The following is a 108,495-nucleotide window of genomic DNA, read 5'->3' as shown; positions in this document are numbered from 1 at the left end:
CAAAATATGGAAACAATCTAAGTGTCATCAATAGATAAATGGATTAAAAATGTGGCACATATACAATGGAATATTACTGAGCCATAAAAAGAAGGAAATTCCACCATTCCCAGAAACATGGTTGAAACTGGAGAACATTATACTAACTGAAATAAGCCAGACACAGAAATACAAATACTGTGTGTTCTCACTTATAAGTGAAAGCTAAAAATGTTGAACTCATAGAAGCAGAGAGTAGAATGGTGGTTTCTAGTGGTTAGGGAGTGAGGAACATGTATTGAGGTTGGTCAAAGGGTATAAACTTTTAGTTATAAGATGAACCAGATCTGGGTATCTAATGTACAGCACAATGGTAATAATTAATAATACTGTATTGTACACTTGAAATTTTCTGAGAGAATAAATCTTAAGTTTTCTCACCACCAAAGAAAATAAATGGTAGCTATGTGAGGTGATGGATGTGTTAATTAAATTAATTATGGTAATCACTTCACAACATATACATATATCAAATCATCACATTGTACACCTAAATATATACAATCTTATTTGTCAATTAGACCTCAATATATCTGGAGGAAAAAATAAGGGATAATAGACTCAGAGGAATAAAATTTGATGAGGCAGCAAGAAGTAGAAATTTTGCTAATTGCCAAATACATCTATTCCAATTACATATTCAGGAACTAGGGGAGAAAACACCAGCCAGTTTCTATTCAGTCTTAGGTCCATGTAACTCAAACTTAGGCTAAGCCTCCTTCTATCCCTTGGCCACCATAAGCTCCCATCTTAATTGGTGGGTCATGGTGGGTTTGGTGTACCCAGAGAATAACATCAATTTATATACCATATGTAATAAACTCTGAAAACTATGGGTATTTCCATTTCACGTGTATGAATCATTCTAGTAGTGGTCCATTGGGAAAGGCTTGGAGGAAGATTTACAGTATGTATAGTATGCTGGCAGTGTGCAGTATCCTTCCTCAAGAGGACCAGGCCTCCCCTTCAGTGAAGGAGTTCTAGGTATGTGAACTAACTTAGGTCTAGAAACTATGTAGAAATTCATCACTCTCCATAAGGTGACTCATGTCAGATTTTTAGCTATCAGGCCTACAGCTTTTCCTGTTATATAAATTAAGCAACATTTTAGTAGGCTGCCCATCTATTCCATTCTTAGTGATGCTGTGGTCAAGACGGGAGATATTAACAGGACCATTATGAGTGGGGACAAATGAGAGGAACCATGGACTTAAACAGAGGACGCCTACACACTAGTCAAAAACCAGGGTGGTATAAACATGCCTCCGCAGGAGTAGATCGGATCAAATAACCTCCTTTTAGTGGATATGATATGACACAAAAAAGGGGCAAATCTCAGGGTAATGGAGAGACAGACCATCATGACTGAATGTAAGCTACCATCACCACCTCCCACAAACACCTACTCTCTTGAAACAGAGGAAGGCGAAATGAGACTTGAGAGAGAAGAGAAACAGCTTTTTAGGAAGTTTGAATTTTGAATTGATTGACTACATCCCCCAAAGAGGCTATTCTAGGCAGAAAAGACTAAATGATCTTTAATGGACAAGACTAAGTGTAGCCATCTTCTATCCACCAAGGATTCCAAAGGAAGATCAGTTCTCAAAATGAGAGGACATGACTTATTCTGGCAGTTGTGTTTGTAAGGTATAACTTTTAATAAATGGCCCAGTGGGCTCAAGTATTGCTATTTCACTGATCAAAGTGATAAGAATTTGTTGTTTTGACAAAACCTAAAATTGTTCTCAGGGTTTTATTTTTTAAACCCATAGCACCTTTTGACAAATATTCCCATCAGTCAAGTAATATTTGTTGAATTTTTTCCCATAGTTTGAATGTGCAAAAAAAATTTAGAAGTTTATTTTGTTTGGCTTTCTGCTTTCAATCTCTGATTTCACCTTATGTGTAGATCTCACACTTCTTTAAAACAACAACCACCTTCTCTAAACTATTTTTCCTTTCTAGTAAGCATGTTATTTCTTTCTTGTCTTCTTGGTTAACGATTTTATTTAAAAATTTTTTTAATTTATTTATTTTGAGGGGTGGGGAAGGGGCAGAGAAAGGGAACCCCAAGCAGGTTCTGCATTGTCAGCGAAGAGCCCAACACGGGGCTTGATCTCACAAACCTTGAGATCATGATCTAAGCTTAAAACAAGAGTCAGACACTTGACCACCTGAGCTACCCAGGCACCTGAGTTAAGGATTTTAAGTTAACCATGTTTTGTTCATCATTAATTCCATATTTTCTTCATCATTAATTTTCTCTACAATCCTTTGCATCTTAAATTGTGTTCCACCTCTTTACTGGAATAATACTCTCAAAAAATCTCCATGACTTCCTCACCATACAATCCAACCCTGACCTCTCAACAGACTCATGTGGTTGAACACACTCCTTACTAAAAGACTTCATCTCAAAGACCTGATAATTCTTCATTCTAAATATTTCCTCTTTCAAAATTTCTCTTTCCATTTTTACTGTCAGTGCTTCAGTAGAACAGCTCTCAACTACATTATTCTATACTGCATTATGTCTACACTGCATTATTACAGGTGTTTTTCACACTCCTTATCTCTCCCATTTTAATCCATTTTTTTTACCATCATAAAAATAATGGGTCCAAAAGGTCCATCTCGTATGTAACTCCTCTGTTTAAAAAAAATCCAAGTTTCCTTCTATTTGTTCACACCTACACTATTTAATAGTATTTCTCAATTCTGATTGTACATTAAAATCACCCGAGGAGCTCTAAAAACCTATGGATTCCTCAGTCCCACGATAGCACAGATAAATCGAGTGTCTCAGAGTAGAGCTCAGCTTTCAATCCTTTTTAAGGGCTCCCCAAGTGATTCTATTGTGCAGTCAAGATTGAGAATCGTTGTTCTGGAACTAGATCAAGGCAAGGTTGGGATACACTGCTCTAGGCCTAGGGCAATGGTGCATCACAATCAAACAAGATGAAGGAGATTATTCTTGGACTTCAGATCTACTGAATTAGAATCTCTGGTGGAGGGTGTTGAGAATTTCTATTTATATTTAAAAAAGCTTTCCAGGCATTCTTATCCAGCCAAAATGGTCCTCAAGCATGGGAAACCAATCACATATCAATGTGTCTCAGTCTCTAATGTGTCTCAGTCACTATACAATAGAACTGCAGTTGTATTGTTTTTAAATTTGCCCCCAAATTCATCTTTCTTTACATGGATAGAAAAGCACTCTAGAAAAACACAATGAAACAGGGTCCCAGCCTCCTGTAAACCATCCCTTAATTATCCCCTTGAAATTCTTATTACTTTAATCTATGCCCAACTTTAATTTATAGTAATGTCGTAGCTGTGTGTGCATTTGGCAGGTAAAAAGCCAATACCATCTGTATTAATATAAAATCTTAGGATGCAAAGCCTAGAGCAAAATAAAAATTGACACACAGTTCTGAATTTCATCACATTTATTAATCACAAAGTTTCATTCCTAGACCCATATATACCCTACCCAACCCAGTCCCGCACACAAACTTGTCCATCATCTTTTCAGAATTGCCACTTCTCATCATAGTGAAATATGAAACAAATTCAGTGGTAGATTCAAAGGCATATACTCAAAGAAGTATCATTTTCACAACCACTTATACAAAACTCAAGAAGCCTGGTTTCCACGTACAGTGCTTCTTCTGTACATTCTTTTTTTTTTAATGTTTATTTTTGAGAGAGAGCTAGTTGCGGAGGGGCAAAGAGAGAAAAACAAAGAATCCCAAGCAGGCTCTATGCAGTCAGCAAAGAGCCTGATGTGGGGCTTAAGCTTACAAACTATGAGATCATGACCTGAGCAGAAATCAAGAGTCAGACGTTTAACCAACTGAGCCACCCAGCTGTTCCTTTCTGTACATTCTTGACAGCCTATTTTATCAAATGATGCTCAGTTAGGCCCAGGAATTATCTTCTCCTTCCTAAAAAAAAAAAAAACACTCATTAAAATGGTAATAGGTAGAAACGTGCTCAATCTATCATATCTATCAACCTATCAATCTATCCTGAAAGCCAGGAACTTATATAACAGAAAAATACTAGAACCATTCCTTTAAAAGACAAGAATGAGACCAAGATAAACACCATCACTACTATTTCACAGCGTATTGGAAGTATTAGTTTTAATTCCATTAAGAAAGAAAAGGCATTTAGGGCATGTGAATTGGAAAATTCTCTCAATACCTTCTCTTGCTTAATAACATAATTATAAGATCTGTTATTATACATACCTGAAAATCCCAAGAAAATCAGTAGAAAAGCAACCACAAACAATAAAATAATTTAGCATGGTAGCCAAATGTATAATTAATACACAGAAATTAACAGACTTAATTAAAACAACAAACATTTAAATGATATAACGGAAAGTAAAATCTCATTTAGCATCGATAAATATAAAATATAAAAATATAAAAAATAAAGTAGTAGAAATATGCTTAAGAAATATAAAACCATCAGGGGTGTTTGGGTGGCGCAGTCGGTTAGGCATCCAACTTTGGCTCAGGTCATGATCTTGCGGTTCGTGGGTTCAAGCTCCGCATCAGGCTCTGTGCTGACAGATCAGAGCCTGAAGCCTGCTTAGGATTCTGTGTCTCCCTCTCTCTCTGCCCCTACCCTGCTTGCGCTCTGTCTCTCTTTCTCTCTCTAAAATAAATAAACATTTTAAAAAAAGAAATATAAAACCCTCTATGAGAAAAAATTATCAAAACACTTCTGAAATAGATAAATAGAGACTTGAACAAATGGAAGGCATTTTCTGGAGATATTTCACGATGAGGAATGCTCAATATCAGAAACGTGTCAGTTCTCTCGGTATTGATTCATGAATTTAATGCAATTCCATTTAAATTATCAACATCTTTCTTCCTAGAGATCATGAAATTCATTCAAAAGTCCATATGAAAAAATAAGCAAGCAAAAATAGGACCAAAAAACCACTAAAATATAAGAACTATGTGTGGGGCATGTGGGCATAAGGAGGAAGATTAGCTAACTCTACTAGATATTAAAATATTATCAAGACTCAGGGTGCCTGGGTGACTCGGTTAAGCATCTGACTTCAGCTCAGGTCATGATTTCATGGTTTGTGAGTTCAGTCCCCACCCCGAGCTCTCTGCTGACAGCCCAGAGCCTGGAACCTGCTTTGGATTCTGTGTCTCCCCCTCTCTCTGCCACTCCCTTGCCTTCACTCTCTCTCTCTCTCTCTCAAAAATAAATAAACATGAAAAATTTTTTTAATAAATGAAATATTATCAAACCTCAAAAATTAAAATAACATGGCATTGGCATATAAGTAGTTAGACTGACCATGAAACAAAATTGCATGTCAGAAATAGAAAAGTTACATATACAAATTTAAAGATAAAAGCAATATTTCAAATAATCAGAAAATATGTGTGATCAGTTCTGCTGTAACAGAAAATATATGTTCCCAAAAATCTCCCCATTGTGCAAAATCTCAGAATAAAAAATTATAGGGCTTATGGTTCAACACTCAAAAACTTCATTGGTGACACATAAAAAAGATAGGAGGGGCGCCTGGGTGGCTCAGTCGGTTAAGCGTCCGACTTCGGCCCAGGTCACCATCTCGCGGTAGGTGAGTTCGAGCCCCGCGTCGGGCTCTGTGCTGACTGCTCAGAGCCTGGAGCCTGTTTCGGATTCTGTGTCTCCCTCTCTCTCTGACCCTCCCCCATTCATGCTCTGTCTCTCTCTGTCTCAAAAATAAATAAATGTTAAAAAAAAAAAAGATAGGAATTTAATTTTTAAAAATACAGCATAATTTTATACATGCTAAATGATTAAGAAATATGTACATACTGTAATAAAAATGGCACTCAACCTTGAAAAAGACCTGAAGTTTGCTTGTAGAAGTGCACTTGGGAAGGGTTGCAGCCTGTGACTCACTATGAGGTAGTAGAAAGAGGATTATCACAATTTATGATGTTTTACATCTTAAATACTTAAATAGCCTGTTTTTCTGCCTTTGAGACAGAAACCTTTCAAGAAGTACATTTTTAATAGGTACTTGTTTCATCAAAACTGCAATGTCACACACTGTATAGCCTACTTCTTCATTGACATCTGTCTGTTTCAATGCTGGAAATTCTTTCATGGCTTTCTTGTTTGTTCTCTTAGCTTCGCCAGATAGCTTACGACTTTGAAACTATAGTCATTTTTCAAGTCACCAAACCAACAGTCGTAAAAAAAAAGAAGCCACTTTTGCAGGATTTGGCAATGTCTGTTTAAGGCCTTATATATAGATTATGCTTTCTCTTTGATTGTGAGAAAAGTTGTTGACAACACGGTTTAGTCTTCAAACCATATTCCACAATCTTTCCACTTCTTCCATTTTGTTAAGATGTTGTTCTTACTGATCGCACAGCACTTGAAATTGTTCCAGCCATAGATGCTTCTTTCGTATTTGTGGAGTCTCTTCATTGTCAGCAATGTAAATTCCTTAATGCCTTTTGCTTGAGAGGAATCACATACTTTCTCATTTCTTTGAAAATCATTACTATTTCAGGTTTTATAGTTTTCCTCTTCTCTGCACTGCTTGGCATTTTTGAACCATGATATTTACACACATTTGAGATGTGGAATGAGCGTTGTTTTTTTTTTTAACATAGAAAGTTTACAGGGGCACCGGGATGGCTCAGTCTTCCTGAGCTGGCGCCCGACTTCAGCTCAGGTCATGATCTTGCTGTTCACAAGTTTGAGCCCCGCATGCTGACAGCTCAGAGCCTGGAACCTGCTTTGGATTCTGTGTTTCCCTCTCTCTCTGCCCCTCTCCTCCTCTCAGAAATAAATAAACATTAAAAAAAAATTTTTTTAAGTTTACAAATGTGTAAAGTAATAGCAAAACACAACCTTGTAGGGTAAAACATGTGGTGAACTGGAGTAGCTGGTAGATAGTTGAGGGTTTTCTGTGCATGCGCATTGTGTACTCCTTAACAGTGTAACTCAGATCGGCTGGGTAATTTTCTATGTGCATTTAGTATTTCCCATAGAAAAAACTGTTCATTCGCAAATGAAAAACTTAGTATTATGTTCACACTGTTCCCTAATATATCAATTTCATTAGAACAACTTGTGTCTTCAAATCAAGTACTACAGTCAAACTGACTGCACTTTCTAAATACAGAAAAATAAAAACTGAGTCCACAAAGATAAACTCAAAATAGATCAAACATCTTAATTTAAAAAAAAAAAATTAAACTATACAATTTTGGGGAGAAGACAAAGCTATGCTGACAGCTCAGAGCCTGGAGCCTGCTTTGGATCCTGTGTCTCCCACTCTCTCTGCCCCTCCCCTGTTCATTCTCTCCCTCTCTGTCTCTCTCAAAAATAAATAAACATTAAAAAAATTTTTTTAAGTCACATGGTCTATAGACTGGGCCAGCCAGGCACTCCGTGCATTATTCAAATTTTTAATTGTAACCAAAAAAAAGCAACCAGTGGAAAATAAATAAACAGGCAGAAAAGCTTGCAACTTTTCACTGACAAAGGGCTTAACTACCTTCTAGAGATTTGAAGAACAAGAAACAAAGAAACAAACAAACAAGTAGAAAAATAGACAAAGACACAATCAGCATAGGGGTGCCTGGGTGGCTCAGTGGGTTAAGCCTCTGACTTCAGCTCAGGTCACGACCTCATGACCCTTGGGTTCAGGCCCTGTGTGGGGCTCTGTGCTGACAGCTTAGAGCCTGGAGCCTGATTCAGATTCTGTGTCTCCCTTTCTCTCTGCCCTTCTGCTCACACTCTGTCTCTTTCTCTCAAAAATTAACATTAAAAATTTAAAAATAATTTTTAAAAAGACACAATCAGCATAGAAAAAGTGAACTAAATGAAATACAATTGGCCCTTAAACATATGAGAATATGCTGGACCTGATTCATAACAAAAAAAATGCAATTAAGATATCACCTCTTACTCTCAGATTGGTGAGCAAAGTGTGACAACACCTTCTATTAGTAAGGCTTTGAGCAAACTGCTGGTAAGAATGAAAAATGGTACAAGACAGGATCATATTTACAATATTTTTTAATTACATATATTTTTAAATTATATGACAAGCCAAAACTATTTCTAAAACCTCATTGCAAAGATAAACTGGCAAAAAATTAAGACAAATGGTTTGATATACTCATATATATACATATATATGTTACATATTAAATATTATATATTTGTTTTCTTTTCTTAAGTTTATTTATTTTGAGAGACAGAGAGTGAGCAAGGGAGGGCCAGAGACAGAGGGAGATAAAGAGAATCCCAAGAAATCTCCAGCCTTTTAACACAGAGCCCGATGTGGGGCTTAAAACCATGAACCCACATGAAATCATGACCTGAGCCTAAATCAAGAGTGGGATGCTTAACCAACTGAGCCACCCAGGTGCCCCTGTATCTTTTATTTTCTGATCAATATAGACTTCTAATTAAATATACAAGAAAAATAAACTATGTGGACATTTAAGCTAAACAATTCCAATGAAGAAAAACTCACTAGTTTATTTTTTATTCTGCTTTAAAGTAGACTACAAACCCAATCTGGAAACTCTTGTGTAAGTAATCACCCTCAAGGACTTCAAAGACAGGCTTTCCTGAAGAAGCGATCTTTATAGCTTTTTTAATGCAAAACATGTAATTTTTAATCCACCAGACAAATATAAAAATCATGATTTGTTAAATGACATACCAGAGAGTTTATATCTCTGTCCTTTATATTCACATAAAACCCAGAGAGAGAGAGAGACAGCAAAAGATATATATATATATATGTGTGTATATATATATATATATATATATATATATATATATATATATATATCTCCAGAAACTGTGTAAAACCTTGGCTATCAAAGAGAGACAGATGGTTGGCCTGGTTTCAAGGCTTAATGAAACTTATATACTAAAGAAATAGAACAATCCCTACTGGCTGTTTTTCCTCTTTGTGTTTGACAAAAAGGACATTTTCTACTTCTACATTTCACTTAAGTTTTGAGTAAATCAGTTAAGGAAATATTCATATGTTTTGTATAATATGTTTATGCAATACTCATCTCATATTCTCATTACTGAAGAAAATTATTTCATGGACTATTCTTTCCCTTAATTACTTCAATGGAAACAATACTGACTTTAGAGACAAATTTGGAATTAACATTTGGCTTAGCATTTGAAGAGCTGGGTCACCTTGCGCATGACAACGTCCCTGAAATTCAGTCTTCTCATCTATAAATTCTGAACATAGTGCTTGCTATTATTAAAATGCCTGTCAGAAGCTGGGGCCATGGAAAGCACTTCTTGAATGCTAACTCTTCTCCTGTCTGCCCATCCTCTGAATCTACCCTTCCCTTTCTCATTGAGGCCTCTGTGATTAGAGCATAGACTTAAGGACTCACCATAAGCCAAAGTATTAGGTCAGAAAACTGATCTCCTGAAGTACTTTTGCCTTCTTGATGGTGCACTTTTCTCTCCATCTTAAGTATCCAATATATTTTTCTTCCTCTCCACTTCCCTAACAGTGTAACTGTTGTAACTGGCAAATGAAGCTGAATATATTACCCCTGCCAAGATCATTTGCATTTTAATAAGACACAAAATCTATTCCATTAGTCATTAGAGCAATCTTAATCATCATATATCATATCATGATTCCGTACTACATAATGAACTTGATTTGAACCAATTTGAACTTGATTTAACTGGCCTTTGCAACCTGCTTTTCTAGAGGAACTGTGGAAGATTGTCCATATTCTTCCTTTATTTAGTCTTCTCTATACAAGTTTATGGACTGGAAAATTTTTTGAGTAGTCCAAAAGCTATCTGCAAACTGGGTGAGAAATGAGTTAAAATATACCCTCCAAATATGCTAGCAATACCAAAAAGAGGAAAACATCAGTTAATATAATTACACGGTGTTTCTTTAATCACCTAAGGTAATAATTTGCATTTATACATTTCCTAATGTTATACCATCTCTTGGGGCTCCTGGGTGGTTCAGTTGACTGAGTGACTCGATTTTGGCTCCGTTCATGATCTCACAGTTCATCAGTACAGACCTCACTTTGGGATTCTCTCTCCCTCTCCCTCAACTCCTTCCCCACTCATACTCTCTTTCTCAAAATAAATAAACAAACATAAAAAAAACTATCTCTCAATGCTGAAAACCAAAAAAAGTCACTTGTCTATCGTTTATTATTCTTTAATACATTGCTGAATTTAATTTGCTACTGTTTTATGATATTTGTGTGTACATTCATATATATTCATATATATTTTGTTTGAATGATTCTTACTAGTATTCAGTATTAAGGTTGTCTTTGAAAAATTAATTGTGGTTATTTTGCATGCACACATGAACTAGTTTTTAATTTTATTAAAAACGCTGTGGTCTGAAATAGTTAATAATAGAGGAGTTATGTCCTTTGAAAGTCAGGTTGAATTCAGGTATAAAGCAATCTGGACCTGGTGACTTTTTATGATTATCTGTAAAAACCTTTCCCATTTCCTACACACTAATCAGTGCAAACATGTCTACCTCTTCTTGGGCCATTTCAGATAATTTATATTTTTCTAGAGATCTATGACTATATCTTACCTAATCAGAGATTACTTATTAGTTTTTTCATAAATCCATTTTCGCTCTCTTTCAAAATTCCTTTCCTAGGGGGAAAAAATAAAAGTCTCGTCATGTCATTGCCATTTATCCAACTCATCTGTTTCTGGACTGTGGCTTGGCACAGTTTTTAATATTGATGTTTCATTTTTTAATTGAGATAAAATTCACATTCCATAAAATTCATCCTTTTAAATTGTACAATTATGTGATATTTAGCAAATTCATAAGCTTACTCATCCATCACCACTATGTAATTCCAGAACATTTTCATCAGCCCAAAAAGAAACTCCATACTCATTAAAAGTCACTCCCCACTACCCTCGGCAGCTTCTTCCATTTCTAAGGATTTGCCTATAGTACACATTTCATCTAAATGGAATCCTACAATTTGTGCCCTTTTGTGTCAGGCTCCTTTTCACTAGGCATAAAGTTTTCAAGGTTTATCCATGTTATAGTATGTATCAGAACTTCTTTGTATGGCCCAAAAATATTCCATTGTATGAATATATCACATTTTATCATCCATTCATCAATTGGTAAGACTTTTGGATTGTTTCCACTTTGGGGCTACTATAATGAATGCTGCTATGAACTCTTGTGTATAAGATTGTGCATGTATGTATGTTCTCATCACTTTGAGGTATATCCCTAAGAGTGGAATTATGGGATTATATAGCAACGTTTTAACCTTTTGAGGAACCATTACGAAGTAACTGCATCTGTTTACATTCCCACCAGAAATGAGGGCTCTGATTTCCCTACAGCCTTGTCAACATTTGTTATTAATCTTTTTTGTTTCGGCCATCCAAGTGTATGTGAAGTGGTATCTCTGACTTTATTTGCATTGCCCTGATGGCTAATAATGTTGAGCATTTTTTTAATTGTTTGCTGACCATTTTGGATCTTCTTTGGAGTAATATCTTTGCTCACTTTTTAGTTGGGTTATTTGCCATTTCATTGTCGAGCTGTAACAGTTATTTATATATATTCTGGATACTAGACCCTTATCAGATATATTTTTTTCAAATACTTTCTCCCATTCTTGGTATTGTCTGTTCATTTTCATTTTTTTTCTTTCTTTTTATTTATTTTATTTTACAGAGAAGACTAGTCTGAATTGGGTTATGAGGCTCTCAGCTGGTGTACCTTATCTCAGCCATTGAACTCACTTTGCCAGGAGAAAGTCTGTTCCAAGCTCTGGCTTAAGGAGGCACCCTCTAGCACACCCGCCCCCCCACCCCACCAAGGGCAGGGTTCATGGCATGTCTGTTCATCTTTTTTTTAAATATTTATTTATTTTTGAGAGAGAGAGTGCACACATGTGCAAGGGAGGGCAAAAAGCAGAGGGAGACAGAATCTCAAGCAGGCTCCATGCTCAGCACAGAGACCAATGTGGGGCTGCATCCCACGACCACAAGATCATCCCACGACCTAAACCAAAACCAAGAGTCAGATGCTTAACCAATTGAGCCATCTAGGCACCCCTGTTCATCTTCTTGATAAGAGTCAAACTTTTTAATTTTTAAGAAGTCCAATTTATCTATTTTTATTCTTTTGTTGCCTCAGTTTTTGGTATTATATCCAAATACCTAGAAGACCATTTCCTAATATAAACTCACAAAGATTTATAACTATATTTTCTTCTAAGAGTTATATATGTAACTTAGCTCTTGCATTTAGGACTTTGATCCATTCTGAGTTCATTTTTGTATATGGTGTGAGTAGTAGTCCAATTTCACTCTACTGTACGTGGGTATCTGGCTGTCCCAGCCCCTATTTAACTGTTTGGCACCTTCATTGAAAACCAATTGACCATAAATGTATGAGTTTATTTCTGGACTCTCAGTTCTACTCCATTGATATATATGTCTATTTTTATATTGGTATCATACAATGTAATGATACAATAGGCTCAAATGGATGCTGTGCATCTAGTGGGTTTATGTTGCACCTGAGGAACACTTAGCTTAGGAAATGCACTGCTTGTACAGCAACCAGTAAGCAAGCCTGATCTTTGTCTAGAGGAGAATGTATGTCACCTCCTCACATATTAGATGCATAAATAATCCATGGGAAATAACCCAGGTGAAAGAGCAGTCAAGGTCTTGCAGTGTGGGCCCAAAAGATGAGAGATCTCTCCTAACAGGAGGAAGTCTCCATACATAGAGTTGTGATTGCTATAGCTGTCCCAAAAGTTACAGATAGATTCATCACTTGAGAAATGCCAAAGGCCAAACTGACCCAAACCTCAATTCATCTGGTCTACCAAGAGGTCTGAAATTCCCACCATCAGAGTTGCTTCTCAATGGTAAGACATTACATATTTAAAAAGCCTCTATTAAAATGAGAATGGGAGAGGGGTGCGGTGAGACTCATGAAGACAATAGTGCTCAACAGCTCAATGAAAAGAATGTGGGCCTTGGGGTCTGGGTTTGAACATTGGCTCACTTGCTGCCTGGCTATGTGAACTTGAGAATTGCTTAACTTATCTGAATTTCAGTTTCCTTACCGACAAATAGGATTCTAATCCTTATAATATTCTTTTGAAGACTATTTGTAATAATTTGGGAAATTAAGGGATCCAGATCCTAGTTCCCTTTGTCACATTTCCATGAGGACACATGTTTTCTATACCCCTCCCTCGTCAGGACAGGAGGATTGGGTGACCTGACTGGTTTACAGAAAGGCAGTTCCCCATTGGTCCAAAGTAAACAAAAGACGTTGCCATGTGGACAGGAGACTGCCTTTTGTCTTCTGGGGCTCTCCTGTTCTCTTACACAATGGGCACCTGTGTTTTTAATCTTTAAATAAGCAGGCCAAGAGAGCCTGCTTTCTCAACTCCAGCTTCTCACCTGTAAGCAAGTAGATAAGTGACAGTCCTATGGATTCCAAAGTCTAGGTTTGGAAGGAAACTGGAGGTGTTTCACATCTTTTAATCCAGCTTTACCAGTAACATGGCTAAAATCTGGAGCACTGTTATACTCAGGTCTCTGATACTATATTCTATTGACCACAACCATAAGGGGAAAAAAGATGAGGGGTAAATCGAGGCAACAAACCCTACCATGTAACTCCAACAATAATACATATAAAAATGGAAGCACTGTGCCTGGACCAAGAAGGCACTCAACAAATGCTAGTTTCCCTTTTTCTCCTTAAAGAATTTATCCAGTTGAAAATATGTTGTTTTCTGTTAAACTCCTCTACTGCATCAGAAGAGCAACAAAGGTCAACATTTTCTCTTAGTAACAGTGGTGGTTATTATCAGTGACAGAATGCAACTTCCATATACAGGTTTTATATGCCCTGTTGACATTCCTAAAATACAGCTTCTCAGAACTACCTTCAGGTGCCAGATATTAGAGAGCTGATTGGGTTTTTATTAGGAGAAAGTTCTTTGCCCCCTACTGAAAATGTCTTGTGGGAGTATACTTTGACCCTAAATATACCTTGGACCCTAAAATTCAACTCTTGAGAATCTAGCTTAAGGTAAGAAATATGAAGCAGCAAAGATTCTATGCAGAATGATACATCAGCATTATTTACATTAGCAAAGGGAAATCTAAAAACAAGTTTAAAAACTGAAAATCACCATTGAGGTGACTGGTTAAATAACTTATGCTAAATCCATTTAGTAAAATATTATGCACTACACTGTCATTAAATATATATTTATCAAGATTATAACATTAAAAATACTTATAGTATGATTTTAGAGTAAAAAGAATAAAACTATTTTTTCAATATTTTGGCAGATTTGTAAAAACTAAATGTGTTAATAGTTATTATGTTGGGATGGTAGGCATACAAGCAATTTTTATTTTTCTACTCCTTTTTATGCCTATGTCTATCATGAAAAAAAATTTTCCCTTTAAAGCCCAGAGACATTTGCACACAGTGAGCACAAGACACACCCCATCACCAAAATGAAGGGATACAACTGCTGGGCAATGACCTCATCTCCCCTTTAAGGTTGTTCTTGCTGTTCATTTCAAGCTGATTTCATCGCTAAATATACTCATGTGGGAGAACATGAGAACATAGTGTATTTGGCCCTGCGACCTCTAGTTCCAAAGGAACCTCTTCAGGCACTTGGCAATACTATCAACTAACAGGAGGACTAGGCAGTAATATATTGCAATTATTCTTAAATATTAAAAGCTGTATGTCTATTCCTGACATAGCCCATTATCAGTAAAAATGTTGGAATCTTGACCCCTGTTTGACTCAAATATCTGTGATTATTCATTTTTTTAAGAATTTTATTTATTTATTTTGAGAGAGAGAGAGTGAGAAGGGGAGGGGCAGAGAGAGAGGGAGACAGATAATCCCTAGCAGGCTCCATACTCACTCAGTGCAGAGCCCGACATGGAGCTCGAACTCACAAACTGTGAGATCATGACCTGAGCTGAAGTCAGATGCTTAGCCGACTGAGCCATCCAGATGCCCCGATTATTAATTTTTAATTATAACTTGAGGATAAAGAGATAAGTGGTAATATTCAGGCTCCACAGCCCTCACCCTGAACCTCCCCAGAGGAACCCAGACCGGGAATTGTATTCATCAGGATAACTTATGCTTCTACATAAAACTCTGTACTACCCGCCACCCACACTACTATCTACAATCAGGAAGCAATTCACTCTTCCTTTTCTCAGTAAGGAAATGGGTATGATCTGCTGATTGTTTCAGACTCACAATGTGCTGCATTTTGATACATATGCCAAATTTCAGGATTGAATTTTTCTTACTTTTTAGTTTCTGAAAACTGATTCCATCAGTTCCCTGAGGGGATAATAAAGTGCTGCTGCTTTGGATGAGTGTGATATATTTTACAAGAAACTGAATTAAAATCAAGAATACAGATGTACGTATGATTTTACACTGCATGATACTTATCTGACTTGAATGAATTCATCTTCAAAAAAGTAATGGAACATAGGTGGTTTCTTAGATTAGAGTACTTTTTGATGACAGTTGCAGGTTCTTAAGAGGTATTTCAGGGCACCTGGGTGGCTCAGTTGGTTGAGCATCTGATTCTCGATTTTGGTTCAGGTCATGATCCCAGGGTCATGGGATCAAGCCCCACCTCCATGCTCAGCATGGAGCTTGTTTGAGATTCTCTTTCTCTCCCTCTACCCACCCCCCCCCCCCCCCCCCCCGTCCTGCTCTCTTTCTCTCTTTCTCTCTCTCTCTCAAAAAAAACAAAAACAAAAGAGAGATTTTTACTAAGCTAAAATAGCATGAGGAAATACCATTCTCTGCTTAAGGAATGTTTCTATAGAAAGAACAAGTTTGTTTTTTCCTTTGTTACCATTGTGAATGTTTATTATGTACCAGGCTTTTTTTTTTTTTTTTTTTTTTTTTAAATTTTTTTTTCAACGTTTTTTATTTATTTTTGGGACAGAGAGAGACAGAGCATGAACGGGGGAGGGGCAGAGAGAGAGGGAGACACAGAATCGGAAACAGGCTCCAGGCTCCGAGCCATCAGCCCAGAGCCTGACGCGGGGCTCGAACTCACAGACCGCGAGATCGTGACCTGGCTGAAGTCGGACGCTTAACCGACTGCGCCACCCAGGCGCCCCCTGTACCAGGCTTTTTAAACACATGGTCTTTTATAATTATCAAAAGAATCTCTGACAGCATCATTATGACTATTTTACAGATAAGGAGAAAAGGAGTTAACTGATTTGTCCAGTACTAAAACGGCACACCTGGGATTCAAACCCAAGTCTGTCTCATTCTCCTGTGACCCTGCTCTTGATCACGGTGCTCAGGCTGCTGCTAGACTGCTGGTCATCTGATTCTGTGTCTCTCCTGAAAAAACAGACAGACAAGACTTTATTCCTTTATTCTCCTACTTTCTCTTCTCATGAGGAAAACTACTTTTCTTTGCTGCTGTACTATCACTCCTCTTGTCAACGCAAGCACTTTTATAGTAGGTCATGTTTCCCAAAATGTAAACATCAGTGGCCTACTCAGGTTGGCTGCAGTGTGAGGATACCTCACTCTTGTCCCTAAATGTCTCCAAAATACGACATATGAAACTTAGTTCTGGGGGACTTTCCCATTAAAAAAAAAGTAATCCATGGAATGCATAGCCTCATTAGTTTTCATTAAAGGAAATATGTCTTTCCCGACACAAATACTGTGTTTACTTTCTGCCCGGTTTTAGTCATATGTTATTTCATCCTACACGTGAGGTATGTTCATCTTTTAAACCTGTGTCCAAATGACAAAGAGTACTAGATCTGTCTGACATTACCTATTCACTTTCACTCTTCTGTGATTCGAGGCCATCTTCAAAGATATGACAGGAGATGCAATCTCCACGGTATGATCAAAGAACAGAACTTTTATGCCAGCAAAAGTAATTGACAGAGACAATACTAATAATACCAGTTTTAATCATTGGTTAGGAGGTTCCCTGCACTTTATGTTAACACTCATTTAACGAATACAAATCAATAAAGAAATAAATAAAATCTAAGCAAGATAATTAAATTTGAGGCTCTAGATTCTAGATTTCTCTAAAGAAACCAATATAGAATTAAGATTAAAATTGTGAGAGAAACGTTAGCGTGTGTGATGAATAATAATTTATTCTTATGAATATTTATTGGACATATACAATATGCAAAGCACAGTACTGCTTTTGGTGAGGGAGGCAAAGATGAACAGCAGGTTCTCTGGCCTTATGAGCTTGCACGCTAGCGGGTGAGGGGGAAAATGTGCACAGGAAGTTAAATGTGATACACATCATAAAATATGTACAACAAATAAATAAATGAGGTCAGAGAAAATAGACACTCATCTTATTTTTCATAATTATAAAAGCTATAAAAATATTTCTGAATAAGGAAATATAGAAGAAATTGATATTAAATCAGAAAATACTTTTTTATTTTTGTAATGTTTATTTTCTTTTTGAGAGAGAGAGATACAGAGTGTGAGCTGGAAAGGGGCAGAGAGAGAGAGACACAGAATCTGAAGCAGGCTCCAGGCTCTGAGCTGTCAGCACAGAGCCCGATGCGGGGCTCCAACTCACAAGCCGTGAGATCATGACCTGAGCCGAAGTCGGACGCTTAACCAACTGAGCCACCCAGGTGCCCCAAATCAGAAAATACTTTTAAAAGTTATTTTCTTAATTTTTTAGATTTTTCTGAACTTATTTTCATATGCCATCTTAATCGCTTTTACTTGAATGAGTCTAAACTCTTTATTAGCGGTGTTGGAAAAACTGGACAGCAATGTGCAGAAGAATGAACCTGGACCGCTTTCTTATGCCACAGACAAAAATAAACTCAAAATGGATGAAAGACCTAAATGTAAGACAGAAAACCATCAAAATCCTAGAGGAGAAAACAGGCAACAACCTCTTAGACCTCAGCCGCAGCAACTTCTTACTTGACATGTCTCCAGAGGCAAGGGAAACAAAAGCAAAAATGAACTATTAGGACCTCATCAAGATAAAAAGCTTCTGCACAGTGAAGAAAACAATCTGCAAAATTAAAAGGCCACTGACAGAATGGGAGAAGATATTTGTAAATGAAATGCCAGATAGAGGGTTAGTATCCAAAGTCTATAAAGAACTTATCAAACTCAAGACCCAAAAAAACAAATAATCCAGTAAAGAAATGGGCAAAAGACATGAATAGACACTTTTCCAAAGAAGATATCCAGATGGCTAACAGACACATGAAAAGATGCTCAACACCACTCATCAGCAGGGAAATACAAATCAAAACCACAATGAGATACCACCTCACACCAGTCAGAATGGCTAACATTAACAACTCAGGCAACAACAGATGCTGGCGAGGATGCAGAGAAAGAGGGTCTCTTTTGCACTACCGGTGGGAATGCAAACTGTTGCAGCCATTCTGGAAAACAGTATGGGGGTTCCTCAAAAAATTAAAAATAGAACTACCCTATGACCCAGCATTTGCACTACTAGGTATTTATCCAAAGGATACAGGAATGCTGCTTCAAAGGAGCACATGCACCCCAATGTTTATAGCAGTGCTATCAACAGTAGCCAAAGTATGGAAAAAGCCCAAATGTCCATTGACTGATGAATGGATAAAGAAGATGTGATATATATATATACAATGGAATATTGCTCAGCAATCAAAAAGAATGAAATCTTGCCATTTGCAATAGTGTGGGTGCAACTAGAGTGTAGAGTGTATAACTAGAGTGTAGAGTGTATAACTAAGTGAAATAAGTCAGTCAGAGAAAGACAAATATCATATGAACTTCACTCATATGGAATTTAAGATACAAAACAGATGAACATAAAGGAAGGGAAGCAAAAATAATATAGAACAGGGAGGGGAACAAACCATAAGAGACTCTTAAATGTAGAGAACAGACTGAGGGTAGCTGGAGGGGCTTGGGCTTGGGGGGATGGGCTAAATGGGCAAGGGGCATTAAGGAGGACACTTGTTGGGATGAGTACTGGGTGCTATATGTAGGGGATAAATCACCAAATTCTATTCCTGAAATAATTATTACACTATATGTTAACTAACTTGGATATAAATTTTTTAAAATAGTAATAAAAAAAGAAATAAAAATATAAATAAATAAACAAACAAACAAACTCTTTATTGGCAACGTGGCTGGTGTTACTCCCCTACTACTGTTGATGTAACTGGTTTAAGTTAAAGTCTTTTCCTGCTGAAAATAAAATGAGTAAATAGTTAGCAGCTAAAATATATCAGTTTGGATTTATGTGAATTATTCACTCTTTTCCTTGTGATCTTTCAGATACAGGAAAGTCACACAAAGTACTTTCTCAAAGGATAACCATTACTTTTTAAGATTTTAAGTTATAATGGCAAATAGAGATGAAAGTTAATGACATGAAACTGTTCATGTACTTTAAGTTGATTGTTAAAGCAGAACTGAACAACCAAATTGTTCTAAATAGACAATGAAAGCAAGATAGAATTTCCTTGAAGGAGAGGGTGTGGGGAAGTAATTCAAGATGTATATTTCACGTTATGTAAAAAATCCTACTTGGGACTTGATCTTTATGTCTAATAGCTCTTCAGTCTCCAGTGGCAATTTATTTTTAAGTTCCTCTTAGATTAATTCCAATTTACATTCTGGAAGAAACAGGCCTGTCTTCACTCATTAATTTTTTCAGCCCTTGAAAGGTCAGTGACTCTCCATGATAAAAGGTCTCTGATTGCAATGGTTTTATGAGCAGAGGGAACAGTTAGAAATTCTGATTCTCATCAGAGAGCTGAAATGATCTGAGAGAAAAGAGAAAGAATCCTAAAACTGCTAAGCAGAACTTAACTCTTAAGTTGGGTCAAATTTATGCCTCCATTCTACAAAAAAAAAAAATGTATTTATTAAATGTCTATTATGTTCCAGATCTCCCTCATTGTAAAATCTAAAGAAAAAAAAAAAAGGAATTGAAAGATACCTTTTGTTCACCCGGACTGGCAGGGAATCCTCACTCGGCAAACTATCTGTGCTGCCTTGAGTAAATCATTTCCAAAGCTAGGTTTCTTCACCCATGAAATGAGTCAATTATGCAAAGCTCCAAACTGTAGGATTAAAAATAAAAAACAAAGTAGCTAATAGAATATCTGACATATTATAGACCATCCATAAATGGTAAGGTTCTAGCTCTGGTCAGTTCTTATTGCCTGGGTTGCATGAATATAGGAGTTACAAGGAAAATGTTACCAGTTATAAAATCACAGTTCTTTGAAGCTCACCCTTTGTACTCTTATCTTCTCATATCTTTCAAGGAATTTTGCCTCTCAAGTCACCAAGTTACTCCAGGTATTCAGGACTCTAAATTCAGGATCTAAGGTAATTGACCTCGCAGTGAATCTAGAATTGGGGGTGGGTGGGGGCATAGAAAACATGAACTAGAAATGGAGTTGAAGTCATTAAAGTGATTAAAGATGTTAGGCTAAAATTCAAGTGCACAATTCTCAGGATATAATGCTAAAAGTAAGGAGTTTTCTTGGCAATTGGATCAATTGGTCGTTCCCAAACATTTGTCTCAAGATCTTTTTACACCCTTAAATTTATTAAGGACTTCTAAAACGTTTTTTTTTGTGTCCATTGTGTCTATTGATAGTTACCACATTAGAAATTAAACAGAAATTTTAAATATTTATTAATTCATTTTAAAAATAATGGATCCATTATGTATTAACATGTTTATGAAAACTTTCCCTAAAAAAATTAATGCAGATGATAGTACTCTACATTTCTACAAGAGTTTTTAATGTCTGTCCCTTATAAATGAGAGCTAGATTTTCCTACCTGTTTCTACATTCAATCTACTGTGATATGATACATCACATAGCCTCCAGAAAACTTCACTGGACACTTGTAACAGAATGAGCAAAGCACATTAATATCCCACTGTTCTAAAAATCATTTATATACAATTTAATCTTACTATTATTATGAGTGCAATTATAAATAATTAACATGCCATTATTATCATACAAATGGCTTTGACCTCCTTGGATATTTGGAAAGAATTTGAGGTCGCCAAGAGTCCCTAGATCATACTTCATGTTCTGATGATTAATTGAAGTATTTAAAGAGTTTTTTTTTTCCTCAGATATGTCCTAGATAATGTGGCAAACTGTAGTTTTCTTGCTTTTGCAACTGTCAAATTGATAAAGCAGAATAAAAATCAAATAAAAGTTTGTGTTTACTTTATGAATATAGAAAAAATGAAAATCTCCAGTTATCTTTAGGACCAAATATCATGTATGATAATTTTTCAAACAGAAATTCTATATGAAGTCTTATTCCCTGGAAAGATACTTTTCCTTGGCAGCTCATTTTGCCTAATTATTAGTGGATGGCACCTTTCGCTGGCTCAGTGGCATTTTTACGAATTGAACAAAAACAATAATAATGAGACAGGAGGACAGGCAGAGTGACAGTATGTTTGCTGCCAAGAACTTGGTGACAATCTGCCCCTTAGCTTTGTAAATTTAAAAAAAAAGTTATTCAACTAATTAACATTAATAATTAATGAAGGAAAAGGCATCAACGAGGACATTTTTACAAGGAGTAGATTAGGTCTTTGGGATGTAAATTAATCTTGATGAGGACTAAGTCTTCAAGTGAAAAATTTATGGCAGTAGACTTAAACAGTAATATTTAACTGCAGAATATTGCTGATTTCACTACTATGCTATAAAACATTCTTATAAATGCAATGACTGCACCAAAGTAATCACTGCTGTTGAGAAGAACAGATCAGATTTTTGTGCTCAGGTATGCCAACAGAATTTTTTAATCTAATACTAAGCTCTTGTTGAAAAGTCTATTCTAGAAACTGAAACTTTTCAGTGGAGAACAGGTAGAAACCTATATCAAAATGTGAGAGGTTGGCTGTTAAGGTATGAAAAGTTCAAAAGATCTCATCACCAGGTCAGACACTTATACCTAGACAAACAGGAACAGTGGTTCAGTGTTTAAAAATCTCAAAGAGCCCTTCAGTGTCCACTCCCTTCCCTGAAATCCTATTCCCTCATTTAGGGACACAGGATTTTGTCCTATCTCTTTAGCATCCAGATTCAACATGGAGGATGGTCTTTTGCAGCATATTAGTGTGGCAGCTGAAGTTCTAACATTTTCATGTAATCTTAACTTTGAATATATTAGTTTGGGCAAGAGGCACATTCAGTTCTGTTTGATGTTTTATAATGTTGAGGAAAGGAAAGGAAAGGAAAGGAAAGGAAAGGAAAGGAAAGGAAAGGAAATGGTCTGGAAACACCATTTAGTAAAAAAATTCTTTTAGAAATTCTTTTACAAAATAAATTCTTTTACAAAATAAATTCATTGAGGGGTACCAGGGTGGCTCAGTCCGTTGAGCATCCAACTCTTGGTTTTGGCTCAAGTCATTATCTCCCAGTTGGTGAGTCAAGCCCTGCTGTCAGCAGGGAGCCTGCTTGAGATTCTCTCTCTCCCTCTCGCTCTGCCCCTCTCCTGCTCACGCTCATGCGTGCACATGTACACTCTCTCTCTCTCTCAACCAATAAATGGATACATTTTTTAAAAATAAATAAATTCATTGAGAAGGAGTCATTTAACTTGAAATCGGTTCTGAGTAATACATTCCAAGGTAGACAAAGTAAGCTTTTCAGATTGAAAAAGACAATCAATGAAGCAACAAGGTTTTAAAAACAAACAAACTGGCGCCTGGGTGGCTCAGTCAGTTAAGCAGCCGACTTCGGCTCAGGTCATGATCTCGCGGTCCGTGAGTTTGAACCCCGCGTCGGGCTCTGGGCTGACAGCTCAGAGCCTGGAGCCTGTTTCAGATTCTGTGTCTCCCTCTCTCTCTGACCCTCCCCCGTTCATGCTCTGTCTCTCCCTGTTTCAAAAATAAACAAACATTAAAAAAAAATTTAAAAATTAAAAAAAAAATAAAAACAAACAAACAACAACAGCAACAACAAAACATATACCTTTGTTCTTTTCTTGTTTTCTTGTTTTGGCCACAGAATTTTAATGGGCACGCAGCAAGCAAAAGTTACAAAAAGAAGTTGTGGCTCAGGGCACGTGGGTGGCTCAGTAGATTGAGCGACCAACTCTGGATTTCAGATCAGGTCATGATTTCATGGTTCGAGAGGGATTCCCACATTGGGCTCTGTGCTGACAGCATGGAACCTGCTTGGGATTCTTTCTTCCTCTCTTTCTGCCATTTCCCGGTGTGTGCGAGCACACACTCTCTCAAAATAAATAAATAAACTTAAAAAAAAAAGGAAAAAGAAAAAGAAAGTGTGGTTCTCTCTTACTCACTGAGTCTGGTTAATTAAACAAACCAATTATATATTAGTACTATAAGAAAATCTGGGCCCTTGAAGCATTCCTATTTCACACTAGTAGTAACAAAGGGGTATGAAAGAGTAAGCAGGGTTTATAGTAGCAGAGATAAGAGAATTTAGATCCTCCTTAAAACAGAATGAGGAAACCCAAAGGTAAATTTGGAGGTGAAAAATAATAGCTGATGCATAACAATTATTATGTGTCAGGCACTATTCCTAAGCACATCACTTCTGCCATGGTCTATTCACTTCTTCACAAAAATTCTTCCATATATATACTAGTGTATTCTCCTTGTTACATCTAAATAACCCATAGGTCAAAGAAGAATTATAGGAGACATTAGAAAATATTTTGAACTGAATGAGAATAAAAACACAAGGTATCAAAATTTATGGGATAAAATAGTACTCAGAACTTAAAAGAGGAGGAAGGATCAAGATGATGACCCAGGAAGCTCCTGAACTTTGCTCCTCCCACAAATGCACCAAAGTTACACACAGAAATTCCCTCTGAAAGAAATCCAGAAACTACTGACTGACTCCTGCATATTGTGCAAATGAGAGCATACCCACATCAAGATGGCTAGGAAAAGCTGAGACACATTCTCACCACAAACTCCACCCTGCCATGGCACCATATACACAGGAGGGAACCCCCAGCTTCCAGCTTCTCCCTGAGAAGTGAAGAATTTTGGTCATACATCTAGCACCCAACTTTAAGACTCCCATCCAAAGAACAAGACCCCAAGTTATCTGGCTTTTGAGGGCCAATAGGGCATGCATCATAAGACCCATGGGATGAAGGAAAGCAAAGAAGAAATTCTTAAAAGGTGCATGAACACTCACCACAGCTATCAGCCTCAGGGCTCAGTGCAGAGGGAGCAGGCAAAGGCACCCACTTCTCATGGCTTGCTCCAACCATAAAACAAGGCTGCCAGTATCTCTTTGGATGGCGCTTGTACAAATGTCTGGAGGCACCCCCTTTCCCAGCTGCCTGAGGGATGGGACCCCAAATTGCTAGGCTCTGATAACCAACATGGCTTGCATTCATGAGTTCCACAGGACTGTAGCTAACAAAGAAATAGTTTTTAACAAGTGTGTACATGATCACTTGCCACAGCTCCCCTAAGGCTCAAAGCAGAGGGGGCAGGCAAAAACACCCATCCCCCAGTTGTTCCCTAAAATGGATCTTACTGCATACTTTACAAGCTGTTGCCTCAGGGTCCAGCTTCTACTTTGACATGCATCTAGGGACTGGCTGCTATCTTCCGTGGAGACTGGGGGAACTAGTGGACACATCACCCACCTTTACCATCCAGCTCATTCCAACAACAAAATCAAGTCCCTAGTATCTCCCTAGAAGGCATTTGTTTATATAACTAGCACCCCAACTTTTATAGCTGCAACCCAAAAGCCAGGCCACCAAATCACCTAGCCCTGATAGCCAACAGAACTTGCATTCACAAGTCCCATGTAACTATAGCAAAAAAAATGAAGCAGTTTTTAATGGTGCAGAAGCAATTCCCACAGCTGTACACTTGGGGTCCAACAGACATAGATCATCTCAGGTAACATTCTTCTAATACATAGATCATTCTACAGGATAGATCATATGTGGGGCCACAAAACAGTTCTTAAAAATGTAAGAAGATTGAAAGCATATCAAGCATCTTTTTGAACCACAATGATATGAAACCAGCAATCAATTATAAGAAGAAAACTGAAAAATTTATAAATGTGTGGGGACTAAACAACATTCTCCTAATCAAGTAATGGATCAGAGAAGAAATTAAAAGAGAAATCAAAAAAGACCTTGAGACAAATAAAAAAGGAATCACAAGATACTAAAATTTATGGGATGATGAAAAGCAGTTGTAAGAGCAAAGTTCAGAGTTATAAATGCCTACATTATACCCACAAAAAAGATCTTAACCTAACTTTCCTCAAGGAGCTAGAAAAAAAAAAGCCCAAGATTAGTCAAAAGAAAAAAAATAACAAATACCAGAGCAGAAATAAATGAAATGGAGACTGAAAAGATCAATGGCGCTAAAAGCAGCTTTTTTGAAAAGATAAAAGAAATATATAAGCCTTTAGCTAGACTTGCCAAGAAAAATAACTTTATAAGTTATGTTATAAATGTTATATTACATTATATTATATTAATAATATAATAAGTTATATTATAAAGGAAATAAGTTATATTGTATTATACAATGTTAAGTTATTTTATAAAGGAAATAAGTTACATTATAAATGAAAGAAGAGACATTGCAACAGATAACACAAAAATACAAAGGTCATAAGAAATTACTGTGAAGAAATCATATGCCAACAAATCAAATAACGTAGAAGAAATGTATAGAATCACACTACCTACCAAAACAAACCCATGAACAAATAGAAAATCTAATCAGACCCATTACTAGTTAGAACGTCATATCAGTAATCAAAAACCTCCCAACAACAAAAAAAGGTTGAGGACAACATGGCTTCACAGGTGAATCTACCAAACATTCTAAGAATTAACAATAATCTTTTACAAACTCTTCCAGAAAATTAAAGTGATGGGAACACTTCCAAATTCATTTTATGAGGCCATTATTAACCTCATACAAAAGCCAAACAAGGACACTACAAGAAAAGAAAACCACAGGCCAGTATCCCTGATGAACATAAAAGCAAAAATCCTTAAGAAAATATTAGCAAATCTAATTAAACAGTACATTAAAAGGATCATACACCATGATCAAGTGAGATTTTTCCTTGGGATGCATAGATGCTTCAACATATACAAATCAATAAATTTGATATGCCACATTAATGAAAGAGAAAAATCACATGCTCGCCTCAATAGATACCAACAAAGGATTTGGCAAAATTCTACATTTTTGTGTGGTAAAAACTCTCAAGAAACTGAGTGTTGAACGAACATACAACATCATAAATAAAGGCCATATATGACAACCCATAGCTATTGTCATATTTAATGGCGAAATGCTGACAGCTTTTCCCTGAAAATCAGGAATAAAACAAGTTTGGCTACTCTCACCACTTTTATTTGGTATACTACCAGCAGTGCTAGCCTGAGCAATTGTGCAAGAAAAAGAAATAAAAGTCATCCAAATTTGAAAGGTAAAAGTAAAATCTGCAGATAGAAGTCTCTATTTGCAGATGACATAATATTATATATAGAAAACCCTAAAGACTCCATCGAAAAAAAACATGTTAGAACTAATAAATGAATTCAGCAAATTTTCAGAATATAGAATCAAGACATAAAAATCAGTTTATTTTTATATGCTAACAATGAGCTATCAGAAAGAGAAATTAAGAAAACCCATTTACAATTGCATTAAAAAGAATAAAGTACTAAGGAATAAATTTAACCAAAGAGGTGAAAGGTCTGTATCCTGAGAAATATAAAACATTAAAAAAAGAAATTGAAGACAAAAATCAATGGAAACATGTCCTGTGCTTATGGATTGGTAGAATTAATATTGTTAAAATTTCCATACTATCCAGGGGTCCCTGGGTGGCTCAGTCTGTTAAGGGTCTGACTCTTGTTTTCGGTTCAGGTCATGATCTCACAGTTCATGAGTTCAAGCCCCACATCAGGCTCCATGCTGACAGTGCAGAGCCTGGTTAGGATTCTCTCTCTCCCTCTCTCTCTGCCCCTTCCTTGCTTGCTTGCTTTCTCTCTCTCTCAAAACAAATAAATTTTTTAAACAGCTTTAAGAAAGTGTTCATACTATCCAAAGTGATCTATAGATTCAATGTAATTCCTATCAAAATTCCAATGGCATTTTTAACAGAAATAGTAACAAAAAGACCTAAAATTTGTATGGAACCTCAAAAGACCCCAAATAACCAAAGCAATCTTGAGAAAGAACAGCAAAGCTGGATGCATTGCACGTCCTGATTTCAAACTACACTACAAAGCTATGGTAATTAAAACAGTAATGTGTTAGCATAAAAACAGACACCTATTCAGTGGAACAGAATAGAGAACCCAGAAATAAATCCATGCATGTATGGTCAATTAATTTAGGACAAAGAAACAAAGAATATATAGTGAGGAAAGGACAGTCTCTTCACTAAGTGATATTGGGAAAACTGGACAGTGAAATGCAAAAGAATGAAACTGGGCCACTATCTTACATCATACCTCCAAATTAACTCAAAATGGATTAGACTTTAATTTAAGACCTGAAACTATAAGACTTACAGGAGAAAACATAAGTGGTAAGCTCCTTGACATCAATCATGGAAAATTTTTTTTGTATTTGCCACTAAAAGTGAAGGCAACAAAAGCAAAAATAAACAAGTGGGACTACAGAAAATTAAAAAGCATCTGTACAAAGGGAACCATGAGCAAAATGAAAAGACAGTCTACTGAAAGTGAGAAAATATTTGCGAACCACATCTCTGATAAGGGGTTAACATCTAAAGTATACAAGATACATAAATTACTAGCTAAAAAATAATAATAATACTAACCCAATAATGAAATGAGCAGGGGTGCCTGGGTGGCTCAGCTGGTTAAGCACATGACTCTTGATTTCAGCTCAGGTCATGATCTTGTGGTTCATGGGATCAAGGCTCACTTCAGGCTCTGTGCTGATAGCGCAGAGCCTACTTAGGATTTTCTCTCTCTCCCTCAGCCCTTCCCTTCTGTTCACACTCATTCTCTCTCTCTCTCTAAAAAATAAAAACAAAAAGTTAAAAAAATTCGTAAAATGGGCAAAAGACCTAAATAGACATTTTCCAAAGAAGACATACAAATGGCCAACAGGTACATGAAAAGGTAATTGAAATCACTAATCATAAGGGAAATGCAAATCAAAACCACAATGTGATATCACCTCACTTTTGTTAGGATGTCTATTATGAAAAAGACAAGAAATAACAAGTGTTGGCAAAGATGTGGAGAGAAGGGAACCTTTTTGGTAGGAATATAAACTGAAACAGCCACTATGAAAAATGGTATGGAGGCTCCTCAAAAAAATTAAGATAGAACTAATATGATCCCATTTCTGGATATATGAATATACAAAAGAAATAATTTTATCCAAAAGATATACTCCCATGTTCATTTCAACATTATTTACAATAACCAAGGTATAGCAACAACCTGAGTGTCTGTCAATGGATGAATGGATAAGAAAATATCACATACACACAGACATACAAACACACAATGGAATATTATTTAGCCTTTTAAAAAAGGATATCTTGCCATTTGCAACAACATAGATGAACTTAGAGAACAGAGCATTATGCTAAGTGAAATAAGAATTTTTTTGAAGCTTTCTTTTTCTTTTTCTACCCTTATATATTGGATATTTTGGGCTCCTCACAATGATGCTCCCAGAACTCATCCCTACCATTTCTTATTCTTTCTAGGCCCATAACATTCTAGATCTTATTCATTCAAGGCCCAACATAGTCCGGATGGAGCAGTACAAGACCTGCTTCCTCAAGAAATAGTGTGCACACAAAATGAGTTAGAAGAACTGCCAATTATTAGTGCAGAAACTGGAAAAATCCAAATAAAGTCTGTAGTATAGTTAATGGTATAGTACCAATTTTTAAACATTAGATTCACAAATGTCCCATGATTATGGAAGGTGTAAATATTTGGGGAAACTAGGTGAAGAATATACAGGAACTCTCTGTACTATCGCTGTACCTTTTCTATAAATCAAAACTATTCCATTTTTTAAATCTCATAGAAAAATGTAAAAATTTAGAAAATAATAGAAGTTCCAATTCATATTGACCAGAGCCCAGGAACCATGTAGAAAAATGAGTTCTATGTAGACCAAGAAGTCTAGAATATACTATTCAGTAGGGCCAAATTCACTGACATAAGTGCACTCACTTAAGGATATCATGTCTAATATTTTGGCATCAGCACCTGTTAATAATCTGTTAGGTTAGCTAAATGAAGCCTAGATTAAATGATTCCTTGTAGTTAATGAGGTCAAAATGTCAGAACTTTCCTGGAATACTATAGAGGAAGAAGTCTAAAGGCTCAGGAAAACGGATAAGTTGAAATGGATCTATGATATTCAGTCTACCCTGCCACTCCCAAACCATCCCTTCAGGAGGAACAAAAGAACATTAACTTAACCAAAGTATTAACAAATACATTGGGAGAGGGGCAGTAACATCCTTAAAGAGCTCCGTGTTAGCTATCCTCTATTGGGCAGAAATGATAGTGTAGAATATTGCAGTAGAAATGAGTTGCTGATTTCATTGAGAACAATAAGATCCCAAAACTGTAGAGCCCAGGTGATAGGGTTAAACTAGCAGGGATAGGAGGGTACAATTATTACAGAAATGGCATTAAAATAAAGTGTTTTGATCTTCAGTGATTGTAGCAATGGCTCATTGACTATAGGGTCCCAAAAAATGTAAATGATAGGCAGCTATTTACTATTTAACAGATATAGAAGAAAAACGTCTAGATATTCTGGACAGAAAAATAAGTTACCATAGTGGAGATTCACAGACTTCCTTAGCTCCCAGAGTGAACCAACTCCCAGACTTCAAGTGAGAGAGAGAGCCTTGCAATGTGAGAACAGGAATACGCTATGAATTTTCCCCCTTTAGCCTGCCCCAGGGGAACCAGTGCCCTTGTCCAGACTTACACTTCCCTGGGGAAAGGAAAACAAACCAGACCTTCTGGGAGTTTTTAGACAGTAATTCTGAGTTTTTGTTGATCCCTAGCAACCCAAAATGCCGCCATAATCTGCTAAGCACAGTAGGGTTCATAGAGTTTAGCCTGAGTCTAATAGTAAGTCTAAGAGGATGTAAAACCATCCTATGGTTACTTCCCTTGTCCTAGATTGTATAATATAAATATGCTTAGTAACAAGCAAAATCCCAGCATTGGTTCCTTGAGGGAAGGTAGAGCTTTTATGCTAGAAAGGGTCAAATTGAAGCATCTGAAACTGTTTGACACAGACACAAAGAAAGTAAACTAAAAGGAAAATTACACCTCAGGGTGAATTTCAAACATTAGTAGCACCACTGAAAGTCTGAGACATGCAGGACTGGTGATTCCTAACATATTCTCATTTAACTTGCCTTTTGAGCTAGGGCAAAAGTCATTGGTTCTTGGAGAATAAAATGATAATGCTAAAGAAAGTTACATTTTCAAATATATTTTCATAGCTGAAAAAAAATCTAGCACAATCTTTGGCACCTGGTATGCAGTTAGTAATTAACCTGTTAAATGCTGGGGTTGTTAGTTATAGAAGAGAAAACAGAAACAATTTCCATATACCTGGCACCACCAACAGCATATCTCTATTACCTTATTCCAGGACTATGTTAACACTCTTACTGTCATAATATGGTTTGGAGGGAATTTAGTCATTCCAATATCCTAAGACCATCATACAGATCCACTATATTGATTTGGAACAGATAAGCAGAATGTAACAAGTCCATACATATGCCAGAGAATAGGAGATAAACTTCAGGACCCTGCCATATTGGTAAGATTTCTAGAGGTCCAGTGGTCCAGAACATGATGGAATATCTCTTTTTTTTTTAATTAATTTATTTATTTTGAGAGAGAGAGAGAGAGAGAGAGAGAGAGAGAGAATCCAAAGCAGACTCCACACCATTAGCACGGAGCCCAATGTGGTGCTTGAACCCACGAACTGCGAGACCATGACCTGAGCTGGAATCAAAAGTTGGATGCTTATCCAACTGAATCACCCAGGTGCCCTGGAATATCTCTTTTAAAGTGTTATAATGGTATGAGTTGATATAAGTTATAATGGTATAAGTAGTGTAAATGGCATAAAGGTATGGGTTGCTGCATCAATCAGGAAGGAAGAGATTCAACATTGGGTGGTTTCTCAAATTTTGGAGGCAGTATCTACAATATATAGATGTGTTACTTCAACTCATTTGCCAAGTAATTCATGAGACTGGCCAGTTTTTGATGGATCTGAATTAAGAAAGAGTCTGAAATAAGTAGATCTAAGCTGTGATGCAAATGGGTCTTTCTCTTGAACCTTATGAGCAATAGATCTAAATGATACTGAAATGCCTGTGACAGACTGAAATACTGTAAGGTGCTTCTAATATGCCCCACTAGGAAAATCACAGCCTAGGCCTTTAGAGTTTACATGGCAATGGTGTCCTTTCATAACAATTATCAACATGAAAGTAGTCCTCAGCTTTCTATAGACCCTGGAAGATAGTGAATGCCTGACTGTGGGTTACCAAATGATTATGCAATTCAAACAGTTATCATAAGTTGTTATCTGACCCACCAAACCATAAATCAATTTCTCTGGGATCTAGGACTTTCCCTGTTGTCACCACACTCTCCCACCTTTCATGGAGCTAATAATGAGTACACGTATCCTAAGAATGATAACTGCAGTGACCACACAATAGAGTGTCTGCATAAGTGCGGAAGTGCAATGTCTGCATCTAGAAGTGCAATATAGCAAGGGGCAAGGTAGAGAGAGGGGCCACAACAGTGCATCTAGGTTGGTGTCTACCCACCCACTCACATAAGATGCAGTCTGGGCTTCTTAACTAATTGATCAAGTCAGGGTAGGAAAGAAAAGGAGAGATTGTGGGAAGTTGTATGTAGGCTGAGGTCCTGCACTGTATTTGTTCCACTCCAGATACTTCCATGTCCCACATTTTCTGGATTGCTAAAACATGGCTAAGAATGGATAAATCTTTGAGGAGATGTACCTAGGGCAGATATAGCATTACGTAGGTGGTCCAGCCAGTCTACCAATGGCATGGTAAGCAACAGACTATTGAAATTTGTCTTTTTTAGGCACCTGTTCCAGCACTTTATTGCCACACACTCTGCAGATGATATGTGCATGCAGTAGTCATAGGATCCTACGCTGGAAGGCCTAGCTTATTATTTTCTGGGCCATAAAGTGTAATCCATGTCTGATTGGAGGGTCTTTGGATAGCCCCAAAGTAAACAGTATTATACTCTCAATGCTTTAACGGTGTTATGTGAGCATCTGCAATTGCACAGCTTTAATAAATGAATCATCAGTCAAGTTGGGGATCATGGTGGGGTGGGATTGGTTAGCAGCTACCATTTGGCCCCTTTATCTAAATGCCATAAACACATAGCCTTCCAAGGGGTAACCTCATTATGGAGGCCAACCCAGAAATTCTGTTAGTTCACTTAGTCTGATTTAAGGTTATCACTCACTTGGTCTGATTTAAGGTTATCACTTTCATGGAAGCAGGGAGCAGATGGGATGATAATAATGGCCACACACTTTAAACTTCCCCCTCTTCTTGCTCTACATAGTGACCTAAAAGCATTATCTATCTCATATTACATAGTGTTGACAGAACACTGTTTATGCTGGTTACATGACAACCTTCACTGCTCTAGTTATAGAAAGTGGATTAGAGAAATGGTCTATTTATTTGGTCTTACTTTATCTAAAATTCTTTGCACATTCCACCCACCAGAATATTCAACTAGTAGTTTCACCTGAAGTTCCGGATCACGCTTCTTCTGTGTCACATCTTATGCAACTCCCTCAAAGCCCTTAATAACAGCCACGGGATATTGGCAATCTTTCTCCCCAAATCTTGGCATTCTCAGCAAATTTATTATTTAAGAAACTTGAGACTCCAAAGGACTAGTTCTTGTAATGTTAGTAATTATCCTTCCCAATCCTTGAAACTAGTCATACTGCCCTATTTGGGCTTTTCCCATTTCTAGAGTAGGTCTTTGATCTGCAGACCTTGGTATGCTGGCCCAGATGCCCCGTTTTTTTGTGCCAACTGTTGAGCGAACAATGTCAAACAACCAGACATCAAACACACCAGGCCTGTGATAAAACTCCTGAGAAAGAAACAGTAGCTGTTCATGTCCTCCATTGCCTATCACATTCTGGGCAAGGACCCAGGGATTTAGAAGGCCACCCATCAGATTCAGAAAAGGCACCCTAGTCCTAGTGCTGTGGGGATTTTGATTGGGAAAACACTAGCCCCTCTCTGTCATGATCAGGGTTCTGGATCCCTGACTCCAAGTAGCTGACATTCTAGTAATACAAGTTAAATTTTTCAAAAAAAAAATTTTTTTTTTAAATAAAGAGTTAACAGGGCACCTGGGTGGCTCAGCCAGTTAAGTGACTGACCCTTGGTCTCGGCTCAGGTCATGATCTTGCAGTTTGTGAGTTCAAGCCCCGCATCTGGGGCTCATGCTGGCAGTGCGGAGCCTGCTTAGGATTCTCTTTCTCTCCTTTCTCTCGCCCCTCCCCTTCTCGCTTGTGCCCTTTCTCTCTCTCTGTCTCTCAAAAATAAAAGAGCTTTTAAAAATTCCTCCAGAAAGAAAGAAAGAAAGAAATTTAAAAATTTTCTCCCTGTGCCCACTCCCAGAAAATCAACTGTGTACATCTTGGGATGCACATAGCCCACTCTGCGTACACTCCTTAACTCCCCTTGCTATTACTATGCACTATACGATCTCCTTTGTGTTGACAAAGAAGGGAAAATGTGCTGCTGGGAGAATGGTGCCAATCACTAATTTTCTGAATATGGCATCTTCTTCCACCTTAGCAAACTAGGGTCTTTCCTTGACACCTCGAAAATGCTCATTTCCTCACTCTACCTGTCTGGCAGAAGATGCTTCCACTATGCACTACTCGATTGGTTGAAGTAGAGTATTAGAGGAAGCTAGAAAAAAGTTATCATAGTAAACCTGAGATTCTCGTTCTTGGAAAGTCTTGCTTGGAAAGTTGGTCCTTGCCTGGTGTCTGGGAATTTGGCTGATAACTTCTGGAGGAGGGGGCGGGGCAGGGACACCTTTCCTGAATGGCTTGCTGTGGCTGAAATCTAAAAACAATGTAGTTTGTGCTGAAAATCTATTTTCCTTCTGGGGGTCTAGAATTTTGGTGCATGCTAAGCAAAGGATGCCTACATTCCCAGCTCCCAGGAAAAATTTTGGTCACTTAGTCTTTACTGAGCTTCCCTTGAACACAACCCTTTGCACATGTGGTCACAGCACTTTGCACGTGTTGCCACAACTCGCTGCTGGAGTTGTGTCCCCTATGTGACTCTACTGAGAGAGGACCCTTGGAAGCTTCCACCTGGTTTCCTCCAGACTCAACCTGTGAACCTCCTCTCTTTGCTGATTCTGCTTTGTTCCCTTACCCTGTATTAAATCGCAGCCATGAGTACAATTATATTCTTATTCCAATGGATCATTCTAGTGAAGTGTCCAGCCTGGGGATGGTCTTGGGGACATCCCACACAGGGGACAACCTGCATAGCTACCCTAAATGCAGTGACTCAACCAAAAGACACCTATAAGCTCCCTCATTCCCATGTCCTTCTCTTCATTAGTTACAAACATCCAGAGCCATTCTCACATTTTACAGTGTTTTTCCTTGTGCTTTACTCAGTGATTTCTTCTGTCGATACACATTTCAGGGATTCCTCAAAAGTTTCTGGTCCAATGAAGAGGGCACTTGTTCTGCAACAATGATGTGGATTTTTTTTTTTTTAAATAAACTTCTCTATCATCTCCAAAAACCTGGGATGTAGGTAGGCTGGCAGGCACATTTTATCAATTGATAATCTTATCTCCTGGCCCCCTATTGTTTATCGAGTAAAATGGAAAGACAAAATATTTCCCATATTTGGGACTGTCAACCCATATTTGCTTTGTACTGCTTTCATTTCAATTTAGCAAGTATTTATGTAGGAATTAGTGCCAAGAAAAACCATCATTTACAAAATACACATACATATGTGTGCTTGTGTGTATATATATATGTGTGTGTGTGTGTGTGTGTGTGTGTGTGTGTGTGTGTGTGTGTGTATACGCATATATGTGTATGCGTGTGTACATTCCTGTCTGCTTTATTTTGACTTTTAGTTTAAGGGCTTAGTTACCACATAACTTTTTTTTAACACTAAAAACTGTAGTCTCAAAATAATTGAGATGTAGGGAAACAAGCATAAAAGAAAGGTTAACTACAGCTAAAGTTTGACCTACTTGTTAGAGATGAGAATATGAAATTATAATCATCACGGAAATATAAGCAACCACAAATTCAAATATTTTCAACACATATATCAAATACCAATTCCATTAGTGGATGCTGTAGGTGATTTTAAGATATCAATTATTGTGTCCTTACAAATTTGATATGGTCTAATAAGCTATTACAATTTACCCCCAAAATGAAACACTTGTGACAGGTTATTATGTTGTTTTGAAAAAAATATATGGAAATAACACCTAATTTTAGCTTAAATAAATGTTGTCAAAAATATTTCAATTAATTGATTGTGGTGCTCCTTACAGACTCCAGATCTAGACCACCCAGGCTGAAATCCAACATCTGCCACTTACTAACTGGGTCACATTGGTCAAGTAGCTTAACCTCTTCTAGCCTCAGTTTCTTCATCTGTAAAATTGATGTAATAATTGCACTTACCTCACAGAATTGTTATGACAATTAAATGTGTTAATACAAGTAAAGTGCTTGATAGAGTGTCTAGGACATATAAAGCACATGTAAGTTTTATTGTGATGATCATTATCATTTCACACTGGTTGGGAAGACAGGAAACATAGGTTATATTCTCATTTCATCCATTTACATTTCAGTGTCTTTGGCAAGTACTCATCAACTTTCCTGGGCCACAGTTTCCTCCCCTACAAATTTAAAGAATGCACTCCATCACCTCAAAGATTTTATCTGGTTCTGAAACTCCAAATTTATTATGTATTTTTTTTTGAAATTCAAAAACACCCATATTGCACCCTCATTTGATTCTGAGCCATTAAGCCCCAACTTGAGTCTTTATAGAACTTATTGTTTATACCACTCATTTGAAATCTATTATTATATTATATTTCTACATGTGAATGTGTGTTCTTCATGTCCCTCCCCTTTGGCCAGATGATAATGACTTTAGGAACAAAGGTCCATTCTTTCCTCTTTGCACATGATAAATATTGACTTTTCATTCCATCATAATGCATGCATTGAATAGGCACCAAGCACTGTTCTAGCTAGACCTTGAGGGAAAAAGTAAATAAAATCTAATTCCTGATCTGAAAGAATTCATTATAATAGACCAACCAATGAAACATAATTACTATATGGAATGATAAATGCAATAATAATGGATGAAATCCTCAAATATGCTTGAATGGCTCACAGAAAATTATTTTTTAGAAGAAACATGAACAGGTCTTAAAAGATGAGTAGCAATGCCCCAGATGGAATAAAAAAAAAGAAATGAAAACAGTCCCCTAGTTATAACATATCTCATGCAGATATGATAGAACAAGGGTATCAAATTTTGATTTATTATACTGATGCTGGTAAGGCTTTGGTTTCCCTAAAGCAGGTGGACATCCCTGATGTCAATTATCTGAAGTATAAATGTGTCTTCAAATGTCTTTCTCTTACCCTACCATGACCAATTCATCACCAAATTACATATATATATATACATATATATATATACACACATATATATATATCCTTTTACTTTTTTCTTGAATCTATTTATTTCTCTGCACCTGCACTAATTCCATCATAGAATTTACATTCTGTTTTTTAATTTGTAAATTCTTTATTAAGGTATAATTGAAATATTAGTTTCAGATATGCAACATAACATTTATATATGTTGTGAAATGACCACCAAAATAAGTCTAATTAACATCCATCCCATACATAGTCACAGAATTTTTTCTTTTTTAAAAAATTTTTTTGAATGTTTATTCATTTTTGAGAGAGAGACAGAGCATGAGCGGGGGAGGGGCAGGAGAGAGGTATATACAGTATCCGAAGCAGGCTCCAGGCTCTGAGCTGTCAGCACAGAGCCCAACGCAGGGCTTGAACTCATGAGCCGTGAGATCATGACCTGAGCCGAAGTTGGACGCTCAACCAACTGAGCCACCCAGGCGCCCCAGAAGTTTTTTTCTTATGGTGAGAACTTTTAGCATCTATTCTCTTAGTAACTTTCAAGTATGCATTACAATATTATTAACTACAGTCACCATGCTGTACATTACATCCCTAGGACTTATTTATTTTATGACTGGAAGTTTGTACCTTTTGACTTTCTCCATCCATCCCACCCACCCCCTACTCCCAGCCTCTGGCAATCAACAATCTGCTCCCTGTATCTATGAGTTTGGTGTTGTGTGTGTGTGTGTGTGTGTGTGTGTGTGTGTGTGTGTGTGTTTTAGATTCCATATGTAAGTAAGGTCATATGGTATTTGTCTTTTTCTTTATGTCCTTTTTCACTTAGCATAATGCCCTCAAAATCAATCCATGTTGTCACAAATGACAAGATTTCATTCTTTTTTATGGCTAAATAATATTGTTTTACATATATACTACATTCTCTTTATCCATTCATCTATCAATCAACATTTAGGTTGTTTCCATATCTTGGCTATTGTGAATAATGCTGCAACGAACATGAGGGTGCATAGATCTTTTCTAATAAGTCTTTTCATTTTCTTAGGGTAAATACCCAGAAGTAGAATTGCTAGATCATATGGTAGTTGTATTTTTAATTTTTTGAGGAACTTCCATACCGTTTTTCATAGGGGCTGCACCAATTTATATTCTCATCAACAGTACAAGGGTTCCCTTTTCTCCACATCCTCACTAACACTTGTTATTTTTTTTCTCTTTTTGATAATAGTCATTCTGACTAGTATGAGGTGATATCCCATTGTGTTTTTGACTTGTATTTCCCTGATGATTAATGATGCTGAACACCTTTTCATATGCTTCTTGGCCACCAATATGTCTTCTTTAAAAAAATGTCTATTCAGATCCTCTTCCCATTTTAAAAAATTTTAATGTTTATTTTTGTGAGAGAGAGACAGAGTGCAAGCAGGGGAGGGGCAGAGAGAGAGGGAGACACAGAATCCAAAGCAGGCTCCAGGCTCTGAGCTGTCAGCCCAGAGCCCAACATGGGGCTATGAAACCTGCCTACAAAACAAACCGTTGAGATCGTGACCTGAGCCTAAATTGGACACTCATCTGACTGAGTCACCCAGGTGCCCCACTCTGCCCATTTTTTAAATTAAATTGTTTGGGGTGTTTGCTATTGAGTTTATAGGTGTTTATATTTTTTGGATATCAACCCTTTATCAGATATATAACCTGCAAATATTTTTCTCCCATTCCAAAGGCTGTCTTTTCATTTAGTTGATGGTTTCCTTTGCTGTGTAAATTCTAGGTATCAGAATTCCCCAAGATTTTATCCTTGGCTCACAGCTTTTATTCTGCATACTTTCTCTGGGTACTCTTATTTATACTCATGGCTCCAGCTACCACAGATTATTTGATAATCTCCTATTTTTTTCTTCAGTCTAAATATTCCCCATGAGATTTAGGCCAGATATATTTATTCGGACATAATCTAGGATCTTTGAAATAGATATATCCAAATCAGAACCCTTTATTTTTTCCCCCGATCCTCATTCAGTGCATGTATTCAGCTACCTAAACCAGAACTAACCTTAGATCCTTCCTCTCCTTTATTTCCCATATCCAAGCAATAACCATTTCTTGCCAAATTTACCTTCTCTAGCACTCACTCTTCTAATTGTTCTTCCTTTCTCATCTGGTTCCCTTTGTATTCACTTTCCAAAAGCTACCAGAACAATCTAAAATACAGCCTGAGTCCCTTACTTTAAAAGCTTTAAGGGGCTTCCTCATTACCAAAAAGATAGTCTATGTTCTCATCATAGCATAAAACCCACTGTGATCAGCTCCCTGCTTGATTCGCCAGTTTTCTATCTTGCTTTCCAATTTACTCTAAAGATTTTGTTGGTACACACACAGTGTGACATAATGATTAGCATCGCAGTCTTTGGAGTCAAGCTGCTTAAGTGTGAATCCCAGGTCTATCACATATTTACCTGTTTCCACAATTGTGAAATGGATATAATTATAGTCAAAATAATATAAGAATATTTGGAGGACTGAATTAATACGTGTATACTTAGACTAGTTCCTACCACATATTTACTATTACATTAGGCTCTTCTAATATTTCTGCCTTTGTTCACCTCCTTCCTTCTCTTTCTTGCAATGTATTAGTTCAGCTATGGATCCCATTCAGTCAGTTTTTTATAAGCTTACATTTGATTTACTACCCATGAAATTGTTACCAATTACAACGTATTTCATATTAGGGTTAATGTCTTAAGCAGGCATCCTCACAATGTTTTTTTTTCTTTTGATGGTTGCAAATGTAGCTACTTCCACTGTTCTGTGTTCCACAGATCAAAACTGAAGTTTTTGTACCAAACCACTTAAATGTAAAGGTGAGAGAAAGAAGTATGGATAACTCCCCAGTTTCTAGCGTGAATGACTAGGAAACCAGACAATACTGTAGAATGCTCAAATGTTTGTTCTAACACACACACAAATATTTTTATTTCTCCCAAGTTTCCTACTGACTCTTCAGCCCGCTAGATAAAGCTCCCCTTTATCCACAAAATTTCCCCTCTCTGCCACACCCACCCACCAACCAGAAAAACGCTCTATAGCTCTAATTTCCCTTTAAGAATATGGCCACACGGAAATTGCACGCCTAAACCCGCCTCCCAGGTTTCCCTGTCACCATAGCAACGGGAGAAGGAAGGGGCGGGCTCCCTCAACCTACGTCCGGCCTGCCGCGTGCGCCAGCCGGTTTAATGCGGGGGCGCGGGCTTCTGGGGTTGAACAGGTTTTTCAGCTCCGGGTTGGACCCGGAGCCGGAGCCGGATTCAACGCTGATGGCCACGTCAACCTAAAGCTAAACCGCCCTCCCCACCCAGCTGCCGCCGCGCCCGCCGAGTTGCTGCGGGTGTTCCCAGGCCGCGTCCTCTCCGCCTTTCCCACAGTGCCCCGCGGCAGGCCCCGCCCCGGTTCGCCGTGGGGACCGGGGCGCGAGGAGCCGACTGGAACTGCAGCGCTCGTTGCTGCCGGTGCGGCTCGTCCTCCCCCATCCCGAGCGCGGCGGCCCGGCGGTCGGAGAGTGCGCGCTTTGTTAACGCGCGCACAGCTTGCGCTCGGCCGGGTGGGGTCAGCCGCCGGGAATTGAGGATGGGGGAGTAGCTGCAGGAGGCGACCCCGCTACACTGAGGTGGGCATGGGCCGGGGCCCGGGGCTCTGTAGGAGCCGGCGGCGGCCTGGGCCCTCCTGGAAGGGAGAGCGCAATGCCTGTGCACCTCAGTCTCCCCTCCCTTCCTCTCTGCCCCTGCGACGGGTTTTGTGTTCTCGCTCCCCATCTTTTTCTGATTATCTACATCATCACCCTTCTGACCTCGTCTCCCCACGTCTTGCTACAGTTTCTCTCACTTAAGCCTCAGTCACTCAGTCTCTTTTCACCCTAACCCGGCCGGAGACTTCACACACCAGCAGCACTTCTTGGTCTCTTTCACGGGACTTCCCCAACTTTCCCCTCTCCCCGCATCCTATTCTGGGGTGATGGCAGCCAGAAATCCTTCATACTGCCTTTACCTGCAGCTTCCACCCGTCCCCGAAGCTTGGCGGAGATCAAGTCAACCACACCCACGCTGACTGAGAACGACCGCTAGCAACACCACTTGTCCCATAGTGGTATTGGAGAATATGTTCTCTATTTTCCTCTAGTTTTTTAGTCTGATACTTGTTACTCGCCATCACTATGCTTTACAAAGTTATGTTTTGGTTGCATGAAACAAGTTAGAAATGAGCCAAAGACCGTTCGCAGGTAAGGAGAAGATTTAGACATTTAGGATTAAATGAAGAAAGGAGAAACAATGCTAAGAAGGTTAGATTTTTCAAAGTGTTTTGGTATCTTTTGTGATCTGATGAAGTGGAGATTATTGACCCTACACAGGTGAGCATGTTAAAGTAACTGATTCCTTCTCCTTTTCTGTTTCCTTTTCATTTTTATTTATCTTAGATGTAAACTTTGCGATAAAATTACACTGTTAACTTGTAGTTATTATTCGACTATTTATATAAAGTAGTCTCTACTTACATGTAGTGTAAGGACCTTTTGAGCAAATTCGGAACAAACCGGCCATACTAAGTATGTTGTCTAACAATGTAAATTCACTGCCCTTGTTGGAAGAGGTGTATGAAAAATACTCTTTGAAAGGACCCTTCCTTCCTTCTAGTCCTTCCAAAGGATATTTTCTACAAGTGAAATCTGATTAAAATGAAAACGATGTAGTCTTACAGTGGTAAAAGAAGTGGCCAAAAAGGAAGTGGTTTTACAAAAGAGCTGTGCTTAATTAAGCTAGATAGAAAAGGAAGGAAACGTTTTTTTCCCAGACTTGTGTTCTGGTGCTGATCAGAGCAAATCATTGAATTTGTTTTCAAAGTGTTCTAGCTAGCTACAACCGCACACTACCCTTTACACTTACCTCCTATCTTGAGTGGTTTCACAAATCTGGCTACCTGGATATGGAAGCAGTGAAGGGGCCCCCAAAGAATAGAGCCTGGGCACTCACCCTGATTTGCCATCAAATGGAGCTTGTATTACTGGCCATGTTATTTAACAGTGTTATTGCTGGGTTTTTTTGTTTGTTTGTTTTTTAATGTATTTTTAACTACCTTGTTTCCTCTCTTTAGATTGACATTTTGGGAGGAAATTTCATGATCCTTGATTCGCCCTGGGAGTAATGTGAACAGAAGTTCTCAAACCTGCATATTCTATCAGTTGGAACCAGCGTGTATCTTAATGTTCACTTAAATCAGAACTTGTGTAAGAAAAAGAATGGGAGTCTGGTTAAATAAAAATGACTACGTCAGAGACTTGAAAAGGGTCATTCTGTGTTTTCTAATAGTGTATATGGCCGTTTTAGTGGGCACAGATCAGGATTTTTACAGTTTACTTGGAGTATCCAAAACTGCAAGCAGTAGAGAAATAAGACAAGCTTTTAAGAAATTGGCGTTGAAGCTACATCCTGATAAAAACCCGGTAGGTAGTTTTCTCTTTAAATACATCTGATTAATGTATTTCAGTGAAGTTTTGATACATAGTTAAATTTTAAGTGCTCAAAATGCTTAAAAACAATCACATGTCAAAAGTCACAATTTAGCTTCTGTACTAAAAAACAGAAGCAGCAAAATATTCTGGTTGAGAACAGTGTGAAAGAATATTGATATCAAAAATGCAATTCCCTGTTAATTTGAAAACTGAGTTGTACCAGTTCCATTACAGATGTTAATTCCAAAACCAACGATAATGTCTATGGGGTAGTTGAAGTAGTTTTCTCAGTAAAGTAAGTTAAGAACAAGTATTTTATAACTGTAATAGGAAAATTACTCCCTTAGAACTTGGAAGTTTCTTGCTAAAAATGGCAGTAATAACTAATAATAACATGCTTCAACTTGTACTGTTTTCTCCATGCACAAATCCCACACCAGAGTCAGAAATTATTACAAATGAAAACTTAAGAGCAGCCAAATCCAGGTAATTCCAGGCATAAATATTTGATTATGTATTCAATTACGTCATCTTTAAAAACTAATTTAGTTTTAATACTTATGGTATTTTTTATAATGTATCTAATTATTTTAATGAGATTTAACTCCTCAAGGATTTGAAAGGTATGGTTTATAATTTTCTGTTTTCTATATAAAATGCCTAAAAGAGGGTTATTTTATTTTGATTGCATAAAGTTCAGCAGTAGAATCAATATTTCACTAAAACTTGTTAGTTGGTTATCTTTCCCTGGAGATTTACCTTGTATTAATATTTAGAATTTTTATTTTTTCATATTTTTCTTTAAAATTTCAGAAATATGATTTTTAAGTTTCCATATGAAAGATAGTAAACCTTTTACATCTAATTATTATTTAGATGAAAGCATTCTTCAAAAACCAGTTCTGTGAAAGAGTAACGAATGAGGAACATTTCCAATCCAGTCTTGAGTTTTACTCTGATACTAGTCTCATTTAATCATTTGATGGATTGGGGGACATTTCTGTTTGTTTGTTTTTGGTTAATATGTTGATTTTGCCTCAAATAGAAAAATTACCTACAAATTTCTTTGTAATTGTCTTGGGATAAAAAATAATATTTACAAAATTAAAGGTTTCAAGGTTTTATTAGTTTTTCTCAATTGCATTTCATGTAAGGAATGACTTATATTGTAGGGCCATATCTTTCAGCTTTTTGAGGCCTCAATTCTCATTTCTCTGTTCTTTTCTTATTCTTTTTTTTTTTTTTTTTTTTTTTTGGAAGATTATAGTTCTTCAAAATACTTTCTAATTTCAATCCATAATAACCCATTTCATACTGTATTCTTCCTCCTTATTTTGATGTCTGTTCTCCCAGAAATTTCAAGGTTAAATTAAAACTTCATAGAGGTTTTGGAGATACTTGATCACATATCTGAAACAACTATTATGTCTAATATTTTAATAGAATAACCCAAACGCACATAGTGATTTTTTAAAAATAAATAGAGCATATGAAGTACTCAAAGATGAAGATCTGCGGAAAAAGTATGACAAATACGGAGAAAAGGGACTTGCAGATAATCAAGAAGGTGGCCAATATGAAAGCTGGAATTATTACCGTTATGATTTTGGTAAGGTGATATGATACTCTGTGAAATCTTGTTTTTTATTTGAGTAAATTTAGAAAATTAATTTTGTTTCACCACTTAACATAGGCAGTTAATATGTGTCACCTTGACTCTGTTTAATGTAACATGGGAGCTGCGTTCAAAAGGAAAGTCAGGTGGTATGTAGATATTCTCTGCACAGATGTGAAGGTATTTTGGTTATGATCTTGTTAGATACTTTTAAAATAAGGATTGTAGTTTAATTAAAAAAAGAATATTTGCAGTAGATGTTAAATCCTAAAGCCTTTTAGTATTTTTAAAGCATCATATTTTCCAAGAAAATCTGAAGTTTCCTTTAAGTTTAATAGTGGTCAGTTCAGTAGAAATGCCATCCTTCTCTTGTGGAATCCTTATTAATAATAGGATTGACGTGTTGACAGGAATAAGAAATGAGGGAAGTGTGGAGGGAGGAAGCAAGTTAAAGAAATCAAGGGCAGGTAAAGTAAACACAGGTATCCAGCAAGGCTAGAGGGAGCATTTGCTTACCCGGTATTTCTCTTCATTATTGATTAGCCTCAAATGCACACTAAGAACTGAGGTATGCTTTTATATTAGACTACATAAAATATTTTAGATTCATATCTGGAGTATTTGTTTCTCAAGACTGCCTTTTTTTTTCCTTCAAAATAGTATTTTCTAATATATCACTGCAGCTCAGTAGTATATATCTGATATCAGTAGACTACATTTCATGGGCTAAAATCTGGCCAGCCACCTGTTTTTGTAAGGTTTTAATTAATCCTAGAATTATGAGAATATGATAATTAGAATAAAATTATGCTCATTTATTTGCATATTATCTGTGGCTTCTTTCACTTCAGGGGCAAAATTGAATAGTTGTGACAGAAACCATGTGTCCCACAAGGCCTATTTAACTGGCCTCTGCAGAATAAGTTTACTGACACCTGGTTTATATCCATCACTAGTATTATTTTGGTATCTTATATAGAAACAAATTTTCTCACACTGGTTTTAATTACGATAAGTAAAATTTGTATTAATTAAGTTGGTCTTTGTCTCTATAAGCATTCTAATAAGACTTTTAACAGTAGGAAATACTTTAGTGATACTATTTATTTAAAAAAAAACATAATCAGAAAAGGAAGTGACGTCTCTAGTTAACAGTAAGGTATCAGTGTCAATTTCCTAGATTTTGTTAAAACTACATAAGTCATCATTAGGGGAAGCTGAGTGAAGGGAACATGTAAGTCTGTGCTATTTTTACTACTTCCTGGTAGTCTATAATTATTGCAAAATAAAAAATTAAAAAATAATGGAAATTTTCTGTGGAGATGAAATTATGGGTATTGGGAACCCCCAAACATAGCTGCAACAGTCCATATTGGGAAACTAATTTTTTGTTTTTTATCATTCTTTAGATGCATTACCAGTGGTATTTACTCTTGGTCTTTCTGTTTATTGCACTTTCTTCAACTTTGACATTTAGTATAGTAATCTGATTTTTTTGGTGTTTAAAACAAGACCTAAGTAATCTGTTTCTATGTGGTAATTTATTTTTATGATAAACTGTTAATTTTATAATGTTTGCTTTTAAATTAGGTATTTATGATGATGATCCTGAAATCATAACATTGGATAGAAGAGAGTTTGGTAAGTTTGTGGGCATATGATTTTCTAAAACTGGTCCAAGACCAGTCTCTTACCTAAAACTCTTGAGGACAGATATATTTGAAATTTAGAAAATTTTTTGATTGCAGCAAGATAATGTGGTATTGTTAACTTTTTAAATATAATAGTTTTACTAGCAAAAATAGGTTTATTCAGGAATAGCAGAAAATTATAATTCAGGACACACAAGCTATGGCAAAACCAAAGGCCAGTCTAGCAAATAAAAGTAATGTTCTTTTATGGAGGAGGAGGAGGAAGTTCAGAGGGGTTGTTTTGAATGAAAGTCCATTAGAAAAGCAGGAATTCAAAGTGATGACAGTTTCTCATTAGCTGATTTGCAGGGGTAGTCAATTTCTTATAAAAATTCAGTGTACATCTTTTCCTGTTCTGACCTGATCATTTTTTCCTTTGATAATTCTTGTGTTAGGGTCTGCAGTTGATAGTTTTTCCTGTAATTGACATTGAGTCATGTGATTTCCACCTTTTCACTTTCCCAGTCCACTTTAGTGAGATTTTCCTGTATTAATTTTTACATTTCCCCCTTTTGATCAAGATCTTTTTCTGAAAGTATACCTAATCAAGAGTCAGTTATTTCATATTTAATGGTTTTGTTCCTCAATCCCAAGAAGGATCTTTCAGGAAGGTACATAGCAGTTAGAAGCCACTTATGGCCTCATTTCATTAATGAGGAAGGCAAGGAAAGAGAACTCTCATGCACTTCTCATGTATAGTTCATATTTATAAAGATCGTAAACATTGGAGATCATTTCTTTATTGGGTACATGATTGTTACAAAAGATTGGCAGACAACAAAATACAACACTTAAGATATATGCAAAACAAGAAGTAACAAAATTCTTGGTTCTAAACCAAGACCCGAGATCTGAAAGTAGCTAACTGAAAATATTTATTGGCATTTATTCCAACTTCAGGGAGAAAAGTTCTCCCTGCAGAGTTATGGGTGCCTTCTGGAAGTCCCACTTAAAGTAGCCATGAAAGCAAAACGGTGAATACTGCAAAAGCACACTGAATTAACCAAGTGCATTTGGGAGGATACTGTGCAAGTATAAACATGAAGTAATAGCTAATCAACTTCTTGCAAAAAATAACAGAACCTCAAAAAAAAAATAGCAAAACCTCAAAGATGTATTAAAACAGTATTGTTATCTCAAAAGAACTGTTTGGAAACAAATGTTACCTAATAATACAGCCTGTAAGGTTGCAAATTGAGAGGCCATGAATTTAGATAAGAGTTTTAGAGTCAGATAATAAATGAAAGAAAGACTTGTGGATTCCAAAGCTTCTAATCCTTCAGAAAAAGCAGCTAAAGAATTAATGTGATCACAGAATCATGATGAGGGTGTTTCTGAAAGGCCATAATCAGAAGAAGAGATTTCCCCCTTTTTGCAGAGGTTTGGGAAATGCAGGCAGTCTTCCCTTCTCTCTCACATGCAAAGAGAAAAAAGGGAAGTTGGGTGTCCAAAAGCGAGGGACTTCATCAGGTTTTGTTTTGTTTTTTAAGTCCTAAAAGCTGTGCTTGGTGTTTCCAAATAATAGAGTCAGGTTTGTCTTTTTTTTTTTTTTTTTTTTTTTTTTTTGGGTAAAGCATATAGAGGTTGAGCTATAAGAGAGAAGTTTGGAATCCAGTTTCAACATTGGCTAGTCAGTCCAAGAAAACGTTGTAATTAAATACTGGTTTTAGATTTGAGGGAAGTCAGGATGCAATGAAGCCTCCCAGAATCCAAATGTAGCCCTTATTCTGAAATCAGGTTTTGTTCCCTGGTTTTGTTTGTCTACACCCTAAGTGTAGAACCTGAGTTTGAGCAAACTGCATTTTTTCTTTGGAGACTTTATGTCCAAGTCCAAAAGTTTTAAAGGGTAGGTATTGTCTTCCTGTGAAAGAGGTTTGAGAAGGGCAGCAGAGAAGCAAATGTAACAAAGTAGAACCTGAGAAAACTATGTCATCCAAATCAGCTTTTAAGGTTTGGAAAAAATGAGAAGGACTCTCTGTGACACCTTAGAGCATTACTGTTCAGGTATATTTCTGTTCTTCCAGAATACAAACAAAAATAAATTGGCTAGCCTTACCAACTGGAATACTAAAAGTGTACTATATAGATAGTAGTGAAAAATTTGCTTGTGTGGGAATAGATATCTGTAGCCTATGGGGGTTAGGAACAACAGGGTGCCAAGTGATAAAAATGTTATTTATTGCTTGGAGGTCCTGAACAAACCTCCTTTCTTGGCCATTTAGTTTTCTCATAGGTAAAATAAGGATGTCATGGGCACTAGTGCAGGGAATAATGAGACCCTGAGCCTTGTAATCTTCTGTGTGGGCTGGATGCCTTGAAGGACTTCTTTAAGGTATTCATTAATTCTGGGGAGGGGGTTGAGGGATCTGTTTGAATCTTGATGGGAGATGCACTGTAGATTCTGCCAGTATCAGTGGAAGATCTTGCACATAAAGAGGATGGTAGCCGATCCAATAGGAACAAATGATCATTGTCCCCAGGCTCCGCTGTGGTACCATTAGATATAATAAAAGATGTTGAAGGGTCGTTTAACTTACCTGGTTGGGTATTTTAATTACCAATCTCAAATTGTAAAATTATTTCCCCCTTTTGGGAGAAAGGAATTCTGGCATAATATTTTCTAAGAAATCTCAGCCTGATAACTGAATGGGGTGGCAGAACTAAGGAGAAAAAAGTGTGTACTCCTTAAAGGGCCTAGACAAAAGGGGATAGGATGATAGATAGGAACCTGCAGAGGTTGATTCAAGACCCCCACTGTTTGAACTGTTTTAGTATGCTGAAGCAGGTCTATTTCATAGCAGTGAGATGGAGCTTCCAGACTGTAGCTCTGGTGTCAAGGACAGAGAGAAATGCATTCCCAATCTGGAGAGTGATTTCCCCAACCTGATGAAGTGGGAAGATTGGGAAGACCACTTGTAGTTCCTTGGAGTCCCATCATTGGGAATTAGGAGGACATTGGAAAGGCTGGCTAGAGGGCTGAAGATGTCTGAAGCAGTTAAGAGGGTAACAATCTTTTTTCCAATGTCCTGGCTCTTTGCAGTAATAGAAAGTAGGAGGTTTTTGGTTTTGCTTAGGGGCTTTCATTTGCTGGAATTGAAAATTAAGAATTTTAGTGGTCTTTCAGGTAATTCGTCTAGGGTGCAAGCAGGCTGGTTTGCCAAATTAAATCTAGAGTGGACATAGTTTCACATTCATCTTGGTTCTTTTAATTAAAAGAGAAAGACCCCAGTTCAGCCTGCTAATAAACATAAAGTTAAATGCTACCTGTGTGGATTCAACATCTACAGCAAGATCAGAATTTTCTTTAAAGACAGTTTGAATGATTGTAATAGTCATGAATAGATTCATCAGGCTTTTGTGCAAGCCTAAATTTAGTTCCAATCAACAGGCCTAGGAAAGGCCACTGTAATTTCTCCGTGGAGGTTTCCAGCCAAGTGTTCTGATGTCTTGCCAAAAGTTAGGGATCTGTTTGTGTGATTGAATCCCTTTCAGGATGTTTCCACTGGGCTAGTTTCTCCACTCCTTGGCCTGGCCCAGTTCATCTACAAGCATGTAGACTAACTGATATATATCTGAGAAACCAGGATGGTAAGTTTGAATAACACTGCTAAAATCTTCAGCAAATCTATGGGGGTCCTCAGTCACTTTAGGAAACTCTTTAACTATGGCTTGTGAATTCAGCCTTAGTCCAGGGAACAGAAGAAATTTGGGGGTTATTTGGATCCTCAGAAGTCTCTAATGGGGCAGGTTTTAAAAGGTTTAGGAGAGGAGAGAGCTGGGAGAGATTCTGAGGAAGAGAAGTTCAGTGAGAGAATTTGCATGAGGAAACCAAGGGTATAGAAGAGGTGAGGCCTGAGGGAGGATGATGGCAATGGAGTTGGGCTTGAGCAGGAGGGGGGCTGCCAGGAGTCTTGAGACCAGATGGGTTGGGGAAGGGAGGCCTTGGAAGCCTTTTTGTCTTTTTTTAGTTGTTTGCCTCAGTCAGTGTAGAAATTATATTTTATAGAGGCAATTTTAGGTTCCTGATAACGTTTGGATGCTTCCAAATGCCAATCCATGTAGACATCTCATTCAGTTTTGACAGTTGTAGAGCCATGTCTATCCAATTTAGTTTTGCGAAAAGTCGGTTTAAGGAAATCAAAAGTTCACTGTAATGGCCATTGAAGTTCTAAATTATGTTTAGTTAAGTGGGTCCATTTAGTTAGAAATAGGCATGAGGAAGGACCGTAGTTTTAAACATAAAACCAGCTGGGGTCCTAGAAGTGGAGGTGCCCTAGAAAAACATTTTGATGACTGGGATCCCATTTCTTAGAGGTTTTTTTTCTAAGGCAAAAAGAAAAATTCCAATAGATACAGCCTGATTCCATAAGGAATCAGACTGAAGACCAGCACAGTTCCAACAGGAACAGTCCAGTTCCAGAAAAGAGGTGACCGAAGGCTAGCACTTTCCCAACAAAAACAGTTTCTATAGAAATGGTGTGTCACAAAAAGGAGTTGAGCCAAAGGTCGACACAGTTCCAACAGGAGCAGTCTGGTTCTAAAAAGGAGTTGGACCAAAGGCCAAACAAGTACTCTTAAGGACAAAGCCTTGAAACAAATCCTGAATAAAGCTTGGAGAGCTTAGAACACAGAGAACAGAACTTGAAATCCAGGAAAAAAGTTAACCTCAAACTCCAGGTTTGTAAGGAAGCAGTATGCTCAGTTGGCTCTGTGGATACCTGCGCTTGTTTGCTCGCCAGTCTCCTGGTTGTTGGGGGTCCTGTCTGGATCCCATGGCTGATCACCAAGTAATAATAATGTAACATTAAAATAGTTGTTTTACTAGCAAAAGAATGGGTTTATTGAGGAATAGCAGAGAACTGCGTTTTGGGATATGCAAGCTAGGGCAAGATTGTAGGCAAGGTCCAATAAACAAAGGAGAAGAACGTTATTTTATGGAGAAGGAGGAAGTTGGGAGGGGTTCTGAATGAAAATCCATTGGGAGGAAAGCAAGAGTTCAGGGTAATGACAGTTTCTCGCGGGCTGATATGTAGAAGTAGTCAATTTCTTATAGGAAATTCAAATACATCTTTTCTTGTTGAGGCCTATAATTGATGATTCTTTTCTGTTGATGATGATTCTCTTGGGGTCTGTAATTGACAATTCTTCCTGTAATTGATGCTGAGAGGTATGGCTCCTCATTCTAGTCTCTGACTCTAGTGAAGTTACCCTTTAATAATTTTCACAGTATAGGGGCACCTGGGTGGCTTAGTCAGTTAAGCGTCCCACTTCAGTTCAGGTCATGATCTCGCGGTTTGTGGATTCTGAGCTGATAGCTGAGCCTGCCTCAGATCCTGTGTCTCCCTGTCTCTCTGCCTGTCCCCTACTCGCACTCTGTCTCAGAAATGAATACATGTTAAAACAGATTTTTAATTTTTTTAAATAATAATTTTCACAGTATACACCATGTATCAAATAATGTTCTTTGCAGAATGTGGGGCAGTATACTTTTTTAAGACAGTGTTTTAATTTATTTGAGAGAGAAAGAGAGAGAGGGACGTGCACATGCAGAGAAGGAGCAGAGAGAGAGAGGGAGATAGAGAATCCCAAGCAGGCCACTTGCTGTCAGCACAGAGCGTGACACAGGGCTCCATATCAGAAACATGAGATCATGACCTGAGCCAAGATAAAGAGTTAGATGCTTAACCGACTCAGCCACCTAGGCATTCCTAAAACGTTATAATTTCTGCCAAGAAATGCATAAGTATGTATACTAAAAAAAAAAAAAAAGAGTAAAAGTAATACATAGCCCCAGATCAGGTCAGGACAGGTTTGGAAGCCCGGGGAACTTGCTGCGAACTTGCAAACTTCCAGTCTGGGAGCTTTTGGATTGCAGAGTTAGGGGTAACTTTGTGGTTATTTTGGAAGCAGATTTCTTTTGACTTTGACTTATGTGAAAATGGTTATAAAAATACAGTTCTATTGCAGTTTTCCATTGCATTTTAGAAAATTTTAAATACTGGATTAGTCTTACACTTTTCAGAGTTTGTACAAGTATAATGAAATAGGTTTACTCTTTTCTATTTTGATCAGTATATTTTATTTCAAATTTCAATTGTTTTGCTCTATTATAATCTCTAATTTAGAAATGAAAAATAGCATCTAGCTGCAATAAATGTATATGTATGTTTCTTACATACATCATTATAAAAATATATATTATAGTTACTTGATTTTGAACAGTTTCTTCTGACCAAGAATTTTATTCTTATTTTTTACATCCTGTCGGTAAGCTCCAGCCTACACAGAGCTATCTAGTACATCACTTTGTCCATAGACTCAACACATGAACGCTTGTTCAAGTTCTGAGTGGAGTGAATAGAAAACGTACCTTCCATCCAAAGGAGATTGAAGAAACTTTGATTATTTTAGATTGTTGGTAGACAGAACTGATGGTATGAGCTGCATGTAGTTGTAGGAACCTATTGCCTTCCTGTATGGTTATTATTATCGCTCGTCTGTTAGTCTGCCAGTGAGTGTTTTGTGGACCAGTGGGGCAGAAAACTGGATTTGGAGATATAGTTGGAGGCACTGAACAGAACTTGCAAGCTAATGAGCCCACCCAGGAAGGGGAGACTTCCCTGATATACACTGTATATGGGTTCAAACTTTTTTCAGTGTGTCACTATGGAACAGTTAAGAATTGCTAATATTTCATATAGAACCCCAAGGAGTAGTTAAAAATACAGCCACAAAACCTTAGAGGTAAGTTTTCAAAAGCAATAAATAATACTGATAGGTTCAGTGTATAGTTGTTGCCATTGCATCTCATGTCTGATACTACTTTGTGTGTTACTGGGGTGAGACTAGCTGGTCCTGAGTGAAGTTTTAGTTGAAGAAGCTGAGGTGAGGTGGCGAGAGAGTAGTATCAATTTGTACTTGTATAAATATCACATTAGCCTTCTTGGTTGTGGGTCTCTTTCTATTACCAGTTATTTCTATTCGTTTGGGTTACTCAGGCTTGTCTTTTGTATAACTAATCACACGTATAATTACAAAGATATTTTAAAGTTATGTATGTTCTCTCTCTTGAGAGGAGTTACGCTATCTTCTAGGGTGAGGTCACTAACAATCTCAGATCAGCTTTATCCAAGCAGGGACTGCGATCGAAAAGCTGAGCTTTTTGGACTTTGAGAGGACTGGTCACTTTCCAGTTCATCTTTATTCACAGGACCCTTTCTTCTATGTGTCCACTCCCATTTTTGTCCCTCTAGCCTCCTGAATGTATTGAAAACTCTGCTCAGTATCTTGCCTATCAACTACCTTTTCTAACATTGGCTCTGTGATTTCCACCTGCTCCCATACTTTGGCCCCGCAATTCTTTACTACATTGGTAATTCTCTGATGCTTTCAACAGAAATCTTTTATATTTTGTCCAATTTTGCAGTTGTATTGGGAGAGTTAGTCCAAATTACATAGTTCACTTTTATCAGGAGTGAACTCCAGAATGCTTAACTATAGTACAGAAGAGAAAATGTGTTTAATAAACTCACTTTGAAAGCTTTAAAAATGTTCTTCTTCCCCTTGAACATGGTGCATATTATCTTTTTACATGTCACAGAAGAATATGATATCTGTCATGATAAGCAGGTTCTAGACAGTATCTGCAGGAGCAGAGGACATCTTGCACTTACACTAGTCATTCTGAGTAGTGCCTACACAGTATAGGCATCCTTTTGAAGAAATGCTCAAGAAATGACAGAGGAGCTCACAGCGCCTCTGCCTCTTTTTTCCTTTTTCTTCTTTTTTTACATCCCCATCATTTCCTAATAAAGAGAAATCTAGGATTTTGTTCAATTAAAGTTTGTCAGAAAACTTTTCTTTGGAGAGTAGTTAGTGTTATTTTCAGGGTCTTCTTATCATGAACCAGACATACTTAACACTAGTTAACACAAGGTATAAGGGCATCTAGCAAAACTTTCCATTCAGTGTGTTGGAAATGATGCAAAGCACAGCCCATAAAGGGTGAATTTCTGAATATTCTGGGCCTTGTTTGCTAGAGTAGGTGCAATAACTGGATCCTTAGTTAGGTTTTGAAGAATCTCAGGAATGTGGGCTATACTGGATTGCTTCTCATCGACGTAGGCTTTTTTTTTTTTTTTCTTGGAACCCTTTTCCTTGGACCAAGAATGATGAAATTCTAGCATTGGAAACAATTACACAAACTTCCTTTAACTAATATACTACATTTTCTACCTTTTTCCCATAATATATCAGGGAGTGAATTATTCCTCAGTCAATAAAATGAATCAATGAAAAATTAAATATCCTCTAAAAGGCTTCATTTTGAGGGACAAAATTGTGGCGAAGTTTTTTTTTTAAAGTGTAGTGTCATAGAGCTGTTGTTGTTTCAAAAGAGTGCTGTCTGCCAGCAGGTCCTGTGCTGCCTCTTTCTGAGTTGTTACAACAAAGTCCTGTCAACTAATATGTGGTCATATTAGAATGTTTTGTAGATAAGTAGAAGAGAATGATATTAAAATACTGCTATAATTAGTGAGCAAAAGTTCCTATTCCAGGCAATTAATATTTATCATATTTAATCCTCACAACAGTCCTCGATATTACTAGTTTTATTTTCAGAAATTACAAACTGCATTTCAGGAAGAAAACATATGCTTAAGTTCAGCTAATAGGTATTTGTGGTATATTTTATTTTAATCATCTATGTTGATTGTTTATCCTTGAGGTGCTCCTTTGTGATGGAGAATTATACATCCCACTCTGTAGAAGTCAGGCGTGACTATATGACTTGCTTTGGCTGATGAAATGTGAACAGAAGTAATGGATGTCACCTCTGGCCAGAAGTTTTTTTTTGTTTGTTTTAATTTTTTTTAACGTTTATTTTTGAGACAGAGAAAGACAGAGCATGAACGGGGGAGAGTCAGAGAGAGGGAGACACAGAATCTGAAACAGGCTCCAGGCTCTGAGCTGTCAGCACAGAGCCCGACGCGGGGCTCGAACTCACGGACCGCGAGATCATGACCTGAGCCGAAGTCGGCCGCTTAACCGACTGAGCCACCCAGGTGCCCCCTGGGCAGAAGCTTTAAAAGCTAGCATGTGTTCACCATTTTGCTCTGTCATGAGAAATAAGAATGTTCAAAATAGAGCCTTCTCCCTGCCAGGGGTCAGCGGTGAAATGATTTGGAAGAGCGTTGCAGCCAACTTAGTATAAGATTGTGATAGATGGTAGAATAAACCTTTATTGTCAGCCCATGACATAATTGGAATCATCTGTTTTCTGTAGCTTAACCTTTCCTGACTGACACAGTACAAGACAGGACATGCGCTCAAATTCATGTCAAAGCCCATGCTTATGCTACTCTTTTTTTTTGTTGTTTTTTAAGGGAAATAAACCTATTAGCCTAAGAGTTATTCATCAATGTTTTCTTATTGACCTATACCCTATACTTTAGTTTTCTCTTACTTTGTAATTTATGCTTTTCACTCTTAGATCTATCTCTGTTATCTCTTCTCTTTGTGACCTCATCCTATTTTGACGTTTTTCTGGGCCACAAAGTTACTAGCTGTGTCACATTTTAAAATATACTTGTTTTATTCTATGTTGCTGGGTTTTGGAAAAACATCCCATTGAGCTTTAATAACATGGCATTAAGAATATTTTTAATCTTAGTCAACAAGAGTGGGAACCGAGCAAACATGATAGAAGTGCTCTATGAAAACGAAGTACCAAATAGACATTTTTTTCCTCTGAACAAGGTTTTGTGTCAAATGCCATTCAGATTTGTTATATGTCATATTTTTATTGAAGACTTATAACAGTCCTATTTTGTCTAATCATTACTTTATCTTTTCATATATAAATACCCACCTCATTAGTTATTTATAGCTAATGAAATAATCCCATTTCTGTTAAAGTTTGCACTAAGTTTATTTAAATTTCACCTAAATTATTACCAGTTGGGGGCCTAAGTCAGGGTGGCAATTATTTCAACCACTTAGAGTGGTTTGTTGGTCATACTTTCTAAACATTGCCACGGAACAACTTATCCTAAATTACACACTTTACCTGTAATATACAGATTAACTTTTTTTTCCATAGATCCATGTGTCTTACAATTGAAGGTAAACATTGAATCTTGCACGTTTCTATCTAACCTAAATTAGTTATGCATATTTAAAATAGTATGTTTGAGGGGCGCCTGGGTGGCTCAGTCACTTAGGCATCTGACTTTGGCTCAGGTCATAATCTTGCGGTCTCTGAGTTCAAGTCCTAGTATGGGGCTCTGCTGACAACTCAGAGCCTGGAGCCTGCTTTGGATTCTGTGTCTCCCCCTCTCTCTGCCCCTCCTGCACTCACATTCTGTGTCTCTCTCAAAAATAAATAGTAAAATAATAATAAATAAAATGGTATGTTTATTTTGGTATCTTACTATAATTACATAATTTATGAAACTTCCTTAAAATTACTAATAACTGATTTTGATAATGAAATTATACAGAAACACTTATACCAAAAGCAAATTGTCTTTGCCTTTTTACCTTGAATGTTAGAGTGCATCCTTACAGGGTTAAAAAAGTTTTTGTTTATTTTTTGAGTATAGTTGACACGGAGTGTTACATTAGTTTCAGGTATACAACAAAGTGATTGAACAACTCTGTATGATGCTGCTCTCACCACAAGTGTAGCTACCATCTGTCACTGTGTAACTCTATTACAACAGTGTTGACTATATTCTCTACAACTGTCTTTTATTCCTGTGACTTATTCCATAACTGGGAGCCTGTATCTCCCACTTCCCTTCACCCATTTTGCCCTTTGCTCACACCTTCCTTCCCACTGGAAACCATCGTTTGTACTTATATGTCTGATTCTGCTGTTTGTTTATTCATTTGTTTTGTTTTTTCGATTTCACATAAAAGTGAAATCCTATGGTGTTTGTTTTTCTGATTTATTACAGTTAGCGTAATACCCTCTAGGTTCATCCATATTGTCATAAATGGCAGGATCTCCTTTATAATGTTTATTTTTGAGAACGAGACAAAGTGAGCAGGGGAGGGGCGGAGAGAGAGGGAGACACAGAATCCAAAGCAGGCTCCAGGCTCTGAGCCATCAGCACAGAGCCCAATGCGGGTCTTGAACTCACAGACTGCAAGATCACGACCTGAGCCGAAGTAGGATGCTTGACTGAGCCACTCAGGCGCCCCCATGTACACCACATTTTTAAATCCATTAATCTGTCAATGGATACTTGGGCTGCTTCCACATCTTGGCTGTTACAAATAATGCTGCAATAACCAAAAAGATGCATGTTATCTTTCAAATAAGTGTGTTTGTTTTCTTTAGGTAAATACCCAGTAGTGAAATTACCAGATCATATGGTACTTCTGTTTTTAATTTTTTGAGGATCCTCTCTGCACCAATTTACATTCTCATCAACAGTCCACCAGTGTTCCTTTTCCCCATGTCCTTACCAACATTTGTTATTTTTTGTCTTCTTGATTCTAGCTGTTCTGACAGGTGTAAAGTGATATCTTATAATGGTTTTGATTTGCTTTTCTCTGATGATTAGTGATTTTCATATGGCTAATGGCCATCTGTCTGTCTTCTTTGGAAAAACATCTGTTCAGATTCTCTGCACATTTTTAATCAGATTGTGTGCTTTTTTGGTGTTGAGTTGGATAAGCTTTTTATATATTGTAGATATTAATCCCTTATCAGATATATCATTTGTGAGTATCTCCTCCCATTCAGGAGGTTGCTTCTTTTGTTGATGGTTTCTTTGCTATGCAAAAGCTTTTTATTCGGATGTAATCCCAGTAGTTTATTTTTGCTTTTGTTTCCTTGGCTTTAGGAGACATATGTAGAACAATGTTGCTGCAGCCAGTGTCCAAAGAAATTACTGCCTGTGTTCTCTAAGAGTTTGCATCGGTCATTTTATAGATTATAATGCATAATGTGTTGTTGGCTGGATATCATGTGGTATTCAGATCCATTAGCTTAACAAATACATATTTGTTTTAAATTGTTAAAAACCTTGATCTAATACTTTTTAATAATACAGTTTTCCAAGGTAAATGACTTAAGGGCAAAGTTTAAATTTAATCCCCACAGTCCTACTATATTGTGTAGTTCTCGTCTTTCATCCCCTCAGAATTTGAAGTAGCTGTTGGAATTGACTGACACAGGTATTTAAGCTGTGCTGCAGATAGTAGATGAACTTCAGTCCCCATCTCTCACTGTTTCTCTTCTTCATCTCTCTCATCCACACAAACTCCTGGATGAGGTTTGGCTGCTGATGCCTTGTGCCACCTCTTTTCACAGTTTCATGGTGACAAGTGTCCTGAAGCTCAGGGTTGCTCTTTATTCAAGTATGTGCTTAAAAGGTTGTTTTTTTTTTTAAGGTATTGTCAGTTTGATAGCTGATATACAGCTGACCCTTGAACAATGAGGAGGTTGGGGGAACTGAGCCCCCTGCCTCTGCAGTTGAAAATCCAAATAAAACTTTTGACTCTCCCGAAAGTTATTAATAGATTTCTGTTGATAGAAGCCTTACCAATAACATAACAGTTAACATATATTTTTCATATATGTTATGTACTGTATATTTATAGTAAATGAGAATAAATTATTAAAATCATAAGAGCAAATACATTTACAGTACTATACTGTATCAGAAAAATACACATATAAGTGGACTACACAGTTCAGATCCATGTTGGTCAGGGGTCAACTGTAGTCTGTTATCGTTTTATAGAAAAACTTGTATAGAAAATGACAAAGGCAGTATGAAAGATATAGGCCTGCCTTCTTCATTCTGATCTTAACAAAACTTTAAAGTATGTAGAAACCTTTAATAAATAATTCTAAGTTGTTTTGGTTTTATATGCTTTAGATGCTGCTGTTAATTCTGGAGAACTGTGGTTTGTGAACTTTTACTCCCCAGGATGTTCACACTGCCATGATTTAGCTCCCACAGTATGTATTTTTTACATCCTGATTATTAAAGTTTTATTACTTCTAATCTGTTGAGTGCTTTTTTAATGTATGAGGATTTTTTTCTATTAATAGTAATGATAACTATCAATTGTCAAATACTGCATACTTGTATGATTTTAAAATACTAATAATACATAATGAATGAATGAATGAATGAATGAATAAATAAATAAATAAAAATACTCTCCTTTGAAAATGTATAGCTTGGAGAGTGTTCAAGCAAAGACAGATTATCTTATCAGAGAAATACTTGTTCATTTTTTCTCATAGTGGAGAGACTTTGCTAAAGAAGTAGATGGATTACTTCGAATCGGTGCTGTTAACTGTGGCGATGATAGAATGCTTTGCCGAATGAAAGGAGTCAACAGTTATCCCAGCCTCTTCATGTTTAGGTCTGGAATGGTAAGGGGTAAAGTTGGCATTTTTTCATTTGGAACCTTAATGATAAAAATACTAGTGAAAAACCACTATGTCGTTTTGTAGAATGTTTTGGTTTTTAAGTCCTATTTTAGGTGCCATCTACCTAGGCTCTAGTCATAGTAAACATTTTGGATTATGTTATGAATACATTCAATGCCATTACTTTGACCTTTTTTACTTCAAAATTAAATGTTTGCCATCAGTTTCTGTCTTAACACAATTTAACCATTATAAATGTTGTACTCTTGAGAGAGAGTGCTTATTGTATATAAAATAATGTACAATTAAAAGTATTCAGTAATACTTTCAGTGAATTTTTAAAAGAAATAGTAAAAGATGCTTCTCTTTTTACAAAAAAAATAAATAATAGGCCGCAGTGAAATATCATGGTGACAGATCAAAGGAAAGTTTGGTGAATTTTGCCATGCAGCATGTTAGAAGCACAGTGACAGAATTATGGACAGGTAATTTTATTTTCTTCATTTGTTTTATTTTCAAGGATACTTTGAAAATGGTATTTTAAGTTTTCTCCAGTAACAGGGTTAACATTTTGGTCATATTGAAATTTTAAAGTATCTTTTCCATGTTTTTTAGAAGGGAATTTTGTTTTTTAATCTGACCTCTGCTAAATAATTGGCATTTAACAAATGAATCTTATCTGTATAGAACAAACAGTTAAGATGTGGGAAATGAATATGATGTGATGTGAGGTGAAACAACTTTCAAAGTAGAACTGAATGTCTAGTTAACGAAGTGTTTTATTGTTCTCGTAAGTGTACTGCATCAGGCCATCACTTCCTGCCCAGCCAGTGTAATTTGAAAGTTTAAAAACTCTGACTTCTAATCTTAGACTTCTGATGCATCAAGTGACTTTAGGTGGATTATTTAACTACTCTGTGGTACCCATGAAATGGTAGTATTCACATCTAGTAAGGTGTTCGTGTCATTCATTAAATACAAGTTACGTCTCGGAAACCGTGTTAAATGTTAGAGCTGCAGTAATAAAATATATAATCCCTGCTTCAAGGGCCTCATTATTTTAGCAAGTAAGGCATGAGTAAAACCATTAAAATGCAATGTAGTAACTACTATGATAGAGGCAATCTTAGAGAAACATGAAGAACATAAAAACTCCGATGTGGAAAAGAGGAAGGGTTAGAAAAGACTTCTTGAATGAAGTCAGACCCAACCTGCCATGGAAATGAAGCCTTTAAAGATCACTGTGAACTTGGTAAACTGGCAGTGCTTCATCATGAATCTGACAAAAAGACGGGCAGTGAGTGGAGTGGCCTGGGGGGAGACATGGCTAGCTGAATGGGCAGACAAAGCTCAGACCACAGGGGCCTTGGTTGCCACTTTTAGTTTCTTTCTTAATGAAATGATGAATTTAGATTTTATGTGATGAAAACAATGGAGAGTTAGTATAGGAATTTGACATGCTTCAAGAGGATTTTTATGAATTCCGGAATTCAAAAAATAGGTAATTTGCTTTATTTTCTTTTAAGGAAATTTTGTTAACTCCATAGAAACTGCTTTTGCTGCTGGTGTTGGCTGGCTGATCACTTTTTGTTCCAAAGGAGGAGGTAATTTTACTTGTTACTTTGTTATGTTGAAGAAATCATAACACTTAATTTTTAGGTGGCAATATTTTTTTCTTCAGTTTTATTGAGATATAATTGCCTTATAACATTGTGTAACTTACGGGTATACAACCTATTGATATACTACGTATATTGCAAAATGATTACCACCATAGCATTAGCTAACATCCCCAACCTGTCACATAAGGACAATTTCTGTTTCATGGTAAGAACATTTAAAATCTACTTTCTTAGCAATTTTTGAGTGTATAATATAGTAGTATTAGTTATAATCACGATGCTCTACATCACGTTCCCAGAACTTGTTAATCTTATAACAGGAAGCTTGTACCCTTTGACTAGGTGTCAGTCTTTTTTTTTTTTTTTTTTTTTTCAACGTTTATTTTATTTTTTGGGACAGAGAGAGACAGAGCATGAACGGGGGAGGGACAGAGAGAGAGGGAGACACAGAATCGGAAACAGGCTCCAGGCTCTGAGCCATCAGCCCAGAGCCTGACGCGGGGCTCGAACTCACGGACCGTGAGATCGTGACCTGGCTGAAGTCGGACGCTTAACCGACTGCGCCACCCAGGCGCCCCATGGTGTCAGTCTTAAGTATGCTGCCATAATTGATTATTCAGTACTTCAAACTATAATATATATCTGAGCATAATTTTTTATTTAATGAATATCTACCTTTTTTTGTTATTTTACACTTGTTATAAAATTATTAATTTGTTAAAGTTTCATTTATAACTTTGTTTTGTGGACAAGTTTTCCAGCTTAATTACATTCATTATAATTATACCTTCAGATAGCCACAGATGTGTTTGGCAGTTTGCAAAAATGATTAGTCGTTGGGGCGCCTGGGTGGCTCAGTTGATTAACCTTCCATCTTCGGCTCAGCTCATGATCTTGTAGTTCGTGAATTCAAGCCCTGCATCGGGGCCCTGTTCTGACAGTGTGGAGCCTGCTTTGGGTCCTCTGTCTCCCTTTCTGTCTGCCCCTCCCCCACTTGTAGTTGTTGACAGATGTAACCCTCCCCAAATAATAATTTTTTGGTATTATGGACTTTTCTTCATACTTAACACATAAAAAATGTATGTATGTTTGCCTTATAAAATTATATACTTGAAGATGATAACTTTCCATTTCTAGGAACCTTTCCACCAGTAAATTAACTTGAAAATTCAGTACCCCATGTACCAAACCACAAACTCCATTCAAACAATGAGATTGGCCCAGTGTTACAAAATTCATTAACATGTTTTTATACGTTTAATCCTAACATGGGTCTTTAACCCAAACTTTACCTATCAGCTTTATACTGTTCTGTTGCAAATGAATTGCCTTGCAGCTAAAATGAATCACTCACCCTATCCTGTAAGACCCATGTTAAGAAGGTATTGCCTTCAAGCAAAAATAACCCTTAGTCTAACAGTGAGGGATTTTGTTCCATTTTGGCCTAATGCAGAAATTTCTGTTCATTCCACATATTAAGAAAACTTAAACTTTCTGATATTCTTTTACTTTTCATCCCAGGTAAATTGATTTTACGTGTCTTTATAGGCTCTGTGGTGCTACAGTTTCCTTCTAAATCTGTCTCATTGTATCCCAATATTCATTTTTTTTTTAAACGTTTTTATTTATTTTTGAGACAGAGAGAGACAGAGCATGAATGGGGGAGGGTCACAGAGAGAGGGAGACACAGAATCTGAAACAGGCTCCAGGCTCTGAGCTGTCAGCACAGAGCCCGACGCAGGGCTCGAACTCACGGACTGTGAGATCATGACCTGAGCCGAAGTCGGACACTCAACCAACCGAGCCACCCAGGCGCCCCCCAATATTCATATTTTTAAGAGCTTCCGTGAAAATGAAGAAGTTATTTTAAGATTGTATAATATTTTAGGAAGGAAAGCTTCTATATTCCTTTTGTGAGATTAGCATTATCCTGATACCAAAACCAAAAGACCCTACAGAAAAAGAGAACTACAGGCCAATCTCTCTGATAAACATAGATGCAAAAATCTTCAACAAAATATTAGCAAATCGAGTCCAACAGTACACTAAAGAAAAAAAACATTCACCATGATCAAGTGGGATTTATTCCTGGGATGCAAGAATGGTTCAACATTAGCAAATCAATCAGTGTGATACATTACATCAGCAAGAGAAAAGATAAAGATATGATCATTTCAGTAGGTACATAAAAAGCATTTCACAAAGTACAACATCCATTCATGATAAAAACTCTCAACAGAGTAGGTTTAGAAGGAACATACCTTAACATAATAAAGGTCATATACAAAAAACCTACAGCTAACATCACACTCAATGATGACAAACTGAGAGCTTTTCCTCTAAGATCAGGGACAAGACAAGGATGTCCCCTCACCACTTTTATTCAACATACTAGTAGAAGTCATAGCCACAGCAGTCAGACAAGAAAAAGAGATGAAAGACATCCACATCGGTAAGAAAGAAGTAAAACTTTCACTGTTTGCAGATGATATGATACTATATATAGAAAACCCTAAAGACTCTACCAAAAAACTATTAGAACTGATCAATAAATTCAGTAAGTCACAGGATACAAAATTAGTATACAGAAATCTGTTGCATTTTTATACACTAATAATGAAGCCACAGGAAGAGAAATTAAGAATTTAGAATTGCACCAAAAAAAAAAAAAAAAAAAAAAACCTAAGAATAATCTCAACTAAGGAGGAGGGAACTAAGTTTAGTTCCCTCAACTAAGGGAAGACCTGTACTCTGAAAACTATAAAACACTGATGAAAGAAACTGAAGATGATACAAGCAAATGGAAAGGTATTCCATGCACATGGATTATAAGAACAAATGTTGTTAAAATCTCCTATGCTATCCAGATCAATCTGAAAATTTAATGCCATCCCTCTCAAAATACCAACAGCATTTTTCACAGAAGTAGAACACATAATCCTAAAGTTTGTATGGAACCACAAAAGACCCCAAATAGCCAAAGCAATATTGAAAAAGAACAAAACTGGAGGTATCACAATCCCAGATTTCAGGATATACTGCAAAGCTGTAATAATCAGAACAATGTAGTATTGGCGCCAAAAAAAGACACATAGGTCAATGGAACAGAATAGAGAACCCAGAAATAAACCCATGCTTATATGCTCAGTCTGTGACAAAGGAGGCAAGAATATACATGGGAAAAAGACAGTCCCTTCAACAAATAGTGTTGAGAAAACAACCACTTTAGTACACCATGATAAACACTAATTGTTTAATCCCTATATTGTACACCTGAAATTAACACTGTGTGTTAACTACTGTAATTAAAATTAAAGAAATAAAAGACTGTTATATTTTAAAGGTTCTTTATATGTTTTTATCATATAGATTTGTGACATTTTAGTTCCCCAAAATCATGAGATCTCTTCGATAAAGGGGATTGTTGATAGGAGCAGATTTGAGAGTAAGATCCAAAAGCGATTCTCTTTAACTAGAAACCTTAGGAAATTAACAGGAGAGAATGGAAAAATGTGTGAGAGTGCGTATGCACATGTGTGCTTGTGTGTGTGTATGCACATGTGTAGTATGAAACTTAGTAAATGTGTCATTCTTACCATTGGAGTCCAGTCAGTTGCCTTAGATTCAACATGGTAGTTTGTGGGAGGAAAGTCAAAAGGAAGTATAGACTTAATAAAGCTAAAATTATGTCATAATTTTTTTTTCCTCCCTAGATTGTTTAACTTCACAGACACGACTCAGGCTCAGTGGCATGTTGGTAAGCATCAGCTATTTTGCAAAACTATATGGCCATGTTAAGAAAGACATTTAAAAATTGATTCCAAATATTTCTTTGTAGTTGCTTGAAAATTTAACTCACTTATTTATAAATTTTGTTTTTTGATAAGTGTATTCATAGCTATAAAACTTCCTAACTAGAATTTTGGTGCTTTTATTCACTTCGAATATTCTGTAATTTAGTTATGAATTCTTCTTTAAACAAAGGAGTTTATATTTAGTGTTCGTATCATCTCCCAATTTTTTTTTGTACTGTTATGTTTTGTTATTTTGTTGCATATTTAGCTCTCATCATGCTATGGTTGAGGACATAATATGTGTGTTGTTGATACTGTAACACTACTGAAGTTCCCTTTGCTGCCTGGGAGTTTGTCAGGAAATTTGTGAAAGATCTATGTGTGCTCAATATGTTTTCTGTGTCTATTAGGTATAATTGTTTTATCTACTAGACCAACTTTATTAATCATGTTACTCCAATCTGCATCATTTATATTCCAAGTAAAGTTTTTTAAAAGTTTTAAATTTACAGTACAAAAGTTGGGGCTTTCTAAATAAAGCTAAATCCCTCGAACTTTCTCTTTTACTTACACGCGACCTATTTTTTGTTGCTTTGCATTGTAGGATGGTCTTGTTAACATAGGATGGATGGACTGTACCACCCAGGACAACCTTTGTAAAAGTTTGGATATTACGACAAGTACTACTGCCTATTTTCCTCCTGGCGCCACATTAAATAACAAAGAGAAAAGCAGTGTTTTGGTATGAATTACTTTAATTTCTTTACATATAGGTGAGCACACACATTCAAACATAATACACCATTTTGTAAACAAGGAAATGAGTCCATTTATAATGTTTAATTATTTAGAACAAATATTTAACTTTTGGGATTCTGTTTAATGGTAAAGTCTACTTATAAGGATTATTTTTTACAATGGTATCAACCATTAAAATTTACAGCCCAAAAGTGTGGAAAACATTCTTAGGTTGTATGAATTTTCATTGGTTTTCATTTAAGTGTGTATTTTCTAATGTTAAAATATAGATCATTTGTAGGTTTGGCTCAGAGTCAGTATCTGTTTTTTTTAAAGCACCCTGTTAGATTTTCTGGTATATACTTAGTTTGGAGATCACCAGTATGGTTCACCTTCCTAATTTTATGAATGAGGAGACCAAGGTTCAAGCTAGTTATCAAGAAGCTGAGATAAATAATGGGATATTGGATAGATCCCTAAAGAACCTCAAAAGAAAATAATAAAAGACAAACTTTCATAAGTTTGTGTCTCTGTATTTTAATTCTGCTTTTTTGATGTTGACAAAAATAACATATTCATTACTGAAATTCATTAATGGGTATAGACATGTATACAGGCTGGGCACCTGGCTGGCTCAGTCAGTGGAGCATGTGACTCTTGATCTCAGGGCTGTGACTTCAAGCTCTACGTTGCATGTAGAAATTACTTAAAAATAATATCTTTAAAAAAAAAATGTATAAAGACAGATGGAAAATTCACTAAAACCAAATCACCCACAGACAAGCACCATCAAATCTTGATAAATACTCTTCCAGATCTCTACTTACATATACCTGAATTATGACTTCATGCTGACAACTCTCCAGTTTTATCTGTGGCCCAGACCTCTGGCCTCCACTCCAGGTATATATATATCCTACTGCCTGAATTATTCCACATCTCCCCTGGGATATGAATTGATGTCTCAAACTTAGATGGCTATAACTATACTCCTAGTATTCTCCCATAAATCTGCTCTACCCACAGTTTTCCCAATCTCAGTTGATAAAAACCCCATCCATTATCATTCAGGCCAAATACTTTGGAGTCCTTCTCGATTCTTATTTTTCTCATATTCTGTAACCTATGTCAGGAGAATCTGTGGCTCTTTAAAATCTTTCTAAAATCCACTCCCACTGCTATTAGAGCATTTATCACCTTATAATATACACTAATATCTTACCTTTTTATTTTTATTTTTCTCCCACAATACATTTTTAAATTTGGATGTTTTTACTGTTATATGTCAAATCCCTAGAAGATTATCTAGCATGTAAGTGGACAATATATATAATGCCTATGTATATTATTTGCTATGTGCTAGAGATATATATACATATCAACAATCCCTAAGTAGCAATCCATTGACTAAATGTGACCTACTTAATCAGTGCTCTCTTGATATTTAAGTTACCTACTGTTTCATGATTATAAGCAGTGTTGTAATGAACAATGTTTGTTCATCTTTGTGCACTTCTTCAATTACCTATTTAGATGAAATAGCCATGGCAATTTTAATTTTGTTTTGCCAGATTGCCCCTACAGAAAATTTCTATTTATACTGTGCCACAGTGTATGAGCATGCCTCTTCCCTTAACATAGGCTCTTGCCTTCAGTACCACAATCTCATGTTTTAGTGAGATCTTTCTGCTTTTTGATATAAAACTGCAAGCTCAGATGCAACCCTAGGAGACATACATCAGTGATTCTGGAAATACTGTAATACTGTAGTAACAGAGAGTGATGAATTAAATAGTCTTTGTCTCTCTTAAAAGCATTCAAGTTTTTAAAAAAGTAAAATAGCTTGTGGTCTGTCTCAAAGTGAATTGATTGAGAAAACATATGGTCTATGAGAAAACATATGGTCTAACATAAACATCTTCTTGGTTATCTCTTAAATACCGTTCCGTTTTCACTATTGGCAAATCTTGCCTTATGTATTCTAGCAACAGTGTTTTCTGCTTGGTGGTTTGTTTTGTTGGCCTCTGAGTTTATTTACTTGTATGACATATGTAGTTTATATCTTCTTTAAACACTCTCCTTCCCAGGTAAATTTCAGTTATAGTACTTGACATCCATCTTTTCCCCCTTTCCTAACCCGTATATTCAGCAAACATTTATTTACTGAGTCCTTATTGTCAACAAAATTGTACTGGGTAATTGGGTAGAAAATTCACTTAATTTGATAAATGTCCACACAGTATAGTGAGTCACTACAGTATGGCCCCCATTGTTTTAAGATGTGTTATTTATAACAGTGTTTTACACCATTCATATCCTAATGTAATTCTAAAACCCAAAATGCCATTATCAAAGGTAATTTTGTGGTTATCTGCCATTTAAAAGTACCCAGTATTTGTTTGCATTCCATCAATAATGAAAAAAATTCAGTTTGTAATAAACTGATTTATTGTGCAGTGACTGTAATATACTAGGTTATATTAAATTATTAATTTTGTGTCCTCAAACACATATTGGGAAATAATCCCAAAAACAAGTTTGTAACTTTGCATTAGATATAAAGAGGACTTTGGGTACTATAATTAGGTTATTTTGAGGCAGACAGAGCTATTGTCCCAACTGATGTAGTGTGTTCTGTAATTGAGAAAATGGTCACCAAATGACACTTTTTAAAAGTGATTTATGTGTATATTTTATAGGAGACATGTTCTGTGTATAATGAATAAAGAACTTTTTTAAGAGGGAGGGGAGGGAGGAAGGGAGAAATTCAGAGGTTAGACAGTATCCTTTATAAATGTAAGTACCACGTTTTACTCTACAACAAACAGGTTTATAATGAGATTCTAGTGGATTAGTCACTTACATATTTATATAAGCTGCTATAGGAGTATTTTTAGTAAAACCTTCCTAATAAATGTGACTGATGTCAATGAACTGTAGTATCATGGCATGAAAGTTTTGTTTGGGCCTTGTAAGCCCTTTGGTAACAGAAAATATTTCATATAGATCTTTAACAATATGCTAAAAATCTAAGAAAAGAAAAACAAGCTTTAAGGAAAGAAACTTAGAAAAAACCATTTTCTATTATGTTATACTCGTCATTTCTATCCAAATGGTTACTCCCATGTTGAGCACAGTTAAGCTCTGAACACCATGGTAGTTCCAACAAGTTTGTACCGGAGTTTCAGATCTTTCAAGTAGTACTTGAGTTGTAAAGTTTATAAAGCATTGGCCTTCCACAAGACATGATTAAGCGTTAAAATTAATCTGAACATGATACAGTTTTTCCCCAGTAATTCAGAGGTTACTCCACATTATCATGAGGATTATTATAGAATGCGCACCACAATTAACAGAAAATTCCATATAATGTAATTTTACATCAGTGTTTTTAAGAAACAGCCCAGTTACACAGCTTTTTAATGATTGGCAAACTATGGCACACTTTTTTAAAAATACAACATTTAGAATAAATAGCTTAAAAACTTTAACTTTTGTGATTTTTTTTTAAAGAGTTCTCTAAAAAAGGACACTAAAATAAATGGGTGTTGGTTAAAAAGATTACAGTATAATTCTTTTATTTTAGTTCCTTCATTCACTGGATGCTAAAGAAATATATTTGGAAATAATGCATAATCTTCCAGATTTTGAACTACTTTCGGCAAATACACTAGAGGTAATGTTTCTATTAATAATGATAAATGGTAGTAAATGTTGGTAGCATTTCACATGTTAACATTTTAAAATCAGCATTTGTCTCATTCATCACTAGACAGAAAGTAGCAGTTTCAAAGGATTTCATATACATATCAGTTATTCTATATTAAACTCTAATTGCTGGAGTTGCAACTTCATGGTGGGTGTAGAGTTCAGGAAAACTTAACCAGTCCTGAATGACGTCTTTCAGCAGGAGTGTCAGAAAAGTCAAGATTTTTTATCACAAAGCAGCTGTGGATCTGTTTTGGAATTTTATGTTCTTGCTTATAGAACTATTTATATTGTTCACTGAGAGTTAAGCAGCTTTAGCAATACTCAGTTTGCAGTAGAATCAACTTTTTTTTTCTACTTCTTGATTCCAGAGCCTTCCAAGTCGTATCCCTACCAAACTGCTAAGCCTAAAAATAGTTTACTTCCCTACCCCCAAATTTTTAGCTATATATCATTAAAATTAGATACATTTTTTGGTACAATTGTCTGCTTTAAGATTTTATAACTTAGTGATTTTTATCTTCTTTAGTAGAGGATTGATTTACATTGCATTATTGCAAAGAAATACACAATAAGCATGAATGGGTCTTAATTTTAGACAGTATTTTGAAGTAATGGGTAGGTGGCTAAAATTTAGGTCAAAGAAATAAAGATTAGAACCCTTAGAATTTCTTGACTCTGACATTATTTTTCACTTTTTCCCCCCTTTTTATCACTTCTAAGGATCGATTGGCTCATCATCGGTGGCTCTTATTTTTTAATTTTGGAAAACATGAAAATTCAAACGATCCTGAGTTGAAGAAACTAAAAACTCTACTTAAAAGTGAACATATTCAAGTAAGGAAAATGTATTCTGCCTAGCCTTCTGCTAGTGTGCTTTCCTACTAATTTAATATATAAAGTTATATTTTAAGGAACGTAAAAATGTTTATTTGAGATTCTAGGTTAAGAAACTCCTAAATGCTTTTGTTCTTCTTTTGTAGTTTTGTTTTTCTGTTAAAAACCAACAGCGATATCTAAAAGCAGTTAACTTTCATTTCTCTTGGATAGTTGGCATGTGATATATCTGTATCAGAAAATTTTTCTGAAATGCATACTATAGAAGAATGTCTTCTCCTTTTTACAATTCTTGTTTCTTGGGGCATCAGAGGGGCTCAGTCGGCTAAGCATCTGACTCTTGATTTCCGCTCAGGTCGTGATCTCATGGTTCAGGAATTCGGGCCCCGTGTCAGGCTCTGCACTAGCGCAGAGCCTGCCTAGGATCCTCTCCCTTGCTTTCTGCCCCTCCCCCTCTCATGCACGCATGCACTCTCTCAAAATAAATAAACATTTTTAAAAAATAAAGTAAAATTTGTATTTCTTTAATTTGTAATCATAGTTTAAAAATTAGGATATATAAAGAACAAAATGAATTAAAACAAATATTTAAAAATTACCCATATTGTCACTACTATTAATGGCTCTCCTACAAAATTTACTGTGTAACCTCTCAGACTTTTTCTGCATATGTTGTAGTATGTGGGCATAGGGATATATGTGCACATACATACATATTGTAATGGCCATTGTGATAGACATACATGTCAATTTATGTATGAACTTTTTAAATAAAAATGGATTCACTATTACAGTAGTCCCTCCTTTATCTGCAGGAGATATGTTCTAAGATCCTGAGTGGATGCCTGAAACCACAGAGAGTACCAAACCCTGTATATATTATGTTTTTTCCTATACATACATACCTATAATAAAGTTTCATTCATAAATTAGGTGCAGTAAGAGATTAACAATAATAATAAAATGGATAATTAAAATAAAAGTTATGTGAATATGGGCTCTCTCTCAAAATATCTTACTGTACTGTACTCTCCCTTGTGAATTGATATGAAACCGTAAAGTGCTTACATGATGAAATGAAGTGAGGTGAATAATGTAAGCACCATGGTGTGTTGTTAAGTTACTCCCGACCTGACAGTGCTTTAGAAGAGAATCCTGTGTTCTGGACTACAGTTGGACAAATGGAAACTGAAACGACAGAAAGTAAAACCACTGATAAGAGAGGAACTACTATATTCTCTTTTGTAGAATTTTCCATTTGACAATGTCATGTATTTTCTTAAATGCCTTATAAGGTCCCTTATGCTTTTCTTATATGCATATGTATATATTTATATGTATATGTGTGTGTGTGTGTGTGTGTGTATATATATAGCCTTTAGGGATGGTGATCAATATATATATTATTAAATATATATGATGGTAAATATATTTAGATATTTAATCTATGCTAAATAGATGATAAATATCATATTTAAATATATATGATGATAAATATAGATATTTGATGATGAATATAGATACGATAATAAATACCTATATTTATCTTCATATAGATACCATCATCCCTAAAGACTAGGTAGTATTTCACTATATGATTACACCATAATTGTTTAACAGATCCATCTTATGTTTTTTCTATTTTATGTCAAAAATACATACCGTAAAAATGCAGTATGAGGAATTTTCTTAATCAAGATTTTTTTTTTTAATTGTCCTCATTACCAGTGTCCTCCATAATGTTTATATCGTTTTGTATTCTTACTGGCAATATGTGAGTAGCCATTTCTCCACACCTGTGCCAATCATGATAGTATCATTTTTTGTAATCACCATTCTTATAGGCCAAAAGTGATATATTAATAATACTCATTTTCATTTATTTGCTTTCTAGTGAGGTTGAAAAAATCTTTTGTGATTATTAACAAATCATAATTTTTCTATTTTCTCTCTGTCTCTGGCCTGTTTTCTTTCTTCTGAAAGGAGATTTATCTTTTTATTTCTTAGTGGATCCTCTAAAATCTTGCAAATATTTTTTCATGGTTTATCATTTGCCTGTTAGTATTCTTTATGCAATTTTCTTTCACACTGTATGAAATTGTCAACCTTTCTCTTATTTCTGCTTTTGAGGTCTTAAAAAGTTTTCTATCTCTCCCACTCCAAGATTATATAAGTGTCTTCTGCATTATCAGAAGAGTGGATGTCTTAAGCAACTTCATGTTTTCTAGAATATTTTCTCTCAAGTTTTTGAACTCTCTAGGAGGCTTTGTTTTTCCTTCACTAAACTTAGTTTCAGTGTTCATTGTAAATTATTTCTATCTCTTATTTTCATGGCCAGTTAACTTCTGTTTAGAAACTGTTAGAGCAATGGCATTTCTTTATGAATATTTAAAAAATGAATATATAAGATTTTGTTTTCATCAAATTAAATTTTCTCCTTTAGGTTGGCAAGTTTGACTGTTCCTCTGCACCAGACATCTGTAGTAATCTCTATGTGTTTCAGCCATGTCTAGCAGTATTTAAAGGACAAGGAACCAAAGAATATGAAATTCATCATGGTAAGAAGGGAAAAATGATAAAAATGTGTATGTATTTTCAAATAATTTTTTATTTGTACTTTCTACCTCTTTAATTATTTTTTAACTGAAATGTAGTTGACACACAGTATTGCATTACTCTCCGGTATACAACAGTGATTCCACAACTATGTACGTTATGCTGTGCTCACCACAAGTGTAGTTCTCATCTGTCACTGTATGGTGGTATTAATAATACCTTTGACTATATTCCCTGCTCTGTACTCCATGACTTACTTAATTCCAGAGCAGGAAGTCTAGCCCCCACTCCAATTCACCCATCCCTCCAATTATCTCCCCTCTGGTAATCACCAGTTCTTTGTGTCTATGAGTCTGTTTCTACTTTGTTTTGTTTTTTAGATGCCACAAAAGTAAAATCATATGGTATTTGTCTTCTCAAACTTATTTCACTTAGCATCATTCATTTTAGGTTCATCTGTGTTGTCACAAATGGCAAGATCTCCTTCTTTTTCATCGATGAGTAATCATATTCCATTTGTGTGTGTGTTGTCTGTGTGTATATACACATCCTCTTACCCATCTATTGATGTACACTTGTGTTGCTTCCATATCTTGGCTATTGTAAATAATGCTGCAGTGAGCATGGGGTGCATATATCTTTTCAAATTTTGAAAAAAAAACAAAAACAAATTAGTGTTTTTGTTTTCTCTGGGTAAATAACAGTAGAATTACTGGATTGTATGGCATTTTTATTTCTAATTTTTTGAGGAACCTCTATACTGTTTTCCACCTCTATACTGTTTGCCTACCAGTTCTTTTTTCTCCACATCCTTGCCAACTCTATTTCTTGCTTTTTGGTATTAGTTGTTCTGACAGGTGTAAGGTGATATCTCATCATGGTTTTGATTTGCTTTCTCTGATGATTAATGATGTTGAGCATCATTTCATTGGTTTGTTGTCCATTTATGTATGTGTCTTCTTTGGAAAAATGTCTCTTCAGGTCCTCTGCCCATTTTTAATTGGATTGTGTGTGTGTGTGTGTGTGTGTAGAGTTGTAGGAGTTCTTTATATAATCTGGATATTAACCCTTTATTAAGTACGTTATTTGAAAATATCTTCTCCCATTCAGTAGCTTGGCTTTTTTTTTTTTTTTTTTTTTTATTCCTTCACTGTGCAAAAGCTTTTTATTTTGGTGTAGTCCTAATAGTTTTTGCTTTTGTTTTTCTTGCCTAGTAGACAGGTCTAGAAAAATTGTTGCTAAGGTAATGTTGGAGATTACCACTTACGTTTCCTTCTAGGACTTCCATGGTTTCCGGTTTCCCATTTAGGTCTTTGATCCATTTTGAACTTATTTTTGTGTATGGTGTAAGAGAGTGGTTGAGTTTTATTCTTTTGCATGTAGCTGTCCAGTTTTCCCAGCACCACTTACTGAGGAGACTTGTCTTTTCTCCATTGTATATTCTTACCTCCTTTTTCAGAGATTGACCATACAAGCATGGGTTTATTTCTGGGCTCTCTATTCTGTTTCTTTGAACTAAGTGTATGTTTTTGTGCCAGTATCATACTGCTTTGTTTACTGCAGCTTTGTAGTGTATCTTGAAATGAGGGACCATGATACCTCTAGCTTTGTTCTTCTTTCTCAAGATTGCTTTGGCTCTTTGGGGTCTTTTGTGGTTCTTTTTACCTTGCTTTGTATAAACGTACTCACTGTAAATAACTTTGCTTTTATTAGTAAATAGGTTTCTTTTGGAGAAAGATATTTTGAATTATATTTAGTTGCTTTATTCTCTTTACTCTTCTTTTTAAAATTATTCACTTTTGGGTGCCTGGGTGTCTCAGTCAGGTAAGCTTTCGACTTCGGCTCAGGCCATGATCTGATAGCTTGTGGGTTCAAGCTCCGTGTCGGACACTGTGCTGACAGCTCAGAGCCTGGAGCCTGCTTCAGATTCTGTCTCTATCTCTCTCTCTGCCCCTCCCCCACTCATGCTCGCTCTCTCTCACACACGCACATGTGCTCTATCTCTCAAAAATAAACATTAAAAAAATAAAATAATTCACTTTTTTCTGCTATTTTAGTGTTTGAGCAAGAATGCTGGTGACATATCAGGTTAGTGCAGACTTTAAGGGTCTTGTGAACAAAGTAAACAACACCTATAGTTTTCGTTTCTAGTGTGCCAAATGTAGCATTTCAACTATGGGCATTTTTCAGATTTTTCTTCCACTAAACTACTAAATATTTCTATGACTACTTTATCTCTCTCTGTCTCCTCATTTGGCCTGATTCTTCATGTTTGTTTTTGTGTTTTAGGTAGATCAGTTATATCTGGTCTAGAAGGAGTGGCCTTCTGTAGAGAGTGTCTTGTTGGGCCCAGAAGCCCAATCCCTCCTGGCCACCAGAGCCAGGTATTCAAGGGGGGTGTCCCCTGTGTGGCTGTGTGTGCCCTTCTGTTGGGCCGAGCCACATTTGCTGCGGGTATGCTGGTGGACTAGGTGAGAGACCCAGCCGTAGCTGCTGTGGTCATACTTATGGGGGGAGGGTTAGCTCCTGGCACAGCTAGCTTCAAGACTTAGTTCCTTGCTGGCTGTCAACCAAAAGCCTCAGTTCCTTATCACTTGGATCTCTCTGTAGGGCTGCTCACAGAATGACAGCTGGCTTCTCCCAGAATAATGATCAGAGAGAGATACACAGACGTAACAGCAATATCTATTATGTAATCTAATGTCAGACAGGACACACCATCATATCCACCATTTGTTGTACCCTGGTACAACACGTACAACAATGGTGTGAGTACATGAGGTAATAGTCACTGAGGACTGCCTTGGAGACTGGCCACCACCAGAGCTAAGTATGGGTTACACTTAGGAGGAACAATCTTCTGAGGTAAGAGAAAGCAATCTCTTTGCCAAGATCTAAAGTGTAAGTAATGGTTGACCAAATGAAGAGTAGCAAGCATGTTCCAAGCACAGGAACCAGCACAAGTTCTCTTAGACTCTGAGATAAGAGAGAGCCTCATCCATTCTTAGAAAGGAGGATTTCAAGATGGAATTTTGAGTGTTTGAAAGGATTGAGACTTGAGGCTGGAGAAGGCCTCAGAGTTCCAAATTCTGTGTATCATCTGTCAGGCAAAGGAATTTGGACTTTATCCTGAGGGCAAAGCAAATGCTCTCAGATTTATGCAGACATATGATTTAACTAGTGTTACATTTTAGGAAAGCAACTGGCCACCTAGAATGGATAGAAGCACAATTAGAGGAAGGGAAGGCAGATAGAAACCTGATACAGTCATTCATCTAAGAGAAGACGGCTGCCTTATCTAAATAATGGTAATGTGGTTGAAGGGACTTAGACCAACCTTTAAATACAAAGTCAGTATTTATATATAAAGTCAGTATAACTTGACAATTGTTTAGATGTGGGGAAGTAAGAGAAAGAAGCCCAAGTTTCTGACATTCACTTGGCAATTGAGTGACTGTACCATTGAGTGAAGAGGAGAACACTGAGGGGAGGAGTTGATAGGGAGTAGACATCCCCAATCTGTAGTTGAATGTAGGCCTAGGCCTCAGGAGAGGAATTTGGGCTGAAAAAGGTAGATGTAAATAATCATATCAACGATAGTTGAAGCCTTCAGTGAGAATGAGCTTGTGGAAGGGTGAGTAGAGAGACAAGATCAGGGCCCTAAGGATGATCAAAGATAGAGGAATGTGTAAACCAGTTCAAGAAGCTGCAGCTACAGAGTAAGAAAAAAGCAGGAGAATGTGGTATCATTTATAATTGTATTTAAATAATTGTGAAAATATTTCTTCTGTGCTGTGAATTCTCTGAGGATTGTATCTTTATTCTTGCATGCCCTATGACATTTAAAACAAGGATGACACATAATAGGTATTTGACTTAATATTGCCTATTAAGTGAATAAGTCAAAGGGCACATGGGAAAATGGACCAAGTGCTAATTGAGAAAATCATTATTTGTCAAACCAAAGAGTATATTCTTTAGGCAATAGTAAATCATCAAAGTCCTTTAAGCAAGGAATAGTGTAATCAGACAAATGTTTTTGTAAATTAACTGTGGTAGCAATGAAAAAATGGATTAGTTACGAAAGATAGTACACAAAGACCAGCTTGGTTATTGTAATAGGCAAGACGGAATTTAGGCACTAGTCTAATTGGTCTTGGTCCATGGTACACCAGCAAAGAAAGAAGGCGAGTATCACTCTGGGAAATCTTAGGCACCTGGTGGATGATTATGCCAATGCCAACATAGGGAAGGTGAGAAAAGGAGCAAGTTTGGGGGGGAATAACTCCGATTTTAATATATTTTAAATGTTTACATAACATCCATGTAAATATCTTCACTGGGCAGTTGGTAATACAGGTTTTGAATTTGTAAGGGAGGTTGAGTTGGAAGAAACAGGTTTAGTAATTAGGCAACAGTAATAGCTCAGGTAAGCATAAAGAACACAAATAGGGGCACCTGGGTGGCCCCGGTTAAGCATCTGACTTCAGCTCAGGTCATGATCTCACAGTTTGTGAGTTCAAGCCTCACGTTGGGCTCTGTGCTGATAGCTCAGACCCTGCTTCGGATTGGGTCTCTCTCTTTCTCTGCCTCTCCCCCACTTGTGTTCTGTCTCTCTCTCTCTCAAAAATATATAAACATTAAAAGAATTTTTTTTTTTAAAGAACACAACAAATATTGCAATGAAGTGATTACTCTGCCTTTGAGGATGAAACCTCACCAAAATCAATTTGGTCAATAAGTTTATCTTCCTTTCTTTAATATTTTAAGTCTAAAAACTTTGAAATGTTTCTATGGATAGAAAGGCGGTACGTGAATTTTAATTTTTCTCTTATTCGCTTTCAAAGGAAAGAAGATTCTATATGATATACTTGCCTTTGCCAAAGAAAGTGTTAATTCTCATGTTACCACACTTGGACCTCAAAATTTTCCTGCCAATGACAAGGAACCATGGCTTGTTGATTTTTTTGCACCAGTAAGTTATTTTTATCTGTCAAATGTCAGTGTTTCAAATTTTCTCTTGTCACAGCAAAAAGACATTTGCTATATAATCTTGAACACTAGAATTGTGTTACTCAATTTTGGCCACTATCACATATTGCTTCTATGAGAGCAGGATTGTACTTGCCCCTCTAGGGATAAAATACACACACACACACACGATTTACCACTAAGTATGATTTATCTAGCATATATTGCTTGTTGCAGAAATGTGGCTTTTTGTTTCATTTAGCTCAGCGCTTATGAATATTTTTTTCTTCCGTAGTGGTGTCCACCATGTCGAGCTTTGTTGCCAGAGTTACGAAAAGCATCAAAGCATCTTTATGGTCAGCTTAAGTTTGGTACACTAGATTGTACGGTTCACGAGGGACTCTGTAACATGGTAAGGCTAAGTATAAAATAGTTATTCTAATCAACATTTTTGTAAAATAGTTTTTAAATTATACTGACAAAAGCTGTCTTTCAAATGTATATCTACATTTAGAAGAGTAACATTATTTGAACAAATAATTTCAACAAAATGATATAAAATTATGATTGGATTAAAACATGAGTAGACAACATAACTGAGTGAATGTAGACATGGTCTTATTTATCAAACTTGGGAAAATATTGTTTATTTGATAAAATACATGGTCATTCAAGTATTTAAAATCTTTATGATTTTTGACGTAATATCACTTTTGGCCGTCTATAGTTTTATTCTAGGTTTTCTTCATAATTCTCTTCTAAGTGTAGTTAGTAGCTAGAAATTTTAAAAATGAACAAGCTTTTTGAAACTTTTGTATACATAAAAATATGTTCTTAGGTTAATTAATATTCATTCTTCATTCCAAGAATAACTAGAAATTATATACCTCATGATGAAAGTATATAATACCACTTATAAAACATACTTGGAACAAGTATATGAAACCTAAATCAAATCAAGCTGTGACATCAGTGTTAAGGAAATCTAATGATAGAGGAACATGTTAAGTGACACCATGGGCATGAACTCTTCAAGTCCCAGCATGTAGAGGATTTTACAGGACAAACACCTAATTTACTGGACAGATGACATTGAAAAGCAGAAGAGATTAAAGAGACTCAAAAGACATATCCTTCAAATGAAGTGTTTAGGTCTTCTTGTTTGGATGCTGCTCAAACCAAGTGCAAAAAAATGAGCAAGGAATAATTGGGGAAATTTGAACACTGACAGGGTATCTGATAATTATCAGGAATTGTTCATTTTTAGATATTAAAATGACAGTGTAGTTGCATTTCAGGGAAAGTCCTTATATTTTAAATATACTGAAATATGGATGAAATGATAAATCATCTGGAATTTGCTTTAGAATAATCTTGATGTAGGGGTAGAGTTGGAAGGGAGAATAGATGAAATAAGTGTGGTGAGCAGATGATTGTAGCTACAAGAGTACTTGAGAACTTATTGCTCTCTGATTTTGTGTGTATTTTAAATATTTTTTAAGAGGAAACTTTTGGGGCGCCTGGGTGGCGCAGTCGGTTAAGCGTCCGACTTCAGCCAGGTCACGATCTCGCGGTCCGTGAGTTCGAGCCCCGCGTCGGGCTCTGGGCTGATGGCTCGGAGCCTGGAGCCTGTTTCCGATTCTGTGTCTCCCTCTCTCTCTGCCCCTCCCCGTTCATGCTCTGTCTCTCTCTGTCCCAAAAATAAATAAAAAAACGTTGAAAAAAAAAAAAATTAAAAAAAAAAAAAAAATAAGAGGAAACTTTTTTAAAAAGAAGAAGAGAAAAGGGGGAAAGGGAAGGGAAAAGAAAACAATAGGTTTTAAAAACATAGTAGAAGTTAATGTAGGGTGAAATCTTTATGGCATCTGTGTAAGGAGTAATCTCTCAGTCCACACACACAAGGTAAAAATTAATGTGAATGATTTTAACTATATTAAATTAAAACTATTACCAAAGAAAAAGACACTATGAAGTTAAGACAACAGACTATTTGTAGCACTTAGTGCCAGAATATTTCAAGGCTACAAGTCAATTTTTTTAAATAGACAAAATAAGAAAGTTTGTAGACTTTTTTTTTAGAAAAAGAATTCCAGCATAAAAAATGTTGCATTTCACTAGTCATCAGGAAAGTACAAATTACAGCAATCCATCAAATATACAAAAATTTAGAAATCTGACATTACAAGTATGTTGATAAATTATCCAGTCACACAATGTAATATCATAGAGCATTTAAACTAGGTCTATCTTTACCAGCATGGGTAAGTCTCAAAAATACAATGTAAGGTGACAAAAACAAGTGCATAATAGCTTACAGAGTATGACAGAATTACAGAAAATTTTTAAGTGCTCAAACATTTTACTATACTGCCCAGGGATACATAAACATATCGCAAAGGAGGAAAACATCAGTAGAATGGATATATACTTATTTGAGGACATCAATTGCTCCTACTTTCATGAAGGAAAGCAAATAGGATCAAGAAAAAAGACCTAGTAATACCAGTGTGATAAAGAAGTTAATCTTCCTTAAATATAGGGAAGGGGATGTGTGGGTATTTGTTAGATGATTTCTCTCTTCATTCTGTTTGAAATTTAACTGAACTATGTTTAAACAATAAGGCCTTTGGTTTTGAATGTCTTATATGTGACTTTGAAAAGATGCTAAGCAAGACACAAACTTAATGTGATAAACAATAATTATCTTAATTTGAATTCTTCTAGTTTTTCTTTTTATCTAAACTATTAAATATTCTTTAGATAATTGAGTAAAATGTAAGGATTTAAAACTGTGGTGTCAAATTCACCTGCAGTAGAGGCCAAGGGTCATTACTCACTAATGAGTAATTAGTTGTTGTGAAGAATAGACTAGAAACTACATGTTTAAGTGCTAAAAAGATTCCCAACACATGCTAATCAATCACTAAGTAGATTAACAAAACAACAATTATATCTGAGTTATTTGAATTTACACTCATTTTACAAATTTTGATAAATATTTCCATTGTTTTTCCTAAAATTATTTTTGAATCCTAGTCAATTTCAGAAAATTCCAATTTTCTACTGAGTGCTTATCAACTTTAAGGATGCAAAGTTTAGCTATAGTAAATTCACAAGATAGCCTTGTTAACTTTTAGAAAAGTTAAAACTTCGAAGAAATGCTTCCTGGGCCAGTGTTGATGTTACTCTGAGGAGGAACTTAACAGTATTTTGTACTATAAAAACTACCTTGAATGATGAATAAAAGATGGCCATATTCTTAGGAAATGAGTCACAATTCCTTAAAATATGGTTGTATACACATTATTATCCTTGCTCCTTTGTTTCCTTTATTTTCTTCTAGACAAATTGGAGTATTATGGTTTCAAAAACTCAAGCCAGAGATTAGCCTACTCTTTACAGCCTTATCCTCTTGGTTCAGGAGAGTAAAAAGGGCCCACACTCATAATTAGCCTTGCTCACTTTTCAGTGTTTCATTGCCCATGGATTCTGTGGCTAATGGAGTAGCTATAAAAAGGGTAATTTATCAGTGCAACTGTAAATCCATTTTCTTTGCCAAATTTGGCCAGGCTAAAATTTTGCAATAACCCAGCAATTTAGCAATGGACTTTTTAAATGTTGTTACTTAAAAGCAAGCTGGTTATGAATTTGAAACCAATAGGTAAAATGCATAAAATCTTTCATTTGTATTCTCATTCCTAACAGTATAACATTCAGGCTTATCCAACAACAGTGGTATTCAACCAGTCCAACGTTCATGAATATGAAGGACATCACTCTGCTGAACAGATCTTGGAATTCATAGAGGTATTTTAAATTAATTTAATTTATAGTATTGTCAATTGTAGAGGTAATTTAAATCATTATTTTGAAACAGCGAGCAAGTGAGGGAGGGGCAGAGAAGAAGAGAAAGAATCCCAAGCAGGCCCCATGCTGTCATGGCAGAGCCTGATGCAGGGCTTAATCTCTTGAACCGTGAGGTCATGACCTGGGCCAAGATCAAGAGTTGGACATTTAACCAACTGAGCCACCCAGGGGCCCCTAAATTTTTTTTAAATAGTTTTTCATTTTGTGCTGTATTATTTATTATTATTTCCCCAGTGAAGCTAACACTTTTGTTAATATTACCCCATCATTGTAGACTAAAGCTTTGTTAAAACAGTATTTGGAGCAAGTGAGCTGTTAGGGAAGTTGTACAGTATCTCCATTCAGACTGTCAGGAAAATATAGAATAGTAGGCTTTTCAGTAATAATTAGAGGGTTATTTCCAAACCACTCATTGGTTCTAGAATAGAACTATATGGCCTTTGTAGACATCTAGGCACCTCTAAGCTTTTTGTCCCATCTCCTATCACCTTAAATACAGTTGCCTCTTTTCCCTACCTAAGATGATTTTAATGATACATAATAGCAAGAAAATATACCTTGATTTCAGAAGATTAATGGGCAAAGTCTAAATTAATTAGGAATCATTTGTCCTTTTTAAAATAATTCACTTTAGATTGTATTTTAAATATAAATAAGTATATTTTGATTCTTCAGAAACAGGAATTTTGGGGGGCTTCTGTGTGTCTCAGTTGGTTGAGCATCCGACTCTTGATCTCAGCTCAGGTCATGATCCCAGGGTTGTGGGATTGGGCCCCGTGTTGGTCTCCAAGCTGAGCATAGAGACTTCTTAGGATTCTGGCTCTCCCTCTGCCCCTCTCCCCCACTTGTGCTCTCTCTAAAATTAAAAACAGAAACAAAAATAAACCAGGAACTTTTCTAAGTGATAACAGTTTGCCAAGAATGTATCAATACCTTTTTATATCAGTTATAATGAAAGTTAAATTCTCTTTAGGATCTTATGAATCCTTCAGTGATCTCCCTGACACCCACCACTTTCAGTGAACTAGTTAAACAAAGAAAACATGATGAAGTCTGGATGGTTGATTTCTACTCTCCATGGTGTCATCCATGTCAAGTCCTAATGCCAGAGTGGAAAAGAATGGCCCGGGTATAGTACAGTAGTTTATTTAAATCTTAACATTTAGCATTAATGTGTATTTAACAGAATTGTTTTAAAACGGAGATGAACTCACCTCTAGATTATCACTCCCAATAGCTTTAATTACACCACTTAGATTTCAACTCTGTTTCTGTCTGATAGGTGAATGGTATAGAATAATCTACCCTTACTTTTTCCTGTGTCACTTGTTTGGTATGTATCTGACCAAATTTCTGCCAAAGTCAACCCAAAGATCCCTTTATTTTCTATTAAAATTTTTCTACTCCTTTATTTTTAGAGCTTAACAATACAGTTTCTTCACAATATTGTGGGACTTAAAAAATAGCTTCGATCAGTAAAACATTTGGAATTTTAAGATTTCCTACAAATAGACATAGTGTTATAAATCATGAAAGATTGGGGAAAAGTTATTTCAATATGAGAATGGAAAATGAAATCAACTTTTATATTTCTAAGAAAAAATGAACAAATGGAAGAGTTAAAAGTGATTTCTAGTATTTAACATTTAAGATAATACAATTTTGTGCTCTTCTCAGTAAAATTTTTAAATTCAAGCATGAGTCAGTGTGCTGCAATGCATGTCTCTATTTGAAAAATAACTCTTTGAAATACCATTGCAGAGGTCTTCGTTAGTTCCTGGTTTCTAACACTTAAGTTTTAGAAATACTTCATTTCCCCCCATAAGGTACATGTATGAAATCTGTTATTTAATCTGCAGTAATTGTAGTAAGGTCTTAACTGCAACATTACATTTTCAGTTCATTACTATATATATTCTGTTATGTTTTAAACCCTTACCCATTTTTATTTGGTGAAAATCACTGGTAAATAATATAAGAACCATCTCAAAATGATGATTTTTCTATTGTAAACATAGTTATGGAGGTAGTTTTATTGTTATCACTTTGATCTATTTTATCTCTCCTTTTTCTCTTTTATAGACATTAACTGGACTGATCAATGTGGGCAGTATAGACTGCCAACAGTATCATTCTTTTTGTGCCCAAGAAAATGTTCGGAGATACCCTGAGATAAGATTTTTTCCCCAAAAATCAAATAAAGCTTTTCAGTATCAGTAAGTGTTGCCTAAAATTTAAAGACATTTATTATAACCACTTATTTAGACAGTTAAAATTTAAAAGTTATCTTAGGGGCTCCTGGCTGGTTCAGCCAGAAGAGCATGTAACTTTTGATCTTGGAGTCATGACTTCAAGCCCCATGTTGGGTGTAGAGATAAATAACTTTTTTTTTTAAAGCTTATTTATTTGTTTATCTTAACTAAATAAAAGTTAACCCAACAAACATTTTTGGGGAGTCCACCATGTTTTAAGATAGTGTGCTAAGGAGAACCTCAGAAGATGAAAAAAAAAGAATTGAACAATCCCAATGTTCATGAAGCTGGCACTCCAGTATAGAGGAAGATAAAGAGAGGAAGTACTAACATTTATTAAGTCAGTGTTTGGTTTCAGGTACTGTACTTGATCCTTTGCTCACATTATTTCCACTGGTCCTCACATATACCCTGAGAAATAAGAATTACTACCCTTTCCTACTATTACAGATAAGTAAACTGATCCACAGACCTTCGTTAACTTTCCCAAGTCACACTGCTGCTTGGGGTTTCAGCCCAGGTCTGTGTCAGTGCCCATACTTGTTTCTACAACACCACATGGTATTTGAGGTAGACAACTCAGTGCAAGGCAGAATATAAGGAATATTCTTTGAAAAGTAAAAACAGACTATGAATTTCAAAGAAGGAAAGGATCACAACTATGAGAGGAAATCACGAAAGGCTGCATTTATGAGGTGGCTTTTGACATGGGTCTTAAAAAGTATGTAGGAATTTGATAGACATAATAACCAGAGTAAATGTTCAGAAACTGAAGTCTCGGACATTTTGAGTTTCACCATTCCCATGCTTCTATAGGAGATGTCCAGCAGGCAGCTAAACATTTAGGACTACCTGGAGCACAAAAAAACATCAAGACTAGAGAAAAATGTATTTGAGAAGCCATGTAAGCAGCGTTTGTAGCTAGGTGTAACTGAGAAGAGAGATGCTAAGTAGTCAGTCAAACTTTTAAACTGCTGCAATGAGATTGTTTTCTGAACATATCCAATAATAGGAAATAGTATTTACAACTTTCATATTTGCTCTTCTTTCAGTAGTTACAATGGTTGGAATAGAGATGCTTATTCCCTGAGGATTTGGGGTCTAGGGTGAGTAATTAAAAATATGCATCATTGCATAAAATAGATTCAGTGCTATTTACCTTCGTCTTATGTCTGCAGTTAAATTTACTGTAAGTTTTTTAAGGCTCTCACATTTTAAACTACTTAGTAAAGAATTATAATTTACCAAGATAGGGTTGTGCTTTATTGTCATTCTTTGAAGTCAGTTTTAACTTAGAAACTTTTGCTATATTTTAGACGTTTTCCTTGGTTTCATATAATGAAAAGTAATTTTGATCCCTTGCCGCAGATTTTTACCTCAAGCATCCATAGATCTAACGCCTCAGACTTTCAATGAAAAAGTTATACAAGGGAAAAATCACTGGGTGGTTGATTTCTATGCTCCTTGGTGTGGACCTTGCCAAAATTTTGCTCCAGAGTTTGAGCTTTTGGCTAGGGTAAGTCTTGTCTATCTATATAAGTAAGTTGTAGTTACATGCATGTTTTAAAAATTAGATTATTTAAAAATTAGATAAAATAATTAGGTAAAGGTATATATGATTCTTTTTTTCTAAGAAGTTTCCTGTGAATTTTTTAAAAATCCCATTTCATTTCTATGAGTATCATCTTTGTGGTAGATTTCTTCCTTCTTTATTAATACTTTTGGCTAACATCTCTATCTTGATGGATGACATCATCTAACCATTAGAGACAACTCATTTCTCTTGCTTATTCCCTATTTCCTTCCTCCACCATTACTCTGCTGCCCACCAGCCCATCACTAGATCCTGTCCTGCCTCTTAAGTGCCTTTCAAATCTGTCATCTCCTCGTCATGCCCTCTGCTAGCCTTTCTCTTCAAGCCCTCTTCATCTCTTCCAGACTTCTCATGTGTGCCTTTTAACGAGTCTCACATTGCCAGTCTGCCTTATTCAGTTCTGCCCTGCTGATCTTGCTAAAATACTGCCTTCTCTGGCTTCCTGTTAGCCAAGTTTCTTGACTTACAACCTTGATTGCAGGTCTCTGGTGGGACCCTTCCCACCTCTTCAGCTTTATCTCTGTCACCACCCCACACCTCACAGTTCAGACACAGCAAAATACTCCAGGTTTGCTGAGCAGATACTGTTCCCTCTCTCTAAAATGTCTTTTCGTTATTAGTCATCTGAATCTTTCTCTCCTTATCCTACAAAATCCAGCTACATTGGCACTTCTGTATTCTCTGTCCTTCTCAGTGTCACTTTGATGTCTTGTACTCCATTTGGTGTACTTACACAGTGAATAAATATTTAGATATCTATCTCCTCCATAAGACTGGAGCTTCTTGAGGGCAAGGTACAGGTCTTATCTGAGTCTGACTCAGGAAATGCTTATAAAATTTAACTGAATGCATAAACAGAATACAGTCTAATTTTTTCTTGTTTCTGTCCCCATCATCCTGTTAATGACCTAATCCAGACTGTTAGCATTCTTGCTTCAGGGAGCTTTGCCTGGGCTACAAAACACTCACTTAGAATGAGAAAGCTCCAGTTTCACCAGTCTAAAGCAAAAGCTGACAATCCTAACCCATCAGGATTTTTTAGCAAAGGGACTTCAAAGCTCCTAGGTGTCATGAAAGATTATTTGTTATTGGATCATCCTTCAAATAAGTTCTTCATCTTTCCCGCTTACTTGATCTTCTTTTCCTCTTGTGCTTCCTTTTTCTCCAGTAATTCTAACAAAATGGTTTCATTCCCTTGTATACTGAAAAACTTAGCTTAGTTATATATTTTATAACACACCTATATCTTGGATATGCCAGAAAGTTATTAAATATGAAAAAGATCATTCAACAAATCCTAAGCACTAGGTTAGAAGCATTACGGTAAGTACTAGAGCTATAGAAATTGAAAGACAAAAGTTACATGTCTGAGGTTTTATTCTAGTGGGAAGATAACATGCAAATAAATACATTTAATACAGCAGGATCATTGCTCTAGTGAAATGAGAGGGGAGCAAGGACATGGGAGGAAGAAAGAGTCTTGCCAGGAAAAGACAAAAGGCTCCACCGAAAACTTGGGATTTGAGATGAGAATTACAACATGACCAGGAGTCTGGCACATGACCAGGAGTTTGGCTAGAGAGTCCTCCGAGCAGAGAGGACAGTATTTGCAGAGATGCAGGGATGCAAGAGAGTGGTGCATGTTCGGTCAACTTCACTGTTGGTCCAGACTACCAGAGTGTAAACACAGAAGGGGAATGGCAAAAACTCAGGCTTAGTAAATAATTGAGGAGGAGAAGGTTTGGTCCTCTTTCTTTGTGATTTCATATTGTTCAGAATAAGTTCTGTATAAGCACTAGGGGAAAACTATTGGATATGGTAGGATCCATTTTACATTTTAGAAAGAGCACTTTGGATGGAACTGTACACAGGCCAGCAAGGCCAGAGAACGATATGAGAGCACCAGAAACAATATGGTGTTCCTTTATAAGCAATTGAAGATACAAGTCAACTAATGTTAAAGATAAATATTTTGTAAATTTCTCTGACCTTCAGTATAAGTGTGTTTCTGCATGCAGCTTTGCTGCTGCCCTAACCCCTCTTGAATAAGCCGGCATTGGCCACAAAACTAGAGGCAGCAAAGGTATTTTAATTGTCCTGAAGTGAGAGATGTTATCTGAACCATGATGAAGGTAATGGTGATAGAAAGAATGGGACAAATGTAAAAGAGATAAAAGAATAGGATTTAATGTCCAATTAATTGTGGTAAGTATGACAGAGAAAGAAGTCTAAGATGACCCTAGTTTCTGGCTTGAATGAGGGAATAGTAGGACAGAAGGAAGAGTAGGTAAAGGGAAAGGATCCGTGTTGGAAATCATCTGTGCAGGATGCTTATTTAGTTGACCAGGCCAGTACATAGGTGAGTGTGAAATCAGGGGAGGTTGGGCTAGGCAGCACATCTCGGCACATTTATATATAAAATCTCCCTTGGGAGATTGCTTACAGTGAAAAAAGTGTTCACCATAGATGCAACTGTGATTAAATACTATAATTTGAGAGGCAGGTGTAGAAAGAGGTCCCCATGCTAGAAATGAGATAGTACAGCCTGAGGAGTAAGAAAGCTAAGAGAATAGTGATAAATGCCAAGAAAGAAAAAAGAAAGGCATGTTTAGCAATGTCAGGTACCCATTAAGACTGAAAAGTGTCCATTCAGTTTGGTCAAGTAGTCACTGCAGAACTTACAGCAATTTCAGTGGAGGGAGCAGTAAAAACAGAAGCTAGACTAAAATCTGTTGATAAATGAGATGATGAGGGAGGAAAAGCAATGAAAGACTAACCTCAAAAAAAAAAAAAGAAGCAAGGAGGTAGCTAGAGGAACCAGTACAATTAAGAAAAGAATCCTGTTTTGACCACATGCACATACCCCAAAGAGCATGTAAGACACCTGACAGAGAGGAACTGGAGAATATAGGTGTCGACAGCCTTCTGCAAAATGAAGAGTGTTACCTCAGCAGGTGAGACCAGAGAATGGGAGAAGGTGTTTGAGGACAGAATCGGGAGTTTGTGGTGTGGTGGACAAGGTATGGGGACCAGGAAGGAGTTTTTCTTGATAAGAGCCACTAAAAAATTTGGAAGCAATCTTATTAGTATGGAAAGGATTAAAACTTAAGTTTTTGAAATAAGTCTTTATTATTACAAAGATGGGAAAATTTTAGTATCATGTTGCCTTGTGGTTGCCAAAATAGTTTATGCCACAGTGAATGGCAAACCCCACTTCTCTCTTTTCAGATGATTAAAGGAAAAGTGAAAGCTGGAAAAGTAGACTGTCAGGCTTATGCTCAAACATGCCAGAAAGCTGGTATCAGAGCCTATCCAACTGTTAAATTTTATCCCTACGAAAAAGCAAAGGTATGTATTTGGCGTTCCCGTATGTGCCTTTCTTTTAGCAGACCCAGTTGAAAAGGTTTGTTATTAGTGTGAGGGTTTTCATTAGCTTCTCCTTCCTTTGTCATGTTTTATTTTATTGCATATTACTGAAGCTTCTTTTCACATATACATCAAGTGATTTTCAAAGGTTTTTCTGTCTCAAAGTTGATATGATCCACTCCTTAAAATTTTTATACTAATGAATTACAGAAACTACTAAAGACACATAGCAGGATACTAGAGTAGTTTTTTCCGAGTGGAGAAGTCAACATAATTATATTCTGTGAAGTTCTATATTTTCTACTTTTATACAATTAACATGTTACCTTTATTATTATTTTTTCCAGGAAAGGAAAAAATTAAAAGAATACTATCATACTTTTGAAGTAGACTAGTACCTGAACATTTGTCTTGAGGAATATTTATTAGTGGTTTAGACTACAAAATAAAAGTTAGGGTCCATGGCTTGATCACAACTCCCTTCTTTGGGCCACTGACAATATGCTTTTTTTTTTTTTTTCCCCAAAAAGAAAATTAGACATTTACCAATGGATCTTAAAACTCAGGCGATAACCTCTACTATCATTTATATAAATGCATATATCTTTCAACCATTGTAATTGCTAACTGAAAATACTCATGACTTTTGCTATCTTCCTGAGTAAAAGAATGATATTTTTGACAATAGAATTGTAATTAAATAAATAAGGATTTGCCATGTATTCATGTTTTATGGTAAAACATTTCAAATAAATATATTTTTTGAGAAGGAGTATCAGCTTAACACGTCAGGTTATTTATTGGAAATTATATTTTAAAATAGAGTTAAAGAAATTAGATGGATTTTAGAAGTCTAGAATTGTCAACTAGATGTTTCAATGAAGGACTTTGATTGGTCCAAGAGGCTAATTCTGTCTTAAGAACAGCCTAGGGTAAACATCTCAGTGAAAGTAAAGGAGCTTATATCAGGATCTGAATTCACTTCATCCCTTTGGAATCACTAGCTCTGCTTTCTAATTCTCAGAATAGCTGAGAAATGGGTAGCATAAGTAGGGGTCTCAGAATGATGTAAGCAAAGTATCAATATAATGAGCAGTCACAGAATTAATCTGGCCATAGAAGGAGCTCTTTGAAAAGATGATGTTACCATGTGTCTAGAGGAGCCCTGAGGACATTAGACACCAAAATATCCCTGTACAAACCGAGACAGGTGGCATCCAGAAGACCAGACCAGATTTGAAAACCAAAGCAGAATAATGATTGCAGTTAACAGCAGTACAGACAGGTGGGCAGGTACACACAAAAGCAAGATCTTAACAGATAGTGTGGAGTTCCCACTAGGAAGCAGGAAGCAAATGACTCCAGATCCAAAGTAAAGCTTGATATATTGACCTGCCCCCTTCACTGCTTTTCAGCCACCTTCCTACTGTGGGCAAATAAAAACCAGGAGATACACATTACTTTCTAGTGTTGTAGTTGGTCAGGATTTTAACTGTGCCAATGACATATGTATAAGATTAGAATGATTTGAGTCCTCTGGGGGATGGCTTTTCTTTATATTTTAGTTGTTTTGAATTAGATTAGATTAGTTAGAGCTGGCAATGCATTTTTTCCAAGGAAATACTTTAAATGTGTTCATAACAGTATCATATTTAAGTAAATTATGAGTTAACTGCTTTGTAGCATTATTTCCTTGAAGAAATTTGACTTTTAAACATTTAGAACTTTAAGGAATAATCAAGTTTCTTAGATGCAAATGTCATGTTTTGATTAGACACCTAAAAGATTATAAGAAGAATGTTTTTTATTTTAGAGAAACATTTGGGGAGAGCAAATAGATACCAGAGATGCAAAAGAGATTGCTACCTTAATATATGAAAAATTGAAAAATCTTCAAAATCATGGAAAGAGAGATAAGGTAAGGACTAAATCTAGAGCTGACTTCAGCCAGCTTTATACTGTACTTTATATTTATCAATAAACAGGTACAATGGAAGCTTCAAAAAATAGTAAAGTTGAAATTTCTTAATTCAAAAATAGGACAATCAGAATGTAACCTCTGTATATTGAAAAGTGTAGAAATTTGCACAAGTACAACCATTTAAAACATAGTGAACTATGGCCATAAATTATTTAGATTTTGTTAAAATGTAAAGTATTGACTTGTTAGGAATAAATACACTGGAGCCTCGTAACATACTTTGCATAGCAGATTTTCTTTTGGTATAGTCAGGATGTATCAGAACCCATACTCATTTCAGCCCCTCCTAGAATTTTATCAAACAGCGCAACCTCTGCTATTCTTTGGAAGAAGTGTTCATTTTTTCTAAGTCATTGTCATTCTAGGACATACAAACAGACCAAAGAGTCCGTGAATGCTGGAATGCTTTCTGAGTGGAACTTAATAAAATGACATAGAAGTTTCTTGGATTGTTTCCCTATAAGGTGAAAGAAGAACAAAAGAACCAGCGCATATTCTGGAGAGGGGAGGGCTAGAGATGTCTGGCTTTATAGAACCATATTAGAACTGCACACTCCCGTATAAAAAGCCTTACATCCTGTATCAAGGGTTACATTTTATCCAAATCTAAAAGATAGGAAAGAGATTGTTACAATTATTTCCTTGGGTTTAGGGAACAAAAATGTTTTTCTGGTGTTTTGATTTATTTTCGCTTCCTCAAGAGGTTTTAAAGTGTGACTTTTATCTTAAGTTAAACATTTGAGGGGCACCTGGGTGGCTCAGTCGGTTGAGCGTCCAGCTTTAGCTCAGGTCATGATCTCACAGTCTGTGAGTTCGAGCCCCGCGTCAGGCTCTGTGCTGACAGCTCAGAACCTGGAGCCTGCTTCAGATTCTGTGTCCCCCTCTCTCTCTCTGCCCGTCCCCCACTCATGCTCTGTCTCTCTCTTGTCTCAGAAATAAATAAACATTAAAAAAATTTAAAAAACAAAAAAAAAAAGCATTTGAAACAGAAAATGTTATTAGTCATAGCCAGAATATCAGAATTGAAATTCAGTTTAGAAAGGTACCAAAATATGACTGTAAAACTGTAATTGATAGTATCTGCATGAGCAGGTAAGAACTAAGAGATATCCCTTTTCCTTTCCATTGTTACATTTAGGCAAGGTATATTTCATATGGTGATCCATTAAATTATTTTTTAAAAGATAAAGTACTATAAAGTAACCAACATTTTAATGTAAATTCATACTTTTTTTTTTCAATCACTTTTACATTATTGTAGGATGAACTTTAATGATGATGAAGATGAAGAAGAAAGAGAAAAGGAATTCTAACAAATGACATCAAGAAGACCTCTTTAGGACGTTGCTGCATTCTGGGTCGGAAAAAATGAACATTGGAATTGGAATTGCACTGTCTGAATTCTGTACAACATTAGTATAAATGAAAGGTCTGCAAGCTTTTTCTGTAAAAGGCCAGATCGTAAATATTTTAAGTTTTGTAGACCATGTACAGTTGTCACATATTCCTTTGTTTGCTTTGTTTACAACCCTTTAAAAAGTTAAAAATTGTTCTTAGCTCAGGGCCATGCACAAACAGGCCAAGCCATTCAGTCCATGGGCCATAGATTGCTGACCCCTGGAAATGATACTAAAACTGGCTGGCTCAAACAGCAGCCTGCTCTGTCATGTACATACATGTCTGGGATCTATTCCCTCAAGTTTTGTGGCTGGCCTGAAAAGAAAAACTTGGCATTTAGTTACCTGTTTTAAAGATTGTGTGAAATGGATTCTGACCATAGTTTCTTTAAAAAAAACACACGATGTGACAAGCAGATACCCTATTTTCATGCTGTATTATAGTGAAGAGATTTTCTTTTTTCTTTCCTTTCTAAAGGTTGAAGAACTGATTTTAATTTTTCACAATTGAGAAAAAATTTTTAACAATAAATCCAATAGATTTCTACAGCATCTAGAAATACCTGAGGAAAACAATATTTATAGCTATTAACTGGGCACTGTAGAGTATCCCAAATATATCAGTATTTAGAGTTCTATATTTTAAAGATCTATGTTCATTTATTTTCTGAATTGCTTCCATAAATGTTTTCCCTGTGATAGCAATTGACTTTTGAAGCATTGTTCTAATATTTATGGTTTTGCCTTTTGGACTTTGTTTTGATGTAGATCCTCTATTTGCCTTCCCCATAGTTGACGTTTTTCACTCTTGTCTGATTTGTTACTCAGATACAAAAAGTGTGCAGGCTTGTTTCACTATGACTCATAATGACATTGTGGTTATTCCAATTGTTAGTTTGCTGCTGGAGGCTGCTGTTTCCAGATAAATATTGTCATAACTGAACTTATTTTTTTAAGAAAATCAATTATATAAATCTAAGGATGGGATCTTTTAATTTCTCGGTTGTTCAGACTAAAAGAATCAAAGAAGTTTTTGCTCGCATTTTCACAAAACATTGTCAGTAAAGTGCAGTTATTTAGTTACAGTTGAGAGTTTATGGAATGGTAAAAATTCTGATCAAAAGAGGTCAGTGGATTAAACAACAACAGTTTTCTCAAAAACTTACTAGGATTCTACTTTATTATATTGGAAGCGTTTTATTTTTTTTAATGTTACTTTATCTCCTTCCCCAATATTTCCTCATAATTTTATCACTGTAATTTCTAAAAAACAGATTTTATTTTCAAATCTAACCCAATCCCTCATATTCTCTCCTATTTTGCTTCAGTTGTATCCTTGGAGTCCTAACCTTGGATTCCACATCATATACGTGGGCAGTTTCAGAACACCCACCACTTCTAACCTTAATTCAACCTTTCTGAATTATGATCAGTAATGGCAAGTGTCTTTCATTTATTAAATTTTCACTGCCTAGAAATCTTTCAAAATTGGCTTGCTTCTATAAGAATGTCAAAATCGAAGACCTAAAGAAGTCTTGGTAAATATTTATTGAATTAATGTACCAATTATTTGAATACCACTGTGCTGGACAGTGAAGCATATGTAAAAGGAATCCAAGGGATGGTCCCTGTCTCCCGTGTGTCTATAATTCACAGTTCTGACAGTGAACCCATAAACAGGTTTAAAGGTACCTAAACTACTACCCATACATATAATTCCAGACTTATTAAGAAACATTTTAGGCAGTAAAAAAAAAAAAATTAGTAAACAATATGTATCCTGTAACTTGGTCTAAGTATGTGCCTGTGGAATTGGCTCTAAAGCCAGGGCTGCTGGTAGTCATGTTAAATAGTGTATATATATATATATACACATATATGTGTGTGTGTGTGTGTGTGTGTGTATATATATATATATCCTACAGTATCCATCAGGAGGCTATCGTCTACAGTCATCTCAGTGTTGAAAACAGCTAGCAGAATTAAAGGTTTTAACAGCCATGTAAGTAGAGCACTCTGAAGAGTGCCTGATAAAACATGCCCTTTCTCTCAGAAACACCATTTTTGTGTGCAGCTGGCCTTGGGTATCACAGCACCGTATCTGGCAGACCAGGGAGTATTCTATCAGGCATCTGTATTTGGAAATTAGATACATTTAAATATGTGACTATAGGAAATTTGGAGTTTGTGTTTTTTATATTAATGTGCTTACTTATTCCAATTACTCAAATTTTTTTTTTTTAATTTTTTTTTTAACGTTTATTTTTTATTTTTGAGACAGAGACAGAGCATGAATGGGGGAGGGTCAGAGAGAGAGGGAGACACAGAATCTGAAACAGGCTCCAGGCTCTGAGCTGTCAGCACAGAGTCTGACGCGGGGCTCGAACTCACGGACCGCGAGATCATGACCTGAGCCGAAGTCGGACGCTTAACCGACTGAGCCACCCAGGCGCCCCCAATTACTCAAATTTTATTTAAGGTCTTTTATATCATTTTTACTTAAAGTATATGATTAAGATTTAAAAAAATGAGATTATTTTTATATGGTAAAAGTTTTCCTTAAATTTTTGCATTTTCTAACTATTCAAAGCAGGCATTTTCTTAGGTACGGTTATCAGAATTGCTGTGTTGTTTCCCATGGGACACATTTACATTTATGTAAGTCTTTAATGAGGTAATATTTTTAAGCCATTTTAAGAGAATTTTTGTATAATTAGTCCATAGGTTTACCAAACTCAGGTAAATGTCTTAAATTAGACTTATTTGGTCCATCCCGTTAAATAGTACAAAGTTTAAATTAACAAAGTGCATTTTAAATTTTCTATAGTGATTCCTATAAGTGATTCTGAAGATGCAAAGGAAATGATCTTTGTAGTAATATGCTACTTCCACATATACTGAAACTTTTTTTTTTATTTTAACGTTTATTTAGAGACAGAGACAGAGCATGAACAGGGGAGGGTCAGAGAGAGAGAGGGAGACACAGAACCTGAAACAGGCTCCAGGCTCTGAGCTGCCAGCACAGAGTCTGACGTGAGGCTTGAATTCACGGACCGCGAGATCATGACCTGAGCCGGAGTTGGACGTTAACCAACTGAGCCACCCAGGCACCCCATATACTGAAACTTTTAAATACACCCAGATTCCTCTGGTGAATACCTTATTTTCAGTAAGAGTAATGACAGGTCAACCACCACGCTAAATAGAACTGTATTATCATATCTAAAAATGTTAGTAATTCACAACTTGAGTCTCTTTTATATTTAACAGTAGATTTGCACTTAGATTCATATCCTGTCACCCCGTCCCCTTGTTAGGAAGGAGTTGGATCCATTTTGTGAAAGGTGATTAACCCAAAGTACAGCTAGAGGCTGATGCCAGACTAGCTGATATGGTATCTTGATCAGTTCATTGCATTGTCTGATCACTTGATCATTCTTTAGTACCTGCTGTCCTCTTCAAAAAAGATCAAAAGACCTATTCAAAAAGATCTGTGCTGATGTCTATGAAAAATTTTTCCATGTTAATTACTGATAGAGAACTCTTCATTAAATAACTGCTATTCCAAACATTTTATGTGAGGAGGTAAAATACTAAAATATATGTATCGGTTCCAACAGAAGGTAGTGAGATAGATAGGCTCCTGAATTCACCTTCTCCCATGGACACACTGAACATACAGATATGTACAAAACTATTTCCTCTGAAAGAAATCCAGACACCAGCCAAGTGACTCTTACACATCAGGTAAATGAGAACACACACACACGCACACTGGAGTGGGCAAGAGAAGCTATGGCACAATCTCATCATTAACCCCATCCCCTGGTGCAATATCACAACAAGGAGGAAGCTTTAAGACTGCCAACCAAGAACACCCAGAAAACTGTCCTTCAGAATTAAAAGTGAGAGTCTTCCAGATAAGCAAAAGCTGAAGGAAGTCATCACCATTAGACAAGCCTTACAAGGAATATTAATGGGACTCAAATTGAAATGAAAAGGCATTAATTAGTCAATACAAAACATGAAAATATAAATCTCACTGGCCAAAGTATATACTTAAAATCACTGTACTCTAATGTGATGCTGGTGGTTCCATCATTTATAAATCTGGTATAAAGTTTGAAAGACAAAGGTCGTAAAACTATAATTGTTCATACTAAAAAGACTTAAATTCGGACATCAAATAAAGGAGTAAAAGGGTAGTTTTTGTAGGAGGGTAAAAGTTAATTGTTAGCATCAGACTGATGTATATAAAGATGTTCTATGTAAGACTCATGGTGATCACATAGCAGAACCTGTAATAGATGCACAAAAGTTAACGAGAATAGAATAAAATTAATATCTACACTCACAAGACAGCAAGAGAGCAAGAACAAGAGAACTATAAAACAGCCAGAGAACAATTAAGAATGATAGTAAGGCCTTCCCCATCAATAATTAAATATAAATGAATTCTCCATTCAAAATGCATAGAATAGCTGGATGGATTAAAAAAACAACACCCAATGACCTGCTTGCCTACTAGAAACACTACAGCTCTAAGGACACACATTAGCTCAGAAGTGAAGAGAAGGAAGTTGTTACCAGTGGAAACCAAAAGCTGATCTGGCTATGCTTATTAGACAAAATATACTTTAAGAGAAAGATTGTAATAAGCGACAAGCTCATTATATAATGATAAAGGGATCAACCCAACAATTACACACCTAAATTAGGAGCAACTAAATATATAAAGCAAATGTTAAGACTTAAAGGTAGAAATAGCAATAATAGGGTATATCTCCCCATTTTCGTCAGTAGATAGGTCATCTAGACAGAAAATCAAAAAGAAAACATTAGACCAGATGAACAGATTTACAGAATTTTCCACCCAAAAGTCGCAGAATAGACATTTGCAAATGAACAGGGAACATTTTCCAGTATAGATCATATGTTAGGCTATAAAACAAATATTAATAAATTTAAGAAGTTTTCAATCCTATCAAGTATCTTTTCTGATGGTGTAAAATACAAGGAAAAAAAAAACGAGGAAAATGATGTATGTGTGAAGACTAAACATGCTACTGAACTATCAATTGGTCAAACAAAATGCCTGGAGACAAATGAAAATACAACCTACCAAATCTTAGGAGATGCAACAAAAGCAGTTCCAGTGTAAGTTTATAGTGGTCAAAAACCTACATTAAGAAAAAGGAACAATCTGAGAGGGGAAGATGACAACAGAGTAGCAGTCCCCTCAGCTCACCATGTCCCATGAACACAACGACATAGCTATCATATGTCGTTAAACACCCCAGAAATCAATCTGAAGACTGGCTGATAATGCTCCACAACTAAAGGTAGAAAAGAGGCCACATAAAAGAAGGTAGGAAGTGTGGAGATTCAGCTTGGGAGAGAAATGGATTGTGGCTGTTGCAGTAAGGAGGGAGCCAGAGTCCAGGGAAGGGCAAGAGACTAACAGGGAAAACTAATCCCTATAGCAATTGGCTTGGAATGTGAGAAGGCCTGAATTTCATGAGTTCTTACAACCAATGGGACTTAAAGCCTGGAGTGTTAAAGGTTAGTGTGTTTGGTTCTGGGAAAGCTCGGAGGACATTGGGACTACTTCCTGGAGGAAAGGAAGGACAAACAGCCTATGGACATACAGTGTGGAAACAGCGATCTAATGAGAACATGGGGCACATAATAGGGAGGTTAGTTCATCTTTGACTATGTGGCAAAGAGGCAGCCTTCACAGAGAGACCTCTCTAGGAATAAAGGAGCTGGCAGAGCCATTTCCTTCACTCCACTCAGCATAAGCACAGGGCTACCTGTGGTAACCAGTGTAGTACCCAGGGAACTTGCTCCCTAACTTGCTTACACCAAGCCCTGTCTCCTGCACCCTAGTGGAACCACCCTTCCCAGTCATATTTGTCTGAGTCCCAGCATGGTGGGGATCTCCCCCAAGAAGGCTGGCCCAAACCCCTGCCAATGCCACACTCCCAACACAAATTTGCCAAGGCCTTGGTTCCAGTGGCAGTGGTGACATTTCCTATTTCACAAATAGACCAGAGCACACCTAGTTAAAATACACCACATTTGGGCCAGGGACCAAACACAACCTACAACAGACAGGCAGAGCCTCTGCAGATGGCTGGCCTGGAGGATAAAGCAGTCAGGACACAACAGCAGAGCACAGACAACACACACTGCAGACATTCCCAGGAGCAGCAGGTCCTGGGGAACAAGGGATACTACAATGCAGGGCACTACAGGACCTCTCCTTCATTAGGCCATTACCCTCAAGAAGGGGAGACATAGCTGACTTTCATTACACAGGGAAACAGGCACAGAAACACAAAATGTGAAGACAGAGGAATTTTTCCACATGAAAAAAAACAGGACAAGGCTATGACTGAGGATCTAAGTGAATCAGATACAAGTAACGTGCCTGATGGGGAGTGTAAAACTGATTATTATAAGGATACTACCCAGACTTGAGAAAAGAGTGGAGACTATCAGTGAGACCATTAACACAGAGACACAAATAACATAGCAGAGATAAAGGGCTCTATAGACAAAATGAGAAACATACTTTGTGGAAAGTGTTAAAGAAGCAGAATGAATCAATAAGCTAGAAGACAAAGTAATGGAAAGTAATCAGGCTGAACCAAAGAGAAAAAAAAAAAAAGAATTATGCAAAAGAAGAATAGACTTAAGGAACTCAGTGACTCCATCAAATGTAATAGCATTCATGTTGTAGGAGTCCCAAAGAAGAAGGAAGAGAAAAGGGGACAATTTATCTAAAGAAATAATAGCTCAAAACTTCCCTAATCTGGGGAAGGAAACAGATATCCAGACCAACAAGCACAGAGAACCCCCAACAAAATCAGCAGAAGCAGATCCATATAGACATATGACTTATATCCATAAGACATATAATAGCAAAATATGGTTATAAAGAAAAAAAATAATAAAGTCAGCAAGACAAGACAGCTGCATACAAAGGAAACCCCATAAAGTTATGAACAGCTGTTTCAGCAGAAATTTTCCAAGCCAGAAAGAAGCGTCATGATATATTCAAAGTGTGGAATGGGAAAAAACCTGCAGCCAAGATTATCCAGCAAAGCTATCATTTAAGAATAGAAGGAGAGACAAAGAATTTCCAGACAAACAAAAATTAAAGAAGTTCATGACCACTAAACCAGCCCTGCAAGAAATATAAAAGGGGACTCTTTGAGAGGAAAGAAAAGACCAAAAATCATAGTATGAAGGTAGGATACACAAAAGCAGTAAAAATGAATATAAATTAAAAACTACCACAAGAACCAATAATTCCACTTCTGGGTATTTATCTGAAGGAAATAAAAACACTAACTAGAAAATATATTTGTACCTCCTTTGCAGCATTATTTATAATAGCACAAGACATGGAAACAAACGAAGTGTTCACTGATGGATGAATGGGTAAAGAAAATGTAGTGTGTGTGTGTGTGTGTGTGTGTGTATACTACATTTTATACATATGTATATATGTATATACTACATACATACATATATATGTATGTGTATATACATATATACGTATATACTACATTATATGTGTGTGTGTGTATATATATATGTGTGTATATATATGTGTGTATACACACACACACATATATATATATACACAAAATGGAATATTATTCAACCACAATAAAAGGGGAAATCTTGTCATCCTATTTGATGGGATAGACCTTGAGGACATTATGCTAAGTAAAATACGTTAGACATAAAAAGACAAATACCTATTAAGGAGGGGATTTACTACGAGCTCTGGGTGTTGTATATAAGTCATGAATCACTGAATTCTACTTGTGAAACCAATACTGCACTGCATGTTAACTAAAATTTAAGTTCAAAAAAATGGGAAAAAAAGGAAAATACCCTATCGTCTCATTCTATGTGAAATTAAAAAACAAACTTGGTGACATCATGGCAATGTGAGTCTTTCCTTGTTTTTCTCTCTCCTACGATTTACAACTAATCTGACATCCATAACTGAACAAAAGCACCTATACAAAGCATTCCAGGATATCTAGGAGATCCATCCATCTATGTATCTTATGTGGGTGACTTTGGACCTTGGAGGAGGCTTGGGGTGCCTGGGTGGCTCAGATGGTTAAGTGTCTGACTTCATCTCAGGTCATGATCTCACTGTTGGTATGTTCGAGCACCACATCAGGCTCTCTGCTGTCGGTGCAGAGCCCACTTCAGATCTTCTGTCTCCCTCTCTCTCTGCCCCTCTTCCACTTGTGCACACACACTCATGCTCTCTCTCTCTCAAAAATAAATAAACATCAAAAAAGAAACAAAGAAAAAGGGAAAACGAACAACGGAGAAACAAAATAACCAAGAGATAAAAGGCAGTAGCAAATCCTTACATATCAACAACCACCGTAGGTATGATTAGACTGAACTCACCAGTAAAAAAAGGGTAAAAAAGTAAGACCCAAGTATAGAGTGTCTACAGAAGACTTATTTCAACTCTAAAAATACATGTAGACTCAAAGTGATGGGCTGGAAGGTGATATTCTAAGCAAGCAGAAATAAAACAAATAAATAAACTGGGTTAGCCATAATTTTACTGGACAAAATAGACCTCAAGCCAAAAATGGTAATGAGACAACAGTCATTATGTAATGATAAAGGGATCAATATATCAAAAAGATACAACAATTATAAATATATTTGCTCCCAACACCTGAGCACTGAAATATATTAAGGTAATACTAACAGATCTTAAAGGACAAATAGACAACAATACATTAATAGTAGAGGACTTCAATACCCCACTATCAGCAATGGATAGACCTTTTCCAGATAGAAAAGTCAACAAGGAAACATTGGAATGGAATAATGCATGAGAACATTCCATCCAATAGCATCAGAATACAAATTCTTCTCAAGTACACATAAAACATTCTTCAGGATAGATAATATGATAGGACACAAAACAAATCCTAGCAAATGTAAGAAGACTGGAATAATGCCAACTTTCTTTTCTGACCAGGAGTGGTATGAAACTGGAAATCAACAAGAGCAAAGCAAGAAAATCTACAAATATGTGGAAATTAAACAGTGCACTTTTACACAACCAATGGGTCAAAGATGAAATCAAAGAGAAATAAATATTTATCTTGAAAAAAATGAAAATGGAAATACAACATATCAAATTTTGTAAGATGCAGTGAAAGCAGTTCTGAAAAGAGAGTTTATAGCAATAAACACATATATTCAAAAATTAGAACCGAATTAATGACCTAACTTTACACCTTCAGGAACAACAAAAAAAGAACAAACTAAGGCTAGCAGAAGGAAGGAAATCACAAAGATCAAAGCAGACATAAATGAAATAGAGACCAGAAAAACAAAAGAAAGCATCAATGAAACTAAGACCTGTTTTTTCAAAAAGGTAAACAAATTCCGGGCACCTGGGTGGCTCAGTCAGTTAAGTATCCGACTTCAGCTCAGGTCATGATCTCAGTTCATGAATTTGAACCCTGCATCGGGCTCTGTGCTGACAGCTCGGAGCCTGGAGCCTCCTTCGGATTCTGTCTCCCTCTCTCTGTCCCTCCCTTGCTCACACTCTGTCTCTCTGTGTCTCTGTGTCTCTCAAAAATAAATAAATGTAAAAAAAAATTTTTTTTAAGATAAACAAATTTGACAAGACTTTAGTTAGATTAAGAAAAAAATAAGTCTCGAGAGAATGGTCAACATGGCAGAGAAGTAGGGGGACCTGAAGTTCCCTTGTCTCTCAAACACTGCAGTGTTGAGGCCAGAGGACTTGGAATTCCAAGAGTCTGTGCTGCAGAGTGACAGAGACATCTCCAAGAGCCCACGGGGACAACCTGGCAGGCCATAGGTGCATGACTGCGAACTGGGAGAGATAAAATAGGCAGCATAGGCATGGAGGGCAGAAATTAGAAAGACAAATTAGGAGAGGCAAAAAGAAAAGAGAGGCTGTGGAAGTGTAGGAATGTATTTGGACAAGAGAAAACCCCTGGACCCGGGATCAGAAGAAACGGAGAAAGATCCAGTTTCTAACTGTGGGGCTTTCTCCAGACTGGGGCCGGCTGTGCCTGGGGAGAAGGGGAGCCAGACCCTGGCTTGGTAACTAGCTCAGAGGTACAGCTCGTAGTCAGAAAAAGCAATCCCCTCCTTTGAGTGCTGTGGGAGGAAGGTATATAGCTGGTCCATTGCTGCAGAGATCAAGGAACTAAAAAATAGTCATGACAAATTAAGAAATGTTGTACATGAGGTGCAAAATAAACTAGATGTGGTGACAGTGAGGATGGAAGAGGTAGAGGGGAGAACAAGTGAAATAGAAGATAAAACTATGGAAAATGATGAAGCTGAGAAAAACAGATAAAAAAGTACTACACCATGAGGGGAGAATTAGAGAACTAAGTGAGTCAATGAAACATAATAATATCCGTATCAAAGGAGTTCCAGAAGAAGAAGAAAGAGAGAAAGGGGTAGAAGTTTTACTTGAACAAATTATAGCTGAGAATTTCTCCAATCTGGGGATGGAAGCAGGCATCCAAATCCAGGAGGCACAGAGAACTTCCTTCAGAAGTGACAGGAATAGGTCTTTTCCATGACATATCATAGTGAAACTGGAAAACTACAAAGATAAAGAGAGAATTCTGAAAGCAGCTAGGGATAAACGGGCCTTAACCTACAAGGGTAGACACCTAAGGGTAGTAGCAGACCTGTCCACTGAAGCTTGGCAGGCCAGAAGGGAGTGGCAGGAGATATTCAATGTGATCAATAGGAAAAATATGCAGTCAAGAAACCTTTATCCAGCAAGGCTGTCCTTCAGAATAGAAGGAGAGATAAAGGCTTTCCCAAACAAAAACTGAAGGAGTTCATGACCACCAAATCAGCCCTGCAAGAGATCCTAAGGGGGACCCTGTGAGTGGAATGCTGCAAAGACCAGAAAGTACCAGAGACATTCCACAATCATGAAACCTACAGATAACACAATTACTCTAAACCCATATCTTTCAATAATAATGCTGAATGTAAATGGACTAAATGCTCCAATAAAAAGACACAATCTATCAGAATGGATAAAAAAACAAAGACCCATCGATCTGCTGTCTACAAGAGACTCATTTTAGACCTGAGGACACCTTCAGATTGAAAGTGAGGAGATGGAGATCTGTCATGCTACTGGAAGTCAAAAGAAAGCTGGAGAGTCCATACTTATATCAGGAAAAGTAGATTTTAAACTAAAGATTGTAATAAGAGATGAAGAAGGGCATTATATCATAATTACGGTGTCTATCAATCGAGAAGAGCTAACAATTATAAATGTTTATGCACCCAATTTGAAAGCCCCCAAATATATAAAACAATCACAAACATAAGCAATCTTATTGGTAAGAATGTAGTAATTACAGGGGACTTTAATACTCCACTTACAACAAGGAACAAATCACCTAAGCAGAAATCAATAAAGAAAGAATGGCCCTGAATGATACACTGGACCAGATGGACTGGACGGATATATTCAGAGCTTTTCATCCTAAAGCAGAATATACATTCTTCTCAAATACACATGGAACATTTTCCAAGATAGACCACATACTGGGTCACAAAACAGGCCTCAATAAATATAAAAGAATTGAGATCATACCATGCACATTTTCAGATTACAATGCTATGAAACTTGAAATCAACCACAGGAAAAAGTTTGGAAAACCTCCAAATGCATGGAGGTTGAAGAACATCCTACTAAAGAATGAATGAGTCAACCAGGCAATTAACAAAGAAGTTAAAAAATATATAGAAGCAAATGAAAATGAAAACACGACAGTCCAAACCCTTTGGGATGCAGCAAAGGCAGACCTGAGAGGAAAATACATTGCAATCCAGGCCTATCTCAAGAAAAAAAAAATCCCAAATACAAAATCTAACAGCACACCTAAAGAAACTAGAAGCAGAACAGCAAAGAAACCCCAAGGCCAGCAGCAGAAGAAAAATAATAAATATTAGAGCAGAAATAAACAATATAGAATCCAAAAAAAAAAACAAACCATAGTAGAACAGATCAGTGAAACTAAGAGCTGTTTTTGAAAAAAACAAACAAAATTGATAAACCCTTTGCCAGACTTCTCAAAAAGAAAAGAGAGAGGGCACAAATAGATAAAAACATAAATGAAAAAGACATATCACAACCAACACCACAGAAATACAAACAATTATCAGAGAATACTATGAAAAATTAAATGCCAACAAACTGGACAACCTGGAAGAAATGGACAAATTCCCAGACACACACACACTACCAAAACTCAAACAGGAAGAAATGGAAAATTTGAAGAGACACATAACTAGCAAAGAAATTAAGTCAGTTATCAAAAATCTCCGAACAAATAAGAGTCATAAGCCAGATGGCTTCCCAGGGGAATTCTACCAGACATTTAAAGCAGAGTTAATACCTACCCTTCTCAAGCTGTTCCAAAAAATAGAAACATAATGAAAGCTTCTGGACTCATCCTATGAAGCCAGCATTACCTTGATTCCCAAACCAGACAGAGACCCCACAAGAAAGATGAATTACAGGCCAATATCCCTAATGAACATGGATGCAAAAATTCTCAACAAGATACTAGCAAATCAAATTCAACAACATATTAAAAGAATTATTCACCATGATCAAGTGGGATTCATTCCTGGGCTGCAGGGCTGGGTCAATATTCGCAAATCAATCAATGTGATACATCACATTAATAAAAGAAAGGGTAAGAACCATATGATGCAATAGATGCATCAATAGATGCAGAAAAACATTTGACAAAATACAGCATCTTTCTTAATAAAAACCCTCAAGAAAGTCGGGATAGAAGGAACATACCTTAACGTCATAAAAGCCATATATGAGAAGTCCACAGGTAATATCATTCTCAATGGGGAAAAACTGAGAGCTTTCCCCCTGAGACCAGGAACACAACAGGGATGTCCACTTTCACCACTATCGTTTAACATAGTGTTGGAAGTCCTAGCCTCAGCAATCAGACAACAAAATGAAATAAAATGCATCCAAATTGGCAAATAATAAGTCAAATTTTCAGTTTTCACCGACAACATGATACTCTACATGGAAAACCTGAAAGAGTCCACTAAAAAGCTGCTAGAACTGACTCATGAATTCAGCAAAGTCACAGGATACAAAATCAATGCACATAAATCAATGCACATAAATTGGTTGCATTTCTATATACCAATAATGAAGCAACAGAAAGAGAAATCAAGAAATTGATCCCATTTACAATTGCACCAAGAACCATAAAATATGTAGGAATAAGCCTAACCAAAGATGTAAAAGCTCTGTATGCTGAAAACTATACAAAACTTATGAAGAAAATTGAAGAAGACACAAGGAAATGGAAAAACATTCCATGCTCATGGATTGAAAGAACAAATATTGTTAAAATATCAATACTACCCAAAGCAATCTACACATTCAATGCAATCCCAATCAAAATTGCACTGGCACTCTTCTCAAAGCTATAAAAAACAATCCTAAAATTTGTATGGAACCATAAAAGACTCCACATATCCAGATTAATATTGAAAAAGAAAATCAAATCAGGAGGCATCACAATCCAAGATTTTAGCCTCTACTACAAAGCTGTGATCATCAAGACAATATTGTATTGGCACAAACATAGACACATGGACCAATGGAATAGAATAGAATAGAAAACCCAGGATTGGACTCACAAATGTATAGCCAACTAATCTTTGGCAAAGCAGGAGAGAGTATCCAATGGAAAAAAGTCAGTTTCTTTAGCAAATGTTGCTGGGAAAACTGGACAGCAACATGCAGAAGAATGAAACTATACCCTTTCTTACACCATACACAAAAATAAACTCAAAGTGAATGAAAGACCTAAATGTGAGACAGGAAACCATCAAAACCCTAGAGAAGAAAGCAGGCAACAACCTCAGTGACCTCAGCCACAGCAATTTCTTGCTCAACACATCTCCAAAGGCGAGGGAAATAAAAGCAAAAACAAACTATTGGGACCTCATCAAGATAAAAATCTTCTGCACTGCAAAGGAAACAGTCAACAAAACTAAAAGGCAACTGACCAAATGGGAAAAGATATTTGCAAGTGACATATCGGGTAAAGAATTAATAACCAAAATCTATAAAGAACTCACCGAACTCCACATCTGAAAAACAAATAATCCAGTGAAGAAATGGGAAGAAGACATCCAGATAGCCAACAGGCACATGAAAAGATGCTCAACACCACTCATAATCAGGGAAATACAAATCAAAACCACATTGAGATATCACACCAGTCCGAGTTGCTAAAATGAACAACTCAGGAAACAACAGATGCTGGAGAGGATGTGGAGAAATGGGAACCCTCTTTCACTGTTGGTGGGAATGCAAACTGGTGCAGCCACTCTGGAAAACAGTGTGGAGGTTCCTCAACAAATTAAAAATAGAACTACCCTATGACCCAGCAACAGCACTACTAGGAATTTATCCAAAAGATACAGGAGTGCTGATTCATAGGGGCATATGTACCCCAATGTTTATAGTAGCATTTTCAACAATAGCCAAATTATGGAAAGAGTCTAAATGTCCATCAACTGATGAATGGATAAAGAAGATGTAGTTTATATATTCAATGGAATACTACTTGACAATGAGAAAGAATGAAATCCTGCCATTTGCAACCATGTGGATAGAACTGGATGGTATTATGCTAAGTAAATTAAGTCAGTCACAGAGGGATAGATATCTATGTTTTAACTCATATGTGGAAATTGAGAAACTTAGCAGAAGACCATGGGGGAAAGGAAGGAGAAAAATAGTTATAAACAGAGAGGGAGGGAGGCAAACCATAAGAGACTCTAAGTACAGAGGAAACTGAGGGTTGATGGCGGTAGGGTGGGGGGAGGGGAAAATGGGTGATGGGCATTGAGGAGGACACTTGTTGGTATGAGCACTGGGTGTTGTATGTAAGCGATGAACCATGGGAATTTACCTCCAAAACCAAGAGCACACTGTATACACTGTATGTTAGCCAACTTGACAACAAATTATATTAAAAAAATAAAGTAAAATAAAATAAAATAAAATAAAGACAAAAAAAGAAAGAATTTGACTCAACTATAATTAGAAATTAAAGAGGAGACATTACAACTGATACAACAGAAATACGTAGGGTCATACAAAACTATTACAAATAATTACATGCCAACAAATGAGATAACCTAGAACTACATATATTTCTAGAAATAAGCAACTTACCAAGACTGAATCCTGAAGAAAAAGAAATTTAGAACAGACCCATGATTAAAGAGGTTAAATCAGTAATCAAAAACCCAACACAGTGGCACCTGCGTGGCTCAGTTGGTTGAGTGTCTGATTCTTGATTTTGGCTCAGGTCATGGGATCCCAGGGTCATGGGATCAAGCCCCACCCACATCGGTCTCTGCTTGAGCATGGAGAATGCTTAAGATTCTCTCTTTTTCTCCCTCTGCCCCTTACCCTTCCTCGCACTCTCTAAAATAAAAAAAAAAAATCTATTAAAATAAAAAAAAATTAAAAACCCAGCTCCAGGATCAGTTTCACAAGGGAACTCTACCAAACATTTAAAGATGAATTAACACCAATCCTTCTCAAACTCTTCCAAAATACTGAGTTGGTGAGAACACTCCCAAACTCATTCTATGAAGCCAGCATTAGCCTGATACCAAAACTAGATAAGAACACCACAAGAAAAAAAAAAAAAAACAAAAAACGCACTATACTATAGACCACTATTTCCAATGAATATACATGCAAAAATTCTTAACAAAATATTAGTAAACTGAATTCAAGAACACATTAAAAGGAGTATACACCATGACCAAGTGGAATTTATCCCTGAGATGCAAGAATGGTTCAACATACACAAATCAATAAATATAATAGATCACACCAATAAAACAAATGACAAAAATCACATAATCATCTCAATAGACACAGAAAAGGCATTTGACAAAATACAACATTCTGTCATGATAAAAACTCTTAAAAGACTGGGTATACAGAAAATATACGTCAATATAATAAACTCCATATTTGACAAACCCACAGCTAACATTATATTCAATGGAAAAAAATTAAAAACTTTTCCTCTCAGATCCAGAACAAGGTCAGGATTCCCACTCCCACAATTCTATTTACTATAGTCCTGGAAGTTCTAGCTAGAGCAACTAGACAACATAAAGAAATAAAAGGCATCCAAGTTAGAAAGGAAGACATAAAATTATTATTATTTGCTGATGATATGTGTTATATATAGAAAATTCCAAAGATTAAAAAAACTGCTGAAAAAAAGTAACAATTTCAGTAAAGTTGCAGGATACAAAATCAACATACAGAAATTAATTGCATTCCTTTACACTAATGATGAATCATCTTTAAAAAAATCCATTTATGATATAAAATACTTATGAATAAATTCAACCCAAGAAGTGAAAGATCTGTACAATGAAAACTACTGGACTTTGCTGAAAAAAATGGAAGACAGCACAACAAATAGAAAGATATCCTATGTTCATGGATTGAAAGGATAAATAT

General features: G+C 36.4%; 1 protein-coding gene across 2 annotated transcripts; it reads left to right on the top strand.

Annotated features, from left to right (window-relative positions):
* Positions 1-40,185: 40,185 nt before the first annotated feature.
* DNAJC10 (DnaJ heat shock protein family (Hsp40) member C10) lies at positions 40,186-93,036 on the top strand. 2 transcript variants are annotated; one of them, XM_053907153.1, is made up of 23 exons: positions 40,186-40,650; positions 42,129-42,477; positions 43,930-44,095; positions 45,692-45,742; positions 58,686-58,768; positions 59,060-59,191; positions 59,580-59,673; positions 60,715-60,792; positions 64,524-64,567; positions 65,209-65,346; positions 68,929-69,018; positions 69,774-69,887; positions 72,331-72,445; positions 77,291-77,418; positions 77,710-77,826; positions 81,120-81,221; positions 82,255-82,410; positions 83,364-83,497; positions 84,586-84,639; positions 84,902-85,049; positions 88,356-88,475; positions 90,307-90,411; positions 91,736-93,036. In XM_053907153.1, the coding sequence occupies exons 2-23, from the start codon at positions 42,274-42,276 to the stop codon at positions 91,745-91,747; spliced, it is 2,385 nt and encodes a 794-aa protein (XP_053763128.1). In that variant the 5' UTR covers positions 40,186-40,650; positions 42,129-42,273; the 3' UTR covers positions 91,748-93,036. The 2 variants fall into 2 exon arrangements, with proteins under 2 accessions (XP_053763128.1, XP_053763131.1); XM_053907156.1 differs by lacking the exon at positions 40,186-40,650 and adding an exon at positions 40,657-41,388.
* Positions 93,037-108,495: the final 15,459 nt, after the last annotated feature.

This window comes from Panthera pardus, unplaced genomic scaffold (assembly GCF_024362965.1).
Source record: "Panthera pardus isolate Hobbes unplaced genomic scaffold, ASM2436296v1 HiC_scaffold_10, whole genome shotgun sequence".
In the NCBI taxonomy this organism is placed as follows: domain Eukaryota; kingdom Metazoa; phylum Chordata; class Mammalia; order Carnivora; family Felidae; genus Panthera; species Panthera pardus.
This window is presented reverse-complemented; position numbering and strand designations above follow the sequence as displayed.

What these genes read in the sequence shown, in the direction of transcription:
- DNAJC10 (XM_053907153.1), top strand. Translation starts at nt 42,274, where the DNA reads ATGGGAGTCTGGTTAAATAAAAATGACTACGTCAGAGACTTGAAAAGG. An exon ending in ACGAGGGACTCTGTAACATG is followed by an intron (nt 77,827 to 81,119) that starts GTAAGGCTAAGT and finishes CATTCCTAACAG; the next exon opens with TATAACATTCAGGCTTATCC. An exon ending in AATAAAGCTTTTCAGTATCA is followed by an intron (nt 83,498 to 84,585) that starts GTAAGTGTTGCC and finishes CTCTTCTTTCAG; the next exon opens with TAGTTACAATGGTTGGAATA.